The sequence below is a fragment of the Taudactylus pleione genome, unplaced genomic scaffold (genome assembly GCF_031769625.1).
Source record: "Taudactylus pleione unplaced genomic scaffold, aTauple2 ptg000206l, whole genome shotgun sequence".
NCBI classification, from domain to species: domain Eukaryota; kingdom Metazoa; phylum Chordata; class Amphibia; order Anura; family Myobatrachidae; genus Taudactylus; species Taudactylus pleione.
In genome coordinates this window covers 7,811,272-7,955,450 of record NW_028284608.1, presented here as the reverse complement: position 1 = coordinate 7,955,450, position 144,179 = coordinate 7,811,272, and the positions used below count along the sequence as shown (strand labels likewise).

The 144,179-nt window shown below is 44.9% G+C and overlaps 3 protein-coding genes across 5 annotated transcripts in view; 2 read left to right on the top strand and 1 right to left on the bottom strand.

Moving 5' to 3' along the window:
- Positions 1-30,898: 30,898 nt before the first annotated feature.
- On the top strand, positions 30,899-101,485 carry GPCPD1 (glycerophosphocholine phosphodiesterase 1). 3 transcript variants are annotated; one of them, XM_088478031.1, is made up of 21 exons: positions 30,899-31,119; positions 32,447-32,535; positions 40,326-40,416; positions 42,473-42,557; positions 47,247-47,322; positions 50,860-50,901; positions 54,784-54,907; positions 59,657-59,900; positions 67,863-68,025; positions 69,488-69,620; positions 70,496-70,550; positions 78,114-78,206; positions 80,007-80,084; positions 80,352-80,391; positions 81,886-81,944; positions 86,087-86,152; positions 87,646-87,782; positions 88,776-88,911; positions 89,954-90,114; positions 92,244-92,296; positions 98,577-98,662. In XM_088478031.1, the coding sequence occupies exons 2-20, from the start codon at positions 32,487-32,489 to the stop codon at positions 92,257-92,259; spliced, it is 1,848 nt and encodes a 615-aa protein (XP_088334157.1). In that variant the 5' UTR covers positions 30,899-31,119; positions 32,447-32,486; the 3' UTR covers positions 92,260-92,296; positions 98,577-98,662. The 3 variants fall into 3 exon arrangements, with proteins under 3 accessions (XP_088334157.1, XP_088334155.1, XP_088334156.1); XM_088478029.1 differs by lacking the exon at positions 92,244-92,296 and having other exon boundaries at positions 30,903-31,119; positions 98,577-101,485; XM_088478030.1 differs by lacking the exon at positions 92,244-92,296 and having other exon boundaries at positions 30,903-31,159; positions 98,577-101,485.
- A 6,766-nt stretch (positions 101,486-108,251) lies between these two features.
- Positions 108,252-131,887, top strand: LOC148517899 (beta-soluble NSF attachment protein). The gene is made up of 11 exons (XM_088478073.1): positions 108,252-108,436; positions 115,842-115,921; positions 116,317-116,433; positions 120,223-120,269; positions 123,362-123,439; positions 124,366-124,421; positions 126,055-126,139; positions 126,856-126,960; positions 128,465-128,533; positions 128,928-128,978; positions 130,796-131,887. The coding sequence occupies exons 1-11, from the start codon at positions 108,333-108,335 to the stop codon at positions 130,898-130,900; spliced, it is 897 nt and encodes a 298-aa protein (XP_088334199.1). The 5' UTR covers positions 108,252-108,332; the 3' UTR covers positions 130,901-131,887.
- Positions 131,888-143,048: 11,161 nt separating this feature from the next.
- The window catches only part of GZF1 (GDNF inducible zinc finger protein 1), a 13,358-nt gene continuing 12,227 nt past the window's right edge, over positions 143,049-144,179 (bottom strand). Inside the window, exon 6 of the mRNA XM_088478072.1 lies at positions 143,049-143,757. Within this exon, the coding sequence (XP_088334198.1) occupies positions 143,422-143,757 (336 nt within the window). The 3' untranslated portion in view covers positions 143,049-143,421. The remainder of the gene's footprint in view (positions 143,758-144,179) is intronic.

Here is a 144,179-nt window from a genome sequence, read left to right as displayed (position 1 = left end):
GGTCGCGGCCCTCTGGACAGGTACCTGGGAAAGGCAGAAGACCAGAAACTATATTACGTTAAGTTATTGCTAGAACACTGGAGATACACTGGAACACAATTAGAAATCCTGATCACCGGCTTGCATGAGATTACTGAGAATGAACTAAGAATCACTAAGAAATCCAGGAGCTGACTAGCTCAGCAGCTCAGGGAGATGTGGACACAGGCAGGTACTGGAGTTTGCTAAATATGCAGGAAAACACAAACATATACTGGGGATTGCACATACAAGAGTAGAGTGGACTCAAGGAATATATTGGGAATGCTAGAAATGTGGTACTGGACAAAGGCTAAATACTGGGAGAGCTAGAAATGCTGGTACTGGGCAAAGGCAAAATACTGGGAATAATTATATATGCAGGTGCAGATTGCACAGACAAGACATATAGAGAAGATAGGCATACACTGGGAGAGTGCTAACTGCAAGTGCAGATTTGCACTGACAAGACACAGAGCAGACTGACACAGACATGTGCTGGGAGGACCAGCCGTGAGCTAATTAATACCAGCAGGTAATCTGACACTTCAGTGATACAGGGTAATAGCCACAGGAAAGCTGCATTAAAATTAGCAGTACATATACAAAGACACACAGGGAAGGGACATGAAACACTGAAGTACTGTGAGAAAGCTAAAGTCTCAGAGTAAGGTTTAGCATGGAAGCTAATACAGGAAACTGGGAAACTGTGAGCAGGCTGAAGCAACACGCTGAAGGATTTAGCACAGAGCAACAGTGGGAGTAACACAGGCACTTGGAATAACGAAGTTGAACAGCAACTTCCTGGAGTTCTGGAGGCGGATTTATACCCAGGGGTAGCAGATTACTGGAGCACAGCATCAGCTGACTGAAATCATGCTACCATAGGTTAGGAGTACTGTCACATGAGAGGAACTGTCATGGCGGTGCCCATGATGGGAACTCCGATACCCAGCACACACAGCTGACCATGGAAGCTCGCAAAAAGCACCTAAGGCAGAATACTCAGCCCCACATCCATCACTGCACCAGACGTCTGACCGCAAGGAAGTCAGGGGAAGCCGGCAAGGAGGTGAGAGAGGCCGATCCTAGGCTGAACCCTGACAGTACCCCCTCCTTTTAGGGTGGGCACCGAACACCCATAAAGGGTCAACTGGAACTCCTCAGAAAGACACAAAAAATATACTTGAAAAACACAGGAAACTCGAAAATCCAACTTGAAAACATCAACAACAAAAAAAAATCTTGCTTGAAGACACAATAAGAACTGGGTTCCAGCAGACTAGAAAAAATAACTTTTCAGCTATCCTCCCAACTTTCGTATCCGTTTTTAGAGACTGGAAGTACTGGAATACTACATAAGGAGGCTTGTTCAAGAAGTAACTGTTTGCTGAAATAAATGTCCACCAATTCAAAAAATGTATCCTCATTAATGACTTTGACCCTCAAATCTTTTGCTTTTGCTCGCCTGGATCTCCCACCATCACAGCCCAAAATAAGATAATTGATTTTACTGCTGAGTTTCTCAAAAACTTTGCCTCCATAAGTTTCTATTAAAGATTTGGCTTCATTATTCTCAACAGATTCTAAGACTCCCGATGTCACAAAAGACAAGTCCTTCAGGCAATTATCTGTTCCCAAAAAATTTTGCTCAGAGATAAGGTCTTTAGTTGAAGAACTGGTTTTATCCACAGAGGAAGGTAGGAGAACTGGTTGTGAGCATGAAATTTCTTTGGTCTTTGATTTAGGGCTTTTCCCTTTTGGAATTGAAGATACCTCAGACACTTTAGTTGAGCATACTGGAATGGACAAAACACAGTTAGGAGTGGACATGGAATTATACTGGAGATCCATCGATTGATAAACAGGAGATGTAATTGGCATTAATTGATGTTCTTTATCTGCACCAGAATTAAAAAATGTGTTATTCTCAGGGATTATATGGTCAGTACCTACTACGTCATTGGACGAAGAATACATTAATTCAAATAATTGGTCCTCGTCGATGACCTTGACACCAAGATTTTCTGCCACTTTCCGTTTAGATTCATCACCGCTGGGGCTCATGATGAGGTAATTGGTTTCTTTACTAAGATTTTCCACAACTCTACCTCCAACTGCCTCAACTAGAGACTTGAGTCCTTTATTCCCAAGAAGCCCAGGGACCTCTGAGATCACAAAAGTCAAATTTTTCAAGTGGTTATCAATCTCCTGGGAAGTCTGTTCAAAAACGCTAGACTCCGATTCAAAAGAGCGTGAGGCTTGTGAAGATCCCATGAGCACAGGAACAGAAGAATTTATAATTGGGATGGACAAATTAGCGGAAGTTGTTCTTTGAAGTATACTACTCGAAATCCCCTCCTGGGGAATGACACTGGGAACCCCATCCTGGAGTGAGACACTTGAAGTCCCCTCCAGGGAAATAACACCATGAACCCCATCTTGGGGCATTACACTGGGAACCCCATCCTGGGGTGAGACACTTGAAGTCCCCTCTAGGGGAAGGACACTGGGAACCCTCTCTCTGGGTAAGAGGCTTGAAACCCCCTCCTGGGGTAAAGAACTTGAAATGAGGATTTCCTCTTGGGGCGTGACACTTGAAATCCCTTCTTGGGGTATAACACTAGAAACACCCTCCTGGGGGATAGCATTTGAGGCCCCTTCCTGGGAAACAAGATTTGAAACCTTCTTTTGGGGTGAGAGACTCAAGGCCCCCTCCTGGAGTACAGAACTTGACACTCCCTATTGGAGTATGGGACCTAAAACCCCCTTCTGGGGAAGCTGACTTGGCTTTTCCTTTCGGGGTGCGCAATATGAAACCCCCTTTTGGGATGCAAGAACACAGACTTCCTCCTGGGGTGAGTGGCTCAGAACTCCCTCTTAAGGTATGGAACTTGAGACCCTTTCTTGGGGAGTAACACTTGAAATTACGGTCCGCTCCTGGGGCATAACACTCGAAACGAAGGCCTCCCCGTGAGGCATGAAACTCGAAACGAAGGCCCTCTCCTGGGGCGTGAAACTGAAAACGAAGGCCTCCTCTTGAGGCATGTAACTCGAAACGAAGGCCCCCTCCTGGGGCATGAAACTCGAAACAAAGACCCCTCCCTGGGGCGTGAAACTTGAAATGAAAGCCCTCTCTTGGGGTACAACACTTGTAACCTCCTTCTGGGGTGAGAGATTTGAAACACCCTCCTGGGGCATGAAACTTGAAATGAAGGCCCCCTTCTGGGGCGTGGAACTTGAGACCCCCTCTTGGGGTGCGAGACTTGAGACCCCCTGCTGGGGTGCGAGACTTGAGACCCCCTGCTGGGGTGCGAGACTTGAGACCCCCAGCTGGGGTAAGGAAGTTGAGACCCCTCCTGGGGCTAGAGACTGGAGTCCCGTATTGGTAAAAGCAGAATCCGGACTGGGACCGGAATAGGCAGAATCCGGGCTGGGAGTGATGGAAATGGAATCCGGGCCGTGACCAGTAGAAGTGGAATGAGTAGTGTCCCTGACTTTAGAAGGTTGAAATATCCTCCCAATATTTCTTAGACGAGGGTTGAAGCATCTTGTAGCAGGGCCCCAATCGAAAACTTGAACTTTCTTTTGCTTAGTGGACATCACCTCCTTATCGGTAACTGAAGAAACGGGAATCACTGATGGATGATGAGGAGAACTGAAAACGCAGACATTAGGAGTCACACACTTGTCACCACTTCTCAGTGAGCGCAGAGTACAGTCCTTAAGAAAGTGATCGGCATAACCGCAATATAAACACAGATGCAGTTCCCGGCGTCGCTGACGTTCAACCTCAGTAAGTTTAGGGCGCAGATAACTTTGATGCTTTACTTTAGTTTGCTTGGAAAAGCTGTTAGTCAAGTCAGGAGTAGCACTAGAAAGCTTGGAAATAACTTGAAAAATTTTGGGACGGAGATTTTGTAGTTGTTCTAGAAGCCAGTAGAAACTCTTGAAAGGTTCAGGGTCACGAATATCAGGAAATTGGGGAACCAGAGAACACTTGAGAGGTTCACTAGCTTGCACAGAAAATTTTTCATCTGTAGGGGTAATTGAAACTTCGGAACAAAACTATGGAGAATTCACTAGCAGAACTTGCGGTGTGTCTGGGGACAAAGCAGCTAGAACTGAATGAATAACCGTCATTTGACTAGAGAGTTCTTGCAGCTGCTGTCTGACGGATTGCAAAGCTGTCTCCTGTGCAGACACACGAAAGAGTAAATCCTGAAAACCTGCTTCAACCTGGAACCCGGCGGCTTGAATATTAGGCTGTTCAAACTGTCACAATCCGGTGAAAGTGATCCTCTGTGGAGGACGGTGAGCCGGGGGGTTCAGGTGACTATCGGAGTGACTGTGGCTAGGTCTCCTATTTGCGGCCGAACCCAGGTTTGGCTAGACCTGCCCAGAGGCACGGAGTCTAACTCACTTGGTGGTTTTCTCCAGTGACCCCTCCAATTGGGATTTGGTTTTCCGCTGCACCAAGTGAGCAGGTCGCGGCCCTCTGGACAGGTACCTGGGAAAGGCAGAAGACCAGAAACTATATTACGTTAAGTTATTGCTAGAACACTGGAGATACACTGGAACACAATTAGAAATCCTGATCACCGGCTTGCATGAGATTACTGAGAATGAACTAAGAATCACTAAGAAATCCAGGAGCTGACTAGCTCAGCAGCTCAGGGAGATGTGGACACAGGCAGGTACTGGAGTTTGCTAAATATGCAGGAAAACACAAACATATACTGGGGATTGCACATACAAGAGTAGAATGGACTCAAGGAATATATTGGGAATGCTAAAAATGTGGTACTGGACAAAGGCCAAAAACTGGGAGAGCTAGAAATGCTGGTACTGGGCAAAGGCAAAATACTGGGAATAATTATATATGCAGGTGCAGATTGCACAGACAAGACATATAGAGAAGATAGGCATACACTGGGAGAGTGCTAACTGCAAGTGCAGATTTGCACTGACAAGACACAGAGCAGACTGACACAGACATGTGCTGGGAGGACCAGCTGTGAGCTAATTAATACCAGCAGGTAATCTGACACTTCAGTGATACAGGGTAATAGCCACAGGAAAGCTGCAATAAAATTAGCAGCACATATACAAAGACACACAGGGAAGGGACATGAAACACTGAAGTACTGTGAGAAAGCTAAAGTCTCAGAGTAAGGTTTAGCATGGAAGCTAATACAGGAAACTGGGAAACTGTGAGCAGGCTGAAGCAACACGCTGAAGGATTTAGCACAGAGCAACAGTGGGAGTAACACAGGCACTTGGAATAACGAAGTTGAACAGCAACTTCCTGGAGTTCTGGAGGCGGATTTATACCCAGGGGTAGCAGATTACTGGAGCACAGCATCAGCTGACTGAAATCATGCTACCATAGGTTAGGAGTACTGTCACATGAGAGGAACAGTCATGGCGGTGCCCATGATGGGAACTCCAATCCCCAGCACACACAGCCGACCATGGAAGCTCGCAAAAAGCACCTAAGGCAGAATACTCAGCCCCACATCCATCACTGCACCAGACGTCTGACCGCAAGGAAGTCAGGGGAAGCCGGCAAGGAGGTGAGAGAGGCCGATCCTAGGCAGAACCTTGACAGTGGGCCACATCGGAAGTGAAAGGTAGGCCGGAGATATCTGTAATACTAGTGTATGGGGACAGCGGGCCACATCGGAAGTGAAAGGTAAGGAGATATCTGTAATACTAGTGTATGGGGACAGCGGGCCACATCGTGAGAGAAAGGTAAGCAGGAGATATCTGTGATACTAGTGGATGGGGACAGTGGGCCACATCGGAAGTGAAAGGTAAGCAGCAGATATCTGTAATACTAGTGTATGGGGACAGCGGGCCACATCGTGAGAGAAAGGTAAGCAGGAGATATCTGTGATACTAGTGTATGGGGACAGCGGGCCACTTCGTGAGAGAAAGGTAAGCAGGAGATATCTGTGATACTAGTGTATGGGGACAGAGGGCCACATCGGAAGTGAAAGGTAAGCAGGAGATATCTGTGATACTAGTGTATGGAGACAGCGGGCCACATCGGAAGTGAAAGGTAAGCAGGAGATGTATCGGGACAGCGGGCCACATCGTGGGAGATAGGTAAGCAGGAGATATCTATGATACTAGTGTATGGGGACAGTGGGCCACATCGGAAGTGAAAGGTAAGCAGGAGATATCTGTGATACTAGTGGATGGGGACTGTGGGCCACATCGGAAGTGAAAGGTAAGCAGCAGATATCTGTAATACTAGTGTATGGGGACAGCGGGCCACATCGTGAGAGAAAGGTAAGCAGGAGATATCTGTGATACTAGTGTATGGGGACAGCGGGCCACTTCGTGAGAGAAAGGTAAGCAGGAGATATCTGTGATACTAGTGTATGGGGACAGATGGCCACATCGGAAGTGAAAGGTAAGCAGGAGATATCTGTGATACTAGTGTATGGAGACAGCGGGCCACATCGGAAGTGAAAGGTAAGCAGGAGATGTATCGGGACAGCGGGCCACAACGTGGGAGATAGGTAAGCAGGAGATATCTATGATACTAGTGTATGGGGACAGTGGGCCACATCGGAAGTGAAAGGTAAGCAGGAGATATCTGTGATACTAGTGTATGGTGACAGCGGGCCACATCGGAAGTGAAAGGTAAGCAGGAGATATCTGTAATACTAGTGTATGGGGACAGTGGGCCACATCGTGAGAGAAAGGTAAGCAGGAAATATCTGTAATACTAGTGTATGGGGACAGCGGGCCACATCGTGAGAGAAAGGTAAGCAGGAGATATCTGTGATACTAGTGTATGGGGACAGCGGGCCACATCGGAAGTGAAAGGTAAGCAGGAGATATCTGTAATACTAGTGTATGGGGACAGTGGGCCCCATCGTGAGAGAAAGGTAAGCAGGAAATATCTGTAATACTAGTGTATGGGGAGAGCGGGCCATATCGGAAGTGAAAGGTAAGCAGGAGATATCTGTGATACTAGTGTATGGGGACAGTGGGCTACATCGTGAGAGAAAGGTAAGCAGGAGATATCTGTAATACTAGTGTATGGGGACAGCGGGCCACATCGGAAGTGAAAGGTAAGCAGCAGATATCTGTAATACTAGTGTATGGGGACAGCGGGCCACATCGTGAGAGAAAGGTAAGCAGGAGATATCTGTGATACTAGTGTATGGGGACAGCGGGCCACTTCGTGAGAGAAAGGTAAGCAGGAGATATCTGGGATACTAGTGTATGGGGACAGTGGGCCACATCGGAAGTGAAAGGTAAGCAGGAGATGTATCTGGACAGCGGGCCACAACGTGGGAGACAGGTAAGCAGGAGATATCTATGATACTAGTGTATGGGGACAGTGGGCCACATCGGAAGTGAAAGGTAAGCAGGAGATATCTGTGATACTAGTGTATGGGGACAGCGGGCCACATCGGAAGTGAAAGGTAAGCAGGAGATATCTGTAATACTAGTGTATGGGGACAGTGGGCCACATCGTGAGAGAAAGGTAAGCAGGAAATATCTGTAATACTAGTGTATGGGGACAGCGGGCCACATCGTGAGAGAAAGGTAAGCAGGAGATATCTGTGATACTAGTGTATGGGGACAGCAGGCCACATCGGAAGTGAAAGGTAAGCAGGAGATATCTGTAATACTAGTGTATCGGGACAGCGGGCCACATCGTGTGAGAAAGGTAAGCAGGAGATATCTGTGATACTAGTGCATGGGGACAGTGGGCTACATCGTGGGAGAAAGGTAAGCAGGAGATATCTGTGATACTAGTGTATGGGGACAGTGAGCCTCATTGGAAGTAAAAGGTAAGCAGGAGATATCTGTAATACTAGTGTATGTGGACAGCGGGCCACATCATGAGAGAAAGGTAAGCAGGAGATATCTGTGATACTAGTGTATGGGGACAGCGGGCCACATCATGAGAGAAAGGTAAGCAGGAGGGGATCGGTATGAAATACTGCCAGCCCCCTGGCCGGCAGTTCGATTCCCGGCACCCTCCTTAGGGGTGCCTAACCCTAACCTCCTCCCCCAAGTGCCTAACCCTAATCCCCCCTCTAAGTGCCTAACCGTAACCCCCCTTCCCCGCTACCTAAACCTAAGTCCCCCGGGGGGGTGCCTAACCCTAAATCCCACCCCAGGGGTGCCTAACCCTAAGCCTCCCACCCCCTAGCCTAACCCTCCCGGGAGGGTGCCTAACCCTAAGTTCCCCACGGGTGCCCTAAACCTAACCCTCCCCCCCACGGCTGTCCACTCGCGGCGCCCGGCATCACTTCGATCGGGGTGCCAGGTGCCGGTGTCCTGTCATTTAACCCCCGCCGGGATAATGCAGTAGGGAAGCCAGCTGTCGGGATTAAGACAGCTGTTTTCCCGATTGCATCCCAAGCAGGAGATATCTGTGATACTAGTGTATGGGGACAGCGGGCCACATCATGAGAGAAAGATAAGCAGGAGACATCTGTAATACTAGTGTATGGTGACAGCGGGCCACATCGTGAGAGAAAGATAAGCAGGAGATATCTGTAATACTAGTGTATGGTGACAGCGGGCCACATCGGAAGTGAAAGGTAAGCAGGAGGTATCTGTGATACTAGTGTATGGGGACAGCGGGCCACATCGGAAGTGAAAGGTAAGCAGGAGCTATCTGTGATACTAGTGTATGGGGACAGCGGGCCACATCGGAAGTGGAAGGTAAGCAGGAGATATCTGTGATACTAGTGTATGGGGACAGCGGGCCACATCGTGAGAGAAAGGTAAGCAGGAGATATCTGTAATACTAGTGTATGGGGACAGTGGGCCACATCGGCAGTAAAAGGTAAGCAGGATATATCTGTGATACTAGTGTATGGGGACAGCGGGCCACATCGTGAGAGAAAGGTAAGCAGGAGATATCTGTGATACTAGTGTATGGGGACAGCGGGCCACATCGTGAGAGAAAGGTAAGCCGGAGATATCTGTAATACTAGTTTATGGGGACAGCGGCCACATCGGAAGTGAAAGGTAAGCAGGAGGTATTTGTGATACTAGTGTATGGGGACAGTGGGCCACATCGGAAGTGATAGCTAAGCAGGAGGTATCTGTGATACTAGTGTATGGGGACAGTGCACACGCGCACGCAGGGGGGGTTTCCGAGTACCTAGAAACTTCCCCTGTCCGACCCGGCGAGCAGCGCCGCTGCTGAACAAAATATATATTTTTTTTTTTTTTCAAAGATTTAAACTGCCTGGGCTGACTGTAGGGGGCGCTGCAGAGCGCAAGCTCCTCCAAATCAGTCCCCAGGCCGGGCACCATAATCCGGATGCCTCAGCACCTCATGCCGCCCAGGACACACAGTCACTGCCAGCGGCTGTGGAGTTCCGGAGCTGTCAGTCGCAACACGTAGGTGGCCGCCGGCGGGTGAGTACTGCTGTATGTCGGGGGAGCGCCGGGGGTCTTGCGGGCAGTGGCGGTGGCGGGAGTAATATTTTTTGAATGATGGCCATTTTCTACTGCTCTGTGTATGGGGGGCGGGGGTCTTGCGGGCAGTGGCGGCGGCGGGAGTAATATTTTTTGAATGATGGCCATTTTCTACTGCTCTGTGTATGGGGGGCGGGGGTCTTGCGGGCAGTGGCGGCGGCGGGAGTAATATTTTTTGAATGATGGCCATTTTCTACTGCTCTGTGTATGGGGGGCGGGGGTCTTGCGGGCAGTGGCGGCGGCGGCGGGCGGGAGTAAAATTTTTGAATGATGGCCATTTTCTACTGCTCTGTCTATGGGGGGGGCAGCCAGGAGGGGATAATATATATTAGGGGTGAGGGGGTTCGGATTTCTGAAATCCGAACCCCCCCGAGCCCCCCCGATCCGAGGCCGATCCGAGTCAGGCTCGACTTTTCCCGCCTGACTCAGATCTGAAATCGAGGCAAAACGTCATCATCCCGCCTTCCGGGTCTCGCGGGTTTTGGATCCTATATAAGGTACCCGCGTCAGCGCCATTTTCTCATTCGGCTGTGGACAGTGAAGAGGGAGGGTGGGAGTTAGGGCTGGCTGGGCTGTGTAGTGTAGTGCAGTGTTGTGCTGTGCTGCTCTGTGCTGCTGTTGTCCATAGGGGCTGTGTCCACTCCTCCAAAGTCCATAGGGGCTGGCTGTGTTGTGCTGTGCTGCTGTTGTCCATAGGGGCTGTGTCCACTCCTCCAAAGTCCATAGGGGCTGGCTGTGTTATGCTGTGCTGCTGTTGTCCATAGGGGCTGTGTCCACTCCTCCAAAGTCCATAGGGGCTGGCTGTGTTGTGCTGTGCTGCTGTTGTCCATAGGGGCTGTGTCCACTCCTCCAAAGTCCATAGGGGCTGGCTGGACTGTGTTGTGCAGTCAGTTGTCCATAGGGGCTGTGTCCACTCCAAAGTCCTGTGCAGAGTCCCAGTCCTAAAGGGGTGCTGTAGTGTTGTCCAGGGGGTGCTCTGTCCATCAGGGGTGCTCCCCCCAAGTGCAAAAAAATCTAAAATATTTTCTGTGTTTGTGAATTGTGTGCGCAGTAGCCGCACGTGCATCAACAAAGTTGTGCCAAGCGTGCGCCTGTGTCATAAGTAAAGGGCTGGCTGGCTTGTCCGTTAAAGGGTGCTGTAACCCCCAAAGTACACTCCAAACAAAATAAAAAAATATTTTCTGTGTTTGTGAATTGTGTGCGCAGTAGCCGCACGTGCATCAACAAAGTAGTGCCAAGCGTGCGCCTGTGTCCCATAAATAAAGGGCCAGCTGGCTTGTCCGTTAAAGGGTGCTGTAACCCCCAAAGAGCACTCCAAACAAAATAAAAAAATATTTTCTGTGTTTGTGAATTGCGTGCACTGTGGCTGCACATGCATTAACAAAGGAGCAGCGCCAAGCGTGCGCCTGTGTCCCATAAGTAAAGGGCCGGCTGGCTCATTTCTTAAAGGGTGGTGTAACCCACAAAGTGCACTAGTCTCCAACAAAAATAAAAAATTATTTTCTGTGTTTGTGTGCGCCTTAGCCGCCTGTATATATCAATATAACATAAATGGAGGACCAAACTTTCTCTGATAAAAATAAAATAGGGAAAGATCAAGAACCACTTCCTCCTAGTGCTGTTGCTGCTGCTGGGAGTTGTTCATCATCCCAGAGAGGAATTAGGAACACCACTACTTTTACTAAACAATTGACCCTCCAACAGTCCTTAGCGAGGAGGATGAAGTACGACAGCAGTCATCCTGAAGCAAAACGTATAATTGAGGCCTTGACTGCTATGTTGGTGTTAGACGTGCGTCCGGTATCCGCCATCAGTGCAGTGGGATTTAGACAATTGATGGAGGCAGTGTGTCCCCGGTTCCAAATCCCGTCTAGATTCCACTTCACTAGGCAGGCGATACCGAGACTGTACAGAAACGTCAGAAAAAGTGTCCTCAGTGTCCTGAAAAATGCGGTTGTATCCAATGTCCACTTAACCACGGACATGTGGACAAGTGGAACAGGGCAGACTAAGGACTATATGACTGTGACAGCCCACTGGGTAAATGTATCACCTTACGCAGCAACAACAGCAGCGTCACCAGTAGCAGCATCTCAGAAACGCCAGCTCATTCCAAGGCAGGCTACGCTGTGTATCACCGGTTTCAGTAAGAGGCACACCGCCGACAACCTCTTAGAGAAACTAAGGGAAATCATCGCCCAGTGGCTTACGCCACTTAGACTCTCCTGGGGATTTGTGATATCTGACAACGTCACCAATATTGTGCGGGCATTACATCTGGGCAAATTCCAGCACGTCCCATGTTTTGCTCACACAATAAACTTGGTGGTAGAGAATTTTCTGTAAAGCGACAGGGGCGTGCATGAGACGCTTTGGGTGGGCCGAAAAATTTCTGGCCACTTTTGCCATTCAGCGACTGCGTACGCCTGTGTCATAAGTAAAGGGCCGGCTGGCTTGTCCATTAAAGGGTGCTGTAACCCCCAAAGTGCACTCCAAACAAAATAAAACATTCTTTTTTTTTTGTCTGTGAAATGTGTGGGCTGTAGCCGCACCTGCAGCCTCAAAGCAGCAGTGACAAGCGTGCGTCTGTCTGTTAAAGGGTGGCGTAACCCTCAAAGTGCGCTCCACAAACAATAAAAAAATTCTTCTTTTTTTTCTGTCTTTGTGAAATGTATGCGCAGTAGCCGCACCTGCATCCTCAAAGCAGCAGCGACAAGCGTGCATCTGTCTGTTAAAGGGTGGTGTAACCCTCAAAGTGCGCTCCCCAAACAATAAAAAAATTCTTCTTTTTTTTCCTGTCTTTGTGAATTGTGTGGGCTGTAGCCGCACCTGCATCCTCAAAGCAGCAGCGACAAGCGTGCGTCTGTCTGTTAAAGGGTGGTGTAACCCTCAAAGTGCGCTCCACAAACAATAAAAAAATTCTTCTTTTTTTTCTGTCTTTGTGAAATGTATGCGCAGTAGCCGCACCTGCATCCTCAAAGCAGCAGCGACAAGCGTGCGTCTGTCTGTTAAAGGGTGGTGTAACCCTCAAAGTGCGCTCCCCAAACAATAAAAAAATCTTTTTTTTCTGTCTTTGTGAAATGTATGCGCAGTAGCCATACCTGCATCCTCAAAGCAGCAGCGACAAGCGTGCGTCTGTCTGTTAAAGGGTGGTGTAACCCTCAAAGTGCGCTCCACAAACAATAAAAAAATTCTTATTTTTTTATGTCTTTGTGAATTGTGTGGGCTGTAGCCGCACCTGCATCCTCAAAGCAGCAGCGACAAGCATGCGTCTGTCTGTTAAAGGGTGGTGTAACCCTCAAAGTGCGCTCCACAAACAATAAAAAAATTCTTTTTTTCTGTCTTTGTGAATTGTGTGCACTGTAGCTGCACGTGCATCAACAAAGGAGCAGCGCCAACCGTGCGCCTGTGTCCCATAAGTCTTTTAAAGGGTGGTGTAACCCCCAAAGTGCTCCAAAAAATAAAAAACAATTTTTTTTCTGTGTTTGTGACTTGTGTGTGATGTAGCCGCACGTGCATCAACACAGTAGCAGCGCCAAGCGTGCGCCTGTGTCATAAATCAAGGGCCGGTTTGGACATCTGGTCCGGACTGAAGGACGTACCAACAATTTCTGACAAGCCTACTGTCACTGCATATGATACTGTCCTCAAAGCAGCAGCGACAAGCGTGTGTCTGTCTGTTAAAGGGTGGTGTAACCCTCAAAGTGCGCTCCACAAACAATAAAAAAATTCTTATTTTTTTTTCTGTCTTTGGGAATTGTGTGGGCTGTAGCCGCACCTGCATCCTCAAAGCAGCAGCGACAAGCATGCGTCTGTCTGTTAAAGGATTACATCGGTGACAGAATCCAAGTAGGCATGTCAGACAGTCCGTACCTGTACTGGCAGGAAAAAGAGGCAATTTGGAGGCCCCTGTACAAACTGGCTCTATTTTACCTGAGTTGCCCCCCTCCAGTGTGTACTCCGAAAGAGTGTTTAGTGCAGCCGGGAACCTTGTCAGCGAAAGGCGTAGGAGGTTGCTTCCACAAAATGTGGAGAAGATGATGTTCATAAAAATGAATTATCAACTCTTCCAGGGAGACCAGCCTCCAGAACGTACAGAGGGACCTGTGGTGGTGGATTCCAGCGGGGACGAATTAATACTCTGTGAGGATGAGGATGTACACAACACTGAAGAGGGTGAGGAATCGGTGGATGAGGACGACATCTTGCCTCCGTAGAGCCAGTTTGTGCAGGGACAGATTAATTGCCAGCTTGTTTTGTGGGGGCCCAAACGAACCAATCATTTCAGCCACAGCCGTGTGGCAGACCCTGGCGCTGAAATGATTGGTTTGTTAAAGTGTGCATGTCCTGTTTATACAACATAAGGGTGGGAGGGAGGGCCCAAGGACAATTCCATTCTTGCACCTCTTTTTTTTCTTTGCATTATGTACTGTTTGAGGCCTAGTTTTTCAAACTGCCATCCTGTCTGCCACTGCAGTGTCACCCCTAGATGGGCCACATGTTTGTGCCGGCCACTCGTGTCGCTTAGCATAGTCATCCAGCTACCTCAGTGCAACCTTTTGGACATAAAAACACTATTGTGAGGTGTGAGGTGTTCAGAATAGACTGGAAATGAGTGGAAATTAAGGTTATTGAGGTTAATAATAGCATAGGAGCAGAAAAACCCACTAATTCTGTGATTTTAGCTGTTTTTATGCTTTTTTTAAAAAAAAATACACATCCAAAACACAAAACTTAGAACCCAAAACATGGAAGGGTGGTTTTGGCAAAACCAATCCAGATCCAAAACACGAAGAAAGATCCATATCCAAAACCAAAACACGAAAAGTGGCCGGTGCACACCCCTAATATATATTAATCACTCCAATTGACTGCTCCATGTATTTGCGGTGGGCAGGGCCGCCATCAAGAAAAAAAAAAAAGAAAAAAAAAATATATATACTCCAGATACCAGAGCTCAACCCCACCCCTTTGCGTCCACCAGACCTTTGGGGGGAAGAACAAAGGGGGTGGGGGGGCCCTGCCTTTTTCATTTGTACCGGGCCACACGATTTCTGATGGCAGCCCTGGCGGTGGGGGTATGGAGGGGGGAGGATAATATTTATTAGATTATGCAGAGCTGTCTGCTGTATGTTATTCCCGGGGGTGGAGGAATGGGAGGAAACCTCCCATCCCCCCACACCCCTGGAATAACATGCAGCAGACAGCTCTGCATAATCTAATAAATAGTATCCTCCTATTAAAATACTTGAAGTACACAATTAAGTGTATGTTGCAGGCTTATTCTGGTTTATTTGGAAACCCCCCTTTCAAAATCCTGCGTTTGCCACTGCAGTGGGCCACATCGTAAGTGATAGGTAAGCAGGAGATATCTGTGATACTAGTGTATGGGGACAGTGGGCCACATTGGAAGTGAAAGGTAAGCAGGAGATATCTGTGATACTAGTGTATGGGGACAGTGGGCAACATCGGAAGTGATAGGTAAGCAGGAGATATCTGTGATACTAGTGTATGGGGACAGTGGGCCTCATTGGAAGTGATAGGTAAGCAGGAGGTATCTGTGATACTAGTGTATGGGGACAGTGGGCCACATTGGAGGTGAAAGGATGCAGGAGGTATCTGTGATAGCTCCTGTGTTACCTTTTTGATGAATGGCCCGAAAATTTAACTTCTACAAAAGCAGGTGAAAATGATCACTTTCATATGCATTTGTAGAAATGAAGTGATAATGAATAGAGCCATAATTGCTTTTAAAAATGAGTCTTTAAGCTAACATATCGGCTTATATCATTTGCCGATGCCGGCTCCCCCACCGGGTCCCGTCGCTGACAAGGTCAGTACACTAGACATTGTCTAGTGTATACTGGCATTTAGACCAGAAATCCCATGAAAAATATTACAATGTTGTTTTTTTTTCTTACATAAATTGCTGTGGTAAGTTGTAAGACGAATGATGGTCGAACTTGTCAACTTTTTAATGGTCCTTTCCATGAGATGATGGAGGGGGGAGATCCAGGCGGCAGGGGAGAGGGCATAGTGCCACGAACTGCGGCATCCCTGTACAATACTGTGATGTGCAACATTGTGAAGCCAGGTGGGGGCCACAATGACATGATTTGACCGTATTGTAGGCCTGATTCAGTTATACGCTATTGCTGCCACAACTGCGATTTTTCCAGCTGAGGATTTGAGAAAATATGCTAATTGATCAGCCGCCGGGACTTGTACTGAGACGCCCACCGCAGCCATTGCAGCTGTACGCAACTGCGTATAGATAGGCAGCATCGGAGGCAGATCATGCAAACATTGACTCCTTGGGGTATATTTACTAAGAATCGTGTCTGATCGAGTTTGTTTGTTTTTTAAACTCGATTTGCATCGCCGAAACTCGGGTGATTTAAGGCTTCTGAAACTCTCAAATTTACTAAGAAGTGTGCTTAGCTGAGATCGAGTTGGCCGATAGTGAAGCAGATCAAGATTTCTCACCTGAGTAGCACATTACTCACCCGAGTAGCAAGTGTCTTCTCTCTGCCTAACTCTCCCGAACAAGCAGCCTGCACATATCAGTGATATATGTGAAAGCTGCTTGTGTGTTCTACCTTTTTTAAAAAGGGTTACTATTAGGGGTGAGCGGGTTCGGATTTCTGAAATCCGAACCCCCCCGAGCCCCCCCGATCCGAGTCCAATCCGAATCAGGCTCGACTTTTCCCGCCTGACTCGGATCTGAAATCGAGGCAAAACGTCATCATCCCGCCTTCCGCGTCTCGCGGGTTTTGGATCCTATATAAGGTACCCACGTCGGCGCCATTTTCTCACTCGGCTGTGGACAGTGAAGAGGGAGGGTGGGAGTTAGGGCTGTGTAGTGTAGTGTAGTGTAGTGCTGCTGTTGTCCACTACTTCAAAGTCCATAGGGGCTGGCTGTGTTGTGCTGTGCTGCTGTTGTTAATAGGGGCTGTGTCCACTACTTCAAAGTCCATAGGGGCTGGCTGGACTGTGTTGTGCAGTCAGTTCTCCATAGGGGCTGTGTCCACTCCAAAGTCCTGTGCAGTGTCCCAGTCCTAAAGGAGTGCTGCAGTGTTGTCCAGGGGGTGCTCGGTCCATCAGGGGTGCTCCCCCCAAGTGCTAAAAAAATAATATATTTTCTGTGTTTGTGAATTGTGTGCGCAGTAGCCGCACGTGCATCAACAAAGTAGTGCCAAGCGTGCGCCTGTGTCATAAGTAAAGGGCCGGCTGGCTTGACCGTTAAGGGTGCTGTAACCCCCGAAAGTACACTCCAGTCCAAACCAAAAAAAAAATTATTTTCTGTGTTTGTGAATTGTGTGCGCAGTAGCCGCACGTGCATCAACAAAGTAGTGCCAAGCGTGCGCCTGTGTCATAAGTAAAGGGCCGGCTGGCTTGACCGTTAAGGGTGCTGTAACCCCCGAAAGTACACTCCAGTCCAAACCAAAAAAAAAATTATTTTCTGTGTTTGTGAATTGTGTGCGCAGTAGCCGCACGTGCATCAACAAAGTAGTGCCAAGCGTGCGCCTGTGTCATAAGTAAAGGGCCGGCTGGCTTGACCGTTAAGGGTGCTGTAACCCCCGAAAGTACACTCCAGTCCAAACCAAAAAAAAAATTATTTTCTGTGTTTGTGAATTGTGTGCGCAGTAGCCGCACGTGCATCAACAAAGTAGTGCCAAGCGTGCGCCTGTGTCATAAGTAAAGGGCCGGCTGGCTTGACCGTTAAGGGTGCTGTAACCCCCGAAAGTACACTCCAGTCCAAACCAAAAAAAAAATTATTTTCTGTGTTTGTGAATTGTGTGCGCAGTAGCCGCACGTGCATCAACAAAGTAGTGCCAAGCGTGCGCCTGTGTCATAAGTAAAGGGCCGGCTGGCTTGACCGTTAAAGGGTGCTGTAACCCCCGAAAGTACACTCCAGTCCAAACCAAAAACAAATTATTTTCTGTGTTTGTGAATTGTGTGCGCAGTAGCCGCACGTGCATCAACAAAGTAGTGCCAAGCGTGCGCCTGTGTCATAAGTAAAGGGCCGGCTGGCTTGACTGTTAAAGGGTGCTGTAACCCCCAAAGTACACTCCAGTCCAAACCAAAAAAAAAATAATTTTCTGTGTTTGTGAATTGTGTGCGCAGTAGCCGCACGTGCATCAACAAAGTAGTGCCAAGCGTGCGCCTGTGTCATAAGTAAAGGGCCGGCTGGCTTGACCGTTAAGGGTGCTGTAACCCCCGAAAGTACACTCCAGTCCAAACCAAAAAAAAATGATTTTCTGTGTTTGTGAATTGTGTGCGCAGTAGCCGCACGTGCATCAACAAAGTAGTGCCAAGCGTGCGCCTGTGTCATAAGTAAAGGGCCGGCTGGCTTGACCGTTAAGGGTGCTGTAACCCCCGAAAGTACACTCCAGTCCAAACCAAAAAAAAAATTATTTTCTGTGTTTGTGAATTGTGTGCGCAGTAGCCGCACGTGCATCAACAAAGTAGTGCCAAGCATGCGCCTGTGTCATAAGTAAAGGGCCGGCTGGCTTGACCGTTAAAGGGTGCTGTAACCCCCAAAGTACACTCCAGTCCAAACCAAAAAAAAAATTATTTTCTGTGTTTGTGAATTGTGTGCGCAGTAGCCGCACGTGCATCAACAAAGTAGTGCCAAGCGTGCGCCTGTGTCATAAGTAAAGGGCCGGCTGGCTTGACCGTTAAGGGTGCTGTAACCCCCGAAAGTACACTCCAGTCCAAACCAAAAAAAAAATTATTTTCTGTGTTTGTGAATTGTGTGCGCAGTAGCCGCACGTGCATCAACAAAGTAGTGCCAAGAGTGCGCCTGTGTCATAAGTAAAGGGCCGGCTGGCTTGTCCGTTAAAGGGTGCTGTAACCCCCAAAGTACACTCCAGTCCAAACCAAAAAAAAAATTATTTTCTGGGTTTAGCCGCACGTATATATCAAATCGATATAACATAAATGGAGGACCAAACTTTCTCCGATAAAAATAAAATAGAGAAAGATCAAGAACCACTTCCTCCTAGTGCTGAAGCTGCTGCCACTAGTCATGACATAGACGATAACATGCCATCAACGTCGTCTGCCAAGGCCGATGCCCAATGTCATAGTAGAGGGCACATACAATCCCAAATGGCAAAGTTCAGGAAAATGACCTTGAAAAAGACATTTAAATCAGCTGAAGAGAAACGTAAACTTGCCAATATGCCATTTACGACACGGAGTGGCAAGGAACGGCTAAGGTCGATCCCTAGTATGTTCATGACTAGTGGTTCAGCTTCACATGACGATGGAAGCCCTCCTCCCACTAAAAAAATCAAAAGAGTTAAGCTGGCAAAAGCACAGCGAAGAACTGTGCTTTCTAAGAAGATATCACAAATCCCCAAGGAGAGTCCAAGTGTGGTGGTGGTTGCGATGCCTGACCTTCCCAGCACTGGACGGGAAGAGGTGGCTCTTTCCACCATTTGCACGCCCCCTGCAAGTGCTGAAAGGAGCACCCACAGTCCACTTGCTGATATGCAAATTGAAGATGTCACTGTTGAAGTACAACAGGATGAGGATACTGGTGTAGCTGGCGCTGAGGAGGAAGTTGGCGAGGAGGATTCTGATGGTGATGTGGTTTGTTTAAATCAGGCTCCGGGGGAGACAGTTGTTGTCCGTGGGATGAAAAAGCCCATCACGGTCATGCCTGGGCAGAAGACCAAACATTCCACCTCTTTGGTCTGGCAATATTTCTATCCAAATCCGGACAACAACTGTCTTGCCATATGTACCATATGTAAAGGTGAAATAAGTAGGGGTAGGGACGTCAACCACCTAGGAACATCCTCCCTTATACGGCACCTGCAGCGCGTTCATAAAAAGTTACTGTCAAGTTCAGAAACTTTGGCTAAGACCGTAAGCAGTCCAGGGACACCTAAATCCCGTTGTCCTGTTGTATCCAAGTGCCTGCAAACCACACCGTCAACTCCCTCCTCGTCAATTTCCTCCTTAGTCAGGATCGGAAGTAGTCCTGCAGGCCATGTCACTGGCATGACTGACTCTCCTATCCGGGATTCCTCTGGAGGATCCTGCATTGCTACGCCTACTGCTGCCGCTGCTGCTGTTGCTGCTGCTGGGAGTCGTTCATCATCCCAGAGAGGAAGTAGGAACACCACTACTTTTACTAAACAATTGACCCTCCAACAGTCCTTAGCGAGGAGGATGAAGTACGACAGCAGTCATCCTGAAGCAAAACGTATAACTGAGGCCTTGACTGCTATGTTGGTGTTAGACGTGCGTCCGGTATCCGCCATTAGTGCAGTGGGATTTAGACAATTGATGGAGGTAGTGTGTCCCCGGTTCCAAATCCCGTCTAGATTCCACTTCACTAGGCAGGCGATACCGAGACTGTACAGAAACGTCAGAAAAAGTGTCCTCAGTGTCCTGAAAAATGCCGTTGTACACAATGTCCACTTAACCACGGACATGTGGACAAGTGGAACAGGGCAGACTAAGGACTATATGACTGTGACAGCCCACTGGGTAGATGTATCACCTTACGCAGCAACAGCAGCAGCGTCACCAGTAGCAGCATCTCAGAAACGCCAGCTCGTTACAAGGCAGGCTACGCTGTGTATCACCGGTTTCAGTAAGAGGCACACCGCCGACAACCTCTTAGAGAAACTGAGGGAAATCATCGCCCAGTGGCTTACCCCACTTAGACTCTCCTGGGGATTTGTGATATCTGACAACGCCACCAATATTGTGCGGGCATTACATCTGGGCAAATTCCAGCACGTCCCATGTTTTGCTCACACAATAAACTTGGTGGTGCAGAATTTTCTGAAAAGCGACAGGGGCGTGCAGGAGACGCTTTGGGTGGCCCGAAAAATTTCTGGCCACTTTCGCCATTCAGCGACTGCGTGCCGAAGACTGGAGCGCCAGCAAACACTCTTGAACCTGCCCCGCCATCACCTGAAGCAAGAGGTTGTGACGCGGTGGAACTCAACCCTCTATATGCTTCAGAGGATGGAGGAGCAGCAAAAGGCCATACAAGCCTATACATCCACCTATGACATAGGCAAAGGAGGGGGTATGCACCTGACTCAAGCGCAGTGGAGAATGATTTCCGTGTTGTGCAAGGTTCTCCAGCCCTTCGAACTTGCCACACGTGAAGTCAGTTCAGACACAGCCAGCTTGAGTCAGGTCATTCCCCTCATCAGGCTTTTGCAGAAGCAGCTGGAGAAAGTGAAGGAGGAGCTAAGACGGAGCGATTCCGCTCGGCATGTGGGACTTGTGGATGAAGCCCTTCATTCGCTTTGCCAGAATTCCAGGGTGGTCAATCTGTTGAAATCAGACCACTACATTTTGGCCACCGTGCTTGATCCTAGGTTTAAAGCCTATGTGGTGTCTCTCTTTCCGGCCGACACAAGCCTGCAGAGGTGCAAAGACCTGCTGGTGAACACACTGTCAGCTGAAGCGGAACGTGACACGTCAACGGCTCCTTCTTCATTTTCTCCCGCAACTGGGGCTGCCAGGAAAAAACTTAGGTATCCTAAGCAACCCGCTGGCGGTGATGCAGGGCAGGCAGGACCAAGTTTGGACATCTGGTCCGGACTGAAGGACCTGGCAACAATTTCTGACATGTCTACTGTCACTGCATATGATACTGTCACCATTGACAGAATGGTGGAGGATTACATCGGTGACAGCATCCAAGTAGGCATGTCAGACAGTCCATACCTGTACTGGCAGGAAAAAGAGGCAATTTGGAGGCCCCTGTACAAGCTGGCTCTATTTTACCTGAGTTGCCCCCCCTCCAGTGTGTACTCCGAAAGAGTGTTTAGTGCAGCCGGGAACCTTGTCAGCGAAAGGCGTAGGAGGTTGCTTCCACAGAATGTGGAGAAGATGATGTTCATCAAAATGAATTATCAGCTCTTCCAGGGAGACCAGCCTCCAGAAGGTACAGAGGGACCTGTGGTGGTGGATTCAAGTGGGGACGAGTTAATACTTTGTGAGGATGAGGATGTACACACTGAAGAGGGTGAGGAATCGGTGGATGAGGAGGATGAGGATGACATCTTGCCTCCGTAGAGCCAGTTTGTGCAGGGACACATTAATTGCCAGCTTGTTTTGTGGGGGCCCAAACGAACCAATCATTTCAGCCACAGTTGTGTGGCAGACCCTGGCGCTGAAATGATTGATTTGTTAAAGTGTGCATGTCCTGTTTATACAACATAAGGGTGGGTGGGAGGGCCCAAGGACAATTCCATCTTGCACTTCTTTTTTTTCTTTGCATTATGTACAGTTTGGGGCCTAGTTTTTCTAACTGCCATCCTGTCTGCCACTGCAGTGTCACTCCTAGATGGGTCACGTGTTTGTGCCGCCCACTCGTGTCGCTTAGCATAGTCATCCAGCTACCTCGGTGCAACCTTTTGGACATGAAAACACTATTGTGAGGTGTGAGGTGTTCAGAATAGACTGGAAATGAGTGGAAATTAAGGTTATTGAGGTTAATAATAGCATAGGAGCAGAGAAACCAACAAATTCTGTGATTTTAGCTGTTTTTATGCTTTTTAAAAAAAAAATACAGATCCAAAACACAAAACCCAGAACCCAAAACACGGAAGGGTGGTTTTGGCAAAACCAATCCAGATCCAAAACACGAAGAACGATCCAGATCCAAAACCAAAACACAAAACACGAAAAGTGGCCGGTGCACACCCCTAGTTAATATAAAAAAAAATTACAAAGGGTCCCCCCCAGAAAAGCATAATCAGCCCCGGACTGCTCAGCCAGTCCTGGTTCCTAAACATACGGGGGAAAAAACTTGTAGGGTTCCCCCGTATTTTAGGAACCAGCACCTGGCTGCTGGCCGTCCTGGTTTTCAAGATAGGGGGGGGGGATTGTGTAGGGGTTCCCCTATTTTTAAAACCAGCACCGGACTCAAATCTGGCCGTGGTGTAATGCCACAGCCAGGGGAACCTATCACTGGGTCTCCCTGGTCAAAACATTAACACCTCAAGCCGGGGATCTCAGGGGAGGTGGGGACCCCCCCCAATAAAGGGGGTCCTCCCTCTCCCGAGCACCCCAGGCTTAGTCTGAAGCCCGGGGCTCTTCCCCACACCCCTGGGCCTGGGGTACGGGCAGGCCCGCCAAGAGCCGTGGCGGGCCCCGGTAATAGGGGGCGTGGCCTAATCGCGGGAGGCGTGGCCACGCCCCCTTGGAGACAGAAAAAAAACATTTGCAGCGCCGCGAAGCGGCGCTGTGCGCCGGGGAGGGGGAGGTGCTCTGAGCCCCCTCAGCCCGGCGCAAAGCCAGGGGGGGCGCGATCAGTGTGATCGCTGCCCCGCACAGGCATAGGAGACTGCTGTGGCTGCTGCTCAGCAGCCACGAGCAGTCTCCAACTGCAGCTCAGCACACGCTGTGTGCTGGGCTGCTGTGAGGGGGGGGAGTGACGCCGGACCCGGGCCCCCACCCCCACTGGGCCCCTCAGGAAGTCCGGGCCTGGGTGATCTGTACCCGCTCCCCCCCTCTCGGCGCCCCTGGGTACGGGGGTAACAGTAGTGTAATTAGTAAGAAACTATTGTTTTTTTTACCGTGGAACTACAGGTGCCAGCATGCCTGCCCTATGGCACTTCTGGAACTACAAGTGCCAGCAGACGGTCGTCACCCGTTCCCCCGCTGTAAAAAAAAAAAAAATTAAAAAAACACACACACAGTAGAAAGTACAACTTTATTACATACACCTACCTCACACATACCTGCTGCCCGACGATCGATCCTATTCTCCACGTAGAAATCCAATGGCTGTACCTGTGAAAAAAGATCCTATACTCGTCTTCGTCCTGGCGTCGGTCTCCGTAGCATTCCCGGGTCTTGGCAAAAAACAAACCGGCACCCGAACCATACACTTACATCAGCGATGTACTGTATGCCTGTGACCACATACACCGCTAACCAGCTCCTGACTGACTGACGTGGGAACTGTGAGGAGCCGGAGCCAATCAGCGACCGCTCTAAAGTATAACTGGGACAGGTTATGCTTTTTGGGAGGGACCCTACGTCATTTTGTTTTCACATTTAACCCTTTACATAAGGTTTACATGCAGAAACATACACAAATCACACTGATCTGTGTATGTTTCTGGCAAACTCGCAGCTTAGGAGGTGGTCAATTTGAAACTTCTACTGTCATTAGCTGCGAGTTTGCTACAATACACATGAGATTATAATCTTGTTTCTTAGTAAATTCCCGAGTTGTATCTTTTTCATGAAAAGTACTTCCGAGTTTGGTCAATGGTAAGTTTATTCGAGTTTGCAATCTCACCTGAATTTTACAGTGAAAAGAGAGAAATCTCTCCCGAGTTTAACTTTAGCAAATTTGCAAATTGAAAAAAATGCATAAACTCACCCGAGATTGCAATGTCGACCAAACTCGAATCTTAGTAAATTTAACCCCTTGAGTGAGTATATGGTCACTTAGAATGGTCGCCGTAACTGAGAACCTGGAGCTATGTTTCCTGCTTACGGGATCGGAGACACGCCAGTGTTTTTAGCTGGCACTCCCCATTGCCTCCCCCAAACGCTCCTTGCTTGTCAATCACACTATGAATAAAGTATTGCAGTGTGTGACTACAGTAATGTACCGAGACACATGCACAGTACAACTCAGACATATGCGAAGTGGCAAAAAAATTGCTGCATTTGCAAAGATATTGGCATCAGGGCCGTAGCTAGGGTAGTGCGGCCGGTGCCATTGCACAGGGCACCACTGGTCAGGGGGCGCTGTTTGGACCTGTCAAATTTCTGTTTATTATAATTCTTGGTTGTAGCTTCCTCTTATTTAATTCCCAGTATCTCCTGGCCTCTCCTATCTCTTCCCTGGCCCTTCCCCATAAAGCCATGGCCCTATTTTGGGTGCATTATGTCCCTTTGAAAAATGAGGGGGGCGCCAATGCTCTTTCTGGCACAGGGCACCAAAAAGTCTAGTTACGGCTCTGATTGGCATTATGTACAACTCTAAATAAGGCCCTGTGTCAACAAATCTCCAGACTGTCAACTTCACTGGGGAGGTGGACTGGACCCGGTCAGCTGGTCTACTCTCCCTGAATTGAGAGAATTCCCCCAAATTCTGGACTTTCTAGGAATGGCCATCGATGGTGGCTACATATGATCAATGATATTGCCATCAATGGAGTAGGTCCAGTGGTGTCATTGATGGCAGACACACAGCAATGTTCCATTTTCTCGTGGAGCAGGGGACACAATGCTTAGCTCCACCTTAACTACACCGCTCAGCCTGTGCCCCCTTTCTCTGATTGAACCTCCACCCGACCTGCCCCACATAAGGGATAACCATCGATGGTTCAAATAATTGATAATTTACCGTCAATGTTTTCATGCCATTGATGTTAAGCACTAATGGCACCATAGATGGGCCTTTCGATGGTCACCCCTAGATCAGATGCTTGAATGGTGTTTTTCTTATGCAACATCCACCAATCAGGGGTCTTCCCAAATTACCACTTGCTGATGTTTACAGGTATACATACTTGTGTTTGCCCATAATCCAAGTGCAATATCACTTAATATATGCTTCGCAAGCAGACATGCGCTAAAAACGTCCTTGAAGAATGTATTAAAAATGTTGTCAATTGTTCCTGGCAAATGACCTAGGACAATTTGGGTCACATGCTGGAGTTAGCAGTTTCTTAGAACATAACACTTGTTCCAGGCATCAAGAGTTGGTTTACATGTTTTGTACAGACAGTGAACCTGATAATTTGCAAAACATAACAGGGAACATGATGAGTCAGTCCCTGTGTGTTATCTGTTCTTGACTACTAGGGCTGTGTTTTGTTTGAAAAGGACCATAAACATAAGCCTAGATAGGCAGAGATGAGTAATCACACTGTTGGCCTCCTCCTGACCTGCCCATAGCTGAGGCACTTTCATCCCCCTCCCTTATGCTGCGGTGACGTTAATCTATCCCTTGATAGCCAAGATGCAGAAATATATTAAGTTTCCAGGAACACGTCCTCATATGACCCTCGCCCTGGCAACTTCATATTTTTACAGTGACTTGCGATTCGGTGACTCTACCGTCCTAATGTTTTTGTACACATTCCACCATGCACACGAAAGCTGGCAGGAGTACCATGTTTATAGGAATTAACCCTTAATCTACCGTTAGAATTTAGATCCCAGATGGCTGTGTGTATAGGTTTCATACATACGGTAATTGTATACTTCTGCAAATGGAACAAAACTCCCTGTGATTTTGCTTACATTATCTAACCCCCTCCCTTTTTAAATAATGTTTTTATTAGTTCTGAGGTGCAGAAAACAAGATCACATTCGGTGACATTACAGTTGAATTCGTACACGTTAAACCAAGAAATACCAACTACCAGTTAGTTCAGTGTTTCCCAAACTCGATCCTCAAGGCACACTAATGGTGCGATAGACACGTAGCGATCAGCCAGCGATACGATATCACTGGCTGAATGTCCTGCACCCTCCCTGGTGTGCTGGATGATCGATGTCAATCATCCAGTACACCAACAAGTCACCTGCGACTATATCGCAGGTTCATATAGTAACCTGCTCGATATCCAGCAAGTTGACCGGCATGCACGGCCGATGAACAATATCGCTATCATCCATACGTGGCCGCGCATCGCTGGTCGATGGTGAGTTGGTAGGGACCTAAAAATTAACGATTTTAACGATATCGTTATCGTTCAAATAGCTCATTTAGCTCGCTACGTGTGTACGCTCCATTCCAGTGCAGGTTTTAGATATCCATGCTTGAGCACAGGTGGTTAAATCAAAATAACTGCAGTGCTAATAAATACACTTGTGCTCAAGTATGGCTATCCTTAAAAGTTAAACCTGGACTGTTAATGTGCCTTGAGGACCGTGATTGGGAACCCCTGAGTTAGTTAGTATGTGAGAACATCATCAAACATTTGTGCGGTCAACATAATAATACAAAGAATGAAATATGAATTCAAAATATGTGTGCATTGTGGCATGCTTGCCTACTATTGAAAAAGCATTTCAGGGAGATTGTGAAAGCAGCACCTATGAGCGCGGTGGTAAAGTGGGCGTGTCCTGCTACATCTGAGTGTCATAAACTGACTTACATCCAAATGTAGACGAGCCCAAAAGCAGTTAGTAAGGGGATGCATACATGTCTACCCTCCTGTAATTCGCGGGAGGCTCCCTGTTCTTCGGGTAAGCCCCCGCACCCCAAGAAGGGTAGGCACTTCCCCCGCATTCTGCTCACTTCCTAGTGAAGTGGACAGAATGGGAAGAATTTCCATGGCGTTCGCGGATCCCCGTGTAGGGGGAGGAGCTTAATGATGCAATTCTTTATGAATCGTGTCATTTAGCCCCACCCCCTATTTAAATTAGCACCAATCATGACAATTTACCACGGAAGGGGTGGGGTTCACTGACGTGACCCATCAGGCCCCGCCCCCGGCGCAACCTACCTGCTTCTCCTCCTGGGCTTCTCCTGAGAAGGAGAAAAAAAAGGTAGGCAAGTATGAGGGGATGGTGTCGGCATCCCGGCGTGCGGGATAACGACAGTCTTAATACATCCCGACACCAGTATCTCGACCGCCGGCATCCCGAAGGGGTGCAGGAGGAGGGTAGCGTTAGCTAGCGGGGTTGGGCACTATGGGGAGGGTTAGGGGTAGGCACCAGGCTGGGAGGGTTAGGATTAGGGTTCGGGGAGGGGGAGATCTATTTTTTTATGAAAACACACTGATACATTACAGAAAATGCATGTAACCATAGGGATCACTGTGCCTTATAACCAATACAGGGAAATGATACTAATGATCCCATTTGAATGTAAATATCTCTATTTATTTTTATATATAACAGCTTCATAATGGGGGTAAGGTGCAATCAGAGAGATGCTACTATTTCAAATTCCAATTTGGCCAAATCTGCCTGATATCGCTCCAATGTATATCCGGCTTTAGTTCTCACCTATCTCAATCTCACTTCTTTTTCTCTGTGCCTTACGTATGGGAAATGTAACTTCTACTACACTGAAGTGTCAAAAGTCATAGGATAGATGCCTAGTATTGTGTACGACCCCCTCTACCGGTGAAGTGGAATCCTTGAAAAAGTATCCAGTGTGATATGAAACGCGTTGGAAATAAGAGTGTTTCCCCGATCCTCTGAAAGATCCCCGAGTTATGTTATCCATAGCCGCGAGTGACTACACCAGCCAGACTCATGCCGGAACGATCTCAGCGGCAGCGCTATTGAGAAGACCCGCTATACACCGCCGGATGCCAGGAGGTAAGTTAGGGTCAGCTTAGTAGGGACAGCTAGATCCTCCAGTGATTGTGCTCCGAGGATATTACCATCATTTCTCAGACACTAGACCGGGACTCTCCTTTAACCCTCCGAAAGGGCTATAAACATAAAACTTGTGCAACCTATTGCTTTTAAGCATCACAGTTGTTTCTTCTATCAATATTTTTTGTGCATGCATTGGAGTTTTTATAAACACACTATAACCTGTACAACATATTCACTTCAAGTATTGCAATTTTATTTTTATACAAAGTATAATTTCACATTTACTAACAGCACTCGTTTACATTCAATTCTTATCAATCAAGTTCATCAATTCATCAACATCGGTCCCAACCGATCAAGTTCATCAATTCATCAACATTGGTCCCAACCGATCAAGTTCATCAATTCATCAACATTGGTCCCAATCTATCAAGTTCATCAATTAATCAACATTGGTCCAAACCGATCAAGTTCATCACATACATGACTACCCTCCCGGAATTCGTGGGAGGCTCACGATTTTTCGGGTAATCCTCCCCGCACCCCTGGAAGGGTAGGCACTTCTCCCGCATTCTGCGCACTTCCTAGTGAAGTGGGGAGAATATTAGCGGGGATCAGTGGGTCCGTGCATTGGGGAGGGGCCTAATGACGTGATTCTATGAGAATCGTATCATTTAGTCCCGCCCCCATTTGAAACAAGCATTTTCCTGGCAAATTCCTGCGAGGGGCGGTGTTTAATGATGCAACTGGCCCGTCCTACCCCCAACTCCACTCCACCATAAGTCAGCAAGTATGGTTTATCAACATCGGTCCCAACCGATCAATTTCATCAATTCATTAATATTGGACTCATATCTATTAAGTTCTTCAAATCATCAACATCGGTCTCAACGCGATCCATCTCTCAGTCCAGCTTCATCAGTCCCAATCAGATTCTGTTAATTCATTCAGTATTATCACCTCCAGTTCTCATCCCAACCTGCTGTTTAATAAAGACATTCTATTTCTGTCCTCGCCTTTGGGCCCATCATCCATTGCCATATCTCTATCTCCTCACATCATTACATGACAAAGTCCTGGCTCAAGTTCCTTCACGCATCTCTGATCTCCTCTTCAGCCTACCACACCTGTTCCTACCCACACCAACCCTCAGGCGTGACATGATGTTGCATGCGATATCGTGATATTGAACGTGCAGCACTGCCAACCACACAATATCTCATGCGATCGCGGGGGTGCACAAATTGGGTATACACACTGCACTATATGCCCAATTTGTCATTCCAATTTGGCCAAATCGGCCTGATATCGCTCCAATGTATATCTTGCTTTAGTTCTCACCTATCTCACTTTGTTTTCTCTGTGCCTTACGTATGGGAAAATGTAACTTCTACTACACTGAAGTTCCAAAAGTCATGGGATAGATGCCTAGTATTGTATACGACCCCCTCTACTGGTGAAGTGCAGCACTCAATGTGGCATTGATTCCACAAGTGTATGGAAGACCTGTGGAGAGATGTTGACCCATGTCGCCATTTTAGTCCCTCCCCATCCATTTGGACCGGAAATACCTGTTTTTATCTCCCCCATTCTGCTCACTTCACTAGGAAGTGGGTGGGATGCGGGAGATCCGGCCACTCTTCTGGGGGCCCAGGGGCCTACCCAAAATATCGGGAGGATCCCGCAACTTCCAGGAGATGTAGTCAGGAAACCGACGGTCGAAATTCCGACCGCCGGCTTCCCGACTGTTAAATCCCGACATGGGACTAATGTTAGGTGTCAAAATCCTGACGCCTAACATTATCCACCCACCTAAATCCCGACGCCCGGCATACCGAACGAAGGTAAGCCGGGCGACAAGAGCGGACAGCTGCGGGGAGGTTGAGGGTTAGGTTTCAGCGCTCCCGGGGGACTTAGAGTTAGGCACCCCCCCGGGAGGGTTAGGTGTAGACTAGGGGAAGGGGGGGTTAGGCACCCCCGGGGGGAGGTTAGGGTTAGGTAACCCTTGGGTTAGGTTTAGGGTGCGGGGATGGGGGGGTTAGCTTTAGGCTTAGACACCCGTGGGGGAAGGTTAGGGTTAGGCACTAGGGGGGAGGTTAGGGTTAGGCACCCCTAAGGGAGGGTTGGGGGGGGGGGGGGTAAGGGGTAGGGATAGTATACTTATGGGCTTCACCCATCGGGCTGCGTCGGGATCTTGACCACCGCACTAACATCCGGCGGTCATTCATATTACACCCTGCCTAACAGTCCAGGTTTTAAGCAGTGACGAAACTTGTGAGTGGTGGGCCCAGGTGCAACAATATGGTTTAGGCCCTAAAAGTGGCGGAGTTTCACCCAAGTGTGATTGTTTCTGGGAGATGGGATGATTGTGGGCAGGTTCCATTTCTCCAGATTTTGGGTGCCTAAAGCTGGGTACACACCAGACGATGTTAGTACCGATATATTGTCCGTCCGTACACAAGCACGATCTGGTGTACAACCGCCTAATAAATCATTCCCATGCCGCATCCAGAAGCATGGTGTCATACGCTGGATGAGCTGATCTGCTGTGCATGTACAGGTGCACTATCTTATGCCCCTATTTAAAAAAAGGGGGAGCGGGGCACCAATGCAGGCTTTGACCAGGCTTTGACCAAATAGTCTCGTTACGGCTTTGACCATATGTACTCAGCTAAAATGTTGTGGGGTATGTTTAGCTGAAGGCATCAGAACTCAGTGATTATAAGTGATGACACCAGAAGAGGAATAATGAGATGATTTTATACATATATATTAGCAATACTAGCTCTATGTTAAAATTAAAATAACTAAGGAAGGCCATCAACAGGTTAACCATTGAAACTCGATTCCAAAGCCAGTTTGAAACCACCAATAAACAGTCTGCCCCGGTTACTGCAGCTGGGAACTGCACACAGCCATAGTAAGCATCACTTTGGGCAGTGCACTGGGCAGACTTTCCCTGGCTTGTAAGTAAACAAAACAAAAAAATACTATGATGCCCAACACTCTCCCCACCAGCCAGCTGTTAGCCAATCACAGGCAAGCTTTAATTCGCACCCTAGGCGGAACGAGCTGATAGCGCGTCTACTGTTGGCTGCTGGCAGGTCGCCTGGCGATTGGTGCGTCGGGCACCGGTGGGCGGGGCCTGTTGCCGTAGGGAAGTGTGATGCTGGCTGGCTCCTGCTTCCGGTTGTTGTACTGATTGCAGCAGCCTCTGCTGGAGCTAGGCGGCTCCATTCCGGTCTGGACCGGTTTGGACGGTGCGGGGAGATATGTGATAGCGGTGTTCCCTGTGCACAGAGCCCGATCTCTTGTCATATAGGACGGTTCTCCCTCTCCCCCCTGGTGGGTTCTCTTGGAATTGCCTTGCTGTAGTCTGCGTGGGGTATGTGTTTTAGTGCTGGCAGAGCCCTGTGTGATCTGCCTGGGGTATGTGTGTGATTGCTGGCAGTGCCCTGTTATAGTTTGCCTGGGGAATGTGTGTCAGTGCTTCGATCTTCCTGGGGCATGTGTGTCAGTGCTGGCAGTGCCCTGCTGTAGTCTGTCTTGGATATGTGTGTCAGTGCTGGCAGTGCCCTGCTGTGACCTCTCTGGGTATGTGTGTCAGTGCTGGTAGAGCCCTGCTGTAGTTTCTGTGAGATGTGTGTCAGTGCTCTGCTGTGATCTGCCTGGGGTATGTGTCAATGCTGGTAGTACCCTGCTGTGACATGGCTGGGTACATGTGTCAGTGCTGGTGGTGCCCTGCTGTAGACTATCTGTGATGTGTGTCAGTGATCTGCCTGGGGTATGTGTGTCAGTGCTCTGCTGTGATCTGCCTGGGGTATGTGTGTCAGTGCTCTGCTGTGATCTGCCTGGGGTATGTGTGTCAGTGATCTGCCTGGGGTATGTGTGTCAGTGATCTGCCTGGGGTATGTGTGTCAGTGATCTGCCTGGGGTATGTGTGTCAGTGATCTGCCTGGGGTATGCGTGTCAGTGATCTGCCTGGGGTATGCGTGTCAGTGATCTGCCTGGGGTATGCGTGTCAGTGATCTGCCTGGGGTATGCGTGTCAGTGATCTGCCTGGGGTATGTGTGTCAGTGATCTGCCTGGGGTATGTGTGTCAGTGATCTGCCTGGGGTATGTGTGTCAGTGATCTGCCTGGGGTATGTGTGTCAGTGATCTGCCTGGGGTATGTGTGTCAGTGATCTGCCTGGGGTATGTGTGTCAGTGATCTGCCTGGGGTATGTGTGTCAGTGATCTGCCTGGGGTATGTGTGTCAGTGATCTGCCTGGGGTATGTGTGTCAGTGATCTGCCTGGGGTATGTGTGTCAGTGATCTGCCTGGGGTATGTGTGTCAGTGATCTGCCTGGGGTATGTGTGTCAGTGATCTGCCTGGGGTATGTGTGTCAGTGCTCTGCTGTGATCTGCCTGGGGTATGTGTGTCAGTGCTCTGCTGTGATCTGCCTGGGGTATGTGTGTCAGTGCTCTGCTGTGATCTGCCTGGGGTATGTGTGTCAATACTGGCAGTGCTCTGCTGTAGTTTGCCTGTGACACACGTGTCAGTGCTCTGCTGTGGTCTGCCTGGTGTATGTGTGTCAGTGCTCTGCTGTGGTCTGCCTGGGGTATGTGTAGGAAGTGTGTCCGTGCTGGCAGTGCCCTGGTCTAATCTGTGTGGGTGGTTCTCTATTTCCAGGGAAGAGCTTTGTATGTGGGCAGCATAAGAAGTCACCACTATGGCATCCTCCCACGTCACTTTCCAAGTTAGAGGAGCAGCGGTACCAGGTAACCACCATTGTTTATGGAGATGCCAATGTGTTGTGCAAACGAACATTAATTATGTAGGAATTTGGGTTATACGTTCTTTAGCTGATGAGTAGCATGTGTGTATATAATTAGTGCTGCTACACTCTGGGCTCTTGTAGAAATCTGAAGTCATCATACATATTACTAGCTTTCTGTGGTTTGTTCGGTTCATCCTATAGCATAGTACTGTCACTTGTATGAGCCAAAGAATATCACAGTCCATGTGGGGACTCCGGTCTACTTTTATATTTGTAGTTTATACTTTTTTTTTTTTTTGGTGATTTATTTTTTATTTTTTTTAATATGATCATGCTAACTGAATATGCATAATCTTTTACCCTAATGTCCGAATAGTCTTAAGCTGGGTACACACGTAAAGATTTTCTGTCCAACCATCCAACTAGTTGATTGGTTGGAATGAAAATCTGGTAAAATCTTTACGTGTGTATGCAGCTTAACTGAGACCCAATCTCTTTCCCTACATGCCCTTTCCGTCCTAACACTCTCATTTCACCATTCTTCAAACCAACAAGCAGGCCATTACTCACCAGACTGCAGATTGTTTAAATTGATCATTTTCAGAGATTCTCCTGATGGGTTTAACTTCAATTTTACGATTAACAATACTCATCTTGTTGAATTGGATAATATATTTCCAACCTAATGCGCCTATATTGCCATTTAAAACTTGCCAGGAAAAATTGCAGTAATTTGTTAAATAGAAAAAAACAGTTTTTGATTTCATAGGGCAATCTATTACTTGTGCACACAGTCCATCCCCTGTCACTTGTCGCCACTGTCATCCTATATTTTCTACTAAAGGAGCCTAACAGAGAACAATATCTTACTGTCATATGCAGAGCAAATGTTAATTCTATGGCAACTATCTCAAGTTCTTGCACAATACGGAGTCGTGGTATAATCTTACAGAGGAAATCAGTGCTTTTCCAGGAAAGTGGTGTAGTGCTGCCAATGGTTTGCACTCATTGGGCTCGATTCTATTCTGCGCAAAGTGAATAGCATCGGGAACCAGCTCCCGGAGCTATTCAATACACCGCGCTCCTAAGCCCGACTAAAAGCCGTATTCAATATGAGCCGAGCCGCAATACTTTTTCGCGGCCCGGACTTTCCACCTACTTCGCCTGTTTTGCAGGCAGAAAAGTATTTCGGCCGTCCCAGCTTTACCCCGTATTCAGTATGAAAGTACACGAAAACGGGAACCGGCGAAACCTGAACAGGTGTAAAGTATTGTCAGTTTTGGAGAAATCAGCTTGACACCCACCAAATGATGCTCTGTAATGGGGTTCCCTATGACACCCCCCGATTTGACTTGCTGAAGGTATTTGGTGTTTTTAAATGGGCTCAATAGCTGCTAAATAGCGTTTTTCTATACGTGGTGCAGAATAGTATTTTGTAGTTTTTTTTTTTCCCAGAAAATAAGTTATCCCAGCAAATTTGGGGTACTTGAAAATGGGGGCCAGCATATTTAAAAGTTGATAAAATGAAATTGAAAACATTGTGAAAAATCCACCTGCCGCAAGCACCTGCAATCAAGAAAACACTTCGGGCATACCCAGAGTCAAGTTTGCTAGTTTTAAATGTACCCCAACTTTTTTTTTTTCGCCCCCCCCACCTTTTCAAAGTAATTTTTTGGGGTATCCTTGTGGTTTTTTTTTTTTTTAAATTATGACACAGATTACCTTTTGGGGGACTGTCTGAAGGCTGCACGGGGGTTCCCGCAACGTTGCACCCCAAAACCCTAATTCTGCAACTTTTCCGCCTAATACATTGCATTGAGTCTTTCAAATTGAATACGGGGTAAAAGTCAAACAGGCGAAAATGACGACGTCATCGGCGAAAAAGTTTCCACCAAAAACACGCGAAAACTGACTTTTTGCCTCAAATTGAATACGGCCCTTAGGATTTCTTCTCGCACCCCTCAGGGGATGCGGGTAGAAATCCGACAAAAGTCCAGGCACGAGGCTGTTTTCTGCCCTTCGCGCCTGGAAAACATCATCGCGCCAAGAAATAAGGTCGGGCAATGCCCGTTCTCATGCCTTAAACAGGGTGTTTAGTCGCGAGAACGGGCATTCTCCGACTAAACACCGTGCAGAATAGAATAGCTCCGGGAGCTATGTCCCGGCGCTATTTACATCGCGGGCAATTGAATCGAGCCCATTGGATTGTGGTTAATATTGGTCTCATTTTTTTACTGGAAACTTGGGCAAGTATGAGAACAGAAAAATTTAGACCAGCACAATTTGAACACATGACAATGAAACGATTATAAAGTTCTTACTATCAAATAGTCTTTTTACGCAGTCAAGAAGTAAATAGGAATGTCCCCAAAGTCTTACGACCAAAATAAATAATCGGACATCCCTATCTTTTAAGTGTCCGTTGTGTTAAGCCAGGCGTGGCCAAACTCTGTCCTCGAGATCTACCAACAGTTCACGTTTTCCAGGTCACCCAGCAGGTGCACAGGTGTAGTCATTACTCACTGACACATTTTGAAAGATCCACAGGTGGAGCTAATTATTTCACTTGTGATTCTGTGAGGAGACCTGGAAAACGTGAACTGTTGGTAGATCTTGAGGACAGAGTTTGGCCACCCCTGTGTTAAGCCATATCCATGTTTTCAGTTTGAGAAACAGTGGCATCACTGATGCATTCCATGAGCAATATTAATAAAAATTCATTATTGCACATTTGTCCCAGTAGGAGTCAAAGCACCTTACATTTACAAAGGCTGAGGCAGCCATCTTGGGTGCACTAAATTGCTATGGCTGTGGAGCCAGCCTTGAGGGCTGATAATTTTCTGGTGTAATATGCCTAAGGGCGTGGAGGTGCAACCAGTGTCGCCGGGTTGACACTGGTGATGGTGCGCTGGCTTGCACACTTTAGAAGCAGAGATGAGACCAATGTCGCCGGGTTGACACTGGCGGTGGTGCGCCGGATTATACACTTTGGACGCTAAGGTGCGACCAATGCCGCTGGGTTGACACTGGCGACGGTGTGCCGGACTGCGCACTTTAGACGCTGAGGTGCAGCCAATGTCGCCTGTTTGACACTAGCTGCCGGACGCTGGCATGCGCCCCAGGATGAGAATGCACGCCGTGCCGCCTAGATTACACAAGCAGCACTAGCAGACGGCGTGCGAGCCGGATCGCCTGGATGGAACAAACTGCAGTGGGTAAACACAGCTGAACAGGACACTGGAACTCTACTGACGAACAGAACAGGAGACTGGACACAACTGGGACAACGAGAAACTCTATAACCGGCAAGGCGGTAAAAGTCCAGATGATACAAATAGGTGAGGGAGCCAATTAGCAGTATCCGAGACCACACGTCACTCCCTGCGGCGTCCAGAGAGCCTAGCAACAAACAGAGCAGAATCCGGTGCATTTCCAGTGAGCAGAAGTCCAGAGCCGGAAGGAGGCAAGACACTGCCACGGCTTGTGACACCGTCCCTGCCCCATTGGAGTTTACACTGTAGCTTTTAATGTCAGCAGCCAGTTAACCTAGCTAGCAGTATGTTTTGGAGTGTGTGGGAAGAAACTGAAGCACCAGGAGGAAACCCATGCAATAAATGGGGAGAACATGCAAACTCCACACAGATGTGGACTTGGTTGGTGCCGGACATATGACCCCATTAGCTGTGTGGACCAGTGTGCTGCTCTAGTTCATAATCCCTGTTTAATATACATTAGATACTGGTTCTTAGTGAATTGCTATTTGTTGACTTTCAGACACCCACAGGGAGACGCAGAGGAGAGCTCTATATATCCATAGTGTATCTATAAACGTGGTGGTCACTACTACACTTGTATCATCATGTAGCCATTTGTCAGCCATGATCTGAATCACACCTTGGCGCTCTTGTCCCTGTTTGCCTGTTAGGAGTTAGTGGCTTACGATACTGGTGGGTTATTTCTACTTAATAATTACTACCTCACAGGGCTTGTATATCTGAGATAGTTTTATACTGTGCTCACACTGATAGATATATCGGTTGTTCCATTGAACGGCTGATATATATCTATGGTAAATAGATGGGTGTGTACACCCTATGTGTATGTGAACAACGCCACTCAGACATATCGGATTGGCCCTGCAGCACTGCAGATGGCCGATATATCGCTCATCTGCTGGTGTGTGCGGGTGACCTATCGATCTCCCTTAAACATGCTGCAGGGACCTGATGATGAGTGAAAGCCAAACTGGGCGGGCAAATTTAAATGCCCACCCAGTTGTGATGTCAAGCACGGCACATCGTCAGATAGGTCGACCTAGTGTGTACCCAGCTTTACTCACCAGGGGTGACATGAGAAATATTTTGGAAGTCCCAAGAGATCTAAAGTTTGTAATATTAAGCTGGAAAACTGTAGGTGAAGGTGTTTGTTGAATATCTTGAAGGGTATTCAATTACAGGCTTAGTCCACGAATTGACACTGGGATGTCGGCTCTTCAAGACCACCAACATTGACAATTATACCTTGTACCCTGTAAAGATGCGCAGGAAAATTGGTGATTTTGGATACCGTACTCAACTGCAATGTCACTTATCACAGAGAATTTTTGTTTGCTTACAGGCCTTCGGTTTACTTTAAGCAGCAGTGTGATTAATTTATATTACCAGTAAGCCAGTCACGGGGTTGTTTTCATTTGACAACTTTTTGCAGAGCTGGTTTAGCTTTAATTCCCTGAAGATTTCATTTGCTACAGCTTGGAATAAATGATCTACTCAGTATAGCTGTAACTGGAAATCTAACAGAAATTATTTTCTATAACTACTAGAAATCATATATTGTAAATCAACTGGAGAATGAGCTGAAATAAGTTTCCTTTTTGTCCTGTTTTTACTTGGCAGGAACTCCTCTGTAATATTGTCAAGAGACAGATTTAGGCTTTATGTAATACTGTCCTTGAACAGAACTGACCTCAAGGATTTTACTAATGAATGTACTAATACAGTATCTCTTAAGAGACCACCACCACACAAAATTTAAGAAACTGTCCCACCCCCACAAAAAATGTAATCTAGAAATTAAAATCTGCGTGTAAGAGTTTTTTGTATTTGTGCCCCATTTGGTTCTCTGTTGCAGCCTGAATACTTATAGTAAACAAGGTCACCGAATAGGGAAATTCTAACCTGTGCTAATTTCATTCCATCACTGCTAGTAAACAAGTGGCAACGTAACTAGGATCTCTAGACCTCTGTAACCCAGCCAGTGCTCCTCAGGCAGTAATGCTGTGCCCAGGCTTATTTTTGTATGTTCTCTAGTGATACTGCAGACATCAGCAATTTTCTGCTTTCTAGATTTGTTTACGCACTTGGAGGTCAATTCAATTATAGCGAACAATGGCCGCGATGTGCCGTTAAAAGGCGCTGGAATGGCAGCAAATTTAATTGCCCTTAATTCTTCACTAAATTACATAGTAGCTTGCAGCACTACGAGGTGCATTTTAAAAATTGTGATTTAGGAGCCACTGTGTGTACGGCTTAACTGTGCGCTACATTGCTGGCATTACACCTAATTTAATTGCCCCTTTGATCTGTGAACTGTCCATTTTACAGTCTGCTTAATTTTTGATAATGGCTTGCCAACTATGGGGGCAATTCAGTTGTTTGTGCCCGCTGCTCCTACTAATGGGCGCCAGACGGAGCAGTTCAATTGTTGCCCCGTCCAGGCACAAGTGTCGACGGCACACAGACTTCTGCTCGCACCCTACTGAGTGGCCAGCAGAAATCGGTGAAAAGTCCTGGTTTTGGGCTCTCAAACCTGCTTTACATGGCTAAACCAGGTCTTTTTGGACGCAATGTGCGCACAAAGGCATGACCGCCCAAAAACTATTAAATATCGCACCCCGATCTCCCGTCACTTTAGACGGGAGGTCGGGCGAGAAAAAAACAATTGTCGCCCCCTAAATATATGTTGACAATAGATGGATACACAATTGACGATATATCGTCTAATCGACGAACGATAAATCACGAGTGCATCGTTGGGTGTGTACACCCGATATGGCTTTGAGTGACTTTGTCATTAGGGGGCCTTGCAGCACAGCCGATGCCCATATATCTGATAGATATAACTGCGCTTCTGTATGTGTGTATGGCCGACCTGTACACCGGCTGCAGGAGCCGCTGACACAGACATCACAACTGGGCGGGCACATTTAAATTCTGGCCCAGTTGTGATATCAGGCCAGACATATATATCGAGTGGCCAGTTGGTAAGGATGCAACCTGTCTTGTTTACCAAATAGCCTTTTGGTTAAGTGATGTCTTTAGTGAAGTGATAGGCTGATTATTTGTTCAGCCGAAAATATGGCTGCCTTCTCTATGTACGTACACAGGCCTTGATTCGATGTGTACGATATAGCGTTCTGATCCGCGTCTGATTTTGCGTGTGTGTCATCCTTAGGGTCAGTTATGTGAGGTAGACAGGGTTGTTTGTCCACCTATATTAAGATTGGCAGCCGTTAGCACTGGACCACCAAGACGTGGCATCCCTGCATGGATATCCTTAAAACCTGGGCTGTTAGGGAGCTTACAGTAAGGTATAGTTATCGAATGCAGCAACATAGTGTGATGTAATCCACAGAGTAACCCACATGGATGCAGTCATCGAAAGCGGCTTATTACACCTATAAACTTCGGTGCTTTGTCACTTTTGCTGGTACCTGATGCGGCTAATGGCCCTGATGTGTCTTTGTACATCTGGCGATCCATGTATCGTGTACTGGTCCTGTTATTTTATCTCTGCCTTCCAACCACAACTATTATTTTCGTTTTAGGTAGAATCAGACTTAACAATAATTACTATTTTGATTCCTCCTATTCATATTATTACCCTAGCCATGGTGTGTTATCCCCTATCTTACACTAGAAATTATTTTGATACCTTACCAATAACTAGCATATGCAATTAAAAGTGTTGTTTGGAAATCCCTTATTTCTGGCTACAGATGAAGAATTCTGCTTGGCGGGCAGGCATGTGTGACCATGTTCTCTTTTCATAAAACCTTTAGTGGGAAGAGCAGGCATAATCCTCCTCTTTTTATAACGCACTGTGGGTGTTATTTATCAAGCTGTTGGTTTTTTTTTATCAACGAGCTAGTTTTAAGTGGCATTTTTCAAATGCAAAATACGGCAGATGTGCTGGTTTGTCAGTAGGGTTGGCTAAAGTACACAGATAACCTATACCAATATATTTAATTCTCCTATTTAATATCCGCTGCCAATGAAATGTAAACTAGTTCTTTCATTTATGATATTTGTATGGAATATAAGAGACATGTTAGCCTTCATGTATTGCTCTGTTATTGGACACTTTTATTGTATATGGTTGTATATAACATTACATAGCTCTGCTAGGGGTTCTCTGTAGGGCCATTTAGGCGCAGGACCAGTGGAATGTTCCAGTGTAATACTGACATTGCCGTTTTAAGCAAAGAAAACTTTTTTTAAATGAAGAACAGAGACAATGATTACTTGGCTTACACTGGCGCTATGTATACTTCAAAGTTTAGATCAGTTCTACATTGAATGAAATCGGTACGTAATGGTGGCGTCCGCATTAAGATAGGCGTCTGTATTTCGACGCCTATCTTAAGTCCCTTGTCGGGCTTCCCCCGTCGGGATTTAGACCGGCGGCCGCAATGCTAACTACATCCCCGTTGAGTTAAGTTTAATTTAACAGCATTGTACTAAGAGGTACAAAAAGATGGAAATGACTAAGACACTTGTATTTGACTTGCAGGAGAGGTGATTGCACTCTGTGGGAGTAGTGAAGTATTAGGTGCCTGGAGACCAGAAAGAGCCGTCATCTTACAGCCTGACTCTAATGATTGGTAAGTGAAAGAGAGTGTAACCAGCACCTTCACTTGTATATGACTCACTTGCTCCAACTATCTGCTCATTCATTTTAATGTGAGAAAAAGGGTGCAGACCTGGCTTATGAAGTAGCAGCAATGTCTGTAGTGGTGTCTCCCATGGAAACGCTACTGTGTGTGTGGTTTACTAGGTCAACATTTATGTAGCAATGTTGACATGCTGAAATGTTGTCATGATAGAGGGGTAGATATACTAAGCCTTGGAGAGAGAGAAAGTACCAGTCAATCAGCTCCTAACTGCAATGTTTCAGGCTGTGTTTGAAAAATGGCAGTTAGGAGCTGATTGGCTGGTACTTTATCTCATTCCACATTGATACTCTCCAAAGCTTAGTACATCTTTCCCAGAATGTTGACAAACCGTCCCTGGTGGTCTAGCCGTGTCTGACCAGTTCCTAGTGGTGTTTCCAGTGGCGGCTTCTGGTGACGTGATGAGCAGTTCAGGCGGAAGCGCTTGTGGTAGGGCATTCCAGTAAGTAGGATCCTTAACCCTATCCTTAGTGCCTAATCCTCCCTTCCCACAGCCTAACCCTAATGTCTGCATGCTGAGAATGTCGTGATTTCAAACTTGTCAACTTTGACCGTGTCGACATTCTGAGGACATTTCAACATTATTGCCATTACAACGGTGACATTGTGAATGCCGACCTAATGACTGCATTCCTGTGCAGTGTGTGGCCATGATACTTTACAGAGCTCTGTTCCAGGGTCCCCGGATCAATAGCGGCTACTCTACTGCACACAAACACTTTAGATAACCTGGAAGCCAGCAATGTATATACAGTACAGTATGTCACATAGCTGTGATCATTTTCTGTTTGTTGGATGAAGGTCATAGGAGTAGTTGTTAGACCGCATTAGCAGGTCGCTCTGGAACTCTATCGTTCATGAAATGCTATAAACAATAAACAAAGGAGGTGATATGTACGTCTAGGATCTGCAGAGTCGGCTGTAAAATGAGCAGCTTTACAAAATGTCATGTTCCCACCCATATGCTGAGCTCGAGATTATTTCCGGTCGGCAACAGAAGCATTTGCGCTAGATTTGTGCCAGACACTTTATACCCACCGTGCCTAGTTTTAAACCATAACAAACGCATTCATTATTCAGCATCAGTAAAACTGAGAAAAGCCTCTCTAACAGCAGAAACCTCTCTTATATGGGAAAAACAAAAATGAAGTGGTTTTGCTGAAATACACACACGTAAACACAATCTATACACAAGCAATGAAGAAAGCACCGATAAATGAGAGCCAGTCACAAGCAGGTCACCAATGCTGACCAAATGCAAGTAACACAGCTTTCTCAGGCGCATTTTCTTGTTCCCAGGCTAAATATGACCTTACTGTGCTTGGTCTACGTTAGAATACTCCTTTCTCCACATATCCAGGTGTTCAGTGGCAGAATCATGCAAATCTGCAGGGTTGAAAAAAAATAAATAAAAAAAAATAATATATATATATATATTATTACAGACCACTGTTCTGAGCACATGCATCAGCCCCCTAAGGCAGTGTTTCCCAACTCCTTCCTCAGGAAGCACTAGCAGTGCATGGTTTCCATTTTTCCTAGTTGGTGCACAGGTGTGTTTATTACTGGCTGACACATTTTGAAAGATCCACAGGTGAAGCTAGATATTTCACTTGTGATTCTGTCAGGGGACCTGGAAAAAATGCACTGTTGGTGCTCCCTGAGGAATGAGTGGGAATCGCTGCCCTAGAGCCCAAGGATCGCAGTTTTGATTCTGAAAGCATATCGCAGTGCGGGGCTGTACATTTATATTGATGAATAAAGTGGCAAGGTGAAGTGTGCACTGTATCTTCCTTATTCCATGCTAGTACACAGGGGAGGGTCCCACTACGGCTTGAGAACTTCCAGATCTGATAAGTGGTAGCAGTCCCAAGGGATCTCGCTAATGTACTTGTGAAGTGTGGTAAAACACAAAGACCGCTTTGATATGTCTAACTGATAATCTAATGTTATATCTGTAATCATTCTGGGTGCTCTTTTTCAACAGTACGGTCTGGAAAACAAATGTTACACTTCCGGGTGGAGTCCCAGTACAGTATCGGTATTTCAAGGGTGTATTTCTGGAGCCAATGGTATGTTTCTCTAAATGTACTAAGCAGGCTTTTGTAGTCTATAATTCATGAAAAATATAGAAACACATCATATGAAATATTTCTTCTGTAACAATAAACCTCACCCAAATATGCAAGACCTGAATTTCTGCTTTTAAAGGAAGAGTCCTTCTTTTGTGAACATTTTATTATAGTTAAATGCAATAGACCAGAGGTTCCCAAACGTGGTTCTCAAGGCTCCCCAACAGGTCAGGTTTTAGAGAAATCCATGGTTGAGCACAGGTGACTTAATTAGTACCTCAGTCAATTTGATTTAACCACCTGTGCTCAACCATGGATTTTTCTAAAACCTGACCTGTTGGGGAGCCTTGAGGACCGCGTTTGGGAACACCTGCAATAGACCCTTATGGTCTATTTTACAAGTACAACCGTAGCTATCTTGGTCCATAGTTAGATACACTACCCAGTATAGTATACGTAGCATTTTGCTTGAACTAAATTTATTTAAAAAATAAATAAACTTATTGCATGCTTTTGTATTATCCACACTTTGTCATTGTACCTGTTTTATATATGCACTCTAATAGAATGTATCTAATGTTGTGACCTAGATAGGGTTGTAAATTGTGATAAAGATCAATAAGGGTCATGACATTTAACTGTAAAGAGAGTTCCTCAAAAGAGGACATCTTCAGAGTTTATCTGCATGTAAAATGTGAATTGCTTTATGTGAAAGTTATTTATAAATGTAGCATATATTTGTGCAAAGGTTTCAGGAACTCATCAGAAGATAGGATTAGTGGAAGTTGGAAAGGGGACGTGTATGTGTATCGGTCCACCATCTTCCTGTCTTGATACCTATACAATAACTGCAAAGGAGTCATTGGGGGTTGTATTGGAGGAATACAGGTGACAAGAGCTCACACTTTACGCCATAGAATTTCAAGAACTTCACCTTCTGTCATGGTTTGTTTGCTTATGACAGTTTAGTGTACAAACAATACACCCATCAGCCATAACATTTAAAACCACCTGCCTAATATTGTGTAGGTCCTGCTTGTGCCCCCAAAACAGCTCTGACCCATTGAGGCATGGACTCAACAAGACCTCTGAAGATGTCCTGTGGCATCTGGCACCAAGATGTTAGTAGCAGTTAAGTTCTGTAAGAGGTTGGGCCTCCATGGCTCGGATTTATTTTTCCAGCACATGCCACAGATGCTCTATTGGACTTAGATCTGGGGAATTTGAAGGCCAAGTCAACACCTTGAACTCTGTCATGTTTTTCAAACCATTACTGAACAGTTTTTTGCAGTGTGGCAGGGTGCATTATCCTCCACCGGCTTGCCTTCTTCCCATATTGCATCCTGGTGCCATCTTTTCCCCTGGTAAATGGTGCGCACACACCCGGCCGTCTACATGATCTAAAAGACTACATGATTTATAAGACCAGGCCACCTTCTTCCATTGCTCCATGGTCTAGTTCTGATGCTCACAAGCCCATTGTAGGTGCTTTTGGCGGTGGACAGGGGTCAACATGGGCACTCAGTCTGGTCTGCGGCTATGCAGCCTTTTACGCAACAAGCTGTGATGCACTGTGTGTTGTGACACCTTTCTATTATAACCATCATTAACTTCTGCAGAAATTTGCTACAGTAGCCAAATGGGCTAGCCTTCACTCACCATGCGCATCAATGAGCTTTGGCCTCCCATGACCCTGACACCGGTCCACCAGTTGGCCTTCCTTGGACCACTTTTGGTAGGTACTAGCCACTGCATACCGGGAGTACCCCACAAGACCTGCCGTTTTGGAGATGCTCTGACCCACTCATCTAGCCATCATAATTTGGCCCTTGTCAAAGTCGCTCAGACCCTTACCCTTTTTTCCTTCTTCCAATACTTCAACTTTAAGAACTGACTGTTCACTTGCTGTCTATTATATCCCACCCCATGACAGGTGCCATTGTAACAAGATAATCAATGTTATTCACTTCACCTGTCAGTGGTTTTAATGTTATGGCTGATCAGTGTACAATGTACATGACATGACTTATGGAAAATTGATGGGGCTGTTTATATTAAAAAAAATAAAACTTTTTTTTTATTAAATAAAAACGATTTTATATATTTCCTTTTTGTTTTTTTGATAACTTTTGGTATGGTTAAGACATGTTTGACAATGTTTAATGGTGTACATTCATATGTTTCTTTTTCCTTTCTATGTGAAATACATATTTTGCTGTTTCTTATGTAATTTAATGTAATAATGTCCTTTTGACTGTGCATAATAAACTTATACTGTTTAAAAAATAAAAACTACAGATGGAACATAGATTTCTGTCCCTGGTGGTGCTACAGAATGCCTACGTACTTTCCAGTTCCCACCCCTAGTAAACTTGGAAAGGTTGACCATTGAGCGTCCTAATCCTACTCATCCTCTTTACTTTATGTTGCGGACAAACAATCGTGCTCCACCCGTAAAATTATATCTACAAACACACAGATATTTATATATGCTTCATGACTTATCACAGCTAAAAATAATTCAGAGTTTGATTGAGCAGATGTGTATTTTCTGCATAGTAGGTTTTCCGTGATCGAGGTCTGGAAGTCCTATTGCATGGCTATTGAAGGGAACATCAATGTGCTACTTGTTCAGAAATACAAAATTGGGGTGACTGGAAAGGGGTGTGGGTGGCGACTACAAAGTACCTGGTCCCAAGGCACCCCCCCCCCCTCCCCAAGATGTCATAGCCATAACCCCTGCAGTTATACCACATGCAAAGAAGGACCTACTATTCACAATGAGCACATTTTCACGCCCACTTGTACAGGACCTGCAAGATCTCCTGGCTGCCCTAATGGTGTCATAAGGTTTTCTACAATGACCGATCTTTTAAAACGATGCCCTGGTATTAAAACTTACATAAAATGTATTTTATATTGGGCTTGGATTTTTGGGTTAGTGGTTGGGTAATTGTGAATCTAAAACCAATCCGATTTATTACACCACAATTACTATACCACTTCCTATAAAAACTTAATTTTAAAATAATAGCTCCGTCTCTAATGATTTCCATATTGTTTATAAATCTGCCATCTCTCTAATTATGAGATTGTTTTGCTTTACATGTAAAGCCGCGCATCCACTTGCAGATAGTGGAACGTCCGTTCGATTGCAACATCGTAATCGTACAGTCGTTCCTCATCCCCTGCAGTGCCTACACTGAACGATATGTCGTTCAGTGCAGGCACCCTCCCTCATACCTGTACATGGCCAATCTGTCGTTATCGGCAGATTGACCGGCATGTTCAGGCGATGATTGATGTCGGCAACGACCAGAGGGAGCGCATCGCTGGTCGTTTTCGACACTTTCATGCCAGTTTCATGCACGATTAATGAGTGATTTAACGATTGCGATGTCGTAATCGTTCAATTGCTCATTTATATCTGCAAGTGGATTCGCGGCTTAACTTCACTTCTAATTGTGGCTTTTCTTTATACAATAAAATGAATTGAACTGCACTGTAACCATGGAAGTTGACAAGTAATTTGCCACCTCTCTGCGGCACAGCATTGGCCAGCTAAAGAGTAAACCATAGAAAAAAATTTACATATTCACTGGTCTTTAAAGTGAATGTTTTTTTTTTTTTTTTTTTCTTAACGCAAATTAATTGCTTGTGGGTACAAGGCCAAAAATTGTTTCCTATGTTTTAAGGCATGACCTTGCCAACTAGATAAATGGGAACCAGAAGTTTTAAAATGCATAGGACACCAACATTTTTAAGTATAGCTGTTGCTTCATGTAGTTACTTATTTTGTCTAATTTTAATCCTTGAGTTCTAGGTTTTTTTTTATTTTTTTCTGTAACCTATAATTTTCCCCATTACACTGAAATGGCAATATAAAATTGCATCGCAGTCTTGTCGTCATTTTTTTTTTTTTTTTTTTTTCACTTCTGATAGCTCTAAAATTTTCCCCAACTTCACCTCTGTCTCAGTAACTGCTTCAGTGCATATAATGTAAGTCAGCAATCCGTGATACTTAGCCTGGCACTGGCGGATTGTTGAATGTTACATACTGGTGCTAATAGCCGGGCAGTTCTGCTAGACTTCTATCCATTAATTGTATGTCCACCAATCATACCTGTAGCTGGTCCTTCCCCGCATACTGTACATCCATTCACAGATATAATCCTGTCACCTGTGCACTTTCTCATTTTAAAATAAGATTATAAATCGTTAAAGTGAAGTATACCAAGACATTTGGCTAATATTACAGTAATAAAACAAATATCTGCAAATGTTTTACTCCTTTGTAGATAAACTACTGTATTATAAGGACTATTGAAGTATAAGACAAATAGAAGTCATAGAGGTTCCACGCCCCATATTAATCGCTCAGTATTGCTTCTTATGAGGGCAGATTTACTATTCGATGGATTTACTAAGCTGCCGATGAATGCTGGCTTTGCCTGATAGATTTCGAAGAGTAGTAGTAATTAATGCTAAACCACGCTGATCTAGCATTTATTATTATTGCCCAATGAAATCCACCGGCCTTTGTAAACCAGACAGATGAAGATAAAACAACCCCCATGGTCTCCCATGTGACCTGCAGTCTTGTATATTACGGTAGAGAACGCATTAACTTGTGTATACTTTATAGTGGTGTGATTATATCAATGCAGATCTTCAACTTTTAATTTGCAGAATTCCGGCGGTCCATGCCAAGTCATAGTTCAGAAGTGGGAGACTCATCTACAGCCACGATCAATCACCCCTTTAGGTATGGGCAGACGACTGCTGCTAGGGATCCAGTAACTTATTTCTTCCTTGTAATGCTGTGGTTTAATGATCTGTATAGATATCTGAATCCTCTGCTCTGATCATCGCTTCAGGTCTTCCTCATGGCTAAAATGTATACTGTATCTGGCATCATTCAGCAGCTAGTTGTGCCGCTATGCGAGAATAGGCTGGCAGGCTGTGCAATTGTTGGCACTGAGCAAGGGCATGGAACCTCCAGTTCAGATAGCCCTTAGACGCAGTAATCTCTGTACAGGCATCTTACTAAATGCTATGCTAATGTTTAATTGTTGGAATATTGTGCCCTAAGGTTTTGTAAATGGGATAATTATGTTAGGATTAGTAATTATGACATATTAGAACACCCTGTATTAACATCATAGGAGAAAAAAATGTAAGTGTAGTCCTTCAATGATTGTTCTACATTCAAAACAGTCTGCCATTCCATTCTGTTCCTGGGTGTTAGAATGAGGTCCTAAATCACTCCACTCCGTTATACATTATCTGAGTCTCGCTAGCGCTGTGCGCTCTCAAGCGGCCCGATGGCTTGCATGCGCATGCATCGTTCTGCACGTGCGCGAACTACTCTGTGCCATCGCAGGCCGCTCGCTCGTCCAGCAAAGACAGCCCAGTGAAATGAGTGACAGGAGAGACCGTTTGTGGGTGGTAACAGGGGCAGGACACTAATAACGGGGGAGTGGAGGTGCGAACGCAGGCGTGCCTGAGTGTTTCAGCGCCGTTTTAGAGGCGTGCATAATTAACAGGCACCGTCATAGTACACGTCACATGCCTGTTTTTTACGCTGAAGTCCTCGCAGTGCTTGCAGTAGGATAAGGCAACCACAAGCGCTGCAATCGCTTCCGATTGTCCTCGATGTACCAATGTTTTAATACACTTCCTGGAGATGACGTGTGCTGGTGGGCGGCTCTGCCTGTGTGATTGGGCGTACGCTGGCCGCTCGCTAAGACATGGTGGACGTGCTTATGCCTTGGCGAGCGATCGCTTCCTGTGGCGTCACTTTGACAAATTTGCATACGCTGGGGGCGAACGATCGCATCTAGTGAGAGACTCTGAATGAGGTCCTTAGTCTTAAAACCAATTTTAGGATGCCAGTCTTTAGAGTGCACCTATTTATAAGACTCTAATCTTATATCCGCCACATTCAAATCCACATTCTTTCATCTAAGGAACATAGCCAGAACCAAACCCATAAAGAACTGCCTATAGTCATATATGCATTTGTATCCTCACGCTTAGGCCGGTATCCAATTAGCAGCTGTAAATTACTGCTGCTGATGAATCCCCCGGTGGCTATCCAATTAACCCCAAAGTCCGTCCCGACTCCGCCACTTTTTGGGGATTTTTTTCAGGATCTTGTGTCTCCCGAAAAATAATCCTCAATGGCGAAAACACATAGGTCCATGATGAGTTCATGGACCTATGTGTTTTCAGCCGAATAATCCTATTTGCTCGGGCTTACAAATAGGATACAGTGATAAAAAAAAAAACTGCAACGGCCTCTACCTGGGTCTCCCAACAAAGGAATTGTATCGCTTGCAGCCTGTACAAAATGCAGCTGCCATGCTATTAACCAACCAGCCCTGTTCCAGCCACATGATGCCCATTCTCTATTCCCTTCACTGACTCCCTGTAAGATGGAGAATCTATTTCAAGATTGGCTTAATGCCTTAAAAAGCCCTACATAACCCTTATCTGCAATCTGTAGATGAAGTATTATTAGCAGTACCTAGAATCTCCCTGAATTTATTTGGGGGTTGAGCTTTTAGCTTTGTGGGCCTGACTCTATGGAACGCTCTTCCTCACACAGTTTAAGAGACCTCCAGTCTAGAACCCTTCAAAAACAGTCTCACAAAGTCCCTGGCTACTCAAAAAATGTCACTAATGTCCCTTTAGTTCATAAAAAATAAAATACAACCCAAATGTTTCATTATTTTTTCTGTTTAAGCTAATTCTCATGGGGAGAAAAGTGCTATAGAAAGATTTATTATTATTATTATTATTATTATTATTATTACATGTATCATGTTCCTCATGGGGACTATAAAGTATTCCTTCTGCCTCCACCACCCTTTCTGTATCAATAAGGGGGATATGTATCAAGCCTAAAGAGTGGAGAAGTTGCCCATAGCAACCAATTCACTTGTAGCTAGCATTTATCAAGTACATTCTATAGAATGATAATTAGAAGCTGATTTGTTGCCATGTGTAACTTCTCTACTTCTCCACACTATAGAAGGCTTAATGCATGTACCCCAATTTTGAACCAATTCTGAAAAGATTAAAATATTAAATAATTTAAATTATACTATTGGTGTGGGTATGTAGATTAAAGGTGGACAGGCAAAAGTGGTTGACTGTACAAATGGTCAACACAAAAATGGTTGACACATGTCTCTGTTTTTTAAGGTGAGGATTAGGCACTTGCCGGAAGGTTAGGTTTAGGCTGTGGAAGGAGATTGGTTAGGGTTGGGCACTTGGGGAAGGGTTGAGGTTAGAGTTAAAAGTTTTAGACTTAAATGACAAAAAAACAAAAATTATAAAATGTGTCGACCATTTTTTTTTTTTTTTTTTGTGCCATCCATTTCTGTGTCAACCTTTAGTCTCTGTTTACCTATTGTCTACCATCTTTTGTCAATCTATTGAGTGTTTGTATCTAGACACTATCGATCTTCTACACCACACCCGTTGATGTGCAGGTTCTGAAATTCTGTGGTTCCAGCAATAATCTGCTACTCGCAGTGCGGATGACAGGGAGCATATGGTGTAGGTAACTGGGAGTTGTTGCTCCCTGCGACTGCGATTTCGTACTGATGGAATATGGCTTCGGCATCTCAATTCCTGCAGCCATTTTGCGGGGGACATAGAAGGCAGTTCAGTTGATACGTAGGTAGCGATAATTTAATGAGCGCTAAGTTTTGCAGTTCAATTGTTCTGGGCGCTCATTAATTATCGCCCTCTTCACGCCCTATTAGACCCGGTTTAGCCATGTAAAACAGCTAAGCCCATCTAAAGTACTGGTTTTGCTCGCACCCTCCTGAGGATGTGAGCAAAAATGCCGGCGGCTATCACACTCAGACGGAGCAGCAATTTAATTGCTCCATCTGGCGCCTTAAAAAAAAAAAAAAAAAAAAAAAAAAAAAATAGCCAAACATAAAACCATTGAATCACCCTCCATAGACTCACTCAGGACCGATGCTGCAACTGTGTACGCAGATGCTTGGATTTGCAAAGCCGCATGTGGGCGTCTCAAAACATCTCCCGGCATCTGTGACACTTGCATTTTCACATAGCTGCATACACTGATGCAGCAGCCACGGCAATAGCGTACAACCCTGAATCGGGCCCTATGTTCTTATAATAAAATTGAGGAAACATTATTTTTAGCCCTGGTAATAAAACACACACAGTTACCTGTAACAGGATATGATCGGGGTGTCACTGTTTTTGTTTGTAAGGTTTTTTTTGTGTTGCTTAAATGAGTTTTTTGTTTTATTTACAGAGAATGAAACTTTCGTAGATGATGGAGAATTTGGTATTCACAGTAAGTAAAAGGATATATTTAATTTTCACAGAGTCATGTGTGGTATAGTTATAAAACGCACCTACCGATTATCTAAGATGCTTAGATGAGCATTAACTACACTACTATGTAAGGAAAGAACCCGCACACTTTCCTAATGGAAGTATAACACTGTAATCTCGTTACATTGCCTTGTTGCCTCCTAACACCTACATAATGGAATGTTTCGGTTGTATCCTCACAGTGGAGGCCATTATTTCACGTATGCAGCCTATGAATTCATTCGAAACTTGTCACCTCATGAGTCTTTAGTTCCCAGTGAATTGATGGGCTGAATATTGGTTTAACTCACATTTAAGCTGTGGGGATGTGAGTTTGGGAAAGGCCTGCTCTGACATTTAGGGGGTATATTGACGAAAGTGCAGGGTTTTTAGAAGTGGAGTTGTTGCCCATAGCAACCAATGAGATTATGGTTCTTTATCTAGCACCTTCTAGAAGACATAGCTAGAATCTGGTTGCTCTAGGCAACATCCCCACTTCTGCAAACCCGCACTTTAGTAAATATACACCTAGATGTAAATGTTTCTCCATTTCAGCCATTGGTTCCTGATTACTAGTAAAGAATATGATTCCGGAAACACTGTTCTGTACAGTATATGCGAAGCATTAATGCACAGACATATCCTACGTACATATTGATAAATGTTTGGCTACATATGGCGCATTATGGATGTTTTACTTCTGTATGTGGCGATTTGAATCAGTTTGTGGCTGGAAATTGTTATTTGGATCCACCGATGGGGTCGATTTCAATTAAGACCCCCCCCCCCAAGCCAGTCTGTGCGAGTAAGTGCATCTGTACAATTGCAGTAGCTCCTGACTCGTAGCCCAGCGGGGCTATGCACAACAATCTGGGGCTCCGGGCCGAGATAGCAGCTGTGAGATAAGATGCCGTTCCCCTCGTACTTTAAATCCACCCCTATGACTCTAATATACCTGGATTGTTCTGTAGCAGAGAAACCAAGTAATGGACATTGCATGCATTCGCTACAAATATAGACTGATGCAGTTAGGTGGTGCTGTAATGCTTTCTGACACTGGTGTGAAATAGGAAAATAAATACAAGAGGTACATTACTTCTTACAGAGACTTATTACATTCAATAATTATTGTTATAATACCGTATGAAATACAAGTGGGGATTTACCCCATATTTTCTGCTGTTATAGAATAAATAAAAATTAGTACTGGGTGGACATCATTAAGATATGAAAAATTATAGTTCATATCTTTTTAAGTGATTATCCCTAAGATCCCAAAATGACCAAATAATCCATTGGAGTGGTATGAAAGGGACTAAGGGCCTGATTCAGAGCCACGAGCGATGTTTGCCCAACTGCGCATGCGTACGGATCGTTATACGCATGCGCGAACCAGTCAGTGCGGTCGAAATTCATGTGCTCGCAAAATAGCGAATGCCTGCTAATATGAGTGACAGAATGAGGCGTATGTGGGTGGTAACAGGGGAAGGTGCTTGAAAACGGGGAGTGGAGATCCGATCGCAGGCGTGCTTAAATGTCAAAACGGGCGTTTTATGGGTGTGCATAATTAATACAGCAGCGTCATTGACCACGTCACTGGGTTATTTTATAGCCAGAACTGCTCGCAAAATTGTGGTAGCAAAAAGCAACCACAAGAATAGCGAGCAGTTCATACCCTGGTCGATGTACTCGATTAATCTAATAAATAGCGGACATGACGTAGGATGCGAGCGGCCAGGGGGCGTAGTTTCCCAAAAAACGACCGCAAGTTATGTTCGCTCGTTCAAACCTAGAGGCGTGAACAGACCGCAAACAGCGAACGGTTCATTTGAATATCCACCCCTATTTTCTGGACGAGCGAGCGCTAATTGCGTCCGGCTCTGAATCAGGCCCTAAGGTAGGTCCCTTTCAAACCACTCCATTGATTTGTAGAATTTGACATAAACGTTACACACCGTATTCTTATTTCCTTCTATCTCTGGGATTTCCAGCTGCGTTGGGGGATTTTGCTCTATACTTTGCTCTTATTATTAGTGTGCTCTGAGCTTGGTGAACAATACAGACTGTCCCTTGTGGTCATCTAGCATCTCGTTGTATATGTGTGGTAAATAAGGTTTAATGATGCATTTTCTGTTCTAGAAATTTTTCTGTGAAAAAAATATTCAGGGATTGACCATTAGAAGCAATGTGGGTTTAAGGTGTGTCGGGAATTATGTGTTAACGTTAATACTTTTATTGCTAAAATGGCATTTAATGAAGTGTATGCTAGTGGGTTTTAAGGAAAGTCGTTAATTCTGAAAGGACCTCTAAGACCTACCTTTACTTTGGTTTACCTTGTAGACAATGGGCCTGATTCACTTCAGATCGCTATTGCAATGGCAGATGCGATTATGCGCACAATTCTGCTGCAAAAATATGCCAATGATTTGCGATCGCAAAGCCAGCATAGAGACGCCCACTGCCGTTCTCCCACCTCGCAGACCTGCGTATATATCTGTACCATCAAGTAACATCGCCCTCTCACGCACAATTACAGCAGCCCTGACTTGTCTCAGATATTACAACTGTCATCGCACGCAGTTAGTACTCAAGATGCAAGCAAAAATTAATTAATCACAAACTCAGTAACCGGGTGCTAAATTAAGAATTAAAGCAATATTATAATTATTTAAAATTGCTAAGAAATCTATAACGCGCCTCTCCCCAGTAAAGTAGCTCTGTTACTACAGGTTGAGCGTCCCATCCCCAAAATGCTTGGGACCGGGGGTATTTTGGATAACGGAATATTCCGTATTTTAGAACATTTGCATATCATAATGAAATAGCTTGGTAATGGGACCCAAATATACACACATAATACATTTATGTATTATATACACCTTATACACACACAGCCTGCAGGTCATTTTATACAATATTTTCAATAATTTTGTGGCTCAAGAAAAGTTTGTGTACATACATGAAATTCATTTTTGTTTCATATACACCTTATACACACAGCCTGAAGGTAGTTTTATACAATATTTTTAATAATTTGTGCCTTAGACAAAGTTTGTGTACATTGAACCATCAAAAAGGTTTCATTATCTCAGTCATGCCAAAATAATTCCGTATTTCGGAATATTTCTATATGGGAGACTCAACCTGTACTTGATAGTTTAAGTTATCAGAAATAAATATACAGGCAGAGTAGAAATGATTACTCCACTTGACTGTGCGCGATGTTATAGATTAACTGAAACACAGATATATAAACAATCAGTATTTTATTACTATATAAAATGAAGAAATATCTAGCTTTCAATCAGACTTTTAAAAGCCCACAGCACATAATTATGAGAATAATACATACACACAATGAATATAGAGGATCTAATTCCTCAGCGTCCTAAAATATCCCCACGCCACAAATACAAGGAAGCACAGGAAATTATGTATCAGAAGACCAGTGCAAAGAGCAACTGTTCATCTGATTTAATCAGTCCCACTCATGGTGGTAACGAATTATAGCTGTAAGAATTGTTCCTGTGTCCTGCGCATCTGAATGAACGTTGGAGTCCCACAAAGATAGATGTCTTTCTGAAGTATTAGCTGAAAGATGGTAGTAATTTAACATTAGCCTCAGGGGTGTACGAACGTTTAGAACAAGGTAAACCAAAGTAAAGTCCTTTTTTAGTTTTTAAATTTACTATTAATGCATTGAAATTTTTTGGATGCAATTTATTGAGTGCAAAGAAACATCACATTGCCAGTGGAAACTGCATTAATCAATGGCCATTCAAGTGATGTCTTTTTTTTTTGTATATTACTTTGACTGATTGGGTTGTTTGTTGCAACTGATAACTTTCATCTACTTTGCCAGATGGCGTTGAAACAGTGGATTCCGGATGGCTGACATGTCAGACTGAGCTTAGATTACGTCTACATTATTCTGAAAAACAGCCTGTTACTATATCCAAGAAAAAATTTAAAAAGTCTAGGTTTAGGTATGGTGATAAATTTGGTCCTGCTTTTTTCAGAGCATTGCCACCTTCTCTAAATAATGCTGTTTGTACAGATAATGCGTGTAACAATATTACTTGCAGATTGGAGTATTTCTCATCTAGTACTTGCTCGTCACCCATTAACTGGGCGTTTTTATGGAGCATTGTCTTTTTAAACAGGAGATTTTCCCAGCCCTGCCTTAGGAAAGCTTATAATTTAAAGCCATTCTTTAAATTTTTTTAAAAAGCACATTTTCAACGATTAGGGCAAAAACATCAGTTGCATAACTATTTTAAACAAAATGATTTCTTTGCAAATGGACCTGTCCCCCCCCCCTCCTTCTGTTGTGGACCTGAGATAAGGACTGATGGAAAGCAAAATCATTTTGCTAATGGCATGCCTGGCTATTATCCCCCACCAGCCTCCTGCTCCTTGGTACTTACTAGGTTGAGTCTCCCATATCCACAATGCTTTGGGGACCGGGGGTGTTATGCATAACGGAATATTCCGTATTTTGGAATATGTGCATACCATAATGAGATAGATTGGGAATGGGACCCAAATCTAAACACCGAATGCATTTATGTTTCATATACACACAGCCTGCAGGTACTTTGATACAATATTTTCTATAATTTTGTGGCTGAAACAAAGTTTGTGTGCATGAAATTAATTAGTTTCATATACACAAAGCCTGAAGATAGTTTTATACTTTATTTTTAATAATTTTGGGCCTTTAAACAAAGTTTGTTTACATTGAACCATCAGAAAGCAAAGGTTTTACTATCTCAGTCATGCTAAAAATATTCTGTATTTCAAAATATTCCGTATTTTGGAATATTTGGATATGGGAGACTCAACCTGTATTAGCTCTCTGACGTGGAGCATGTACAGTGGTTAACTTGCAGGCCGGCCCGTTTAACATCACTAATCTCTGCGCCTCTTCCTAAGTGCTTTGAATGGCCTTTATCGGTGGATGCAGTCTTTTTTTAGGCTGAACTAACATTGTGACAATACAACAATTCACTGGTAGCGCGTTACATTGGTGCCATTTGTAGGTCCCTTTTTATAGTGCATTTATGGATCCAATGAAATAACAGAAATTGTTAAAAAGTTGCAAATAAAACTGCTTGACAACTGTGTAACGGGCTTCTTGTTACCTTGTAACCAAGTTTATGGAGATTGGGCAAAAGTGGAAAATGATTGACCCTAACCCATTATAAAATCTCTGCCCATTATTAATACTTCTTAAAAACTCCCGATGAGTGTAGTGGATTACCTCTAAGAATAATGTGTCTATATCTTAAAAATAAATATAGCTTCAACGCAGTAACTCCATGTAAGAGGTAAATCCTTTTTTGCCATAGATTCAATATTTAAGTGCAGTTCTACAATCGGCAACTTTGTTGATTCGGAAGCTGCTGTACAGATTTCTCTCACATTTGAAATTTTCCACATTTTATATGTTAATTATACGTACAGTTACATGATGGGAATGTTTTTTTTCTCATTTGTATACTGATCCAGCTATTTTAAAATATGAATAAACTCTTTGTGAATGTGATAATTAAGGCAGCCTGCACACTCAAATCAAATCTGTAAATCCAGTGGGGTGGGCTTTCCCAACCATACATATAATCCAGTAAAGGTAAGACTATGCCTTTTTTATTTATTCATTCAGAAACTGAAGTTAAAGTTGCAATCCCTCCTAAAAGTTCTTAGAAATGACTTTGTAGTGGTCTATTTCTATGGCTTCTCCTGCAAGAACGTGTCTCAACATAAGCATTTGATTGCATCTCTCAAAGCGGTCCAATCAGAAATCTCCTCTGTGGTCACATGATGACGATGAGGCTGGAGTGTGGGGTGTGCTATGAACTTGAATGCTGTGAAATGTCACATCACAATGCAGACTAAGGGCCGTATTCAATTAGGAGCGAAAAGTCAGAGGCCAGACTTTTCGCCATCATTGGAGGTTTTGCCGTTGAGAGTTATCGCGCGCGTCCCAGCTTATCCCCGTATTCAATTCCAAATCGGCAAAAAACAAAATCGTCAAAGTCCTTTCATTTTTAGGGAAATCAGCCTGACACCCCCTGAAAGATGCTCTGACATGGGGGTTCACTATGGGTACCCCCGATTAGCCCTGCTAAAGCTATTTGGGGTCTTTGAATGGTCTCAATAGGCGCTAGTGGTGAAGAATGGCATTTAGCCACTTTTTTTGGGGGAAAGTAAGTATTCCCATCAAATTTGGGGTACACGAAAATGGGTGCAAGCATATTAAAGTTTCTGAATTGAGTTTTAAAAAGCGCTAAAACGCACCTTCAGCAAGCGCCTGTAATCAAAAATACACCTCCCTCATACTTGCAGACCCCCCCCCCCCCCAAATGCTATTTCGCTAGTTTTTGAATTCGTATACCAACTTTTTTTTTTGCCCCTTTTTTACAAAGTGTTTTTTTAAGGTGTTCTTTTGTGGGGATTTTTTGAAGCAGTTAGCTGCAGGGAGGTTCCTGCAACATTGCACCCCAAAACCCCAATTCTGCACTTTTTTCCCGCCAGGTGTTCATAGGCGAAAAGTTTTGCCTATTACATTGCATTGCATTATTGCGCCAGCGAAAAGACTCAAATTGAATACGGGGATAAATTAAATCGGCGAAAATGACTTCATCGGCGATTTTCGCTCCGAATGGAATATGGCCCTAAGTCATTGTGGAAGTGGTTACCATAGTAATCACATGACTCTTAGCAAACCGTACATTATTAAATTATATCACCTTGAAGAAAAATTCTTAAGGGAAAATGAACAACTTTATATGTGTCCTTATGTTAAGTTTTTATGAAATTGCATCTTTAAAAGCAATTTCTACACATAATAAAATGTAGAACAAATTATTCCCCTCTCAGCTCCTGATGTATGGTCATATTACCCTGTAATCTACTGCTAGACCAGAATGGCACATCCGGAGGGTTGGGATACCAAGTGGAGACCTCTGTTTTTATCAGATATGTAATTCATTCTATTGGGAACTGCTTGGTTTAGGAGCCTAAAGTAGTGGCACACTGATTCTTTGGGTCGTACCAGGGGTGCCTAGAGTGGGGTGGGGCAGGTACTAATTACTCTAGTCTCCTCCTAAGGGCCAAGTCAGAAGGCAGGAAAACGCCCCCCTTCTTAGCTGCACTGTCTCTCAGTGGACATGGCCACTCCTCCATTCTAGGCCACGCCCTCTCTAGTAGCGGAGCCTGCTTAATGACTGGGCGGCCATAGTCCCAACAGTAAAAAGGAAAGGGTCAAGCACCACTGTACTATACTGTACAAACAGCATTACAAAATAACAATAAATAGGCATACAGTATGTAACTGGAATCAGATACCCAAAGGAATTTGCTGCAAAAGTCTTGTGTTTATGTTGCAGTAAATTGGGGTCCCACATTGCAGGAGCTTAGCCTAAGGTGAAATTATTATGAGGCCGATACAGTTAGCAGCTTGACTGGCATGATCTGTTTTCCCCTATAATGTGCATGGAGCTAATCAATTATAGACCCGTGAGCAGTCCTCAGACTGCAGTTAACATTTCTGCTCACACCTCCAAAGGGTGCATGTCAACTCCAGGTGCAGGGCTGCTCAATGGTCCCTTGCTGGTCTGTTATTGACTAGCTCTGGTCACTTTCCACTGGGGAACAGACTGGGTCAGTCAATCAGCGGCTAACTGATTTGGCCTCAGCATTTTCTTAAGTCCCACTAGAATATAAAGGGGACTTCATATAGATTTTGATTTTGAATTGTCCTGAATTTTGAAGTTTGTCTTAAATGACAATGGGCCAGATGTATGAAGCTCTGGGAAGTGATAAAGTGCAGAGTGATAAGCGACCAGCCAATCGGCTCCCAACTGTCATTTTTTTAAACACAGCCTGTAACATGACAGTTGGGAGCGGATTGGTTGGTCGTTTATCACTCTGCACTTTATCACTTTCCAGAGCTTCATACATCTGCCCCATTGCCTGCTTATCCTACAAAGCAGCATAGAGCTTGTAGGGGGATAATTATGGAGCTGGCGCTCATTTGCTGTGTAAATTGTTGCTCTAGTCTATGGGGTACATTTATGACTCCTCGGTTTTGCAAAGCCGCCGATCAGCTGCTTTAACCGATGGACTTCAGTCGGTCAAAGCCGCCAAACATCGTCGTCTTTGCAAATCTGACGGATAGTAATATGCCCCTATGTCAGCCAATCACTATAATCTATCTAGTTCTGTTTACAAAATGAAAGAAAAGACTCTGATGCTTTGGGGTACAACAGTTTTTTTGGGGGTTTTTTTAATCCCATTTTCTGAGCACCAGTTTATATAAATGCCCTCTACTGTTCTATAATATTCATAAATATGTAAATGCCTTTATACATTAAAGATTGTAAAGTAATGGCCAATCGGGTGGCTGTATCGTAAAAATTAAAGGATTGCATGCACAAAAAAAACTTTTATTTTTTTAAAGGTTTTTTTTTTGAATATTAAACTTATCTTACAGCACAAGGGAGACATTTTTTTTTTTTGGGGGGGGGAGTGCACTTATTAGTAGATTTGAATGTGCGGTTTTAGAACCAGATTTAGTTGATTTGCTGCATGATTTTTTTTTTTTTTTTTTTACATCTTATTAAAGTGTGGAAATGCATAGATTGTAATTTATGTTCGTTGCACCACACCAGTTTATTTAGTGTATGTACATATTTGTCATGAGCTTACAGTAGATGTACTTGTGCGGACAGGGTGAAGCTAACATTGGGAGGCCTTGAAGAAGAGGGTGAAGATGAAGAACCAGATAAAACGCCCCCCGGTTTTCTCCTAAAGATGGCTAGCAGTTTTGACATCTCGCTAATAAGCAACACAGAATATAAGTCTCGGCATTCGCAGCCAGAATGTGGTTACGCACTCCAGCCTGACCGGTGGACTGAATTCAGTATACACACCATGGAGCCAGAAAACTTGGAGTTACTTTTTGACTTTTTTGAAGTAAGTGTTTATGAAGCGCTGTACAGACCATACTTGATGAGCACATGAAGGGAGTCGCAGCAGATTTAGCAAAATGAGACCCAGTAATGCTGCCCATCCACTAGATGAGCTGAAAACGACTGCACGATTACGACATTGTAATCGTGCAGTCGTTTGTCAGTCTGTGATGAGCCTGCACTGAACGAGCAGTCGTTCAGTGCAGGCTCATCAATCATCTGCTAACATGCTCAACCTGACGTTCTCGTCGGGTTGACCAGCTTGTTTGCACGATGATAGATGTCGGAAACGACCAGCAGGTGCGCGCATCGCTGGTCGTTTCCGACATAAATGTGCACGATTTGCAAGCGATTGCACAATAACGACGTCGTTATCGTGCAATCGCTTGCAAATATCACTATGTGGATGGGTACCTTAGGGCTAGTTTCACACGCAACAGTTTTGTCCGGACAGTCCCTTTCACAAGAAACGTTTCTGTGCTGTGTGTAATGTTATTGCTGTATGCTTGAATCTCTCTTCAAACCGTAGACCGTGGACAACAGCTGTCCTAGTCAGTGGTTATCACGGCTGTAACACGGCGACTGTCCCATGTGTAAGCCCTGATGTATTTGTCACTTCCACTGAAATGAAACACGGGAAGAAAAACGTCTTTTTTTTTTTTTTTTTGCTGGACGGACAAATGTTATGTGTGAAATAACCCTAAGAATTCCACCTCATTTGTACAGGCTCTTTATGTCCACCTAAGCACAATAATACATAATCTAAAATTCCATGTAAGAGGGACCTACATTACATAGGGCCTGATTCAGAGCCTCTCGCTCTGAATCAGGGCCGGGTTTTTTTTTTTTTGTTTTTTTAGAACTGCCTCCTGGCCGCTAGCTTAGCTGTTGCGAGCTATTGCGAGCGGCCATGATGATGGTCAAGACCATCGGGCTTGCGACGAGACCCTTGTGGTAGGGTCTCGTGGCCGCAAGCCCCAGAGAGATTTCGGCTCTAACAGCCGGAATCTCTCCACTGACATCACTCGTGATGTCAGTGGGTCCGCCCCCAAACGGCAAACGTTCTCATGGGAACACCTCCCCCGGCCCGCCCACCAAAGGGGGCGAGCTGTCACTCAACATCGACAGCTCGCCCCCTTTGGTGCGAGACCCGGAGCGACGGATTGCCCGGCGCTAGCTGGCTCTCGCGCACAATGGAGCCGGCTCCGTCGTGCGCATGCGCTGTTGGCCACCATCGACCCGGTTGCGAGCGCTCAGCGCTTGCGACCGGGTCTGAATCAGGCCCATAGTTCCCAACTTCTCCTACTTTTCAGACAGGTACAGGTTTTAAAGGTTTGTCCTTGAAGATGTTCATTGACCCCAACTGCAACATATAATTTCCTTTTCTGCATGTTCGATGTTAGATTCAGTTAGCCGTGGGTTCCGTGTCTTCTGCTTGCTAGTTAAGAGTATAGGATATTTTTTTCCGGAAGCGTGCTCCTGATATCTGCGTAATTCCGTTTGAAAAGGCAAGGCACAGATTGGATGAAAGCGAAAAGAGGATTTTTGGTACTCGCCGCTAAATCCATTTTTCTGAATCCATCTGGGGACACTGCGTTCCCTCCCCTTCTTTAGCCCTGTTCTGTTCACTATTGTTCTGTGTGGTCCTAGTTTACTTTTCTGTTAGCTCTCCTATTTTCTCCTTTTCTTGTTAAGTTTCGTCTGATTTCTTTCTTATAAGTCCGATGGCTTCATGAGATTTAGAGAGGGAGGAGCAAGCTTTCAAACAAATTTAGTTTGATATTTGTGCCTGCTTCTGGCCTAGCGCCCTCAACACTCTAAGGTCAGTGATCGTGCTGAGCGACAAAAAATTGTGGGTCCTCGGGACCCCTCACATTAGAAGATTGGGGTCCTACTCCACTGTTTTTGAGTCCCAATACATATTATGGGGGGTGAGGACAGGCAGCAGTTGGCAGAGTGCTGGGGGAAGATAGCAGTTGGGGTACAGGGGGTTAAGATCAAGCAGCAGTTTAGGTAGGACTGGGGGTAAAGGCAGGGAGAAGTTGGGGTAGAGCTGGGGCTAGAGGGAAGTTAGGGCAAGCAGAGCTTGAGGGTAGGGAGGGGTAAGTGCAAACCACAGTTGCGACTGCTGGGGGCAAGGAGGGGGGTAGGGTCAGGTAGTGTTGGGGTAGGAAGGGGGAAAGGGTGGATAGCAGCTGGGGCATTACTGGCGGCAAGGAAGAGGTTACGGGCAGGCAGTACTAAGGGTTTGGAGGGGGCAAGGGTAGATAGCTGGGGTAGTATTGGGGCAAGGGGGAGGTTAGGGGCAGGCAGTGCTGGGGGTAAGGTGTTTATGCTGTGGAACTGCAAAGTAATTTTCAGTGTCAGTCCTGACAGCTACACACTACCACTAAGGCAATTCACAGTAAGGTAAATCCAGTATCCCTGCCTATAATGATGTGTATTTATTATGGAAGTAGACACAGTATGGGGGTAACCTATGGCCTGTGGGGCGATTTCAAAGATTGTTTAGGGTTTTGCTCAGTATTAGAGGGTCACCATGGACCAGGACAGCTGGGTAGCGAGCACTGAGTAAGGACACTAAATACAGGGCAGCTGGAGAATGGAGTGCTAGCTCTGTAGCTCACAGCAGGTATAGGTGTCTCAAAGGAATGATGGCATCATGTTTATTGCTCTTCTGTAGTTTTTACAAGAGCAGCAAATAAATATATAAAAAGAATTCAACATCGAATAATACAGAAGCACTATGGTGTTATTATTACCCTGTGATAAATTAATCCTCTGCCCAGAATAAGTGCCAGGGGCACAGTCTAATGCCCCACTACTGCAGTAACCAGAAAGAACCCCCAGGGGTCAGCACTGCGCACACTCAGCAATCACTGAGCGCTGTCCCCTACATACACACGTGGGGGGGGGGGGGGAGTAGAACACTGGGTACACCCCCTCCATCTTACCCACCCTGTCTGGAGCCCCTATCGCCCCTCTTCCATACCCTTGGGGGCGCCAGGGCATGATCCACCCGCAATGTACAGAGCCACTTCCTGCACACACATACACAGGACACGTACATACTGCGCAGGCACTGATCACAAGCGCTGGCAATCTACCTCCCTGTGAGCGGGAGGTAGATTGCCAGCTCTTGTGATTAGTGCCTGCGCAGTATGTACGTGTCCTGTCCCCCAGCTCTCCTCGCATGCACAGCAGCACTGTACTACCAGCATACACACTGTTACTAAAGTAGCCACCATCATTACTCACCTACAGGATGTGCTGCCAGTCTGCAGAAGGAGGAAGCCCGCGGGGAGGAGGGGGAGGCACGGAGCTGAGGTGGAAGGTTCAGTAGAGGAGGCTAAGATTTGGGAGGGAGGCGTGGGGTGTGGCAGCTGCAGAAAGCACCAGGGGGACACAGGGATTCTGGGAGCTGCAGTTCTTACATCAATCTCCAGCCAGGCGCTCTGTGCCCAGAGGGGGAGGAGATGCTTCCAGCGGCAATAGGTTGATGAGAATCTGCCGGCGGCGATTGGTTGAGAAGATGACGCCGGCGGTGGTGATTGGCTGCTGCACATCGCACGCACAGCGCGGCCCGCTCAGTTTTAACAACTGGGTCCCCAACTTCGCTATAGCGCGTATTTTGCAATCACTGAAGGTATACAGGTTGAGTCTCCCATATGCAAAATGCTTGGGACCAGGGGTATTTTGGATAACGGAATATTCCGTATTTTGGAATAGTTGCATACCATAATGAAATATCTTGGTAGTAGGACCCAAATATACACACAGAATGCATTTATGTATTATATACACCTTATACACACAGCCTGAAGGTCATTTTATACTATATATTCATTAATTTTGTGGTTCAAATAAAGTTTGTGTACAGGAGTGAAATTCATTTATGTTTCATGTACACCTTATACACACAGCATGAAGGTAATTTTATACAATATTTTTAATAATTTGTGCCTTAGACAAAGTTTGTGTACATTGAACCATCAAAAATCTAAGTTTTCATTATCTCTGTCATGCCAAAAATATTCCGTATTTCAGAATATTTCTATATGGGAGACTCAACCTGTACCAGTATTCTCTAGATCGATTCAGAGAAATGGATTTAATGGTGTATACCGAAGATCCTCTTATTTCTTTCTTACACTGGTACTATGGGTTGCTGGTGGAACTACAGGAGCTGGCACTTAAACTTAACATTATAATTTTAAATCATAAGCTCCTCCCCTCTGCGACCCCCAGAAGACAAGTGTGTTTTAAGTGCCCTTAGGAGTTGGGCATGTTTCTGTGGGGCTGCTGTTACATCCCTACTAGTTAGTGTTTTATTTATTTGTAAGCTTTTATGTATTTCTGTTTAGACTGGCTACTTCCTGCTTGTAGCCGCGTGCAGCGGGGTTGCAGTGGCTGTTGGGAGCTTGTGTGGCTTGCATTGATTCAGCTGCTTCTGCCATGGTAGAGCCGGCGTGGGCTCAGGGTCTGGGCCAGTATCAGAATTGGTGAAGCTAGTAGTGCTTTTGAGGACAGATCAGACTCAAGCCGCAACAGTGTCTGTTCTCTCAGGACAAGATTCCCTTCCTCCTGGAGGGGCAGCACTTTGAATGCCAGACTTTTGGTGGATCATTTCAAATCTTTCAAATCGGTAATCTGTGGCATGGAGGCCAACACATTTTTGGCGTCCATCGAGATAAGGGACGTGTACCTTTACATTCCTATTTGGGATGGTCATTATGCTCTCCTCAGGTCAACGGTCAATCTGCTCATTATTAGTTCCAGGTTCTGCCGTTCCGTCTGGCCACAGCCCTGCGCATTTTCACAAAACTCATGGTGGTTAGTGTTCACTGTAGGTTCTACGCCGGGAAGGGCGCGGATCTAGATAAAGGGCACTCTGGCGTGTGCCCTGAAAGGGCACACCGGCCATGAGTGAAGGGGAGCGTTTTTAAGGTGCTTCTCCTTTTCATTACTCTTGGGGGCGTGTCCGGCACTTACAGACATGTCGGGCTGCTTTAAAGTTCTCCTGTATCTGTGAATATGCGCCTGGCATCCATTCACCGGCGGTGACTGCTGCACCACTATTTTTCCCACCCACGGGACTCTGTGGCACGCGGATGTGGACTGCACCCGACAGGCTGTTTTAGCAGGGCACCGCCAACAGGACAGGGTGCATTCTGCCCCTTTGAAATTGGACATGGAGTGGTGCCCTGTTTAAACAGCCTAGCGCGAACGCTAGTGGTGGTGATGAGCCTGCTGCGAAAGGTAGGTATCACTGTGATACCGTACTTAGACGATCTTATAAAAGCGGACTCTGCTGCTCTGTTGCAGATACAGCTGGACAGCACAGTGCAGATCCTTCGGGATCTAGGCTGGATTCTGAATTTCAGGATATCGCAGCTGGTACCTTGTCAGCGGATGCTGTTCCTGGAGGTGGTCTTCGACACCCGTCTCCAGCGAGTGTTCCTTCTGGAAGTCGAACCCGGTGTACTACAGAGTTTGCTCAGAAAAGTACTGACTGTATCTCACCCTTCAAATTTGCTTTGTATTGTACTACTGGGCAAAATGGTCTCAACTTTTGAGACCATTCAGTTCACGTGGTTCCACTCTTGAGAATTCCAGTGGGAAATTCTCTGGAATTGGCGGGGGCCCGCAGAGTTCTTCTCAGTTCCTCACTCTTTCCAGCAGCACCTGTCAGTCTCTACAATGGTGGCTGGTATCCGAGAATTTACTCCAGGGCCGATCCTTGTTCACTCTGTCTTGAGTCATTGTCAGTCACCTAGGTTGGGGTGTCGTGACGTTACATCTTGGCCTGCAGGGCATTTGGTCACTGCCAATCAATATACTTGATCTTTGAGACTTTTTTTTTTTTTTTTTTAAGCTCTGTCTGGCGCCCAGTCCATCCTAGCTGGCCGTCCAGTGCGGATTCAATCGGACAATGCTACTGCAGTGATCAAACAAATACAGTGAATATAATCAGCGCTTCAATGAATATTGATGCTACACGGGGATACCTGGAGTGGTCTCAAACACTCCAAGTAGCTATAGGTATGAATAAAGAAACAGTGTAGCCCCTTTGCGCACCTCAAATGGGAAATTTTTTTTTTTTTTTTGAGGGTATTAGAAATATACAGTTTATGCCTGCACTCCTTAAAAGTGCAGATTTTGTCTCTTTCGGTTTACTGTCAGTGGCACCTAGCCCTTCTTCCAGAATTTCGGACCTTTTTGCAGGGTGTGTTACGGATTCAGCCACCTTTTCGTCTGCCTGTGGCCCCGTGGGATCTTACTCCAGTCCTCTCTGGTCCATATGATCTGGATTCCGTTGAACTTAAGTTGGTCACTTGGTACTTTGTCTTTCCCATAGCCAATGCATCGGCTCTGCGAATTTCCAAATTGTATGCTTTATCTTGCAGGTCGCACTTCCTCATATTTCCGGAGGATAGGGCGGTTCTGCGTATAGTTCCTTTGTTCCAGCCACATGTTGTTTCTGCCTTATACTTGAAACAGGAAATTTTCTTTCCAGGTTTTTTCCTTCACAGGCTTACCGGGACTGTTTTGGTTCTTTTCGATTTGGTTCATGCCCTGCGGGTGTACTTGGACAGAACTTCATCTATCCACCATACGGATTCCATTCTGGTTCTCTATGATGCACACAAATGTAGTTTGCCTGCTTCTAAACAGACCATTGCATGGTGGACCCGTTCAGTCATTATTCATGCTTATTCTAGTGCCAGACTGGGTGTCGGCACATTCTACTAGGGTGGTGGCTATTTCCCGGGTCACGCGGCATGGGCTTCCACACAGCAGCAGTACCTGGTCCTCTGTGCACACGTTCAACGTGTTTTTGTCTGGAGAAGCCCACTTTGGGCCTACAGTTGACCGGTCTGGTATCCTGGCATTCCCTCCCCTGGGGACGGCTGTTGAACGTCCCATGTTACCAGTGTCCCCCAGCCTGGATGAAAGAGAAAAGGGAAAGATTTTTGTGTACTTTACCACTGAATCCTTTTCTATGAATCAGTCGGGTGTGGCTTGAAAGATCTACAGTAAAAAGGTAGACAATGTCTAGATAGACACCAAATGTTAGACAGTCAAAAGGTCGACGCACTAAAGGTCGACAGGGTCAAAAGGTCGACATGAAAACGGTAGACCAAAAAATAGTCAACACATGAAGTTTTATTTTTTAAACCCACCCTGCTGGTGCCTAACCGTCGGGGTAGGTGCCTGACCCTAACCGTCCCTTCTAGTGCCTAACCCTAACCATCCGGTAAGTGTCTATCCCTAACCATCAGGGTAAGTGCCTTACCCTAACCCCCTGGCAAGTGCCTAACCCCCAAAAAAAACATTTCGACCATTTGTGCCTGTCGACCATTTGTGCCTGTCGACCTTCTTACATGTCGACATTTAGTGTGTCAACATTTTCTCCCTGTCGACCTATTGACTGTCTAACATCTGTTGTCTATCTAGACATTGTCTACCTTTTTACTGTAGATCTTTAGACCGGATCCCGAATTAGTCTTGGGGACGCTGCGTTCCCTCCCTCATGCTCAGACTTTGGGTATTTGAAATGCCTAATTTATGATGAATCCTGTCAAAAGAAGAACCACAGGTTTTGTGGATGCCCCTTTGCCCCCCCCCCCCCCCCCAAAAAAAAAAGTACAGGTACCACTGCTTATAATCCCTTCTCTTATGCCTCTTGCTTTGCTTCACTGGTACAAAAGTTACATAGAGTTGCGCAGCCAGAATATTATAGTATTTGTTTGGAATGGCTTTTAATGTAACTCTGATATATTTTTTATAATGTTTCTTTAGAACTTAGAGGAGAACCTATAATGGTTGTACATCTGTACATGTATGTTCTGGGGATTTGTATTCTGCACATGCTAAGTTGGGGTTGGCTGTATAAAAAGTTGTATTTTATTACTTTTATCTTTTTGGCTTATTGTTATGTTGTCCATGGTTTCTGTACCTGCAGGAAGACCTCAGCGAGGCCGTGGTGCAAGGTGACACGCTCCCAGGACACGTGGGCACAGCTTGTCTCCTGTCCTCCACCATCACGGAGACCGGGAAGAGCAATGGCATTATCACACTCCCCATTATGAGCAGGAATGCCAGGCATACCCTGGGGAAAGTTAGAGGTATGCTTCTTGGATCGCTCTCCTATGAAACAGAACATATGAGCCTATTTTATTTCATGGGCATGTTTTCCGTGGGAAATAGAGCAGTGATTTCACACCACCAGCCTACGCTGTGATGAGCCAACCAGACACACAAACCCACTGGGTTCTACAGCGTGACATAATTGCTATTCTGGAAGAAGAAACAGCTTGTCACATAATGTTCTAACTCATTGAGACGTACAGGAATAGCTAGCTGTGTTGTGTCTCATAGAGCACATGATAGGCACAAATGTGTGCAAAGGGCTGCTCCTGGAAGTTTGACTGCAGAAGAAACTTTATTTAGTTCCCTTTCCAAAAGGCTAGACGATAATAAAGACTATTATCATATAGGTTACGTTACTAACATTTTGGCTTCTGATATTAAAGGTGTTGTCCCAGGGGTAAGTGTCATAGCCTGGGAGTCGCTGGCAGCCGCGCAGTTTAGTCTAATTTAGCAGTTAGACTAAAAGCGACAATAATTTAATTGGGTTTTGGTATAACTCTTGTAAGTCTAGCGGCTAAATCCCTGAAGTCTCACGGCTACCTGCAACTCGCAGGCTTATTACATTTATCCCCCCCCCAGAGCCCCCTCTCCCTTTATAGTTAAATGTGTGGTCCAGCTCACCCCATTATCTGAAATTATGAGGTTTTATATATCTGTGATCTTGAAGCACAGGAGGACTATGGGCCTGATTCAGACCCGGACGCTAAGCTGCGCTCTTTCGCAGCCAAAAGGGGCCGGGTATGCAAATTCCGCGTTCGCACTGTGTGGTGTAAGGACGCCCTCTATGTCTTAGAGAGCGACGGCAGAGCGAACGCACGCCGGAGTATAAAGCCGACCACCTTTCTTTCTAAGCACACGTCATCTCCAGGAAGTGTGTGATTAATCGGTAACATCGAGAGCCATCGGAGCTGCACGCAGTGCTTGAAGTAGACCATACCCCATTACAAGCACAGCGATCAGTGCTGGCTAAAATACAACCAAGTGACGTATACAATGACGCTTCTTTGCTAATTATGCACATCCCTAAAACTCCGTTTAGACGCCCAGACACACCTGCGTTTGCACATCCACTCCCCCGTTCACAAGCACCTTCCCCTGTTACCACCCACAAACTGCACTATTTGTCACTCAAATTAGCGTCCAGTCTGTGTACTACGAGCGCACAATTCCTGAGCGCATTGAGTGACTCGCACATATTGAAGCATGTGCAAACCTGCGATTATCGGCTATAGCGTGCGTTCGCAGCTTAGCGTCCGGGTCTGAATCAGGCCCTATGTTCAGTCCTCTTTAATGATGCTGCAGAGTTTGGACTGACATATTATGCACGCCATTAGCATTAAATAAGCATTTGTTGGTATGAAGCCGTTTAAATCTTTCCTGCAAGTCTATACACTGTCGCTTTATACTACATATGAGCTATACCGTTTCTCTTTGCAGTTGACTATATTCTTATAAAGCCCATACGAGGTTTTGCGTGCGACATGTCCAGCTCTTTCTGCAAGTACTGGAAGCCACGGACCCCACTTGATGTTGGACATAGAGGTGCCGGTAATTCAACCACAGCTGCAAAGTGAGTATAATGGTACAGTTACTAGACCTGAACGTTGGTGGAAAGTGAAATGCTAATGGTACAGTTACTAGACCTGAACGTTGGTGGAAAGTGAAATGCTAATGGTACAGTTACTAGACCTGAACGTTGGTGGAAAGTGAAATGCTAATGGTACAGTTACTAGGCCTGAACGTTGGTGGAAAGTGAAATGCTTTGTTACGTGAATAATGGTCTGTTCTGTAAGCCAGTACTCTGAGCATCTCATTTTTGGGAAGCTAAATTTAAGATGGAAAATGTTTTGCAATTATTTTCTCTTTCCCATTCATGGTGTTCTGCGCCTCCTTTTGTTACTCTGAGGGAAAGCACTGAAAGGTTTGTTAGCAATCAGCCCAAAATAACCCGCTGTTCCTGGTGTGTTTAAGATGAAAAGTGTTTTCAGTACATTTCTATTTTAATCGCACTGTCACATTGGTTATTTTGAGGCGTCTCCTGCATGCAAACAGGCAGACTAAGGTCTGTGTAGGTTTAATGTACCAAGAGTAATTATTATAAACTTAGATTATTATAGGCTTAGCAGAATAATATGTTGATAAATATGTGAATGTTTTAGTGATGACAAAAACGGCACCCCTTATTATGAATGTATACTGATTAACCCCCCCTTCCTTAATGAATTAATATTGTTTGGAAAATGTTACTATGCTCCTAATCTTATATTCACAGCAAAATCCTAACTAACTAACTAACCCATCTCTATATAAATGATATCTACTGCTTTTTGTAACATTTTTTCTGCGTTGTAGAACTGTGAGTTTTTAATTAAATTTATTTTTTACATCTTTGGGTCATGTTTTGGCCCTTTTTGGTTTTTTAAATGTATATATTTTATTTGACAGACTGGCTAAGATTCGTGAAAACACTGTGGCTTCATTAAAAAGTGCTGCCAACCATGTAAGTTTGTATGTTTAACTTATCTGTTTTATATATTCTTTTTGTTTTCTTTTGTTACAGGGTACATGTAGACTTGCTCTAACATCAATATCCTGACTGTTTTATCAAGTTGCGCTAAATTGGTTGACATTATTACAGTACAGACACATGGGTATGTAGTCAGGAAGCCAGCAGTTGAAATGCCGACCGCCGGCTTCCCGACTGAATCCTGGCATGGGACTAATGATGGGCATCGAAATACCGACGCCTATCGTTATCCAGACGCCGAAACCCCGACGCCCGGCATACCGAACGCAAGTAAGCCGGGCGTCGTGACCTCTTAGCCGCGGGAGGGGTGGACTTAGGGTTAGGCACCCCCCCTCGAGCGTTAGGGTTAGGCTACAGGAAGGGGGGGTTAGGCACACCGGGGGAGGTTAGGGTTAGGCACCCCCCCCAAAAGGAGGGTTAGGTTTAGGGTGTGCGGGGAGGTTAGGGTTAGACACCCCTAAGGGATGGTAAGGGGGGCGGGGGAGGTTTAGGGTTAGAACTTACATTAGTCAGAATTTTCTGCTTTCTGCCTTCCGGCATCGGTATTATATCCGCCGGCGGTATGTCATACCGATTCTGACACATATATGCATTTTGTGTGCTTGGAGTAGTGACCTGATTTACAGCCATGTGTATTTAGCCTTAAAATAACTTTGTATTCACACACCCATAGCATTGATGCATTCCACAGATTCCAGACACCCTGTTCAAACCTATTTATTCCAGCCACTTAGGCAGTGTAACCAATCCTCTTACCAGTCAGTTCTAATACTCAGATAGCTATGGCTGTTCATGTGGAAAAACTGAAATAATTTGCTTTATTGGACAATAAGGAAGTTTTGGCACATCGTTTATCAACGAGTTTTATCACTAAAAACAAGTAATAAAACTCACTGCGTATGATAATGGTGCTCCAGCCAATCAGCTCCCAACTGTCAGCTGTTTGAAAAAATGACAGTTGGTAGCTGATTGGCTGGAGCACCATTTATCATACACAGCGAGTTGATAAATGAGGCCCCGACTGATCTAGAGCATATGCAGATATTTCCGTTTATACAGGGTACCGGTACTGATGTACACAATTATATAGAGTACATTTCTATTAAACATGCTTCCAAACAGATGAGAATAGAGCAGGCCACTTTGGAAGGAAGAAATTGCCACTGTATATAATGGCACCAGTTTTATTTTTGCCTCAATGTTTATGCCATGAAATTGTGGCAGAAACATGCAGAACTGGAGGAAATACGGCATTGGCTTTACCGCATTTAGCACCGCTTTAGCTAGTTAAGGTCACTCTCCTGGTGTATAAGCGCACGTCTGAATGCGGAAGGGCTGGGACGCCCACTTTGTGCACCTGCAGTTACAACCATCGGGACTTGCACCAGCCCCCTATGTGCAGAATCTATGTCAGAGTATGGCCTCCAAGTCCGCAACCACTCCTGTGACACGCCCAAAAGACTGAGGATCTTTGTGCGTCTGTTCAGTCACTTCCCAGTCACCGGCTAGGAGCTCCCGGAATCCCTGCAGCTCACTTAGTCCCGTGGCAGACACCTTGGGACCCACTTGCTTTGTGCGACTTTTCAGAGACTTTTTTTTTTTCAATCACTACTTTATGTGAACAAAAACGTTGCGCCCCATACGGTGCCAGTGCTAGAGACCATCAAAGTATAATGCAGCCACTTTTTTAGTTTTCTTTACATTCATTAAAGGCATGATCTATGAACTGAAAAAAACTATTTAGCAGTAAGGAACTGCAAAAAATCTCGGCGCTAATTGAGAGAAGGATGTAACGATCAGTGCCAGCTGCAAGTATTAGGGTTATGGTCAGTAACCCAGAGACAATAGTCTCTATAGCAATGTGCAGAAGAAACAAAACAATACTGCGCTATGCACTGGTATATTAAATAGTATTAATCATATGTCTATAATAGGTTTGCTGTCTGTTAATAAACAGGAGGCCTTGTGAATAAGATAAATGTTTTTAATCAACACAATATAGTTCACATATGTACCAAAATTCCAATCATGTGCACATGAAAAATGGATCCTTATAAACACATAAAAACAAATAAATAAATCAATAATGGGCTGTAATAAATTGCTGGATGCAAAAAAGTATCATTGAACTGAGGTATCACAGCATAGCACTCTGGAGAAAGCCACTATCGTAACAATGTGGCAAGAAAGTAACAAGTGTATCTTAGTACAAAACAGTCAGAACAGCTGAGTTCCGCCACTGTGTAGCAATCACTACTGGCGTCCCAGAGTGAAGTGCAGTGGAATGGAAGAATAAACAGTGGAAAGGTGGAGAAGGTATTACCTCTACCTCAGGATGGCCGTGGCCGCACTAGTGGCTGTCCCGGCTTATCTCTTTGTTATGTGGCCGCGGGTGAATAATTATCAGCTGCCATACAATAGGAGACCAAATATCTGTGAGGCGGTAAGCGTGATCCAGCGAACAGTGACCAGGAGCAGGTAATGTGCCGTAGGTGACTGGATCCACACTGTCCTCCGCCCTGACTTGTTCGTTTCACTGTGGAGTCGCGGCCGAGTGAGACCGACTTGCCATACAGCGGGAGATCAGATGGATCTGTATGATGAATGTCGCGTGCGGCTAGCAGCGCTCCCGGAACAGATGGATGGTTCCGTATATATCATCCAGAGTAACAGACGGTATATGATAATAATGCTGTGAGCAAACCTCAGATGCCTGGGTGATGACGTCAACGCGTTACGTCCCGCAAAAAACGGAACTTTTTCAAGACTACACATGATCTATGAACTGCTTGTTTACGGCAGAAGAATGTATATCTCTTTGTGTCATGAACGGTTATTGAGATTGGGTTGCTAAATTGTGCAGGATCCTAATCCCTGGAGAACAGGTGATCTGTGTTTCCTGTTACCAGTGGTATAAGAGCTCATGGTTGAGGGGCCCATACATCTGCGCTGCAATCCTCCGATCCTCCAACACTGATCCGATCCACTGATCTGCTTTCAAAACCGCCGGCATCAATGATCGGCCATCTATTGGGAAATCGGGAATTTCTCCATGGTAAAAAAAATTTCCCTCTTTGCCAGTCCCGATCATTTTGTGGCCAGGATCGGCAAATCTGGGAAATCCAACATGTCCTCGTTACATCTGTAGTTTTCGCGCGGAGCGAAAAAAATTGTGGGTCCCAGGGACCCCTCAAATTGGGGTCCTACTCCACTGTTTTTGTGTCCCATCACATATTATGGGGGGGTGAGGGCAGGAAGCAGTTGGGACAATGCTGGGGGCAGATAACAGTTGGGGTACAGGGGGTTAAGGACAAGCAGCAGTTGGGATAGATCTGGGGCAAGAGGGGAGTTAGGGCAGGCAGAGTAGGGAGGGGTAAGTATAACCAGCAGTTGCGACAGTTATGGGGGCTAGAGTCAAGTAGCGCTGGGAGTAGGAATGAGTAAAGGGTGGATAGCAGCTGGGGCAGTACTGGGGGCAAAGAAGAGATTAGAGGCAGGCAGTACTAAGGGTAGATAGGGGACAAGGGTAGATAGCTGGGATAGCATTGGGGGTAAAGGGGTGCTGTTAGGGACAGGCAGTGCTGGGGGTAAGGTGTTTATGCTGTGGAACTGCAAAGTAATTTTCAGTATCTGTCCTGACAGCTACACACAACCACTAAGGCAGTTTACAGTAAGGTAAATCCAGTATCCCTGCCTATAGTGATGTGTATTTATTATGGAAATAAACACAGTATGGGTGTAACCTATGGCCTGTGGGCCGATTTCAAAAATTGTCTGGGGTTTTCTTAGTATTAGATGGTCACTGTGGACCAGGACAGCTGTGTAGTGAGCACTGACTAAGGACACTAAATACAGTGGTAGCTGGAGAAAGGAGCGCTAGCTCTGTAGCTCACAGCAGGTATAGGTGTCTCAAAGGAATGATAGCAGCATATTTACTGCTCTGAAAAAAACCGCTTTATATGAATAATACAGATGCCCTATGGTGGGATTATTACCCTGCGATAAATATGTACCATATAATCTTTAATCCTCTGCCCAGAATAAGTGCCAAGTGCACGGGGCTAATGCCCCCCTACTGCAGTAACCAGAAAGAACCCCCAGGGGTCAGCACTGCGCACACTCAGCAATCACTGAGCGCTGTCCCCTACATACACACATGGGGGGGGGGGGAGTAGAACACGGGGTGCACCCCCTCCATCTTACCCACCCTGTCTGGAGCCCCTATCACCCCTCTTCCATACCCTCGGGGGCACCAGGGCATGCTCCACCCGCAATGTACAGAGCCACTTCCTGCACACACATACACCGGACACGTACATACTGCGCAGGTACTGATCACGTGTCCTGGCTCTCACATGCGCAGCAGCACTTTACTATCAACATACACGCTGGTACTAATGTAACACTATGTATGCATCATTACTTACCTGCAGGATGTGCTTCCAGTCTGGAAGCCCGCGGGGAGGAGGGGGAGCCACGGAGCGGGGGTGGGAGGTTCAGTAGAGAAGAGGCACAGGGAGAGTCCGAGGGAGCGGGGAGTGGCAGCTGCAGAAGGCGCCATCGGACGCGGTAATTCTGGGAGCTGTAGTTCTCACATCTCCAGCCGGTCTGTGTCCAGCGGGGGAGGAGACCCTTCCAGCAGCAATAGGCTGATGAGAATCTGCCGGCGGCGATTGGTTGAGGAGACGCCGCTGGCGGTGATGATTGGCTGCTGCGGCACTGCACATCGCTGACTTTTAAAAACTGGGTCCCCAACTTCCTGTAGCGCGTAAAAATGTGCTATAGCGCGTATTTTGCGAACCTTGCATCTATCCGTCCAGTTTTTCTTTACAGTTTGCATGTCATTTGCATAGCTGACGCAGCAAAACACCACTCCGTGTACTAGAGATGTTGGTCTATGACTTTAACTGCGCAGGAATTTGTGTTAAACCCATACAAATTCACAGATTAAGCATGAAGCGGAACTTGGCGTGAGGAAGAGCCGGGGCCGCTGCGTTGTAACCCTTCTTACTCCGATTGAGACTCAGAGGGGAATTCAATTAGAGGCGAAAAGCCATATTCGCCTGTTTTTTTGTAAAAGATTCGCCAAATTCAATTCCAGGACAATTTCGCCTAAGTGGAAACAATTTTCCAAAAAAGATTCTCCAATCAATAGCTGGTGAAAAGAAGTGCAAAATCTTTATTTTGGGGTGCAAACGTGGGGAAACAACTCAGACCCCTTGGAACAGCCCCCCAAAGGACAAATCTGCAAAAAAAAACCAACCTAAGAATACCCCAAAAAAAGACATGTCATTTTTGGGTTGAAAATTTAAAAAGTGGGGGCATAAACATAAAAACTAGCAAAATAGATTTCTTGGGGGGCTGCAAGGATGGGTCAGGTGTTTTTGGGATTGCAGGTGCAGGCAGCAGGTGGATTTTTCACATTTTTAAAAGTTCACTTTAGAGACATAAAAATATGCTAGGGCTATTAGTACACATCTATATTGATTCCCTATGTTTTTCTGGGGTACAGACTGATTTCCCCAATTCTTTCAGAACTTTTCGCCTGTTCCGCATTCGCCTATTTCTGTCTTCCCCTGTTTTGCAATTGAATTAGGCGAAAAGCGGGGACGAGCACGGAATAAATTTGCCTCTGAAACAGGAGAATGAAGCGAAAAGTCGGACAGGCGAAAACTTCGCCTCTGATTGAATATGGCTCATAGTCGCACACAGATGTACAAATGTCGCACTCGCACATCAGATTGAGCAGTGTAATCTAGCAATGCGGTTCTGACGCTCCCATATGTTTTATTTATGTGACCTATCGTGCAGAGAGGGACTATTTTGCTGCAACTTGAGAACATTGTATGAGAAAACCTCTGTGTTTCCGCATATTGGGGGAATGATCTGTTTCATAGGAGATTTCCTCCATATATTAGTAAGATTCCCTTTAGCGATCTATTCAGCCACACTAAGAATATAGGGTCTCATTCAGACCCGGTCGCAAGCGCTGAGTGCTCGCAACCGAGTTTGTGGTTAGGCCCTGCGCACGCGCAGCGGCCGCACTGCACGTGCGCAAGCCCCGGAGCGAGAGAGAAACTCTCTTGCTCCGGAGCTCACTATAAAAGGTCCGGCTGTTGATGTTGATCGACCGCTCGACCCGTTTTGTAGGCGGGTCACGGGGATGGTTTCACAAACGGAGGCCTGCCGTTTTGTGGGCGGCCGCACTGACAACAGCAGTGATGTAAGTGGGGAGCTTCCTGCTCGATCAGAGCAGGAAGCTCCCTGGGGCTTGTGGCTGCCGAGACCCAACCTTAGGGTCTCGTCGCGAGCCCCGATGGTCGTGATTGTCTTGAACATCGCGACCATCACCCTGGTCGGTAGCTGAGCTAGCGACCAGGCGGCCGCACTTAAAAATAGAAGAGGCCGCGCTCATTCAGAACGAGCGTTCGCTACTTGCGAGCGCCTCTGAATGAGGGCCATAGACTGGTGCTTTCTCTGTATAATCATGTGTGCAGGAATAAAGCCATTTACTGACACCGTCTAATGGTCTGTGATAAAATAATAAAGAGCATAGATTTGGTGGAGCATACGGTCCCTGTCCTAATTCTAGAGAAGTACACTTAAAGTTCTACCAGAAAGTTCTGTTTTATACTTTCTCTCTATATGTTGATACAATCCTTGTAGGTATGTCCTGCCGAGAGGGTGCATTACATGGGTACACTTTAGGTCGACGGCCCAACCTATCTGACGATTGGTGAGTGCATATACACCATATTACCAATCGTCTGAACGATGTGCCGGCCTGGCATCATGACTGGGTGGTCATTTAAATTTTTCCTGCCTAGATAAGCTGTCACTCACCACCGGGTCCCTGCAGCATGTGTACAGGTGATCAGGTCTCCCATACACACCAGCAGATGCACCAATACAGCTGTGTGCTGCACAGCCGATGCGATATGTCTGTGAACAACGTTGTCCACGGATATATCGAGAGTACACACCCACTGACGCGCTTGCGATATATCGACTATTAGATTGAACGGCTGATATATCGCCCAATGTGTTGTCTTTAGCCTTCAATCTAGGCCATAAACCTCACCTGCTCTCTGTTAGTACAGGAAAAATGTCTGTTCCTCGAAGGAAGTGGTTAGGGGAGGGGGGAAGGGATTCTTCTGTTGCCAAATCATTACAAGCTCCAAGAAATGATTGGAGTAAATCCTATAATAAGCTATGGTGAAGCTATTGGTTTCTAAACTCTCAACATGAGTTTGTGTGGAAATGTATGCGATGTTGGTGGAGCGAGATGCTGGCACAAAAATGGTACCCCCTGCCCACGGGATGCTGCCACTTGGACTGTCCCACAGCCGCCTACTGCATTATTTCCTTAGTAGCATAGTCTTCAGTGTTCTCTCTCATATGCCTTAGTTATGTTCTCATTTATTTTCACTTTTCATTGTACTTTAATGTATATTAGTTTGCTGCTTTATTATGTTATCTGTAACGTTGCTGTGATTTGTTGCAGAACATGAATTATGTATATATTTATTCTCCCAGGGGGCAGCATTTGTCGAGTTTGATGTCCATCTTTCCAAGGATCATGTTCCGGTGATCTATCATGACCTGACCTGCTGTATATCTATGAAAAAGGTATTGTATACACTATTTGTGCTGTACTGCTTTTTCTTTTCTTATTTTTTTTTTTCTTTTTACAAATGATCCAGAACACAATAGAACTCTCTTATAATCAAATAGCTCTGTTTAGTTCCACTGCCGCGCTACAAAACCCTAATCCTAATTATCTACTATATAAGCAAACTAAAGACTAAAGGCGCGTATCCACTAGACGATATGCTCCGTGAGCAATATCGTATAGTGTTTGCCCTGCATTGCGGGCTCAATGTCGTTAACGGCATCTACACTGAACGATATCGTTAACAATAATTGTTCAGTGCCGGCACCCTTCCTCATATCGTCAGGTTGCCCTGCAAGTACGGGCGATGAAAGATATCGTCAACGGCCAGCGGGAGCATGCATTGCTGCCCGTTGACGGCATACACACTGAACGATATTGCGGATGATGAACGATAACGATATCGTTATAGTTCAAATCGTCCACTTTATCGTTTAGTGGATACGTGCCTTAAGATGCAAAATTGAGGAAAATGTAGCACAATCCAGGTTAAACAGGTAACGGTTAGGTCCGATACGTGTGACCCACAGCATGCAACGTTATGTTTAATCTGCAACATTATACCAATTCCTTTGCCACAATTAAACTAAACCTTAGTACCTAGAACATTATTTGTATACTAAGAAGCACAACGAAGGAAAAAGTAGCAAAACTGAGGAAAAAGTACACAGTACGGGAGTCACCGGCGTCTCTCGCCATATGGCGCTAAAGGGTTAGGAGTATAAAGAGACATCTGTTGCTCTAAACATAAGATGACCCTGCAGTCAGATAGGATAACTAGAGTGATGAACCCGAACGCTTGGACCCATCTCTGGGGTTTAACAGGCACAAGGTGGTCATGTGGAGGGTTGGAAAAACGGGGATGCACTACGACAATACGGAGGGGAAAGGGGACAAAAACATTCCAGGTGACTTATCATAAGGCCCCTCTTACATGAGGAAGCATTGGGCTGCAGTTAATGTGCACTGTCCAAGGCGCTCAGGTTTTAGGAAAGGATTCTGAGGAATTATAGAGGACAGAAGACCTCTCCATACAATGTGTGTGTCAGATCCTGTTACTCACATACATGTTTCTAATGTTGGTGGCTCAAAATAATTCCTAATCTGAGCACTAATGGCTAGAACCACGATTCATTCTTAGAGGTGTAACTTTAAAAACATTCTTTATTGATCTCACTTAAAATTAAAAGCGGAACAAACCTATCTCTTTATTAGTCGAATAATAATACTTTGCAAAGCTTCTAAAACAAAAAGGGAAATGCAATTCACTATCATCATAAAGACCCCCTTTGGCTAGTCTGATTTGGTCACTTAAATACTACATTCTCCTATATATTCTAAAGATTGTTCATTAGAGAACAAAGCATGTGATACTTTACAAAGACAGATTATTAATTGTAAAAACAATGTTACCAATGCAAGAATGTAAAAGTGTGTGTGTGTGTATATGTGTGTGTATATATATATATATATATATATATATATATATATTATATTTATACTGTATATTAATGTGTGTATATATTATTTTTATAAAAAAAATAATATTGGATATCTTCTTCAGCACTGGTGTAATTACCATGCAGTGTACATTAATGAACCAATAATGGACATTTGCTTGAACACTTCTCAGTCTAGTGTTGCATTTGTAGAATTAATTCAATTCATTTCCGACTGAAGAAAGCCATTGCGTTATAACACTAAGCACTTATCACAAGGGCCAATGTTGATAAAAATAACGGTTTCCTTCATTGTAGAAAGCGAATGCCGCCTCTGTGGAGCTGTTTGAGATCCCCGTGAAGGAGCTATCGTACGACCAGCTTCAGCTGTTAAAGGTAATTTTCTGGCTGTTGGATGTAAGGCGTTTGTGGGAACACATGAGAAACCTGTGCCTGCAGCTTACTAGGGATCAGTGCCACAATAATTGTAGACTGTGAGGTGCAGCAGTAATGTCACTTGTTCCTTAAAATGTCTCAGCCAATGTTGTTTTTTTTTTTTTTTTTCAATGAAAGCGATTACCTGATTGATATTGCAAAAGCCTGATAGACACCAATAAATCTCTGTACCATACCATTACAATTCTTTATATTCTTTCTTCCCAGCTGGCACACGTGACTGCACTGACATTAAAAGATCATTTTGGTACGTAGCAAACTGTAAGGAAATGTATCGTATATAGTTCATGATGGATTCTCAAGGAAGCTGGTGTCAGGGACAGTAGTAGTTCATATTTGTTTTTACTACCAAGGTGGAGACCTTGAGGGGATGCCTGAGACACCTCCAGGAGGTCCCCTGTTTTCTGAGCTAACATCCCATATCTAGTACTGCATATCCATATCTCTAATCCATCTTTCATTATCTATTAGTATTGCTATTAGTAGGAAAGAGACTTGTCAGTCTCCTGCATTCAGTGCAACCTTTTTTGTATGTTTTTGTAGCCTGCGTGGGAATTTCCTTAGAGTTACATAATGGCGCCATTGGGACTAACTCTTAAAATTGTGGAATTGACTAAGGGCCGAATTGAAGTAGCCGCCGTAATTCACTGCGGGCTCATTGGTCGGCTGGGGCAATTCAGTTGCAGCCCGCAGGCAGCAGATTTCTGTTCGTTTCTGAAGGAGTTTCATACAGAAATTCACTGTAAGGGGTAAATTTACTAAAGTGAGAGTTTTTAGAAGTGAGTTTTAAAAGTGATGTTGCCCATAGCAACCAATCAGAGTCTAGCTATTATCTTCTAGAAGGTGCTAGTTAAATGTTAATTAGAATCGGATTGGTTGCTATGGGCTAAAAACTCTCACTTTAGTAAATTTACCCCTAAGGGCCAAATGTAATAGGGTGAGAGTTTAGAAAAGTGAGAGTTTCTGACACTTTTTAAACTTTGCCAATGTAATAGAGTCCAAAAACAAAGTAACAGAGCGAACTTGCATGTTTTTTTAGACTTAAAAAACTCTCACGTTTTAAAATCTCATTCAGATGTTTTCCCATTTTGAAGATAAAACTCAACCAATGTGAGAGTTTATTGCTAAACTCTCACATTTTCTAAACTCTCATCCTATTACATTTGGCCCTATGTGTCCTTATTGCGGGTGCCACCAACACACAGCCCCGGTTACTTAACCCGTAACTTATGGGTTAATGTGCGTTAGCCATAATTTTACCGCACTAGGGAAAGGGGTTGTTACTGAATAGCATCGGGCGTAAAAGACAGAGATTATCACCATTTTCCCCACGTGGTAAATTACAGCGGCAAATTGAATCCAGTAGTTTTACATGCAGCATTGAATCTGAACACTGTGTAATGATCCTGGGGCCTGGAACTATTTGATATAGTTCCCAAACCCAGCACAAGGGCTGGCACTAGGGAAGAAGGTCCATGCTTATCCCTGGGCATATTCCATGGGTGTGAAAGGATTAATTGTCCTGATAGTATTTCTGCAAGAATGTGTCTGTGGTTTTCCTCCAATTTCACAGTTAGCAGTTTTCCTCCCATGCTCTCTCTGCAGCATTTGGATAACCCCACATTTCTGTGCTCTGTTTTTGCCCATCTATATCTGGGTTCACCGTATTCTTTGTACATTCCTATAATTTGCACTCTACACCCAGACCTGTAATGATATCCATGTTTCTTTACCTCTTCAGACTCTAATGATGAGGAATGTTCTGTATCTGACAGCCAGCCGTTTCCTTCCCTGCAAGTGGTAAAACATGTTTCTAAAATCTGTTCCAATATACTGTGCAAATATAGTTTAGCTGTGCACATAGACTTTCAGATGCATTTTATTTTCCATTCTGTATGAGGTCCTTGTTTATTTGTTAGTCGCCGCAAGGTGTACACGGCGCCGTACAAGAGGTAGGCCTAAGAACAAACACTGTGAACAGCATAAATACAATGCACTACAACAGTGGTTCTCAAACTCAGGTCCTGATTCAGACCCGCTTGCTAGATGCGATCGCTCGCCCCCAGCGTATGCAAATTGTTTTAGCGAGCGATCAATTTGTGTCTATAGACGCCCTTTAGCTTATTTATAGACGCCCACTAGCACACCTCATCTCCAGGAAGTGTATTAAAACATTGGTACATCGAGGACAATTGGAAGCAATCGCAGAGCTTGTGGTTGCCTTACCCTACCGCAAGCACTGCGAGGACTTCAGTGTAAAAAACAGACATGTGACGTGTACTATGACGCTGGCTGTTAATTATGCATGCCTCTGAAATGGCGCTGAAACACTCAGGAACGCCTGCGTTCGCACCTCCACTCCCCCGTTATTATCCTGCCCCTGTTACCACCCACAAATGGCCTCTCCCGTCACTCATCACACTGGGCTGTCTTTGCTTGGCGAGCGATCGGAATCCGATCGCTCCGAGTAGTTCGCGCACGCGCAGAACGAAGCATGCACATGCGCGATCACTTAACATCGGCCGCGTACGAGCGAGCGGCCGCTTGCGAACAGGTCTGAATGAGCTCCTCAGGACTCCACACAGATTCTGGCTTTTCGCTGTCGGTGTAGGTAGATTGTCTTTGCAATGTAGGGGTAAATAATATAATAAAACAGGTATAAAGTGTGTGGGTGCTGCATAAATAATTACTGATATTAATGCTGGCATCCGTGCAGGCGCTGGGTGGTTTTGCACCCTTTGCCGCCCTCGCCTTGCAACATGTGACTTCATGACGTCACACCGAAGGAGTAGGGCAGCTGGCACAAGGAAGTACATTTCCAGGCACCCTGCTGCAGTGCGGCAGAGTCCCTAGCGGCCCCATGTCCCCTGCCCCTGGGAGACAGCACCAGTTGCAGCCCTGGCTGGAATGTTACTATACCAAAAAGTGTCGAAATAGGCAGCAGCAAAAGCGTTCAGAGGTCTAAAATGCTTTGAAACCAGTAACTGGATCCCAGCAATGTAGTTTCTCACAGTACACATTTTACAGGTTTCAACTGGTACTCAAATCCCGATTCCCCAGACTGAGCCTCGGCAATCAATAATCTGGACTTTTTCATTTAAAATATAATAATAAAAAAGAATATCTCGCCTTTGCGCAGTGTTGGCTGAAAGCACAGTCCGGGCTTTTTATTACTTCGTTTTCACAGTTTATACAGACACATACTAGTGTAAGTTATTACACCTGCAATGTGGTCATGGTACAACCATATTTTGGGGACTAATCTTCCACAAAAATCATAGATAAAACCTGGCATAATACCCCCCAAAACAGCATTTTCAGCTGATATAAGTATATTTCCACAAAGCATAAACTACAGAATTCAGGCACTTGCAAATCCTGCAAGGTATGGTTTACTACAAAAGCTAAAAACTTGCCAAAAGACAGTTCAGGTTGAAAAATGTAAAATAAATGAATGTTTTTACATATGGCCTTTTGTGGAAGTGTTTAAAAAAGAACAACCCTATGACTCACTCCCCTGAGGGATAAACAGGGCATTCACATGCCTTGAATTACTGTAGCTGGAAAAGCTGGTTGGCATAGCGATCATTTCTCGCTACCAGATAGAGCAATCCTCATTCTGTCACAGCTCGGCAGAGGAAGTAAATACAAAAAACTGTGCCTGATGGTGCTGTATGCTGCCCATCTGTCTTACAGGGCATTTCTGGCACTTTGTAAATATTCATTTATTGAAAAACGACAAATCCTGCTAAATGATTATGTGCTTGCATAGTCCTTAACCTTTGGGTCTTGTGAAGGGCACATCCCCGCTGACCAAGGTCACAGCTTGTTCAATATCATACTCCTTAAACCAATTTTATTATAGGAAAGACCTGCTGGATATTGTAGTGACCCCCTTCTACCACAGCTATACCCTATGGCAAGGTTCCCAAACTCTGCCATTACGGTCCACGTTTTCAGGATATTCATGCTTGAGCACAGGTGACTTAGAGCTTGATTCAGCAGCTATTGCAGCCGCTTACATGGTAGCAGCTGCGATAGCTCTAATATGGTACCTCAGGAGGCGTCATGCATTACTAATTCGAGTTGCTTTCTAGAACCCAACATCGGATCATCAGTGAGACCATCGGCCGGCTAAGTGACCCATGGGGTCACGCAAGCCTGCCGCCGCAGATGCACAAAAGATAGGCCAGGAAACCTCCGTCAGCCGATGGAGATCCTGGTCTCGTCACTCCCCCACAATGGCGGCGACGCACCTCTGTTTTGGGAAATAGAACCTGTCGCGGCCCCCTCCCCGCCCTGAAACTGCAGCAGACTGTCCATTGCTGACAGCCTGCGGCCGAACTGCGAACGCAGACCTATACTGCATATGTGCAGTGCGGATTCCCTAAATATCGGGGATCTGCGTGAAAAAATATACTGCGTCCTCTGCTGAATCAGGCCCTTAATTAGCACCTCAGTCAATTTGATTAAACTATCTAGAGTCTATCATGGATATCCTTGAAACATCAACTAATGGCGGAGTTTGGGAACCTCTGCCCTATGGGATCCAGTCTCTTCCTGTCACAAAGTCCCCTAAAGGTGGTGACGATAACCCTATACTAGAGTTTTACACACATTTTCTTTTGAGGAGAGTAAATATATATCCGTGCGTTTATGAGGCCTAAAATAGTGTAGTTTTATGTGGTATTTCTTTAATCGGGGATGCGTTCAGGATGCCGGCGCTTACATTACCGGCGGTCATAATCCTGACCACCGGGATGCCAAAGGTAAGTAGCGTGGTTGGGGGAAGGGTTAGGTTTAGAGGTTACGCACTAGGGCAGTGGTTCCTAAACTGGGTGTCGTGGCACTCTGGGGTGCCTCAGGGCATTTGCAGGGAGGGGTGCCTTGGGTTGGTGGTCCAGTACCAAATAAAATTATTTTTAGTCAGTGTGATAGGCAAAACCAGTTCTAATGGCTGCCAATCAAAAATATTATGTGGACAAAAAGAAGCGCAGCCCTGTCAGCCACCACATAACTGACCCTAAGGATGACATATAAACACAATTTACTTCATTTCATTGTTGCTGAATTTCTCAATAAGAAACTTTTAGGCTCAGGGGTGCCATGGTAAAAATGCTGATACTCTACAGCATCGTGATTCGAAAAAATTTGGGGAACCACTGCACTAGGGGGAGGATAGGGTTAGGCACTAGGGAGGAGGTTAGGCACTAAGGGGGAGGATAGGGTTAGGCACTAGGGAGGAGGTTAGGCACTAAGGGGGAGGATAGGGTTAGGCACTAGGGAGGAGGTTAGGCACTAAGGGGGAGGATAGGGTTAGGCACTAGGGAGGAGGTTAGGCACTAAGGGGGAGGATAGGGTTAGGCACTAGGGAGGAGGTTAGGCACTAAGGGGGAGGATAGGGTTAGGCACTAGGGAGGAGGTTAGGCACTAAGGGGGAGGATAGGGTTAGGCACTAGGGAGGAGGTTAGGCACTAAGGGGGAGGATAGGGTTAGGCACTAGGGAGGAGGTTAGGCACTAAGGGGGAGGATAGGGTTAGGCACTAGGGAGGAGGTTAGGCACTAAGGGGGAGGATAGGGTTAGGCACTAAGGGGGAGGATAGGGTTAGGCACTAAGGGTTAGGGTAGGGTTAGGCACTAAGGGTTAGGGTAGGGTTAGGCACTAAGGAGGAGGGTAGGGTTAGGCACTAAGGGGGAGGGTAGGGTTAGGCACTAAGGGGAGGGTAGGGTTAAGGTAGGAGAGGTTGGCATACCAACCAACAAGTGTCTGTATGTTAACCCTGTCGGGATTCTGTCCACCAGGATCCCGACTGCCGGCATCCCATCCCCCAACCCCTTTAATAGCTATATGTTCATTCAGTTTCTGTTGTGTTTGTATCAGTGCAAATATAGTATGTGTATTTTTAGTTTTCTCACAACATTTAGTTTTTGTTTCTATATAGGTGTTGGAATATGTCCCTGAGGATGTTGGATTTAATATTGAAATCAAGTGGATCTGTCAAGAGAAGGTTAGTGATGTGACCCTTTTAGTTCCTCTCTATTCCTTTTTTTAATTTTAATGCATTTAGTTAAAAATTCACCCATAAAAATAAGTTTGATGCTTTTAAACGTACAGTTTGTGCGTGACTAGGAATGTGTATATTTTGTAGTATCTGTGAAATACAGGTTGAATTTAAAAGTAATATGTAATAATAAAACAAGTGCTGATGCTCATCTTAATTGCATGAACACAGGAGTATCTGGTATTCAGTATAACATCGATGTTACCAGTTACCTGTAACATCCTATTGCGTAGCTGCAGAACAATAATAAAAAAGTCAATATATATGTTAGTTACCAATACTTGAGGTATATGAGAGTTATAAGTCTCGTAGTCATCGCTCCATTATCTGAAATATCTTTTGTTCTGATAAATACCTGAAATATTTGCTGATAGTTATGTGATTATTAAGGTGGTCATACACTGTCAGATAAAACTCCCCATCATACAGACAGACCAATTATTATATGGCATACCGAGAACATACAATATCCGTGTCATACACTGCAAGATAATTGATCTGTCCATATTCGTTCAGAACACCGAAATACAGAATGTCGACAATGACACAATGTTGATATTGTCACTGTCGAAAGTCTTTTTTTTAATGTGAATAAAACTATTTTAGGGTTTGGTATATGTCGACATTTGACACATCAAGCTCCCGTTCATGATGACATCGATAATCATCGATATCTTGTACCACACCTGGCCTGTGTGTCGGGTTTGGTGAATCATCTGAGCACAAATTACTGCATCTGTCGCACATGCCAGACAGGCCATTAATTGGTGGTCAGTTGTGTCTATACACTGTGCATTTATCGGCCACTTTTAGTTATGGAACAACCTGTGAGCAGTCCTTTACCATTACTGTGCTGGCCGGTCCTCAGGGGCACAGATATCAAGGGGCACTGAGAGGGGGGGACGGGTACTAATTGCCCGGGCCTGTTGGAGGACCTGGCATGGGCCTGGGCCAGCTGTTGAAGGGGACAAATTTGCAGCACGCAGCGCAGTGCGTAGATAGAATTTTTACATCCATTTTTTGGGGGAAAGGGCATAACTACGCCTCCCAGGTTAGACCTGGTCTCCCACAGTACCTGGACCCCGTGAATGTCTCAATGTCCTGCAGATATCAGCTAGCTGATGTGTGTGTTCCACAGGGATATTCCTACAATCCTGCACTAGAACGTGCTTCTTCAGCAGGGGGAGATACCTGTACAATGGCTTTTTTAGCTCTCTTAACAAGTGAATGGTTTTTTGCCATTCGATTTCATTGACCATTTGTAATGTGAAGTAATAATTCTTGTGCAGGTTATAAAATACATCATAATGGAGGAGTTAAATTCCATATTTATGCAGAATCCTTTCTACCCAAATTAAATAAATGTTCCTAAAAATTGAGTTGTTTGAATTATATGTAATATATTATTATAATGTAGTATTTGGTTTGTATGTTTATAGAGCGGTAAATGGGATGGCAATTTGTCTACTTACTTCGACATGAATGTCTTTCTGGATATCATTTTAAAAACGGTCTTGGAAAATGCCGGCTGCAGAAGGATTGTGTTCTCTTGCTTTGACGCAGATATTTGCACAATGTAAGTAAATGGCATATCCCTGGCTTCTTGCAGTGTTATCGTGTATGGGATCATTGTAGATTTCCGCTGCCTGCTTAATTCAATTTAAAATAAATGCAGTGACCTCACAGGGGCAAGTCAGATGCTGATGGGTACTAGGCCCAAGTGAGCGAACAAAGTAATGACCAATAAAGTTTCCATTGTAAAGGAACCCCTGATGTCTATGTACACTGCCTTATGGCATCAGAGCGGCAACTCTAAAGATATGAACGTACAGTGCAAGAGAAAGGAGAATCGTCCAGTATACGGTACAGAGAGAATTGCTGTTTAGTGTTTATGATGTAAATGTGACTGTGCACCAACCCTGAGATCTATACAGTCTTTCTATGCAGCTTGGGCCTGATTCCGTAATGTACGTTCATCTAAAGAAGAGCCCACATCTCCGATGGTTAGGGGTCTGCACCTGCCCAGGACCCGTTCTGCGCATGTGCAAAACAGGTCCTGCGATCTCGCTCGCAGACCCCCAAGCCGCAGCATGATGCAGTGTTTAGGTGGTGGCTAGACCCTACCCCAGGGTCTCGTCGCTAGGCTGATGGTCGCGTTTATCGCGACGGACTCCTGGCCGCCCGCACAAGCTGTGGGTGGTCTCCCACAACTTTGCGAACGGCCGGAGGAAAAAAAATTTAAAATACGCCCACATTCCTTGTGAGCGTCCGCCAGCAGCGGGCGGTTCTGAATTGGGCCCCAAGTCTCTGGCTTAACAGGCACTCGCTGGCTGCCACTCCATCGACACGCTATTCTGAAGTACCGGTCATTACCACTAAAGATGTCCCATCACTTTATTTGGTGAATAGCATCAGCCATCCACCAATCAAAGTGCTGCACTCTCTCGGTTATCGGCACTATCCTGCTTTCCAAGTATACACTGCTATTAACAATACATGTCATTTTGCAAGATGTATTCTTTGTAAATGTGAGTAAGGGATTTTATATCTTTTTTTTCTTTCTTCCTAGGGTCCGTCTCAAACAAAACAAATACCCCATACTTTTCCTGACACAAGGGCAATCTGAAATCTATCCTGAACTCATGGATCTCAGGTCTCGATCAACTCCTATTGCAGTCAGTTTTGCTCAGTTTGAAAATATTCTGGTAAGTGTCTTTTTACCGTGTGGCAGGCATATAGGCACGCAGGCATTTACCTTAGTCACCAAACCGAGGACGCAGCAAAAGAAAATATATCTAAATGCCCAGCTGCTCCTCCATAATTTATACAGAGGTAATAAACAATATGGGCACTCAGGGTCTTCTCGTTTTACCTGACACTGACACAGTAGCAGCATTTCAGAGAGGAGTCTTTTTTTGCAGAGTGCATTACTGTAGGCAGATTCTGCTTGTACCTCCATAGGCTGCGTGCAGAATCTGCCTTCTGCAGTTAGTGCGTTGATCCTTTCCGGCAGCGCCTGCACGTAATTGGATCTGACCTAAGGCTAAAGCCCTTGAGTCTTGAGTTCCAGGCGCTGCCGGAACGGATCCGCGCACTAACTACAGAAGGCAGATTCTGCTCGCCACCTATGAAGGTGCAAGCAGAATCTGTGAATGCATAACTGCTTACATGATCCTGTAAGCTTAAAGGGAACAGTGACCACAGTGGTAAACTAATGGTGGAAAATGTTGGTTTAGTTGCTTCGCTTTAACAAGATTCTCTCCCCTCTGTGTCACTCCTGTCTGTCTGTCACTCCTCCTTAGAATGTAAGCTCTAACGGTCAGTGAGCTCTTCCCTCACTTATACCACCATCTACTCCCCACTGCTTACAACAGGAATTGGTCACCCCTCTGCTTATTTGGGTATTATGAGCACTGATGCAGCAATGTTTATATACCTTGTTCATGTTCTGCTATGTTCTGTACTGTAAGTGACTTTTTTTCTTGTTTTGTTCATACTGTTTCTGTTTATATGCTGTGTAAGGCGCCGCTGACCGCTTGTGGCACCATATAAAAAATATTTTCTTTTCCACAAGACATTTCTCTCCTCCATGGTGCCCAAGTTTATCTTTTGGGCTTTTTTGTTTGTTTTTTTGTAACTTTCTTTTGAATTCATCAGAAAAACTGGCAACGGTTATTTTTTAATCAGAAGCGGTGAGAAATGTAATATTGTATTGTATCAATTTATTTCTCTTTTATGTTTACACAGGGAATAAATGTCCACACAGAAGATCTTCTGAAAAACCCGCACTATATTAAAGAAGCTAAATCTAAGGGCTTAGTTGTGTTCTGCTGGGGGGAAGACACCAATGACCCGGAGAACCGCAAACTCTTGAGGGAATATGGCATTGATGGTCTGATCTATGACAGGTAATGTTCTGTACACTAACGTGTTTATTACTTTAATGTGCAAATATATGCTGTGGTCCAGGACACTGGTCAGTGTTCTACTCCGTAACAAACGCCGCCGCCAGGTAGTACACTCGTACTACCCGGTGGCAGTGTGTTTGTTTTGGCAGCCAATGAGAGTCACAGACTCTAATTGGCTGCTGCACCCAGTGCCGAAGCCGGGCCGGAGCTCACTCATGAACTCTGCCTTCCGGCCCCCACAGTCGGTGATGGGAGAGACGTCACGACGTCTCTCCTATAGTGCAGAGCGGGCCGAGAGGACGGAGAAGCAGACGGCGGCGGGCGCAGGAGCGGTGTATCAGGTAAGTGTTTTATTTTTTATGCGTGTGTGTCCTTATCCTTATATATGTAAGGGGCACTAACACTGCATGGTGGGGGGCCACTACTGGGAGCACTGCATAGGGAGGACCACTACTGGGGGCACTGCATAGGGGGGACTTCTACTGGGGGCACTATATAAGGGGCACTGCATAGGTTGGAACACTACTGTGGCACTATTGGGAGCGCTGCATATGGGGGACCACTACTGGGGGCACAGCATAGGGGGGACCACTACTGGGGGCACTGTATAAGGGGGGGCACTACTGGGGCACTGTGTAAGGGGCACTGCATAGGTTGGACTACTACTGGGGGCACTGCATGGGGGGGGCACTGCATAGAGGGGACCACTAATGGGGGCACTGCATAGGGGGAACCACTACTGGGGGCATTGGAGAAGGGAGACCACTACTGGGGGCACTGCATTGGGGGACCACTACTAGTTGCACTATATGAGGGGTACTACTACAGGGGGCACTGCATAAGGAGCACTGATACTGGGGACATTTCATACGGAGCACTACTACAGTGGCCATTGCAAGAGGGGCACTACTATAGTGGGCACTACTACTGGGGGCATCAGGGTGCATATGGCATGTAAAGGAATGTTCCCAGATTGACGAGAACTGACGAGAAACGGTGGTATCATGTTGACACTCCCCCATTTTCCAGTGGCCCACTTTTTCGGCGCATACCTTTGACGTGCGCACATATTTAATTTTTTAAGGGTGCATACAAACTGTTAGATCTGTCAGATGAACGATTTTACCAACGATTTGAACGATTTCGGACAGTATTAAAATGAGTGGAATCGTCCAAATCTGACTGTAAATGCATCAGATGTCAGCTATCGTTCTCTGACAAGCGGGAACGCGCATCGTTCATCTTTGCAGGCTCACATGTCAGATTTTTTTTCAGATATGAACGATTGAACGATTTTTTAAATAGTTATCGTTCAGACCGTGTGTATGCACCATTAACTTGCCCTGGGCTCCAAATACCCTAGTTACACCACTGCTGCCTTGTATATAATTTCAGTATTTGCAAAGTTTTTTTTCTTTTTGTGAAGTGATGGATGAGAAGGATGTAAGGGGGGGTGAGTGGTCCATTGACAATGATTAGTGACTAGGTATGACTGATAAACTGGAGGACAGAACAGTGGGTGAAGCAGTTTGTGCTTATTATATGTTATCCAGCTGTTTGCATAGAAACTAGTGATGAGCGGTACAGTTCTACTCTGGTCTTTTTGCAAAATTAGCGCAAGTTTGGATTTATCTTATTGGCGATCCAAAACACCTGAAAGCCGGTTTAGCCGTTTTTCAGATCTGAATGACGCAACAGTCCAGTGGTAACCCACAGGTTTCGGGGTTAGCATTGGCTTAGTAAGACAGCATAATAATGTTCCACCATTCTGCAATGCTTAACACCTTTGCCGCTGAGGATTTTCTCGTCCTCTTTAGTCTTAAGGCATACTGTATGCAGAGCTTGAGCCCCACCGTCCTCTGTAATGAAGGGGTTAAATTCTCTATTATTGACAAGTCTACGTAAAAAGTGCTACAGCATACTGTCCTTACTTTAGTGTTTTTGCTAGAATTATGGGAAAGTGTGTGTCTGTCTATTCTAGCACCCTACTCTGTGATAATTACATCTGTCATTAGGATGTATTTTATTCATTTATTACTACAACCTACCTAGATGGATAGAACAACAATTTGAGTTATGCGCTTTTTCTGAAGAGTTTTATTCTCTTTGCTGTTTTTATTTTCTTGCAGAATTTTCCTGCAATGATCAGGAGTGTTTACAGAGTGAAGTTATAGTCTCCCAGGTCTTGCATTTTGCAAATGTTGCTAGATGCATGAGTGCAAAGATTATTTTTATTCATGCAGCCCAAGTTATTGATAACTGGTTTCTGATGTGAAGAGGGTTCTGTGAACCATGACTATGAAAACTCCTAATGCAAACCATCCCTTGTGTAATTTGACATTAATATCATACTAACATAACAGAGTGCAGTAGAGTATTGTAAACACCACAAAAACCTGGTTGTTATAAATGCCTTGTATGAGCCCAAAATTATCCAGTGCAAAAATATATCAATAAATAATAAATATGGCCAATGCATTTGTGTATGAACGTGCTGTTTGTACCCACAAACCATAATTGGCAAAATAAATCCTTACTAAGACTATATTTTCTTAAAATGACAAAATGTACATCTACAGATGGTAAACGATAAATGAAAACTCTGATATAAAGTACTATATCAGGTGCCAGTGGTTGCTGGGGGAGAACGGACATCTGTTGCAGAATGTCCAATAAACTCACTGTGCGCCCATAAGTCACAAGCCTGCAGTACATGTTTTCAGCCACTGTTGCTCTCTGCTGATATTTGTACTTTGGCGCTATGAGGACCCCAACGACACCATTGCTTGTGACAGCTTGGTCTTGGTCACTGAAGCATCCTACTAAAGGAGCCCTAAAAACCACCCCTCTTACATTTTCATTGAAGCCTCCTACTGAGGTCTATTGGGAGTCATTGTAGACATAATTACAGGCTGCCACAGCAATTCAGCACTTTTAGTGTCCCTCATTTCCCTGGGGTTTCCATTTCTGTACTGTCTGACCTAAGAAACAGTTATCTAATGACTGGGACTGATCACAATATTATTTCCGCTTCTGTTACAGCATGCATCCTGTAATTGTGCATGATAATTCATATTTAATGTAACTATACCTTAATGATCAATGTTGATGCATCATTTTTGATTTTTATGCTTTTGCGGGGAGCATATTATACTGTTGAAAGGATGATGATTTTTGGAATTGCGACAATGAAACGGACTTGACTTTGTGTCAGATATTTACTGCACCGTAGTTCGTCTAATGAGCAGACATGGCTATTGCATTGCTAACTGATGACATTAGTGTTTTACGGTTTCTGCGCGCTAACCTCAAATCGCATGTAACGCATGCCTGGGTGTTTCTACAAAGTACGTCATAATAATTCCCTTATTGACCATTGTTTTGGATTACACTGGTTTGCTTCCACCCTTCTCTTTGTACTTCTATTTGCTTAATGTCTTTACAAGGGAAGGAAATGTAGACTGTATTGCAGAGGTTCCCAAACTCTGCTATTACAGTCCAGGTTTTAAGAATATCCATGCTTGAGCACAGGTGACTGAATTAGTACCTCAATCAATTTGATTTAATCATATGTAAAGCATGGATATCCTTAAAATCTGGAATGTAATAGTGGAGTTTTTGGAACCTCTGCTATATTGGCAGTGCTTATACTGAGGTCAGCAGCTATGTGGTGATCAGGCTATCCAGTCCAGTGTTGTCTTCCCCACGTAACACCTCTAATGCCACTTGAATCTTTCACTGTGGATAGTCACGGGCCATCTCTCTGAGGTACATAGGGGTCTATGTGCTAAGCCTTGGAGAGAGACAAAGGGCGGAATTCAATTGATTCCTGCCCCCATCGCGCCCGATGGAGCTATTCAATTCTTGCTCCTGTCAGGCACGATCAGCTAACAGCGCTACATTTCAGCTCGCAGCCCCAGGAGGGTGAGAGCTGAAATGTGTGAAAAGTGACATGTTTGGCACCAAACATCACTTTTCGCGATCGCGCCCTGGACTTAAAGCAGCTAAATCCGACCAGTTTGGGCGCGATCAGCACGAAAATCGAGAACAATTGCATAGCGGCCTGCGAACTCCTGTCACTTTAGACAGGAGATGCGGGCCGCGAAAACAATTGAATTTCCGCCCAAAGTCAGCTCCTAACTGTAATTTTTCAAAAACAGCCTGTAAAGTGACGGTTAAGAGCTGCTTGGTTGGTCTTTATTTCCACTTTACCACTCTCCAAGGCTTTAGTACATAGACCCCTTAGTTACCTTTCTAGGATTCAAACACAGACAACCAATGAGTTGTATTGACTTGCTCCAGTCTTTTGTTAGACCGTTCCTTGAAGACTATAAGCATTAATATCTTATATTCCTTCATAATGATGTCTGAAATGGAGAACATTAGATATAATGTATTTTCCCAAACTTCATAAAAAAAATTTTTTTTAAAGGTTTTTATTTTTATTGTGGGGAAAAAATTACAACCAAGATTTTTGGTGTCACTACAGAAAAGACTTTAGTCAATTGTGAAATGCTAGAAAAAATGTTCTGCATCACATATTTCCTCCCATAGCAAGGTCTAATGAATGTAATGGAGCAAACAGTGTTGCACAGGTATTGGCTTTCTTTTGGTATTTTATTGGTCTGGTTAGACTGACGAGCTTGTCTATTATGGGCCATACATCTACAGCCCAATTCCTTGCCGACGCTGATCTGATCGGCTGACTGGTGGTCAGCGAACATCTGTGATCCATCGCGGAAATGCAACATATTAAAAATCCTGGCTCATCGAATCCGATCATTTTCGGGTTGGAATCAAGATTGTCCAACATGTATTTCTCCGATCCCCAGGCGTCGGCAGAACGGGGAATTGCCACTATACAGGCTAGATGTATAAGTGCCATAATGCATGCCGTACACCTACAGCCTGATTCACTGTTCTGCTGACGCCAATCCAATTTGGAGATCAAAAACGCAGATAGGCGATAATCGATGATTGGCAATCCATCAGGGAATTGAGGAAATTCAACATATTAAAAATCCCCAACTCGATGACTTTGACAATTTTTGGATCTGGATTGGGGAATTGATTGTCCAACGTTTTGGATATCTCCGATCCCCTGGCATTGGCAGAACTGGGAATTGCCCCGCTACATGCTAGATGTATTGGCCCCATAATTTTAAAACTGAAGGTTTATATAGTAACATTATAAAATATGAATGACACAGAGGCTGTAAGCTATAGAAGCCTTAGTTGATATGGAACTGGCTCTTTGTGTTACAGAATATCTATGCATCTGTGATCGTGCTGAGCAATATAAAAATGTGGGTTCCAGGGACCCCTCACTTTAAAAAAATTGGAGCCCTACTCCACAGTTTCTGGGTCCCATCACAATTTATGCTTTTGAGCTCCCCATATGCCATGAGACCACCCCATGTGCCCTACACATACTGTGCTCTATGGAAAGTCACACACATATTTTTAGTACAGAAAATGCTCATAAATACAATGCCTTGTATGTCACATAGCCAGCGGGGGCAGTTCTGGGGGGCAGAGAGGGGGGTTAAGGGCAGGCAGCAGTTGGGACAGTGCTGGGGCAGGTGGTAACTTGAGCATTGCTGGGGACAGGCAGCAGTTGGGCTAGAGCTATAGCTGGGGGTTGAGACAGGTAAAAGTTGGGGTAGAGGGGGGGGTAAGAGCATGCAGTGCTGGGGGTAGGAAGGGAGTAAGTTCAAACCAGTTGGAGCAAGGAGGGGGCTACGGTATGCAGTTCTGGCAGTAGTTAGGGGGTAAGGGTAGATAGCAGCTGGGGCAGTACTGGGGTGTAAGAAGAGTGTTAGGGGCAGGCAATACAGGAGACAATGCTGGCAGTAGGGAGGGGTTCAGGATAGCAGCTGGGGCAGTACTTGGAGTAAGAGTAAATCCAAGTTGTGGCAGTGGTTCCATCCTGCCCCGGCCAGGCCACGGTTTTCCACCTAGAGCTTGATCTGCGGCCCCAGCTTGTCCCTACAGCAGACAATTGTAGACCTCCAGCTCCCTCCTGTCCCGGGCAGTGTCCACCTCCCTGGCCACCAGCATGCAGAGAGCTGGCTGTAGGAGTCAAGGATGGAGCACAGGCTGCTGAAGTGGTTGGGCACCACGACAATGCTGCTGCTGCTGCAGCCAAGGAGGATGCCCGATGCAGAGCCTGGAGAGCATGCTGGCTAAATTTAAATTGCAGAGGGGTACGCTGGTGGGCAGGGAGGTAAGGACTGAGGTTGCAGGTGGAGATTGGTTGGGGAGACGCTGAAGATGTTGGTTGCTGTGGTGCACACACTGCGCATCCTGCAGGGCCCGTTCAATTAAAAAAACAACGGAATCCCTCACTGCCTGTAGTGCGTAAAAACGTGCTATAGTGCATATTTTGCGATCACTGTGCATTCTCAAACTATTATTAAATATGTTTAATTTTATCAATTACTTGAGGCTGTGCTAGTCTTAAATCAACATTCACTTTGGTGACCTTCAGAAACAAATATGTAGACACTTTGTTGCTTAATTATTGTATTATGCTGTGAGATACAGCATTGAATGAACACTTCCTTGCTGTTGCAGTTTACTTTACTGGTTACGATCGTACGTTCTGTCCCTTCCCTATAGGAAACCTGTAGTGTATATGAAAGATGAAGATATTGTGTAGCTCTCTCCCAGATTTCTGTGTGGTCCATCGTTCATTTGTTCCAATCTAAATTTAGAAGGCTGCTATTGTTTCCAAACAAATGTACTCCTAGGTAGCGGTAACAACAGTTACTGCTGTTGGAACATAAGGCTAAAGCCGCATACACACTCAACGATATGCTCCGTGAGCGATATCATTAAGTGGGACCCCTGCATTTCTGGCCTCAATGTCGTTAACGGAATTGAGCATAGACGCTGAACGATATTGTTAACGATATCGTTCGGTGACGACAGCCTCTCTCATCCCCACACTTGCAGAACCCGACGATATCGTTGGGTTGCCCTGCAAGTACGGGTGATGAAAGACAACGTTAACGATCCGTGGCAGCACGCCTCGTTAACTATGTCTTTCATACACACTGGACAATATTTAACGCGATGAACAATAACGATATCGTTCATATCGTCCAAATTATCTAGTGTGTATGCGGCTTAAGTATGACTTAGAAGTTATACTGGAGGGACGGGAGGAGGCGCTCTGTCATAAGCGATCACTGTATAGTGTTTATTCATTGTGAAAGTGTATGTACTTCTAGAACCTTCTTGCTATGTTTTTCATCCTTGCTATTATGCCACAATATTTCCTCCATGTTTGATGCTTGAACAAAGAAGCATATTTTGTAACGCTCACTTGACTACCCACAGTGGCTGCTAACTGGGGCAGAAAGTTCCTGGTGAAATTAAAGGCTGCATATTTTTGACTATTAGGTGTATAGTTACTAAAGTGTGGGTTTTTAGAAGTAGAGGTGTTGCCCATAGCAACCAATCAGATTCTACTTAACATTGTATCTGGCACCTTTTAGAAGATAATCTGATTGGTTGCTATTGGCAACATCTCCACTTCTAAAAAACCGCACTTTAGTAAATCTACTCCTTAGTCCAAGCCATGAACTGGTCACCGTAGTGATGTTACTCTGATAGGCTGCATTCATGAAAGTGGTTCAGGTCACAAAATGGCTGCCTCTATCACGCGAAGGTGCTCTTTGATGGAGTATTTAGCCCTGTCAGCACCTCCTGAGGAGCTGTAATAAAGTCTTATGTGCAGGTCTGTCAGATTAAAGCTAGTCGGACATTTCTGCATAAAGTTTTCCTTTGTTTCCAGTAGTACAATTTACAGTCTCATCCAATTCTTTCTATAAGTTGTGTTTTGTAACTTTAGTATCCCTTTCAAATTGGAGAAATTTATAGAGAACCCTGACCTGCTTTATAGCAACTGAATTTTTATTCTTTTTGCCAGACTTACATTAATATATTATGCTTAGCTGTGTAATGGAATATCTCCTGCTTTCACTTCACTGGCTATGGCATGTGTATAACTTGCTTGTATGCACAATAGTGTTATTTGCATGGTTTATAAGCCACTACAATATGTTTTCTTTTATACACCAAATCATAACAAATATTTTGCTCCAGGCTAAAAAGAAAGCCTCAGCAAACCTCTCTTTTCACTAGAGATGTGCTGGCTCAGATCGGTTCGGATTTTCCCGCCAAATTTGGATTTTCCCGCCAAATTTTAGGCCTCAGAAAGAGGCAGGACGTCATCTTCCAAAAGTCCTTGATAGATGCCGTTTTGCCTCTTTCTGAGAACCGAAATTTGCTGGGAAAAATCCAAACCAATCCGAGCCTGCACACGTCCAATTTTCACAGATTAAATTTGATGGCGTTGTCATGCTTTTCGGTCAGACTACTGTATGTTGAAGCACGATAAAATGCGTCGTACGCTTGGTTATCTTAAACTCGTTGCCACTGTTTTCTTTTTACAGAATATACGACTGGAATCCCGAGCAGCCGAATGTATACCAAGTGGAACAAATGGAGCGTCTTAAGAAAGAGCTACCAGCGGAAATGCTTCGGAACTGCCTCTGCTCCGTCGTCAGTCACTATGTTTGTACTTCAGAGCACTGCACTAGTAACGGCATCCCCATGGACACCAATGGCGTTACTAACCATAAGCCACTGTAATTTCCCTCGCTCTTGCAGCTAGCATCTCAGGGTCTGCATCCTCACTTGTTGTCTTAATGAAGCAATAGTGAAGCCATCTTGCTGTTCCATTACACCTATTTGCATCTTAACGTTTTGCTGTCTCAATTTTCTTTTTTTTGTTGTGGTTGTTTTTTTTGTTTTGGCCAGAAATAGTTGTCATTCCAGTGTAACAAATCATTGTAACAGCTCTCGTCAAGTAAAAGCAAATACTGGTTGAGAGGGTTTTTGTCTAAACTGTTACTTTGTGTAACCATTATACCTCAGAAGAGAAGGTCTCACTTTTATCCTTCAAGTGCAATATTCAGTATCTGGAAAGTTGTATTCAGCGTGCGCGGCAATCACTGTACTGTATACGTAATTATTTCTGGCCATTGACCGATTACCTCAGTTGCACACTTTTTGCACTGCGCGCAGCAGTGGTGCAATGCATAAATGCACCACGGTTGTTTATGAAAGCTGGCGCCATGCTCACCAAGCCTATGTATTCTAGCTGTACAGAGACATTAGATGACGCCTGTTTGTGTGTATTGTGCCATACCATAGAAGCAGATTTCACTAGATCTTAGCTGTCGTATAGTAAGACACTTATTGCCCTCTCTCCACTAAGAACGTATAAAATATAAAACAAAAAAGCTTTGCTCCAAATGTATGTACTGTTAATGTATAACGCAATGTAGAGTATGATTAATAACATAGGATTGTTTTAACAGGTATATATAAAAAAAAAACAAAGCATAAACTAGAATATATCCTGTACAATGCTTGTTCTTCCTGATGGTATGATTGCAAGCACTTGGCATGGACTGGTGACTATTCACTGTGCCTAAATATTGTACAAATGCCAATCTATACAGTATGCTTATAACTATATGGGGTTTATTATTGATTGTCGCCTCCAACAAAATATATGCAAGTCACTGACTAGTCGGTAGAACAGCATTTTATTTGAAAGGGAAGCATGGAATGGTCTTGGCAATGTACAGTATGACTGTTCCTTATTCTATCTGGTGTATTGGCTGCAGGCTTCATATACTAACACATTTGCTGCACCTATGGAATGTAGCGTTGTCCTTGGCACATGTCCCTGACTGACTTTTATTTATTATTTCTAAGAGGAAATGTATCTGTGATCCTACCACTCTCTGTCTACATTGTTTATGTATAACTTGACGTAAAGCAGTCCTGTCTCCAAGATATATATATATATATATATATATATATATATATATATATATATATTGGTGTGTAGTGCCTTGTTTACCTGTGAGAGAGCATTTGTTTGTGCTGAGCTTCCTCCATGTCATGCGACACAGCAGGATTGCCGAGAGGACGCTTCTATCTGCATCGCAGCTCTCTTGATGTGTGCGGCCTGTAATAAGTGTGCAGGCAGAGAGGATGGGCCGATGAACAAAATGCTCTCTCCCCAGTGAATGAGGAAGAAAAAAAAATATCATAGCACTTTGTGTCAGGTTTTCTCTAAGTTCGCTCATTGCCTACACACAGTGCAGAGAATGGCTCCATCCATTGTAATACTTCAACTTTTTTCACACCACCTCGGAGTCTGCTACCACGCTTCATATTCACACCTCACCTGTGTCTAACCTGCCTTAACACCCTTTTAAAAGGCCATTAAATCTAACTGTACATTGATTCGGAATTCAGAGGCATCTAGTAACATCTGCAAATAGATATGTAACTATTAACTATATATTAACCAAATTCCTGCTGTCTGGCATTTCATGTACTGGCTGAATGTAGGGAATTGTCTTCTGTAATTCTGCATAACCAGTGTGTACATTGGCTTTCTGATCTGTCCTTCAGCGGTCTGATACACAGAGCCCTGCAGACCAGAACGCCTGATATGTACACTTTATCAGGTCTCTGTGTAAGTGCTCTTGTATGAATCGGCGTGGTTAGAATTGATGGTTCTTTTTAAATTGCCAACATAGGAGTGCCAAAAAGCACTGGGAAATGACATTAGCAGGTGGATAGTAAGTTACAGGTTCTATGTTACATATAGGAAAATCACAGCGGAGAAAATGTGTTGTATCAACCTTATAATATATTCGCTGCTTTGAAATCCCTTCTTGTGCCTCCACATTATGTTTAGAGGGGAAATACTTCCTTAAAAATGTATTAACTATATACCATCATATCATGGGCACTCGCATCCATCTTTTGCAATGGAAGAATGTCTTTGTGGGTGATAACCGGAGAAACTTTGTTACCCGAAGTTGGCGCAGTAACCCCGGCTTTGAGTACCTCCACCATGTAAAATGCCATAATCTCAGCATGTGTGTCTTGTAAGACGTGTCTGTTTATTAGAAGAGTAGTTTTACACTCTCAGGAGTTTAAATTTATTTTGCAAATGTTCGGGCAAGTTTCCAAGAGAGAGAGAACTACTATACTATACTAATTCTAATTCCATAACCAGTGTTGTCCAATAAGAGCTCATGGATCACAAATCTTAGGAAACAACTTGAGTAATAATTGGTTGTGACATCCCATTCTGGTGCTAACACCACCTCTGGCATCTGTGTTTGGGTGTGCAGGTAATGATTACATTAGTACTGACCATAACCTGTTTGTAAGCATGCCTCTCTCCTTTATGTATAGACATTCTTTTTCATTGTAGGTTATGTTATTGTTAGGTTTAACTTTATACTTAATAAAGTATTTTGTCTTCAAATTTTGATTCTTGTTCTATTTTGTGAGTGTACATTTTGTGAAAAAAGAAAAAAGTAAAAACAAAATAAAAAAAAAAATAATTTTTTTTTTAGTGATGTATATCTGGATGATGTGTGGTGTCTTGTTGGTCTATTTTTTTTGTCCGAAGCTATAATAAATACAATTGCCAAGTGTATACTAGTGCCTAGTACAGTGTTGGCTAACCTTGACACTCCAGCTGTTGTGGAACTATATATCCCAGCATGCCCTGCCACAGTTTTAGCATGCCCTAATAGCAAAACTGTAGCAGTGCATGCTGGGTTATGTAGTTCCATAACAGCTGGAGTGTCAAGGTTAGCCAACACTGGCCTAGTATAAGGATTTGGAAAACCAGATATTTGATAAGTCTGTATGTTAGTAACCCTTCTCATTGTGAAGCATTACGGGATGTAGTTATGAGACCGGCGGTTGCAAGGGATGTAAGATAGGCGTCGAAATACTGATTCCGGAATCCAGGAGGATGACCGCCCGAGCGAAGGTAAGGCGGGGCGCCCTTAGCCACGGGGGGGAGGGTTAGGTTTAGGAAGCATAGCGGTGTTAGGTTTTGGGGGGGGAGGTTATGGTTAGGCACCCCTGGGGGGGAGGGAGGTTAGGGTGAGGAACCACTGGACAGGGGGGGGGTTGTTAGGGTTAGGCAATAAGGGGGGGGGGTTAGGTTCAGGCACTAACGGGGAGGGTTAGGGTTCAAGAAGGAAGGGTAAGTATACCTACCCGACCCCTGTCTGGATACCAACCATTGGGATGCCGCTGTTGGTATTTTGACAGCTGGCATTACATACCGTTTCCCGTGATTATAAGGAGAGTAGAAATTGTAATAAAAAATGAACGTTTATAACAGGTAAAGAAGACCAGGCACAGAGAGAAACTTCATGCTGTAGTTACCAGACCAGCGGACGGCATGCCGCCGGTTTTAATCCCAACACGGGACTTAGGGGTCGAAATACCGACGCCTGTCTTATCTTAAGCCCGATGGCGGAATACAGACAGTCACCAGCCCGAACGAGGTAAGTCGGGGGCGTGTTAGCTGTGGGGAAGACTGTTAGGTTTAGGTAGCATAGCGGGGTTAGTGTTAGGTTTTGCGGGGGTAGGAGGTTAGGGTTAGACACCCCTAGGGGGGGGTTAGGGTTAGGCACCACTGGGGGGGGTTAGGAACGAAGGTGGGAGACATAGGTTTAGGCACTAACGGGAAGGGTGCGGGGTAAGGGAGGGTTAGGCTACTGTCGGTATTTTGACAGAAGGCATCGCCACTGCCGGCATTACATACCGATTCCGTCACAGGAATCATTGCTATGCATTATCTGATTCCCATATGTCACATGCCAACACAAACACACAATGCCCGATCACCAATCTACAAACAAAACCAAAATGAGTCCTTGCTAATTTGTGGCCCAGTGCAGACTAAAGGTCATTACGCCAGTAACCTGATCTTGTGGTACACATTTTGATGTTGCAAAATGTGTGGCTCACATCCTATTGTATAGTGGAAATAAAAATAATCACTAGAATGGAATGGCATGGGTTTAGGGCAGGGATGGGGAACGTCAGGCCCGGGGGCCGTATAAGGCCCGCGGAATCATTTGGTCTGGCCCACTGACCCTTTTTTCTGCAAGCCTCATCTGGCTAGCAGTGTGCCTAGAATGGCACCCTGCAGCCAGGATCTATGCAGCTGTGCCACCAGGAGCGTCCTTAGGTCGCTTCAGACTGTCACACCGCTGCCCTTACAGCTCCCCGGAGCATCCTCAGGATGCGCTGGGAATTGCTGTGATCACCGGCAATTCTGACCTCGCCCCCCTGTGTGACGTCACATGGAGGGGACGTGGCCTGCATTGGGCCCGAGAATAATGTTATATATATCAAAATGGCCCTTGACAGTAAAAAGGTTCCCCACCCCTGGTTTAGGGCTTCTGAGTGAATAGTTGGATGTGATCACCTGGGCAATTGGAGAATGCCTCCTTGTCATTTTCAGTGCGTAGACCGTTGCACTGGGAGAATTACCAGTAACAAACAAAACCTCCATAAAGCCTCAATCACTTGTGTACTAGTGTTTGCCATTGGCAGCTATTAAGGTTTATCAGTTTCTATCTTCATCTTTATACTATTTATACCTTTATACTATTAAGAACTAAATTGTTTCAAGACATGACACTGAGGTTTTTATTCCTTTCCATTATTGATGTTTCATGGAGATAAAATCAAAACCAATGTGTAAGCCAGAGGTTGCCAATCTTGGTCCTCAAGGCACCCTAACAGTTCAGGATTTAAGGATATCCATGGTTGAGCACAGATTGTTAAATCAAAAGACTGAGAGGGCGATTTAGACCCAGATGCTAAACTGCGCTCTCTCGCAGCCAAAAAGGTCCGGTTATGCAAATTCCACGAACACTGGTGTAAGGATGCCCTCTGTGTCTTGGAGAGCAATGGCAGAGCGAACGCACGCCGGTCTAAAGACGCCCACTTTTCTTAACACACGTCATCTCCAGGAAGTGTATGATTTATCAACCATCGAGAGCCAACACAGCGGCATGCAGCGATTGAGGTAGCAGACCCTACCCCGCGGCAAGCACTGCGATCACTGCAGGCTGAAATGCAACCAAGTGACGTGTACAATGAAGCATCTTTGCTAATTATGCACACCCATAAAATGCCATTTAGACGCCCAGATACGCCTGCGTTCGCAGCACCACTCCCCCGTTCACAAGCACCTTCCCCTGTTACCACCCACAAGCGGCGCTATCTGTCACTCAAATTAGGGTCCAGTCTGTGTACAATTCCCGTGCACAATGAGTGACTCAAGCATTCGCATATTGATGCATGCACAAATGGGCGATTATCGACCATAGCGTGCGTCCGCGGCTTAGCGTACTGGTCTGAATCGGGCCCTGAGGTACTAATTGAGACACCTGTGCCCAAGCATAGTTCTCCTTAAAATCTGGACCGTTAAGGTGACTTGAGGACAAAGTTTGGCAGCCTCTGGTGTAAGCACTTAAATTTTATTTTAAAGAAACCCTTTCCTTCATCCACTAGGGGACACAGGAACTTAAGACACTGGTTATAGACTGTGAGTGTATCCTGGCACTTGACATTTTTTTTTTTTTTTTTTTAGAAGTGTGACTGGCTCCTCTCCCTCTATGCCTCATCAGCCCAGTTTTAGAAATGTGCCAGTGGGAGCCTGATACACTTTGGGCGCTCTCTACAGCCTTTTTAGTTTACTTTTTACTTTACAAGAATAATCCTGTTGAGGGCTACACAGGCAGACTGCAAGCTGCTGTAGTCGGCCTGCGCCACGGGAGCCATTAGGGGGACCTGCCATGACATACGGAGACTAGTGCCTGTGTCCCTGGCCTTACAGTCATCAGACTTTTGAGACACACCACATCTTACTGCGGCTTGTGCCCGGGTCCCCACATGCCCACTATGCACCTGGACGGCTGGCAGCGGTGAGTATTTCCCACCTTTGATTAGCAAGGGGGGTGGGGTTGCTATGTTAACCATGAGGACCCCAGCCCAAGCATCGCTCCTCTTTGCAGCACTGGCAATCCCCAGTTATGGTGCCCGTATTGGCTGTTTAGTTATACCACCAGTTTCTAGAGTAGAGGTGCAATTTTAAAGTTGCCAGAACTGGGAGGAGGCAGAGCTTTGCGGCTACCTATTGGCTGGTCACTAAGCTGGCACGGCAGCTTGCCGATGGCATGGCACTCTGACTCCTGTGAGTCAGAAGGTTCAGCCCCTGCTAGGGCTCAACTTGTTCAGATCAATACTCCGCCTTGCGTAGCCACCTTAGCAGGTGTCATGTGTGAGCTTACTTCTGTGTTGGTGGCTTCCCATAGGGAACGGGCATCTGCAGCAGGAGAAGGATCCAGTTCTGGTTCCTTACTTTTTTACAAATGTCTAAGCCAGCTTGGGCTCAGGGGTTAGCCAACTCTGTTAATGGGTTAGTGCAAATCATGGGGTCCTTTTTCAGAAATTCAGAGAGCTCCACTCGATGCCCATCAAAGAAGAGACTCCTGCCGGAGGGTCTTCAGTCTGAGGATGAATCGCTGATTGCTCCTCCCACAAGGAAGAGGTTGAATTATTGGAGGACTCTGAGGTAGAAGACTTCTCAAAGGAGACGGGTACGGGCACACAAGGGATTGAAGCACTCATCCTGGCAGTCTGTAAGGTCCTTAAGATCTCCGACTCGGAGCCTACAGAGTCTTGTTATTTGTTAAGAAACAGATACTGTTACTTTAACCACTTCTCTCCAATTGGACGAGAATCAGTCTGCAGCTTTGGGTTCGGAGCGGCAGTGGGAAACTACCCTCAAATACATGTACGCGGCAGCAGGAGTTTTACTCAGGCTGGCCTTAGTCTGCTTTTGGGTAAACAAAGCTGTTGAAAAATGGGTGGAACAGTTAGTTAAGGAGCTGTAGTCTAATACTCTGTGAGCTGACCTAATGCCCCAGCTGAGCATATCTGGGAGTCACTTACAGTATTTACCTGGGAAATGCCTCCAGAGATATGTCAGGTTGGTTCCAAAATCTCGGCCTCATTGGTTGCAGCCCACTGCGCTCTATGGCTGTGGGTCTGGCAGACCTATGCAGAATCAAAATGTGCTGTGGAGACCCTCCCGTTCACTGGGGATATCTTATTTGGTTGAAAATTTGATACATGGATTTCTCTGGCCACGAGTAGCAAGAATACTTGCTTGCCCTCAACAGCGGCTGTTCCACGTCTGTCTTACTCAGGACCTTCCTTTCTGGCTCCTACCAGATTTCGAGGAAAAGCCAGAGGTGGCTTGTCTGCAGTTAAAGGAGGAAAGACCATAGCTCGTCAACTTGGTACTGTTCATCGTCCGGACCCTAAGCCTACCGAATAACCGGTGGCATGACCGGCTTCCACGGTGGGTCCTCATCTATTTCGGTTCCAGGAGGCCTTGTTCTGATGTTTGGGTTCACAGTCTTGTATCACACAGATACCAGATAGTTAGTTTGTTTCTCCTCCCCCAGTTTATTTTTTCACCACAGGATGGTTCAGTCTGGCCTATTTTGAATCTCAAATTGTTAAATATTTATTTAATGTTTCACCGGTTCAAGATGGAATCCCTATACTCTGTGATTGCAAGTCTGGAGGCTGCAAATTCCTGGTGTCCTTTGACATCAAGGATGCTTACCTCTACATTCCAATCTGGAAACCACATGAGGCGTTCCTCCGCTTTGCCATCAGGGATTCTCATCAGTTTCGAGCTCTGCCCTTCGGACTGTCATCGTAACTAGGGGGAGGTCGAGCGGGGCTCGTGCCCTGGGCAACGTGGCAAGCCCTGCAGAGGGGGGACACTGCTGGCCAGGGCATTGAGAGGTGATGGTGTGTTGCGAGATGACGTAGGGGGGAGGTGATGGTGTGCTGAGAGATGACATTGGGGGGGCGATGGTGTGGCTAAGAGATGAGACAGGGAGGGAGATGATGGTGTGGCAAAGAGATGACGCAGGGAGGGGGGTGATGGTGTGGCTGAGAGATGACGCAGGGGTGGAGATGATGGTGTGGCTGAGAGATTACACAAGGGTGGAGATGATGGCGTGGCTGAGAGACGACGTGGGTGGGGAGGCAATGGTGTAGCTAAGAGATGATGCACGGCGAAGGTGTGGCTAAGAGGCGACCCAGCGATGGTGTGGCTAAGAGACGATGCAGTGAGATGATGGTGTGGCTGAGAGACGCAGGGGAAAGGGAATTACACAGGGGGCACGAGTCTGGTTGAACCGCTGTCGTATGATGATGACCTTATTATTCCTACACAAACAGGCATCTTCTGGACGATGTGACCTACATGAATAGTGAATACCGACTGAAGACACCATTGCCCAGGGAGGATGTATTCAGAGGTTCCACATTATGAGAAACCACCGTAGAGGTAAGGTGCCTATGGAATGGAAAGGAATGTTCCTAGAGCACAGGTTCTCAAACTCGGTCCTCAGGACCCCAAACAGTGCATGTTTTCCAGGTCTCCTTACAGAATCAAAAGTGAAATAATTAGCTTCAGCTGTGGATCTTTTAAAATTTGTCAGCTAGTAATGACTACACCTGTGCTCCCTCCAGGAGACCTGGAAAACGTGACCTGTGTGGGGTCCTGAGGACCGAGTTTGAGAACCTCTGTCCCAGAGTGACAAGAAATGGGTGGTGTTTCATGTTGGCATGCCCCATTTTCAGTAGCCACGCCCCTTCTGGTATTTGACAACGCCCATTATGGACAGAGCACTAACCACAGCCACAACACGAACAGAAAGGTGGGCTTGGGCAATGCCACAGGTCTGGATCTTGTGGCCACAGGGCCTGCAAAGTTGGCGTATGTATGATTGGTGGCTATGGGCAACACCTACACTTATCCACTTAAGACTGTTTGATACATCTCCACCACAGTTAATTTCAGTGAGACTGTGATATCACAAAGTCATGAAAAAAAAATGCTGAGTACATTTTATAAAAAGAAGATAAAAAAAAAATCAATACCAGTTTTACATTCAATTCCACTGGTTTGCATCCATTATTGCGGAAAAAAAAAACGCAATTTCATTGTAATTTAGCCTCTGAAAAGTGAGGTATAGGCCGCTGTTTAGGGGTTTGGGTTACAGATAGATCCGGTTTGCCCTCAGTAAACATGGCTGCCATAGCCTCAGCCATTGTCCTGCGACGGTGGTAAAGACTACATCTCCCAACCGCCTTGCGGTTTTTATAGTCAGAGACGGGCACCGGCTGGGGTCAGCGCCTGTGTGTTGCTGCAGCAGGAGGCAAGGGAAGAGCGGATTTGGCTGGACGGTACCCGGGGATCTCTGACAATGGCCATGGACAACGCCGGCAAGGAGCGCGAAGCCGTGCAGCTGATGGCGGACGCAGAGAAGAGGGTGAAGTCCTCGCACTCCTTCCTGCGGGGTCTCTTCGGGTGAGAGCAGGGGGGAGGTGGGGAGACATGGGCTGTCATCTCGGAGGAGGATGAAGGAGGGGGGGAAGGGAGTGGTGGAGCTGGGAGACAGGCGCAGGCCTTTTACATGTCCATCACTCCTATTACTATACCACAGGAATTATTCACATGCTGCAGCTGCTGCTGTCCTGGGTACCACATTATACCAGGAGTGAGCATTGCCATAGCTGGGTACCGCATTATACCAGGAGTGAGCATTGCCATAGCTGGGTACCGCATTATACCAGGAGTGAGCATTGCCATAGCTGGGCACCACATTATACCAGGATTGATCATTGCCATACCTGGGTACCGCATTATACCAGGAGTGAGCATTGCCATAGCTGGGTACCGCATTATATCAGGAGTGAGCATTGCCATAGCTGGGTACCACATTATACCAGGAGTGAGCTTTGCCATAGCTGGGTACCACATTATACCAGGAGTGAGCTTTGCCATAGCTGGGTACCACATTATACCAGGAGTGAGCTTTGCCATAGCTGGGTACCACATTATACCAGGAGTGAGCTTTGCCATAGCTGGGTACCACATTATACCAGGAGTGAGCTTTGCCATAGCTGGGTACCACATTATACCAGGAGTGAGCTTTGCCATAGCTGGGTACCACATTATACCAGAAGTGAGCTTTGCCATAGCTGGGTACCACATTATACCAGAAGTGAGCATTGCTATAGCTGGATACCACATTATACCAGGAGTGAACATTGCTATAGCTGGGTACCACATTATACCAGGAGTGAACATTGCCATAGCTGGGTACCACATTATACCAGGAGTGAACATTGCCATAGCTGGGTACCACATTATACCAGGAGTGAACATTGCTATAGCTGGGTACCACATTATATCAGGATAAGCATTGGCATAGCTGGGTACCACATTATACCAGGAGTGAACATTGCCATAGCTGGGTACCACATTATACCAGGAGTGAACATTGCCATAGCTGGGTACCACATTATACCAGGAGTGAACATTGCCATAGCTGGGTACCACATTATACCAGGAGTGAACATTGCTATAGCTGGGTACCACATTATACCAGGAGTGAACATTGCTATAGCTGGGTACCACATTATATCAGGATAAGCATTGCCATAGCTGGGTACCGCATTATACCTGGGAGTGAGCATTGCCATAGCTGGGTACCGCATTATACCTGGGAGTGACCATTGCCATAGCTGGGTACCGCATTATACCAGGAGTGACCATTGCCATAGCTGGGTACCGCATTATACCTGGGAGTGACCATTGCCATAGCTGGGTACCGCATTATACCTGGGAGTGACCATTGCCATAGCTGGGTACCGCATTATACCTGGGAGTGACCATTGCCATAGCTGGGTACCGCATTATACCTGGGAGTGACCATTGCCATAGCTGGGTACCGCATTATACCTGGGAGTGAGCATTGCCATAGCTGGGTACCGCATTATACCTGGGAGTGAGCATTGCCATAGCTGGGTACCGCATTATACCAGGAGTGAGCATTGCCATAGCTGGGTACCACATTATACCAGGAGTGAGCATTGCCATAGCTGGGCACCACATTATACCAGGAGTGATCATTGCCATAGCTGGGTACCACATTATACCAGGAGTGAGCATTGCCATAGCTGGGCACCACATTATACCAGGAGTGAGCATTGCCATAGCTGGGTACCGCATTATACCAGGAGTGAGCAGCCACAGCTGGGTACCACATTATACCAGGAGTGAGCATTGCCATAGCTGGGTACTGCATTATACCAGGAGTGAGCATTGCCATAGCTGGGCACAGCATTATACCAGGAGTGAGCATTGCCATAGCTGGGTACCGCATTATGCCAGGAGTGAGCATTGCCTCATTACAGTTTTGGAGCATTGGATGTCGGGGGAGAATATTGCATAGGTTAATAGCCACGTGGGAGAAGCATAAAGCCATTGTAAGAATTACTGATCCCCGTGGTAGACGCAGGCCATAATGGTGCCCAATCCTAACTATTTAGAATGAGTGCGTGCTCAAATGTGACTGCAGAGGACAGAACACCAGTAGATACAGTGTCTCCGGGGCTGCTCCATATTTCACCGATTTATATGCGTTGGCCTTGGACAAATAGAACATTTCTGAAGGGGTCCCTGTGAGAATAAGGGAGCGTTAAAGGGTGTGCAGTTTGTGCCACATGTCCTGCATTCATTATTAAATAAAGCAGCAATTGTCCAATCACACTGCGACGCAATGTCAAAGTGCATTGCCCTGGGAATCCATTTTAATACTCACTTCAGCATGGTCTGTTTCATTTAGACAGGTCCAGCAGTACCACCCGCACCCTAATCCTAACACTCCCCCTAATGCCTAACCCCGCTACCTAACCCTAACCTCCCCCTAACACCCTGATACTTACCTTTGGGATGCTGGCGGTCTGGATACTGGTACCCTGATCCCGACCTGACGGGATTTTGGCGCCGGTATTCAGACCGTCGGCATCCCGCACACCGGGATGCCGACTACATCCTGCTCAGGTGATATGTACAGCATAGAATCCCTGCCAGAAGAGTGGAACAACAGGTTGACACCTTAAATCCGTGGGTTTCACAGGTTATAGCATATGCACTCATGTCTACTTCAGACTTATAGCCTTTGCAAATTGGTTGGCGCAAGATAGACAAATGTTAGAGGAGACCTGTTATAGGGCCTGATTCAGTGTGCACTGCTGATCGCAGATTCCCGATTATCGCGCGTACCATCCCATTCTGCTAGTGTGCAGAATGGGTCCTGCATAGGGGCGTTGCGGGGGCGGGGTCGTCAGGCATTCCTGGAACCGGAGGCGTGTCCACCCCATTTTCCGGGACTAGCAAGCCCAGGCAGATGCAGTGTTCTGGGCTCGCAAGCCGGCCAGCCTGAGTTAGCTGAGGCTTACACGACTGGCAGCCCGGCGCCGTCCACCATAGCGACCATCGACCACTGATGGTCGTGATGGTGATCTCAGCCTAAGACCTTCGTCGCAGTGCTGGGATCGCAAATGCAGCAGGGGGTGTCTTACGCCTTCTACAGCATTTGCATCATAGCAAGGACGTAATTGCAAAGTTGCCTGCGTGCATACATCATATATCTATAGCCTGCGTGCATACATCATATATCTATAGCCTGTGTGCATACATCATATATCTATAGCCTGTGTGCATACATCATATATCTATAGCCTGCGTGCATACATCATATATCTATAGCCTGTGTGCATACATCATATATCTATAGCCTGTGTGCATACATCATATATCTATAGCCTGCGTGCATACATCATATATCTATAGCCTGCGTGCATACATCATATATCTATAGCCTGCGTGCATACATCATATATCTATAGCCTGTGTGCATACATCATATATCTATAGCCTGCGTGCATACATCATATATCTATAGCCTGCGTGCATACATCATATATCTATAGCCTGTGTGCATACATCATATATCTATAGCCTGTGTGCATACATCATATATCTATAGCCTGCGTGCATACATCATATATCTATAGCCTGCGTGCATACATCATATATCTATAGCCTGCGTGCATACATCATATATCTATAGCCTGTGTGCATACATCATATATCTATAGCCTGCGCGCAGCTTTGCAATTGCGATCCTCGCTGAATCAGGCCCATAGTCTACAAGTGACCTGAGATTTATATTTCTGCAGGTCAGTAACCCCACACATACAGGAAAAGTCACTCTGGGGTGACTTTAAAAAAATATCTACATTTATTGGGCCTTAGTAAGTGCCCAGACACAGAAATCTGAAATGATTTGGAAATTGCCGTTTAACAGCGTTTCCCACCTGACCTGCTGAACTCAAGCAGTACTTCAGCGTCCCCATGTGCAAGGTGTTAAGGGCCCCATACAGCAGACGGCCGTTTCACGATACCTGATTGGACCGGATTTTCCATCGGGGAACTGCTGAAATTCTTCTTGTTAACAATCTCTGATTTGCTGATCCTGATCTTATTTGAGACGGGATCTTGATCTTATTTGAGACGTTTTGGATTTGACCGATGCCCTGGCGTCTGGGGATCGGTGAATTGGCCCAGTACATCGCTGATGTATGGGGGCCTGTAGTGCCTTCTCCAGATACTGTAGACTCACAGTTGACTAGGGAGGTAAATATTTTTGCAATAAAAATGCATCTTTTTATTTGTAATGGATTAACAAAAGGTGTTGATCAGTGAGAATAAATCTTTTGATTCCATGATGTCAAAAAATAAAATTTTAAAAATGCCTAAAAACACTTTGGGGGTTATGCAATAGGTTCCAAGATTGCAGAGGCAGCATGATTTTGGTGAGTTTGCTGTTAAATTTAAAGTGACAATAAGTTTTATAAGGCTGGTTTTGCCCTCTTTTTGCCACTTTACATTTCTTAAGGCGAGCTGAGGGAGGACAGACACCTCACTTAATTGATGCTAATGTTAATGTTTGTGATGTAGGATATTGTATAGTCTGTCTGTGAAAAAAAAAAATTACAAAAAAAAGAAAATATATGCATTTATTTAAATTATTATAGTCGCTCTACTTTATTAGATACATAAAGGTGTAGTGATTGAGGAGACCTGTACTTAGGAGGAGGGAGTGTAGTTATTGGGTACACCTGGATATAGGAGCAGGTGGTGTAGTGATTGGTTAGGAGGAGGGAGTGTAGTTATTGGGTACACCTACATATAGGAGCAGGTGGTGTAGTGATTGGTTAGGAAGAGGGAGTGTAGTTTTTGGGTACACCTGGATTTAGAAGCAGGTGGTGTAGTGATTGGTTAGGAGGAGGGAGTGTAGTTATTGGGTACACCCGGATATAGGAGCAGGTGGTGTAGTGATTGGTTAGGAAGAGGGAGTGTAGTTTTTGGGTACACCTGGATTTAGAAGCAGGTGGTGTAGTGATTGGTTAGGAGGAGGGAGTGTAGTTATTGGGTACACCCGGATATAGGAGCAGGTGGTGTAGTGATTGGTTAGGAAGAGGGAGTGTAGTTATTGGGTACACCCGGATATAGGAGCAGGTGGTGTAGTGATTGGTTAGGAGGAGGGAGTGTAGTTATTGGGTACACCTGGATATAGGAGCAGGTGGTGTAGTGATTGGTTAGGAAGAGGGAGTGTAGTTATTGGGTACACCTGGATATAGGAGCAGGTGGTGTAGTGACTGGTTAGGAGGAGGGAGTGTAGTTATTGGGTACACCTGGATATAGGAGCAGGTGGTGTAGTGATTGGTTAGGAGGAGGGAGTGTAGTTATTGGGTACACCTGGATATAGGAGCAGGTGGTGTAGTGACTGGTTAGGAGGAGGGAGTGTAGTTATTGGGTACACCTGGATATAGGAGCAGGTGGTGTAGTGATTGGTTAGGAGGAGGGAGTGTAGTTATTGGGTACACCTGGATATAGGAGCAGGTGGTGTAGTGATTGGTTAGGAGGAGGGAGTGTAGTTATTGGGTACACCTGGATATAGGAGCAGGTGGTGTAGTGATTGGTTAGGAGGAGGGAGTGTAGTTATTGGGTACACCTGGATATAGGAGCAGGTGGTGTAGTGACTGGTTAGGAGGAGGGAGTGTAGTTATTGGGTACACCTGGATATAGGAGCAGGTGGTGTAGTGACTGGTTAGGAGGAGGGAGTGTAGTTATTGGGTACACCTGGATATAGGAGCAGGTGGTGTAGTGACTGGTTAGGAGGAGGGAGTGTAGTTATTGGGTACACCTGGATATAGGAGCAGGTGGTGTAGTGACTGGTTTGGAGGAGGGAGTGTAGTTATTGGGTACACCTGGATATAGGAGCAGGTGGTGTAGTGATTGGTTAGGAAGAGGGAGTTTAGAGATTGTGAACACACAGACATTAGAGGAGGAAGCCTTGTGATTGGGTACACCTGCATTTGGGAGGAAGGGGTGTAGTGTTTAGGTACACCTGTGATTAGGAGGAAGGGGTGTAGTTATTGGGTACACCTAATTTTATAAGGAACAATCTCCTTATGGTGATTTGCTGTTGTATTTCGCTGTGTGAAATATTACACTCAAAAATATAATACATTTACATGATTTATTTGTTAGTGATTATTCAAAGAGCATTTACTACACGCAGACAGTTCTGCTTTGACCAAAGCCAATCACTATGCGTAGAGCAGGGATGCTGTTAGACGTGTCTGGGGACACAGAACCCATCATTACTCTTGTTGGTACTTGCTAATTCAGACCTCTGCAGGCTGCCGATATCATGAAGGAGATTGAGGTCAGGAAACTATTGTTCGCTATGATTCCGAACCACCTGTCTATTTATCATGCTAAATCTGGTAAAATGGTCATCTTTGCTCCTTAATAAATACACTTTTCGGTTAACAGTTGTCTCATAATTCTGTAGGAATGGATGAGTTTTCTAAAAAATAAAATGGTACTTCCTCATCTTTGCGGCCCCCTGCTGGAGCCGTCAGTGAAGATACAGAAGTAGCGTAAAAATTAGGAAATACTATTCGGCCCCTTGCAGGCTGGCTTCGCTCGCCACGCTGCGGGCACGGTGGCTCGCTTTGCTCGCCACATGGATATATTCCCCCTCCATGTCCACTTGGATGGTGGGGAATGACGTTGGACTCTGGTTGATCGTATCTGAAGATACGTAAGTACAGTAAAGATCAGCCAGTATCCAACGTCATTGCCTACCATCCCAGTGGACATGGAGGGGGAATATATCCATGTGGCGAGCGAAGCGAGCCACCGTGCCCGCAGCGTGGCGAGCGAAGCTACTTGCGTATCTTCACTGAATAGTGAAGATACGTAAGTAGCGTAACCACTGGCTCCAGCAGGGGGCCGCAAAGATGAGGAACTACCAATAAAATTAATAAAAAATAAAAAGCAACAATGTGTCTAAAGACTGACATCACCGAAGCTATGGAATGATTCATGTTTGACACCACATAGGTGCAGATTGCCATTTATGGCTGCTTAGTAAACTGGTTAGTCCGCTGTCAATGTCTATAGCAGTGGTTCTCAAACTCTGTCCTCAGGACCCCACACAGGTCACGTTTTCCAGGTCACCCAGCAGATGCACAGGTGTAGTCATTACTCACTGACACATTTTGAAAGATTCTCAGGTGGAGCTAATTATTTTACTTGTGATTCTGTGAGGAGACCTGGAAAACATGCACTGTTTGGGGTCCTGAGGACCGAGTTTGAGAATTTGTGCTCTATAGCATCTATTGCAGAGCATTGCAGGGAGCCACTCATAGCCTAACATGGAAGCGTAAGTATAGGACTTAAGTTCCATGTGTCTGTAAAAGTCATCCCATTGTTATTGCTGGACACAAAAAAAGTAAATAAAGCACAGGGTGTAATAACGTTTTTTTTTTCTCCGTCTTTTAATCAGTGGAAACACAAAGGTTGAAGAAGCCTGTGAGATGTATGCCAGAGCAGCCAACATGTTCAAGATGGCTAAGAACTGGAGCGGTAAGTGTGGGCCTGGGGGAGTATGTAACCTTAAAGGGGCTGTCGTCTTCCAACAACCCCAGCTCATGTAACAAGTTGGTGTGATCTCGGCCATTTTCCCAGTGATCTGCGCATTCTCTGAAACTATGTCCCCAGGAAAATAGGTGTGGTCGCCATTTTCTCGGAGACCTATGAATGCGCAATATATTCTGGCATGAAGCCAGAATATCTGCAGCGCTCAGAGCTCTGGCAGAGAGGGGGGGGCGTACGGGCCCCCTCCTCTCTTAAAACGCCCCTGATACATTTCTTTTTATGAAGCCTTGTTGCAAAATAGGACGACAGTGATTGTACAGTATTGTTTGTTTTTCTGCTTCTGAATCATGGCTGGTAATATGTACTAACATTTTATTCTGTAGCTGCGGGAAATGCTTTTTGCCAGGCGGCCAAGCTGTATATGCAACTGCAGAGCAAACATGACGCAGCCACGAGTTTTGTAGATGCCGGGAACGCGTACAAGAAAGCTGATCCGCAAGGTAACGTTCCTGATGTACAGTATGCATTGCAGTGCCCCGAAATGTTGTTATGCTCAAATCTTACCTCACAGGATCTATACCATAGCATATACCATAAAGACCTATACCATAGCATATACCATAAAAATCTATACCATAGCATATACCATAAAGACCTATACCATAGCATATACCATAAAGACCTATACCATAGCATATACCATAAAGACCTATACCATAGCCATTCTATCATTTTGAAAATGTATGAAATCATCCTCTTTACCCTTAATGATATTTGCTATAATGGGGAAGAATCCCCTCTACCATTATAGCAGCCATAAGAGTACCATAAATCTGTGCAATTCATTTTTATCTATGTGTTCATAACGTGTTTCCTAGCACAGCAAGCACTATGTATAGGGACAATGTGTTTCCTAGCACAGGAAGCACTATGTATAGGGACAATGTGTTTCCTAGCACAGCAAGCACTACGTATAGGGACAATGTGTTTCCTAGCACAGGAAGCACTATGTATAGGGATAATGTGTTTGCTAGCACAGCAAGCACTATGTATAGGGATAATGTGTTTGCTAGCACAGCAAGCACTACGTATAGGGACAATGTGTTTCCTAGCACAGCAAGCACTATGTATAGGGATAATGTGTTTCCTAGCACAGCAAGCACTACGTATAGGGACATTGTGTTTCCTAGCACAGCAAGCACTACGTATAGGGACAATGTGTTTTCTAGCACAACAAGCACTACGTATAGGGATAATGTGTTTCCTAGCACAGCAAGCACTACGTATAGGGACAATGTGTTTCCTAGCACAGCAAGCACTATGTATAGGGATAATGTGTTTCCTAGCACAGCAAGCACTACGTATAGGGACAATGTGTTTCCTAGCACAACAAGCACTATGTATAGGGACAATGTGTTTCCTAGCACAGCAAGCACTACGTATAGGGATAATGTGTTTCCTAGCACAGCAAGCACTATGTATAGGGACAATGTGTTTCCTAGAACAGGAAGCACTACGTATAGGGATAATGTGTTTCCTAGAACAGGAAGCACTACGTATAGGGATAATGTGTTTCCTAGCACAGCAAGCACTATGTATAGGGACAATGTGTTTCCTAGCACAGGAAGCACTATGTATAGGGACAATGTGTTTTCTAGCACAGCAAGCACTATGTATAGGGACAATGTGTTTTCTAGCACAGCAAGCACTACGTATAGGGACAATGTGTTTCCTAGCACAACAAGCACTATGTATAGGGACAATGTGTTTCCTAGCACAGCAAGCACTACGTATAGGGATAATGTGTTTCCTAGCACAGCAAGCACTATGTATAGGGACAATGTGTTTCCTAGAACAGGAAGCACTACGTATAGGGATAATGTGTTTCCTAGCACAGCAAGCACTACGTATAGGGACAATGTGTTTCCTAGCACAGGAAGCACTATGTATAGGGACAATGTGTTTCCTAGCACAGCAAGCACTACGTATAGGGATAATGTGTTTCCTAGCACAGCAAGCACTATGTATAGGGACAATGTGTTTTCTAGCACAGCAAGCACTATGTATAGGGACAATGTGTTTTCTAGCACAGCAAGCACTACGTATAGGGATAATGTGTTTCCTAGCACAGCAAGCACTATGTATAGGGACAATGTGTTTCCTAGCACAGCAAGCTCTATGTATAGGGATAATGTGTTTCCTAGCAGAGCAAGCACTACGTATAGGGATAATGTGTTTCCTAGCACAGCAAGCACTACGTATAGGGACAATGTGTTTCCTAGCACAGCAAGCACTATGTATAGGGACAATGTGTTTCCTAGCACAGCAAGCTCTATGTATAGGGATAATGTGTTTCCTAGCAGAGCAAGCACTACGTATAGGGACAATGGAAGTCTTGCACCTCTTGCAGTTGGATGCCAGAGGCTCTGGGCGTGATACAGAGATGGACGCTATTGTTGCCTCTGCTGCAACTACACCGAATTGCCGATGGAGCTGAGACGCTGGAGCCATTTTTTTGCATATGAGATTACAACCGCAGTCTTCGACACCCCCCCCAAAACTGTTAGGACGAGCCAGCGTTTAAGCCGACACTTTCCCATTACCTCCCGCAAACGCTCCCTGACTATCACACTGCGGGCAAATCCTTGCTACGACTGCCGTCGGTATTGAAAGTTGACGCATGCGCAGTGCGACTGTTATGAATGTGCAGACCACCGATAATCGATCAACTATGAAAGTATTGGCATGGAACCATGGCTGTTTAATGTCTTACCTTTGCTTCCTCCATACAGAATCCATTCTGTGGGGCAGATTTACTTAACGTCAGGTTTACAAAACTGTCGGTCGTTGGCTTTGACGAATGTTTTTCAAGCGACAATAGTAATTGATACAAAACCATGCTGATTTAGCATTAATGGCTATCGCCCTTTGAAATCCATCGGTCAAAGCCGCCGATCATCGTTTGCTTAGTAAACCTGACTGATAGTAAATCTACCCCTGAGTGTTAAATAAATTTCCAGTGCTTGTTTCTGGGGATCGGCTGTGCTCTATTTATTATATCAATAGACGTCTGAGAGGAGGGAACCCCATCTGACAGCTCTATGGACAGGGGAGACTAATTAGGATGAGGGCTCTTTGAAGTGGAGACTGTTTACTTATGAATGATATTGGGGAATGCACATGTAACTGCTACATATAGGGGTAAATGTAATAGAATGCAGGATGCAGACTGGTTTTGCCTTTTAAATGATTGCCCCTTTAAAACTCTGGGCAGATTTGCCGGGAACTCGCCAATATCTGCATCTGGCATGATATTACATTCACCCCATAGTCTTATGTTATCTATCACTGTACAGGCTATTAGTGATCTCCTGACTCTTCATGTTCTGTCATTTATTGGGATCAGCTGACCAAGGGCCTGATTCAGACCCACTCGCAAGCGGCTGTCCGCTCGCAAGTGGGTCGATGGTGTGCACTGCGGCGGGAGCTCCGTCGTGCGCATGCGCCAGACGCGACGAGCGAAGGACTTTCCTTCGCTCGTTGTGTCTGATCAAAGGGGGCGTGCTGTCGATGTTGATTGACAGCACGCCCCCTTTGGTGGGCGTGCCGGGGGCGTGCCTCCCAGACAGGGGCGTTCCCAAGGGAACGCCTACCGTCAGAAGCCGGCCCACTGACATCACTAGTGATGTCAGTGGGAGTGATTTTGGCTCTGATAGAGCCAAAATCACTCCGGGTCTTGCGGTTGAGAAACCGCAGGCCCCCGGCTCGCAGTGGCGATGGTCAAGACCATCGCGGCCATCAACCTGCACGCTCGTATAGGCTGTGGGTGGTGACCCACAGCTATACGAGCGTCTAGGAGGACGCTCCATAATTATGGAGGACGGCCCTCATTCAGAGCGTGCGCTCTGCTCAGAGCGTCCGGCTCTGAATGAGGGCCCAAGTCCTATACTTTTATATACTCTGCTCAACATGAACAATGTACAGTCAGAGAGTAGGGTATGTCATAGAGATTAAAGATTGTTTTATAGGAGGCAGAAACATTGCTATAACATGAATACTATACATAGAAACATAGAATGTGTCTGCAGAGAAGAACCACACTTTCTGTAGAAAAGAGTCCTCCTTATATTTTCCAATATTTTGTTTAATTTGTGCTTATTGGTTTATTACATATGCTAAAAGTTCTGCTTCATTATCAGTCTTTCCATTTTAGCTCTCTAATCATTAAAGTAATTGCATTATTTTTTGTTAAGTTGCTTTTCATTGTCTCTCCTAATTGCTAACATCAGAGGCCATCAACTGCTTAAATGCAGCCATCGATATTTACACAGATATGGTAAGGAATGATATTCTGTAGATCTCTCTTTATTTTTTTAATATTTAAAGGCTCGTTCTCATAGGGATTCCAAAACGACACTCGTTAGAGTGTTAAAGTGCTCATTAGCCCATCTCAAAGCTTCCACCAATGTACTAAGACGTATTTCTGAGCACTGCCGGCAATGTCCATTTGCACAGCTAATACGTGTATGAGTATGTGCACAGGTCAGCTTGCTTACCTTTTTTTGGAGTATCCGTGTCGGAGCACATTTTATGAGATTTGAGATTATGCACTATGGGCCTGATTCAGCAAGGAACGCAGTTGCTAATGTGCACGCAATCGGCCGATTGTTGCGTACTGCGTATGCATCACAGTTCATGAACCGGCCACTGCGTTCGGGACTGCACTCGCAGTGACTACGCAGACCCATCGCAGAGTGATTGACAGGAAGTGCCGTTTTTGGGTGGTTGGCGAAATGCAGACGTGCCAGTGCGTTTCAACGTCGTGCATAAATTATCCACTGCAATGACCTACGCAGCCTGATGGTGGGCGCTGAAGTTAGCAATTTCTGAGTAAGGTCAGAGCTTGTGCAGGTGTGTGTGAGGCTGCGATGGTGCTCTATTGTACCGATGGTTTCCCAGTCTAGCTAAGGCTTACGAATGTGTGTAAGGTGGGCGTCCTTGTGTAGTGTAGTGCGGTGACATAGCGATCGCAATGAATTGGCATACTATCGCAGTTGAACTGTGTGCGTAATTGCTATTTCATTCGCATCTGCGTTCCTTGCTGAATCAGGCCCTAAGTGCTCTAAGATAACACCTTTGGGTACAAGGCATTCGCTTTTGAAAACAGCAATAATAGTGCATGGAATTAACCTATTTATCTATACTACATGGCCAAAAGTATGTGGTGGGATGTGGTAAGATTTGTCGACATTCATCATATTTACAAGGGTGGTATGTCCTCATGATGACCTGTCAACAAACCATCCCTGTGGGCCCATTGGTCACTTAGCTTCTCCTGGCAACAGCGGCGGCTCCAGGGTTCTCTTCCAGGTCCCTGCGGCCATGTAACAGTCCCTTCCGGCACAGACCTGTGATGCTCCAGCATTTAGGTAATTATATTTTTCCTCTAGTTCTATTCCCTGACTCTAACCATCCCCCTAGTGACTAACTTATCCTCCCCCCACAGTCTAACCCTTACTCTCCCTCCCACAGTCTAACCCTAACTCTCCCCTCCCCCCCCCCCCCCGCAGCCTAACCCTAACCTCCCCCCCGCAGCCTACCTCTAACCATCATGTTGGCGGCGCCTAACCCTAACTGTTAACATTCTCAGCATGGCGACATTTCACATGTTTTGATGTCGACATTGTGAACATTCTGAAGATGTAGACATGTTGCATGTTGACAATTTCAAACATGTCGACATTCTAAAGTCGACTTAGTGGTGACGTCATTATGAATGTTACTGTCGACCGTCTGACTGGATACCGTGTGGAGACCTGAACATCTCACTCGTATGTGCTTGTTGAACATCTGATTCCAAAACCATGGGCATTAATATCTTGGCCCCCTTTTTTGCTCCTTTTCTAGCATCCACTCTCCAGGGAAGGCTTTCCACTTCTTTTTGGAACATGGCTGCGTAGATTTGCATTAATTCAGCCACAAGAGATGGGGTGGGCAATAAGCGTCCCCCAGCTGTTGTAGAACTACATATCCCAGCATGCCCTGCCACAGTTTTGCTATTTGACCATGCAAAAACTGTTGCAATGCATGCTGGGATGTGTAGTTCAACAACAGCTGGAGGCTGCTTATTGCCCACCCCTGCACAAGAGCATTAGTGAGATTGGGCATTGATATTGTGTGATGAGGCCTGGTTCGCAGACCCCACACCATTACTCCTCCATCAAACCTTAGAATTGACCGCACACATTAGTGCAGGAAGCTTTGTCCTGGCATCCACCTGAAGTCAGATTCTACTGCTAGTGGTACAGCATGTTTCGCCACTCCAGACAACGCGTTTCCACTTCTCTGAAGTACAATCCATGAAGCTCAGGCGTCCTTGTGCAGACATCATTTCCAGAGGCCGTTCGAACCCGATAGTGAGTATTGCAACCGAAGAGAGATCATTTTTACGTGCTAATCCGTTCAGCACACGGAGCTTGTTTGGGCTAAAGCTACGCTTCTGATCTGTTTTTGCTCCGGGTTTGGTACGGCATCCCAATGGTCAGAATGCCGTCAGCGGGATTCCCGAGGGTGAAAAATGCTGGTGATTTTCGGTAAGTATTCTAAGGCTAGTACTAACCCCAACCCTAACCCGCTCCTGCCACAGCCTAACTTTAACCCTCCCTTCCCGCAGCCTAACCCATATACTTAACATTTAAAATTGTTGGCATTTTGATCCATTGGGTTTCCGCATCAAGTATACTGCACTTCGGGATTCTGACTGTCGGGTTGCCGCCTACTTCCCGGTGCTCCTAGATGTTTAGACTTCACTAAAATAGTATTTACATGTGACCGGGACGGCTTTAGCAGGGCAGAAATTTGAAGAGCATTCTTGAAAGGTGGCATGAAGACAGTGCCATGTTATGTCACCAAGCTCTAAGCTCTTCAGTGTGACCCATTCTCCTGCCAGTGTGTGACTATGGAGTTGACATGGCTGTATACTTGATTTTAGGTATCTGTTAGCAATGGGTGTGGTTGAAATGGCCAAACACCCTAATTAGAAGGGGTGTCCACATTCTTTTGGCCATGTAGTTGTCCGTTTCAGATATTACATAGACCCCAAAGTTGTTTTTATTTAAATAATGATATATTATCTAATTTTCAACCTGAATGGAATTATTTCTTCTCCTTCCCACTTGGACATGAACATTTTTTTTCTGTTAGAACGCCAATTGCGTCTGTCTCCTCCTCTTGTTATACATAGATTGCCAATATCAAGAGAGTGTCAGTAGTAAATGTATTTCTTAGGGCCTCCGTAGCTGGCCAAGCTGCACACCGTAATTTCTGTGGCAAATTGGATTTCCATTATAGAATGATATAAAATGCATGTGTGCGTCAGCGATCTATATTGAGCACAATACAAATAATAACCGCTATTTTCTCTTATAGGGAAGGTTTACAATTGCTGCTAAGCATCACATTACAATCGCAGAAATTTATGAGACCGAGCTTGTAGACATAGAAAAGGTGAGACCGTAGGTGCATAAACTATTGTACTATTCCTTCTAGGCGGTAATCGTACTGCTGAAGACAAGACGTAGTTTTGACACCGTCTCATAGATAGGCTATAAAGAGACATGCTGGAGCCACACCATTTGTTTTTTGATCTGTGTTGAAAAGTATAAATTACTAAATGTAACTGTCCGTATTCTATGGTGCCACAGATATAAATTGTGCCATACATATGATTCACTAGTTAGTCGTTAGTGTATTATACAGGGTGTTTCACTCGCTATTGGCCCCAAAGTTTTTCTTATAACTTTTAAAACCTCCAAACTGCTCAATAAATTGTCTTTGGCATGCCTTTTATCAACTCCGTTTTCCAGTACGTCTGGACAATAAATACGATTTATTCAGCTGTCTACTGGTTCATATTGACATGTAACAGACAGGATGAATGTGGACGCCTCAGTACATATAACGCCACTGTCGGAAACAGGAATAGCAGTGGTGGCACCAGAGGTGGGACTACAGCGCTGTCCAAAATTCAAATAGGGGAGCCACACCAACTGCCACTCTCACTGGCATCCTGTCTGGCAGTTGGTGTGGCTCCTCTATTTGAATTTTGGACTGCGCTGCTGATTAGGGTGGTGAACAGCTGTCCTTCACTGTGCGCATGCGTGAACAGCTGGCATGGATGCTAATGAAGAACACTTTCAGTACTTGCTATGGCTTCCTCATGTTTCTCATAGACCAAGGTAAGTCTGTGTCACATTTCACCAAATTACGTCAGTTACTTTAAAAGTTACAAGAAAAACTTTGGGGCCGATAGCGAGTGAAACGCCCTGCACTAAGCATCGGGGGAAGACTGATATCTCTGCCTTGTCCTATTACAATATACTATAAATATAACATTTAAGAGCCAGATTAATGTATTGTTTGTCTATGTCTAGGCAATTGCACATTATGAGCAGTCAGCAGATTACTACAAAGGAGAAGAATCAAACAGGTAAGTTTTCTGTCTTAGTGTTCATGCTATGAGTTGCTGTCACTGTGTTTGTTACTGTGAGACTGCACACAGGTCCCGTTAATAGTGGTTTGGGACAGGATATTGTACAGTCATGTTAGTAGGAGTGGGGGGATGAAGAGAATTGAATCTGTTGTATATTTGAAATATTGTGGGTTCCTAAGTGATATGGAAGAGAGATTAAAGTATTGCTGTTTTATTGGATAATGCACTGTTTGCATTGAGGCTTTAGTATAATAGCTGAACTGTATGACCCCAAACCATTAGTGCATCACCCCGCTCTGTGTGTAATGTCAGTGGATACCTTTCTTAAGACTGGATAGTGAATACAATAAGTATTTGGCTTTGTACAAGAGTCTTTAAAGTGAATGGGATTAGATCAATCCTGTAGACTGGAGCACCAGCAAATTCCCATTGCTGTGGACTGGTCACACTAATCACAGCACAAGTTACAGACCTAACCACATTGGAAAACGCATTGAAATGTGAGTCAGTAACTTCCCGTGCCTGTATATGTAACGTAGTTTATACACCTGGATACGGATTACACTACACAGAATGGATGATCTCATGACTACTATTTGTACCTATTACTATATCTTTTCATTGTGTTTTTCGTGGCTCATCAGTACTGAACTATTGCAGTGAATAAAAGCAGAATTGTGATTTAAATGCAAGTGCCTTTGAAAGTACAAATATTTTACCTTTAGTCTCTTTTACACTTAGACAATACTATTTATAATCCCTAATTAAAAAAGAAAGAAGGATTTTCAATACAACAGTACAAAGCACCAATAAAGAATTGTAGTGTGTTTTACAGGAAATGTACTGATTGATATTTTAACACAAAAAAACATAACCGCAAACTAGTAAGAAGATAATAGAGCACCCGGCATTGGCTTTCATGTAATCCCCATTTCCTATGTTTATTGTTAGAGCAGCACTCCTTGTAATACGCAATGTATTTAGCCCTGAATCTGGACACATAGGGCCTGATTTTGAGTCTCGCGCACTGCGGATTTCGGACGCGGTGGATCGATTCTTCCTCTGTGTCTTAGTCGCACCGCGTATGCCTCCCAATTGTGTTCCTAAAGAGTCACAGTTGCGATTTCAGATGCACACGTGGAAAAGTGTAGTGTGCGTGACAGGGAGGTGACTTAGCGCAGGCACGGAGATGGTCTGCGTTATGGGAGTGTCAAAGGCGCGTCTGAAAGTGGCTGCGTACACAGATGCTTAACCGCTCACATATGGGGCCACACTCTGATGGAGAAATCGTACCTGCTATAGGGATGGTGAATCTGATGGTGGCGCTTAAAGACTCACAATCTGCATTTGCTAATAGACGCTGACACGACTGCACCGATATATAATAAGCTGCCACTTGCTGGTCTTGGCGTCATTTAGGTGAAATAGATGCTAGATTAAAAGAGGCAAATAAATTGCCGCTTTAAATCTACTAGCAAGCTCGCTGAATTCACGGCGAGACCAGCAAATCGCATATGGGCCATAAATTCACCCTAAGGCACTGGTTGGAAACCGCTAATCTCCTCTACAATATTCAGACTTTCTCCATCACTTTCGGGACTTTTCTTGATCTTCTGTTTCTGTATTTCAGCTCCGCTAACAAATGTCTGCTGAAAGTGGCTTCATATGCGGCACAATTGGAGCAGTACCAGAAAGCAATAGAAATCTATGAACAGGTTTGTATTGGTGTCATCCAGTGGGCATACACCTAAAACGCAAATACATAGCATATAACATTACACATAAATGTAATTACATGTAAACGCTTCAATAACCTAACAAAGAAGCCGCCGCCGGTGTCACGCAGTGGTGTTAAATACAAGAATGTGTACGATTAAAATAATCTTTTCTTACGATCACAAGTCAGATCTTTTTATTATGCTCTTTATCTGTGTTGGATGTACATGTCACATACTGTATATATCTGTGCATGTTGTTACCGGCTCCTTTTTATATAATGCAGCCAGTGTTTTAGCTTTGGGTGTCCTTTTAATTTAGTAAACTGTAAAGAACTTTCATTGTGGGACGTGTGTAGGGGTTGGGAGGTTTCATGTATTTTCCTTCCTTGCATGTATTTGTCGAGGGTACATGGGTGCGTTACGGTGGCACCACAGGTGATCCATCCAGGTGACCCTAGAGTACACAGACAGGGATGGGCGTTTCATTTTGCCACACATGTGGTTGGTCAAATAGGATGAGATCCAGATAAATAAATGTTGTATGAATTTATTTGCACAGTGTAACTGATCAGACAGATTAATACTCAGCTGCTGGGAGATCTACCAGTTATTACTATTGCAGGCTCCAGTTGTTTTGTAACGCTCCATAATCTCAGTATTTATTTTTGCATCTGGTTTATTGGTTCCCAAATCCACATTGTAATCTTCCCTAGGTCGGCACCAGCACAATGGATAATCCGCTGCTGAAGTACAGTGCAAAAGAATATTTCTTCAAAGCAGCTCTGTGCCATTTTATTGTGGATGAACTGAACGCTAAGGTAATATGCATTGTGTGTACGTACGTGTAGGATTCATACAGTGATGGTGTAATAGTACTTCTGGATGTACGAGCCCCTTTTTTTTTTTTTAACTCTATATAGAAAAATGGAAAGCAAACATATAATAAATAAAAACAATCCACTTTAGTTTTTATATTTTCAAAAACTATTTGCTACTAAATACAAAACAGTAAATATAGTAGAAATATATAAAAAAAAATTTAAAATGGGGGGGAAGAAAAAGAGATAGGCAATCACCGGTACAGATTCTAAAATACAGAGTATTTACAAGCAACAAGGAGGCAATAAACCTAAATTGTGTGTGTGTGTGTGTGTGTGTGTGTGTGTGACCTCCTCCCTGTCTTGCCCATCTGTCTGCCCCTCCCCTTGAGAATGTAAGCTCTTGCGAGCAGGGCCCTCTACCCTCTTGTGCTTCTCCTTACTATATGTTCATCTACTTCTTACTCACCACTAGGACATCTAACACTTGGTGCCTATGCTTTGCTGCTTATGTGGGTGTTATGGCCACCTATGTATCAATGTATATTATCCATGTCCTTGTCCTTCATTGTATTGTATTTTACTGTAAGTAACTTTTTGGTTATGTACCTTGTAAGGCGCTGCGGAACACTTGTGGCGCCATATAAATAAACGATAATAATAATAATATAGTGCCCATCCGTTACATGGCAGTCTGAGCGGCTGAACAAATACACATGGGAATTTAACCTATTCACTAACTTCAGTGACATCACTGAGGCACCAATATTAAGGAGGCATGAGGCCCCTGGTGTTTGAGAATGCAGTCCTTTCAATTAGTAACTTGTGGCAAGACATTATAATGCTATCACTATTTACTTTGTCCCCTTGTACGGTCTGTTTGTACTTTTTGAATTGGTTGTGTTTCAGTGTCTGTTTTACCCAGTATGGCGATAGGGGGCGCTTGATGGGAATGGGTACGGGATGCCGGCGCTCGGTATCCCGACGGTCAGAATCCTGATGCCGACATCCCGATAGGGTTAGGATACGACACCTGTCAGTAGGTATCCTAACCCTCCCCTTCTCCCTTGGTACATCGAGCAAAATCTGATGCGATTACAGCGCTTGAGGTCGACTATACCCTGCCGCAAGCACTGCGATCACTTCAGTGTGTATTTCAACCAGGTAACGTGTACTATGACGCTGCCTGTTGTTAATAATGCACTCCTCTGAAACGGCGTCGAGACACTCAGGCACGCCTGCGTTCGCACATCCACTGCCCCATTTCTAGTGGACTGCCCCTGTTACCACCCACAAACTGCTTCTCCTGTCACTCACTCTGCTGGGCTGTCTATGCGCAAAAAGCGATCGCTTCCCGAGTCGTTCGCGCACACGCATTACGATGCATGCACAGATTGCAAATATCGGCCAGCTATGAGCGATCTCATCCTAGTGAGCGGGTCTGAATCAGCTCCAGAGTCCGATATGATATGGATTGTGATCGGTTCCTTGTGCTGTTTTGCAGATTGCAGTGGAGAAATATGAAGAAATGTTTCCTGCATTTTCAGATTCTAGGGAATGCAAACTAATAAAGGTGAGTGTGTACAGGGGGTGCCTGGGAGTGTCTGTGTCATAAGCCTGGATACTTAGAGGTCTATTTACTAAGCAGTGTTAGGAGACAGATTGAAAAGTGATAAGGTGCCAGCCAATCAGCTCCCAACTGCCATCTCTCAGGCTGTGTTTGAAATATAACAGGAGCTGATTGGCTGGTACCTTATCACTTTCCACTCTGTCTCCTAACACTGCTTAGTAACTAGACCCCTTAGAGGGAGATGGGCACAATAACTGGTGGGAATGTCTTGTGTGGCACATGTGATAGGGAGCACAGGGAATGCTTGGGAATCATATTTTCACTGAAGATGCGCAATCCGCTGACACTTCTACAAGTCTATACACAGATTTAGCACGCTGTTTTTTGTATTTCTCAGAAATTGCTGGAAGCTCATGAAGAACAGAACAGCGAAGCATACACTGAAGCTGTGAGTAACATATCGCATATATCCGGCACTACACAGACACTCTACCAGACTGTTTACATATGTTTTGAAATTGTTCTTGTCGTCCCTTAAGGGGCATACACACGAGATGATATCTTTGAACGATAACTATATCGTTCAACGATATATCGTTCCATGTATATGCAACGATGCGCGCTCCCGCTGGATGATAACGATCTCTTTTGTCGTCCGTAAATGCAGGCCAATTTGGACGATATCGTCAAGAATTGCCTGTTCAGAGATGTGGCAGGATGACTTCACTGAAAGAGATCTGTCAGTGTGTACACCAAATATTGTTTGTCCTGCACTACAGAAAGTTCAAGGGAAATCTTTCCCCAATATTGTTCAAACAGCACATTTGACCTTATTCAGAGTCGGTCGCGAGCGCCGATGCGCTCGTAACCGACTCGATGGTTAGGGCTGCGCACGCGCAGCGGCCGCACTGTGCGTGCGCAATCCCTGGAGCGACAGAGTAACTCTGACGCTCCGGAGCTCACTACCAAAGGGGCGGCTGTCGATGTTGATCGACAGCTGCCCCCGTTTGGTAGGCGGGCTGGGGGGGGGTGGTTTCCAAAACGGAGGTGTTCCTTTACGAACGCCTACCGTTTTGTGGGCGGCCGCACTGACCTCATCAGTGATGTCAGTGGGGAGCTTCCTGCTCCATCAGAGCAGAAAGCTCCCTGGGGCTTACGAGTGCCCAGACCCATCCTTAGGGTCTGGTCGTAAGCCGCGATGGTGATCACCATAGCGATCATCAACCTGGTCCGTCGTTAAGCTGTGGGCGGACATCCTATAAACGAGCAAGCATCACCGCCAATGGAAATCAGCATTGACTTCTTCATCACAGTTCCCAGAAACTGGCCTACCAATATATGTTACTGAGCATGCTTGATTATGATCTCTGCAGGTAACACTGAAATTGACGCAAAGCGAGCGCTTGTCAGGAATTGTTCGGACAGGTCCGTTTGCTTACATTATAATTTGGAGCACAGGCGTCATGCAGCGCTCACTAGGCTTATGTACGAAAAATTTGTTCTGCAAACAATTTATCGACCTGTCTGAATAAGCTCTAATAATAATTTATAGTTTTCCTCCTACTGTGTATATATAATAGGGTGCGATTTCCGTGAACTGGTGCGATCTCTGCAATAAAACTCATATCCAGGTCGGTATTGGTACAGGCGTAATTGCAGAGATTGCACTGGTTTGTGAAATCATACCCTTATTGCGTATACCCCATTGGTGTTAATTCATCTTTTATTATTTATATAACTTGTCAGCTTTGCATAATTAACTGGGAAATCTCAATTAATTTGTCCAAAGTCTTGCCATTATCTTTATAACACGTTGAAATGCACCTGGTGCTTACCCAGCAGGGGGAGCTGTCTTGTGTGTTTAACCAATATGAATTTGTATGCTCACTGGATACGCTTATCTCACTATCTGGTTGTCAGTTGACCAGTTTATCTCTCTCTACACTTTCTCTCTCCAAACTTTGATAAATCTCCCCTTAAACTGGCTATACATCAGGCATCCATCGGGCAAATTCCCCATTCTGCTGGTGCCTGAATCGGGTGATCGGCAGAATCCAACATGTTGGACAATCCTGATTAGCTGATTCCGCGAGTCTGGGATTTTTAACATGTATTTTGCTGATCATCGCAATCTGGTTATCGGATTGACATTGTGGAATCGGAGATTCTGCCGACAGATGTATGGTCTGCATAAGTCTTGGACTGTGCAATGATCACAATCTCATGTACAAACTGTTTATTTTTCTCTCTTATTTTACAATACAGGTGAAGGAGTTTGATTCAATTTCCCGTTTAGATCAGTGGCTTACCACCATGTTACTCCGCATCAAAAAGTCAATCCAAGGAGATGGTGATGGAGACCTTAAATAAATCAGACACTTGCTACCAGTATACACCTGATCCCTGTTTCGTTTTAGTCTTTGCAAAATTCTTTATTTTATTTACTTTTGATACTTTTCAGCACCAGTAATGTCTGTAATACAACACAATGTTAATGGCTGCATGGCATCTAGCACTGAAAGGATTTCATGTGAAACATTTTATATGAATTATACCTATTTTTAGTATGGGGGAATCAAATATTTAAATGGATGCAAATTATATTTTTATTTTTATGCATAATGGCCAACATTTCTTGAGGGTATGAAAGTAGTTATTTTATTAAATTGCACTCATTGTCTCCACACAGTGTGGGCGGCCATTTTGTGTGGGACCAACCTAATGTACATGATCATGCAGCCAAACATTTTGCCAGGAGCCAGTGAATCATGGCCGAGGCTCATCAAGGTTGGTGCCATAGCTGGTATTCTTATGTATATTATTCATCCATTCTAATGCATAAAGACGTCTCCCTTGAGGGTTTCAAGTGGACATCCACTATATTGTAATCTTATAAGCAAACGTACAGATGGCTGTAGCTGAGGTGCTGTAGTATGGAGAACACTTAAAAGAGGATGAAAATTAATTTATATTAATCTGTATCAAAGCTCAAAGTATTGCACCTTACTACACTGCTATATGCAAGTCCTGAGCTACTAAACACTGTCTTTTCAGGCCTTGGTCACGTTATAAGGGCTCATATGGTATCGGGATTAACAAAAAAGTTTGTCAACTTCCGCCGCAGGTGTATTGCTGCCTCTTGCAGTCATGGGGGCGCAATGCTTGACTGAGCATATATCCAGCATATACGATAGCTATGACATTGCTGATTTACGCGGTGGCAGGAAAAACTAGCGATCTTGCCTTTCGCGATTTCCCATTCTGGAACGAGCGATGCAGCCATTGTATGTAATTGAATTGTTCCCCTGGAGTCTAGGGGGTAAATTTACTAAAGTGAGAGATTTTAGAAGTGGAGATGTTGCCCATAGCAACCAATCAGATTCTAGCTATTATCTTCTAGAAGGTGCTAGTTAAATGTTAAGTAGAATCTGAATGGTTGCTATGGGCAACATCTCCACTTGTAAAACCTCTCACTTTAGTAAATTTACCCCTAGACGCCAGGACTTGACATGGAAGAGCACTGTATTAATAGATTACTGATCACAGTGGTTTATCGCTTGCTGAGATATTAAAGATCACTAGATCACTATTAGAAGAGATCTGTTGCTATATGAATCAGCCAACTCCCTGAAGATGTTGGCTTTAAAAAATAGGATTAAACATGGTACCTGTATCCGCCTCCAAAATGTCTCCCATCCCCTGTGAATTGACGCATTTTGCAAAAAAAATGAACGCCATGCAGAATACACGTGGTTCCAATCTTTGTCCACCGTGAGTATTTTTGCACATGGATGCCGTGTGCAGTTGCGATACAACTTGAAAAGGGAAAAACACTTCTAAATCGTGTACCTAGTTACCATACACATTAATTGTAGCCAGATTCGGTCTCCTGCCGCCAAGTTATTTTGGTAGTCTTGATTTTCTTTTGGTCCGCCTTGCATAATAGCCGTCCTCACTGTGTACTGTATATGCAGCAGATGCAATTTAACATGTTTTATATGAAATTCTTTCAGAATACAGTCGTTGCACTTTTAAGTTTATATTGTATAACGTTATTTGTTATTTGTATGTCAACAAAATATGTTTTTGGTAAATATTGAATAATGAAAAGATTTAATTTTTTAGGTCTGAATTTGAGTATTTGTATGTTTTTTTTTTTTAGGTTTTTTTTATTTTTTATTTTCCTTTTTGTGTTGTTTTATTTGTGATTCACTTATTTAAACACCTAACAAAGCAACATGGCTCATTTTCAAGTGAGAGAATGGGAAATCACTTCTGAAACATTCTAATGGGGTTTATTTATTAATTGCCTGGTGCTACCAATCGTGTTTATGTCCGAAATTTAATAGGGCAAAAAGCGGCTAATTAGCCTTGCCCTTTTAAATTTCGGGCATAAACATGATCGGAAGGGCCGGGTTTTAGAACCAGGCCCTTAATAAATAAACCCCTAGTTGTGTTTCATACATAAATATTTAAAGTTATTTATTTTCTTTTCATTTTAGGATGATCTGAAAACAGTATTTTTGCACAGTTGTGACTATATGCATACTGATCTGTGTCTCTGTAATAAGATGCAATAGTTTTTTGTAGTCTCGTGCGTCTTGGTAAAGCCGTAGTTCTTGTGGACCTATTGTGAGATAGTGGACAGCATGTGTGTGTCAGTTGTCGTGTAAAATGTGATGCTGCAATTTTCAAACTATGTAACAGACAATCTGTCTTCCTTCTAGGTGTGTAATTATGTAACCTATATGCCGTAACTTAGCAGGAAATACTTTCTCTTTTTTTTTTTTTGTGTGCACATGTACAGTTAATAAAGTGACAATATGCAACAGTAATGGCAGTTCAGAGATAGATGATGTGGTTTGCACAGAGACACAGAAGGCCTAATAAGGAGTCGCATGTAAGCTTGAATGCATCTCAGCCGTTACTCAGCGACAGCTGAATGTGTGTTATTGGGAGTGGATGTGTAGCCAGAGTTACTATATACGGAATCGGTCGGCGGTTCGATTCCTGGCAGCGCCTGGTCGACAAAAGTAGAGTACCCGGCAGCAGAAGCCCGACAGCGCTGGAAATCCGGATCGTCGATAGGTAAGTACTTATTAACCTAACCCCCTAACCCTCCTTAGGGGTGCCTAACCCTAACCTCCGCCCTAAGTGCCTAACCCCCCCCCCCCCTTCCCCGCTGCCTAAACCGAAGTCCCCCAGGGGGATGCCTAACCCTCCCTCCCCCTAGCCTAACCCTAACCCTCCTGGGGGGGTGCCTAACCCTAAGTCACCCCCCGGGTGCCCTAAACCTCCCCCCCCCCCCGCGGCAGTCCGCTCAGAGCGCCCGGCATCCCTTTGATCGGGATGCCGGGCGCCTGTCTCCCAGCATCGGGAAAATGTCAGGCGTCTACATCTAGACGCCCGGCATTTCACCCTCGCTGGGAAATGACATCCGGGAAGCCAGCTGTCGGTATTAAGGCAGCCGGCTTCCCGATTGTATACCCTATATATAGAGTTGTTCTTATGCTCTGTACACTACAAAATTAGTTGCATCTCCAGCTCATAGCATGGGTATGGGTAAGCTCCAAGGATAATGGTGATGGACGATTTTGCGGATGGCGAAGTGGGACCGTGCGATTGCATAGAAGCGCATGACTCAGAATAGGGGACTATAGTTACATTAGTATTCTGTGCGCTACAGGCATCCGGAATTGAGGTCGCATTACGTGCAACTGGCCCATGGTCTACAAAAGTATTCCATTGCTATCAAGCTCCTATACCTGCTTTTGCTCTTCACAACCCGCAGTCTAAGAGATTTCAAAATGGAAGATCCAGTGGTCAAAATTAAACCTAAAATAAATTATGCCCATTTTTGTTTCTATTTTCCAAGACTTGCAAAACTGCTCAGCACGGAATGTAACTCTGGTAAAAAAAAAAAAAAAATTCACCTAAAACCATAAGAACCCAAAAATGAAATGTTCATTTCACCTTATGAGATAGCTTAAGGAGGATGGGGAAAACCTTTTTACTTGGTTAATCACTACCAGATATGGAGAAAAATATAAGACTATAGGGACCCCCAAATAAAATCTCAGCAGAAGAAATTGTTGATGTAATTACATCAAAACCATCAGACACAGATGGGTCTGTAAGGTCGTCTTATGTAATATATTCTTGTTACTCGCATAACGAAGGTGTTTAATAATTACTACAGGGAAATAGATTCCATTTGGAATGTCCTGTTCCAAAGCAGGTCACCCCAATTCCTAACACATTGTGCTAACTACAGAACAATAGCTCCCTTTTTAAATACAAATCTTTAAAATATTTAATCAGAAGTCATAGCGGACAGATTTATCCCTTACTGCCTGTTTTAATCAACCCTGAGAATGTGGGATTTATAAGCTTGAGAGAAGCCCTAGATGACACTATTAGGCGAGTCATTCTCATTGATTAAATAAATTAATTTATATTGTCCTCAATTGTCCAAGCTCTGGATGCTAAACAAGCCTTCGTTAGTCTCTTCTGGCCATGTTGGTTTTCAAGCCGATTATCTGCAGACTAAAGCTGTCCACACATCTAAAGATTATCTGTCCAACCAGCCAACTAGTAGATTGGTTGGAATGAAAATCTGGTAATTAATACAATCAGCAACTTGCTCCCAGACACTGAAAAATGGACCAAAACTGTTGTATGAACAAATAGTTTAGATCAAACATTTAACAAACTTGTCTGACCGACCATTTTCATCTGTTTTCTGGCATTTAGGAGTAAATTGCTGATAATCATTTACTCCCATTCCTTACCAGATTTTCATTCCAACCAATCAACAAGTTGGCTGGTTGGATGTAAGTTGTTCTAGTGTGTGGCCAGCTTAAGGGTGGGCACACTAGAACGACCGGCAGTCTTGCCAATGGTCGGGGCGATGCAAGATTGGCGATAAACACTAGGAAGATTTAACGAACTTCATTAAACTACACAGGCCTGCATGCGCTATCGTTCGATTAGCCGTGCAGCATGTGACCCGCGGGGGCAAGCACTAGGGCATACACACTGCACAATATGCCCGATTTGTCATTCCTAATGGGCCGGAAACGACAAATCAGGCTGATAGGTGTCCCCGGCCTTACAAGCCCCTGATTTTGATCCATCGTCCTCGGTGATGACAAATGGCTTTATATCTATACCGTCTAAGCTTGGTAATGGAAGGAGACTAGAAAACACACACACACACACACACACCCCCCCCCCCCCCCCCCCCAAACCCAGAGATAAAGGCAATGGGTGTAGGGACTAAACAATATTAAATTGGACTATTTGCGGCTGATATACTGCTCATTCTCACAAAAGGCATGATTAGGAGGTGAACGCAGTATTGATGGCGCAAGCAAATGGCTGATGTTTTAAACCATACGTCTGAGTCTCACAGCTCAAGCGTCACCATTGTCTGAGAACAGTAAGACGGCAAAGAATTGGACGCACTGTCTGAGAATATTATTGGCCGTTTGTTGGTAGTAACAGGAGTGGTGAAGCCGACACCGGCGCAATGCTGATAGTGGCTGAGTTTAAAGACGCACAGCCGCTCACACAGGACGCCATAATTAGACACAAAAACTGCAGCATAGGGCTGGTGCAATTATCAATGGTGCCACCGATCGCATGTCCGTCGGACGGAAAGATGCAGCAAGTGGGCGTCTCAAGTTCTTTACAAATTGGAGGTAGTATTAGCATAAAGAAGCTTTGCAACTGCGGTAAAATAGGCCGCCGCGTCTGGTTCCACACCAGAATCAGGCCCAAAACCTCTGATCTTACTGACATTTGTTTAGAGAACTAGATATGTGTTGTGCATCTCAGGATATAAATCAATCCCTAAATCAGCCCTAGCACGTCACCTACACACTTGTGGTGCATACACACGATCAGATTTTTCCTTCAGATATGAACGATAACGATTTAAAAATCGTTCAGTCGTTCATATCTGAAGGAAAATCGTTCATATCTGACATGCCTGAACGATGGACGATCAACGATGCGCGTTCCCGTTTGTCAGATAACGATATCTGACATCTGATGGGTTTGCAGTCAGACTTGGACGATTCCATTCATTTTAATGCAGTCAAAAATCGTTCAATCGTTCAAATCGTTCAGAACTTTGGTAAAATCGTTCAAATCGTTCAATCGTTCAGTCGTTCATCTGACAAATCTGACAAGTCTGACAAATCTGACCGTGTGTACGCTCCATAACATGTATTTGTGTGTACTAACGCCATCTAATATTTGGGAGTTAATCCATATGAAGTAGTCCAATTAGGAATTTTCTGGTTGCATGACCATTTTTTTTAAAATATAATTATTTTTTCCGTGATCTCCCCTATATGCCAATAGTTCAAAACCAGTAATATTTTTGTTTTTTACTTGCTTCCTTTTTGAAATGGTGGCCATCTTTAAATCATGGCAGGCAGTGATTTTCGTGTTTCTAGGCATCTACGCAAATGCAAATATCTCAGGACTGGGATGTGGTAGAGCCTTGAGACAAACACCATTATTCTCCGCAATGTTTAGGCTACATTTTTTGTTTGATGCATAGATTACCTTATTTCACTTTTAATGGTAACTTTTCAGGGTGCCATTATTGGAAAGAAATATCCTGATTCTGTTTTTTTGTGAGGTACACATGTACTAGTAGTTTGTTATCAAAAATGCTGAAGTCTGAGATTTGTTTCCTACTGTTTTTATTCAATTTAGAAAATTAAGTTTCTTCTTCAGGGTCCATAGGCTCCACAGGGAGACCTGTGATGGATCTGGAATCTGGGCACCAGGCAGTTAAAGCTTTCAGCTCCCAGGATGCACTTGGTCCACTCTACCTATACCCCGCCCCTGAGCCAGAGGCAACTCAGTTTCGTTGGTGCCCGGCTGGAGTCTGTCCCCATTACGCAGGGGGCTGCTTAGACAGCCCTTAAGCTTGTTACTTTTTTTATTTAATTTAGTTTCCCTGATACAGGTGTAGTTAGGGTGGTTCTTTTACCTCACATACTCTATATAAAAGATAATATTTGTGAGGTCTGTCGCATACTGTTGTGCGCTGCACTGTGCCATATTTAGGCAAAGACTCCTGCAGCTCAAAGCGTCAGACAGAAACAGTGTGTCGCATACTTAGGCAGTGGGCTCCTGCAGCTTATCCAAGCATCAGTCAGCACCAGTGTGTGTATGTGTGTGTGTATATATATATATATATATATATACATACACACACACACATACACACGTGTGTTTGTGTGTATGTATATGTGTGTATATGTATACACACACACACTAGCGATTGCACAGTGCCATATTGTGTGTCTAACACACTTCTGCACCCATTCTGCTATTTTGCAGGTTATGTGCTACAGGTTTAAGTGAGGAGGATTTGGTTTGGGAGGGATTGTGTGAGGAGTTATAATCCATGCACCTCAAACCCCCCCAACAATGGTACAGGAACTCCCTGCCTTTTCTCAGGTACTGGCCTCCATTGCGGGCCACCTGGCAGTATCAGCTGTTTTTTCCCAGATGGGGTTACCTCAGCAGACCATCATGCCCTCTCAGGGTCTACCTCAGATTATGCAGACTCCTCCTGTACCTCAGCAGTCTGTCATTCCCTTACAGGGACTACCACAGGCTATGCATCCGCCATGGGTAGATGTTTTCTCTACTTCACTGCAGAGCCTGGTGACTTCCTCTTCTGCCCTTCAGGCCATGTTGCAGGGTGAAAAACCCCTAAAGCCAGCTAAGCGTCCTGTGTTGTCATCTCAGTCAACACAGCTCTCAGAGTCTGAGATGTCTTCTGACGACGGAGAGATTGCTGATGCCTCTAACCCTGACTCACCTCTGCAAGAGGCGGAGACTAGGTCAAATATAAATATTCCTGCCTTGGTGCGTGCTGTCAGATCCATATTGGTAATAGAGGGTGACGAGCCAGCCCCTCAATCCAAACACCCTCAGTTTAAACTGGTCAAGGTGACTTCAGCAGTATTCCCTCTATCAGATCAGCTAGTGGATCACATGGCTGCGGCCTGGCAAGCGGTATCAGCCTCAAACGCATTTGGCCTCATGTTTCCCATTTTTTACAATCAGCCTCAGGAAATGGGTATCACCCCCTGCGTTGGATTCACATGTTACACGTTTAATAAAAAGTACTACACTACCTATGCCTTCCATTTCTTCCTTAAAGGATCCTACAGATAGGAAGGTGGAAACTTGCCTGAAATCGATATACTCTCTTTCAGGAGCTGTTGCCTGCCCGTCCATGGCTATCTCATGGGTAGCTAAAGCTATAGAGAGCTGGGCCGATGCACTTGAGGACTCCTTCCCCTCGGAAGCTCCTGAGAATCAGGTGTCATTGGTTGGCCACATTAGGGATGTGGCTGCATATATTGGTGAGGCTGCTCTGGATGCCAGTCTACTGCCCTCCAGGGTCTCTGCCGCAGCCACGTCTGCTCGCCGTTCCCTGTGGCTCTTGGAGGTCGGATGCTGATTCCAAGAAAGTACAAGTTCTGGATAATCACTGCGCATAGGGAAAGGTCCTAAGGGGTGGGGTCTGCTGCATCTATGAAGAAAGGTGTCTGAACTTCTGATATTAAATTAAATAATGATGGTATAGATGTGCTCAAAAAAACCCTTTTTGTTCTGGTATGAAAATGATAAAAGAAACAAGGTATCTAAAGGTTTAAACTAATCTTAATTCCACATTCATGAGGAAATTGTTGTGCCAGCCTTTCAGTTTCCAAGCCTCTCGGCAGTTGAGGCCTCTTTGGATGTGGTGCAGGCTTTCAATATTTTTGTGGACCATACCAGCTCCCTTCGGAAGTCAGACTCCTTGTTTGTCCGCTACGGATTTCACAAGAAGGGATGGCCAGCCAATAAGCAGACATTGGCTAGATGGCTGCGTATGATGATCTCTGAGGCTTACACTCAGGAGGGGCTTCCTGTTCTGCCCTCTGTTACCGCTCATTCTAATCGGTCTATGGGTTCCCCGTGGGCAGTTTGCCGTGGCGCCTCAGCTGTTCACCTTTGTAAGGCTGCCACGTGGTCTTCTGTCCAGACCTAAGGTTCTATGCATTTCATACCTTCGCCTCTCAGGATGCTTCCTTTGGGCGGCGGATTCTCCTCTCAGCACAGGAGTGTCCCCACCCTTAAAAGGACTGCTTTGGGACATCCCCAAGGTCTCCCTGTGGAGCCTATGGACCCTGAAGAAGAAAATGAGAGATATGGTAAGAACACCTTTTGTTGTCTCTCTTTCTTCGAAGTCCATAGGGTCCTCATGGCACCCACCCTGACGCACCTGGCTTCAGATGGGCTTTGCTCTGGACACTGGTTTTCCTGTCTCCTTTTACGTGAGAATGTGATTCTTGAGTGTTCCAGACTTTCGTCTGTCTCTTTTATCCTCCACCGACCATTGGCTTACTACGAACTGAGGTGCCTCTGACTCTGGGGTGGGGTATAGGGGAGGCCCAGTGCATCCAGGGAGTAAAAATTTAACTGCGTGGTGCCAGATATCCTTGCCATCACCTAAACCCCAAGGTCTCCCTGTAGACCCTATGGACTTCGAAGAAAGAGAGATAACAAAAGTAAGTTCTTACCCTATTTTGCGAACCTGAGATTTTTAAGCCTAAGGTTGGTCAAATTTAGAAAATGAGACATTCTATCCAATGATGTAACCACAAGGTTACTTGAGGTGAACCTTGTGGTTACATCATTGGATACAATGTCGCGGTTCCCACCATAGACTTCAATGGAGATTTGTCACCATTGAAGTCTGTGGAGGAAACAGGTTGACCGCATACAGCCAATCAGAAAGCAGCTACGATGGAGATGCCCGCCGATTGGCTGGCGCCTCCTGCAATGACTGGGCACACGTGGGCCCGGGTCATTCGCAAGGTGGAAAGGTATGTGTAAACACACACCCTTCCTCCTGTCCGGCATGGTTTGGGGAATTTTTTTTTTTTTAACCCCCTAGATGCCTACAAGGAACGAAGAGTACCTGAACTAAGCATTGGAGAGGGGAGTATGGATTTTTTATTATAGGTACCCCTATGGAATCCTACTGGACAAGGGGATATGATGTCTTCAGGGATATTAGGTATGTGTAATAGTATGTTATAATAAAGTTTTACTGACACTGTGTGTGTGTGTTGTGTTTTTTAAGTATTTTTTTGGCTGTGGAACGACAGGTACCTGCGAGCCAGTAATGCCCTGAATGCTGGTACTTGTGGTTCTCCAAGTACCAGCATGCAGGGGAGGCTTGCTGGGATGTGTAGTACCACAGCTGAAGACAATATTTACACCTCTATTTTACACTACACTTTGACACTATCAACCCGGCACCCAACCCCCACGGGGGCTGGTGATAGCCCCGGGCTCTAAGCCAAGGCCTAGGGTGCCCTGGAGAGGGGGACCCCTTTATTTGGGGGGGGGGGGGGGTCCTCGGCCTGGGCTGACTAGCGTCAGGGGTAATGCCTTGGCCAGGGAAACCGGTGAAAGGGTTTGCCTGGCTGTGGCATTACCCCCACGCTATAAAGAGTCCGGTGCTGGTTATGGAGATTACAGGGGACCCCTACTCGTTTTGTCCCATTTTTCCACAACCAGGACCGGCTCAGCAAAGCCCTGTGCTGGTTCTTAATATACAGGGGCACCCTACGCATTTTGCTCCGTGTTTTTAGAACCAGGACAAGCATTATAAAGCCTAGGGCTGGTTATGCTTTTGGGGAGGGGCTGCATGTCTTTGTATTTCAAAAAAAAAAAAAAAAAAAGACAGAAGCCATCATGGATCTCACTGATCTGTGATGGCTTCTGTATAACTCGCACCTTTTAATGCTTGTCGCATTAAAAGGTGTCAAAACTCGCCTAAATTCGCATATGTAGTAGCCTCGAGCTGAAAAGTTCGCAGGCTATTACATTTGTGAGTCGCAGGACAAACTCACACTTTTTAAAAGTGCAAGTCTGTACGGTTACCAAAACAGACAACCTATTACATTTGGTCCCATGAATCTCAGTGGCCCGAAAGTGAATACTGATAAATCGAGACCGCAGGCATTTAGGACACCTAGCAAGCACCAATCTGTTCTAAACGTGTCAGGAACTGCTCCAACAGTACAACGAGAGCAAACACTTCGGCGCAAACTGATGGGTTATGAATTTTCAGTTGTATAGCTTGGGTGCATCCCACATTAACAACCATTCAAAAGAAACAGCATCGTCACAGGACCATTGAAAAGTGGAGACGCATCATATGGTCTGATGAATCCAGATTTTGCTTATATTCCAATGACAGCCGCTCCAGAGTCATGAGGATGGATGGGGAAACGTTCCAACCATACTGTGTCCAACGAGCTGTGCAGAAAGGAAGTGTCATGTTTTGGGGTGTATTTTGAGTACTGGACCTGGACCCTTGGTTGAGGTGTCTAATAGTATGGAAGTGGTGGACTATGTGACATTGTTCGAACATGCAGTTTTGCCATTTGTCCAGTTTCTGAAAGACGAAGACCATCTCATGGATCCACTGTTTCAGGATGATAACTGTACTGTCCATCGCGCTAAGATTGTGCAGAATTAGTTTGCAGAGCACCAGACTGACGTGCCACATCTCACATGACCCTCCAAGTCGCCAGATCTCAATGTTATTGAGAACATTTTGGACAAACACCCTCTGAATGTGGCTGCATTGAAGGACCACTTGGTCATGGAATGGGTGCATTGCAATGTGATCCAGAGTCATATTGATAGCATGCCTAGGAAAATCCCAGCTGTCATTAAAGCAGGTGGTGATGTAACGCCATATTGATGTCTAATGTGAGCATTCCATATTATTTTATCCGCTGTGATTATGTACCTCTCACAAAAAAACTGAAACCTGATATTTCTTCCCAAGCTAAACTAATGGCACCCTGAGAAGTCATATTGTTGCAAATATTTTGTTCTTGTTGGGCCCTTTTATTCACCATTAAAGTGAAATAAGGTAACCTATGCACCAGACCAAAGATGTAGCCCAAATGTTGCTGGGAAAAATGGTTATTGTTCCATGGCTCTACCACATCCCAGTCCTGAGATATTTGCGTAAATGCCTAGAAGCACAAAAATCACTGTTTGCCATGATTTAAAGACGGCCACCATTGTAAAAAGGAAGCAAGTAAAAAAAATAAATAATAATAATTAGTGGCTCTGGAGTATTGGCATATAGGGGAGATAACTGACAAAAAAATTTTTATTTAAAAAAATTGGTCAAGCAACCGGTGTTTTTGCCTCCAATACAAATGGGTGTGCACCTTGAAATGAGCTAGGAAAACAAAGAAGTATGGCAGAGCCTCAGTTTTTGCAGTACTTAAATGAACCTCCAATAGATGCAAGTGTGGGTTGCAACTTAAGCACTTGAATGCAGGGTTAGTGAATACAGGTGTTGCACTACTGTACGTCATTGCTACACATCCCTCCTATTAGGTTGTGTACTGCCTAATCTTTCATTTCAGATATACAATTACACACACTTTTATGTGAGTTTTGGAATGGAAATTTATTCTCAAAAGTCCGTCATTCAGGACAATGAAACAACAACAGCCTGCATACAAAAATAATGCAGAATTTTCTTGGTACAGTATACCAAAAAGTTTATAGGAGTTTACGAACAGAGGTAAAATATGAAGGGGGAGATATCAAGCCGCTTAAAAGAGCGTACAAGTGCCCCTCGCAACCAATCAGCTTCTAGCTATCATTTATCAAGCACAATCTATAAAATGATAGGCAGAATGTGATAGGTAACTTGGCCAATCTTTAAAAGGCTTGATACATCTCCAAAGTGTATATTGCTGGACATATACCCGTCCCCCCCACACTGCCGCTTCAGACCCAGCTTTAGTCGCAAATGATGACCTAAGTTACTCCAAGCTGACCATTGCTTGGATAGATTCAGTCTGTGTGTGTAGGACGGTCAGGTGGCTTAATGTGGTGGCTATGTACACGTCCTGAGGTATAATGGTGCAGTCTGCCTTACAGCCCAAAATAGAGGTAGTGTTGGTTTCGTGCAATAAGTCTACAGTTCCCGGCACGACCGTCAGATTCTGGTAGTGGCCGTTCTCGGCATACGCCAGCTTTTCTTCAGGTTTCGGCGAATCCTCACCATCGTCTTCAGTAAGCTCTGACTTGTCCCCGTCTTCAGCCTTCGGATCCAGGACAACAAGGAATGACTTCCATGGCATGTTTTTGTCATGGATCTTTAATAAAAAGAAACATTAATAACAGATGTGAGAATACACAATAATACTCTCATGGGTGTGTTTGTATGAAAGCAAATAACATTAACCTTTTGGTGGTACAATCTGACAGCACTTAAGACCTGCAAAATGAGGATTTAGGACAAGACGTAAGAAATGAAAGAACAAAATGTATAAAACTCAGATAAATCTGTACAGGCTGCAAGAGATGACGCTGACATGAGATACATATAAAGGGTTAAAAAAAGAAAAACAAAACTTTGGTCTGGTTTTAATTAAATAATTATTTTATTTATTAGCATTTATTTAATGGCCTACTATATTCATTAATAGCAAATTAACAATTTATATAAAGGCTTTCCAATTCATTCAAAGTTTATACCTTCTCGTTCTACAGTACTTTATAGATTCTGCCATCAATG

Bases quoted from the DNA above. Each gene is read 5' to 3' on its own strand.
- GPCPD1 (XM_088478029.1), top strand. From the start codon at position 32,487: ATGGCATCCTCCCACGTCACTTTCCAAGTTAGAGGAGCAGCGGTACCA. The intron at 78,207-80,006 runs GTATTGTATACA...CCTTCATTGTAG, and splicing joins GCTGTATATCTATGAAAAAG to AAAGCGAATGCCGCCTCTGT. The intron at 80,085-80,351 runs GTAATTTTCTGG...CTTTCTTCCCAG, and splicing joins ACCAGCTTCAGCTGTTAAAG to CTGGCACACGTGACTGCACT.
- LOC148517899 (XM_088478073.1), top strand. From the start codon at position 108,333: ATGGCCATGGACAACGCCGGCAAGGAGCGCGAAGCCGTGCAGCTGATG. The intron at 120,270-123,361 runs GTAAGGAATGAT...TTTCTCTTATAG, and splicing joins TCGATATTTACACAGATATG to GGAAGGTTTACAATTGCTGC. The intron at 124,422-126,054 runs GTAAGTTTTCTG...TCTGTATTTCAG, and splicing joins AAAGGAGAAGAATCAAACAG to CTCCGCTAACAAATGTCTGC.